The sequence below is a fragment of the Monodelphis domestica genome, chromosome 5 (assembly GCF_027887165.1).
Source record: "Monodelphis domestica isolate mMonDom1 chromosome 5, mMonDom1.pri, whole genome shotgun sequence".
Taxonomy (NCBI): domain Eukaryota; kingdom Metazoa; phylum Chordata; class Mammalia; order Didelphimorphia; family Didelphidae; genus Monodelphis; species Monodelphis domestica.
In genome coordinates this window covers 327138713-327242909 of record NC_077231.1, presented here as the reverse complement: position 1 = coordinate 327242909, position 104197 = coordinate 327138713, and the positions used below count along the sequence as shown (strand labels likewise).

Here is a 104197-nt window from a genome sequence, read left to right as displayed (position 1 = left end):
GCTTTTAAAAGAAATTATTCCTCGCTTTGTCCTACCAGCACGTATTGACTCCGATAGAAGGAGTCATTTTACTGATTCTGTTCTAAACCAGATATATTCTTGCTTGGGGATAACTCCCAAATTCCATGTTCCATATCATCCCCAGAGCTCAGGCCAAGTAGAAAGAATGAACAAAGAACTTAAAACTATGATTGGCAAATTATGCACTGAGACCCATTTAAAATGGCCTGAAATTCTCCCTCTGGCCCTCTTTTATCTTAGAAGCAGGCCTAGAGGAGACCCACACATCTCACCATTTGAGATGCTTTTTGGACATCCACCTGTACAGGCTAAGCCTTTCTCCCCGGCATATACATCAATATCAGGGGGAGATACTACTATTGCTTCCTATATACAGGAATTACAGCACAAACTGAGTGAGCTACATGAATCCGGAGCTGCAGTACAAGCAGGACCACTAGACCTCTCACTTCACAACCTGAACCCAGGAGACAACGTGTATATACAGAACTTCCAGCCTACAGGAGCAACCCAGCCTTCGTGGGAAGGACCATTCCAAATATTGTTAACTACTCCAACATCTATAAAGGTTGGAGAAAAGGACTCTTGGATTCATTGCTCACATGTAAAAAACAGCATCCTCTATTGAGACTGATTGACTGTATCCTATATATGCATTTGAGATAACTACCCATTGACAAGTGGAACTGTTTTATTTTACTTTTGACACATTGAATTCCTGAATTTATTTTTTTCTTTTTTCCTTTTTCTCTTTTCCTTATTTTATTATCATTATTCTTTTATTAAAACATTTTATTTTTTCCCATTTCTATGTTGTGACAAGGAAATCACTTTAAAAGACTGATATATATTAATTTAAGGTCGCCAAGGAATTCAGCTATGTAATTCCTCAATGAAAACTCAAGTCAGCAGTCAACCTTTAATGGAGTTTTTAATTACAAACAGGAGGAAGAAAGGTATTAGAGAGGGAGAGAGAGAGAGAGGGAGAGAGAAAGGGGAGAGAAGGGAATAGGGCTTAAATACCCCCTCTGTTTAGGCTGGGCCAAAAGGCCCAAGCCCTTAGATAGCTGAGGCAAAGAAAAGAGATCAGTCCCTATCACTCACGTGACCAAAATGGAGAAACAGTCTCAGGGGCCTCCACCTCCAGCCTCCTTCAGAGCAAGACTTCTCAGAGCACAACCTCTCAGAGCAAAACCTCTCGAACTCCCCTCAGTCCTCAGACCCCTCTATCTTTAAGGAAAACATCTCAGTTCCCTCCCCTCAGTTCTCACATCTACCAATCACTGTCCATGTCTTCCCTGTGCCAATGGTGGCTCTAGCTTAACCCAGGACCGCCCAGAGGTCTGCCCCTTTGCACATGTCTGTTGAAGGTCATATTCTCAAATAATTAAATCTTGATCCTTTGCTGCAGCCCGTCCTAAATCCTGTTACCCTGAGCAGGGTGGAGATTGGAAGTTCCAAGACCTGGTTCTGTCATTCCAAGTATCTCTGTTGTATCAATTCTAAAATCAATCATGACTCAAAGAACTTCCTGTTCTATGCTTAAGCATAGGTCAAAGCCCTTTCCATTGTTCAGCAAAAGGTTTCTGTCCTAAAGTAATCTTAAGTAGGGAGGAGAAAGACCCTCCCATGCCAATGGGGTTCACATTCCAATAGACTATCAGTAGGAAATTTTTCAAGTATGAAATTTCACAATGAGGAAATTTCCAACATTTATAAGTCTAAGAAATTTTAAGGTTTACAATGTACTTAAGGTACATATAATCAATATTAATTTTTATTCTATAATAATATTAGTTTAAATGTATATATTTGCTATTATTATTAATACATACCCAAACAGCTTTAGACTATGGGAACCTCCCATTTATTGATAATTATTGTGGGACTATGAGTTATGTTTGTGTCTGATTCTAGGAATGGGATCATAAAGGAGCACAGAGATAACCTGGATAATGCCAAAAGAGCTCACAGGTCTAAACGTCAGAAATGATTGATGCACTTCTAAGCCAATACTAAGGCCTTGAACCTAGTGTGAGACTAGAGGTTGCGACACTTGACATACATTAAGATGTAGGCCTTCCGATTATCTCCTAGAGTCAGGGAGAGAGGGAGAGAGAGAGAGAGGGAAAGAGGAGAGTGAGGAGGTGAAGTAGAAACGCTGGCAACGAGGAAAGCTCTTTAAGGGACCAAGACTTCCGGGTAATCATGGCTGCAATCTAGACGCCACACACTTCCTCTCCCTGGCACCAAACGAAATAGACTATATCAAAGGAGCATAAAAATCACCTTTGGAGGAACAGAAGGACTCCCCAGTACCCCACAGAGGCGAAGGTACGTGGGGTTTGACCATTTCCACAGTATAATAAGGAGGAAAAGCTTGCACAGAAAAGTGAACTGAGCCGCCCTTCCCCCACCCCACCTCCCCCACCAAACCAGAGTGAGCTACCTGAGCGCTCACTGGGACAGCGAGTGAGTGGGGAACATCTCTGTCTGGGGGGGGGCACTCCAGGGTCTTTGGGATCTGGGGACTGCCAGGAAAAAACGTCTCAGGGCGGTTTCACTGGAGAATCCAGAGCTTCAGCGGAGCTGTACTTGGGGTGGTTGCGCTGAACATCTCCACGGAGCTAAACACCAGGGGTGGACCATGCGTTGATTATCTGGGCGGAGCTGAACACCTGGGCAGTGTGGCTGTGATCAGGGACCCAACGCTCTAAGAAACCTCGGAGGCTGGGAAGAACTAGTCTGAAGCAACCTAAATTCACAGAAAAACCGCCCATATAACCCAGATCCCAGACCAAAAAGGAAAGGGGAATAAAACCACCAAAGGGATGGCTCACATGGCCCAAAATCAAGCCTCCAGGAAGAAAGGGGAAAAAGTGACTATTGAAAACTTTTATGGTGGAAGTACCCAAGGAAAAGAGGAGAATGAGGAGGAAATCCAAAAAAATTCAGAACACGCCTCCCAAAATGGAAACTATCAACAAGCTCTGGAAGATCTCAAACTGGAACTTATCCAAAAGATGGAAACCTGGAAAGAAAAATGGGAGAAAGAGATCAGCTGTCTGACAGATAAGAATGCTCAATTGGAAAAAGAACTCGAAGCATCAAATAGAAGGGCAGGCAAGACTGAAAAGCAAAACCAGTCCCTAACGACCAGAATTAAGCACCTCGAAGAAAGCGAGATGATAAAACAGCAAGAATCAATAAAGCAAATCCAAAAAATTAATGAATTAGAAGAAAACAAAATATCTCACTGAGAAGGTCACAGATCTGGAAAACAGAGGGAGAAGAGAAAATCTCCAAATTATCGGTCTCCCAGAAAAACCAGAGATAAACAATAAACTCGATATTATTCTACAGGAGATTATAAAAGAAAATTGCCCCCACATTCTGGAGCAAGGGGGCAAAATAGAAATAGAAAGGATTCATAGAACACCTTCTATACTAAATCCCCAAAAGACAACCCCTAGGAATGTAATTGCCAAATTCAAGAGCTTCCAAGTGAAGGAGAAAATCCTACAAGAAGCCAAGAAGAAGAGCTTCAGATATAAGGGGGCTCCCATAAGGATCACACACGACTTAGCGGCTAACACACTAAGAGACCACAAAGCATGGAACATGATATTTAGAAAGGCAAGAGAGCTGGGTCTCCAACCAAGAATCAACTACCCAGCAAAACTGACTATATACTTCCAGGGGAAAGTATGGGCATTCAACAAAATAGAAGATTTCCAAGCATTTGCTAAGAAAAGACCAGAGCTCTGTGGAAAGTTCGATATCCAAGCACAGAAAGCAAGAGAAACATGAAAAGGTAAATATGAAAGAAAGGGAAAAGGAGATAAATCTTATCTTTTTCTTTAAGTCAAACTCTCTTCTATAAGGACTACATTTACATCAAATTATATATATTAATATGTGGGGAAAATGTTTTGTGTAACTCTCATAAATTGTATCATCATAAGAGTAGTTAGAAGAAACATGCATAGGGAAAGATTGGGGCATTAAGAAGATTTGGGGAAAGTGGGGGCAAAGAAAGGAAAAGGGAGGGGGGAACCATCGATAATACTAAGATTAACTTCAAGAAATAGGGGGGGAATCAATAGAATAATCTTTCCCATATAAAGATACACATGGGAAGGGGAGGGGAAGAACTCTCATATGAGAAGGAGAGGAAGAGAGCGTGAAGTGGAATTACTTAAACCTTACTCTCAGTGAAATCAAATCTGAGAGGGAAGAACATCTAGATCCAGTGGGATCCTGAATTCTATCTTATCCATTAGGGCAAGAAAGAAAGGAAAATTAAGGAGGGGATGGGGGGAGGGAGTACAAAAAGGGAGGGAAGGAGAGGGGGGAGGGGAAGGGAGCATAAAAAGGGAGGGGCTAGAAAGGGAAGCATCTCAAGGGAGGGGACTAGGGGGACTGACCTAAAGTAAATCACTGGTTCAAAAGGAGAAAGCTAAAGAAGAAAGGTCAGAACTAGGGGAAGTTATCAAAATGCCAGCGAATCCACAAATGACAATCATAACTTTGAATGTGAATGGGATGAACTCACCCATAAAACGTAGACAAATAGCAGATTGGATTAGAACCCAAAACCCTACCATATGTTGTCTTCAAGAAACACATATGAGACGGGTTGACACTCACAAGGTTAGAATTAAAGGTTGGAGTAAGACCTTTTGGGCCTCAACTGATAGAAAGAAGGCAAGAGTTGCAATCATGATATCTGACAAAGCCAAAGCACAAATAGACCTGATCAAAAGGGATAGGGAAGGTACAAATAGACCTGATCAAAAGGGATAGGGAAGGTAAATATATTCTGCTAAAAGGGACTCTAGACAATGAGGAAATATCACTAATCAACATGTATGCACCAAATGGTATAGCATCCAAATTTTTAATAGAGAAACTAGGAGAATTGAAGGAGGAAATAGACAGTAAAACGATATTAGTGGGAGACTTGAACCAACCACTATCAAATTTAGATAAATCAAACCAAAAAATAAACAAGAAAGAGGTAAAAGAGTTGAATGAAATCTTAGAAAAATTAGAGTTAATAGACATATGGAGAAAAATAAATAGGGACAAAAAAGAATACACCTTCTTTTAAGCACCACATGGCACATTTACAAAAATAGATCATACACTAGGTCATAGAAACATGGCACTCAAATGCAGAAAAGCAGAAATATTAACTGCAGCCTTTTCAGATCACAAGGCAATTAAAATATTGATCGGCAAGGGTACATGGAGACCCAAATCAAAAATTAATTGGAAATTGAATAACATGATACTCCAAAATCGGATAGTTAGAGAAGAAATCATAGAAACAATTAACAATTTCGTTGAAGAAAATGACAATGGTGAAACATCCTTTCAAACCTTATGGGATGCAGCCAAGGCAGTACTTAGAGGAAAATTCATATCCCTGAGTGCATATATTAACAAATTAGGGAGGGCAGAGATCAAGGAATTGGAAATGCAAATCAAAAAACTTGAGAATGGACAAATTAAAAACCCCCAGAAGAAAACCATACTAGAAATCCTAAAAATTAAGGGAGAAATTAATAAAATAGAAAGTGACAGAACTATTGAGCTAATAAACAAGACTAGAAGCTGGTACATTGAAAAAACAGACAAAATAGACAAAGTACTGGTTAATCTAATCAAAAAAAGGAAAGAAGAAAGGCAAATTAACAGCATCAAGGATGAAAAGGGGGATCTCACCTCCAATGAAGAGGAAATTAAGGCAATCATTAAAAACTACTTTGCCCAACTATATGGCAATAAATATACCAACCTAGGTGATATGGATGAATATTTACAAAAATATAAATTGCATAGACTAACAGAAGAAGAAATAGTTTTCTTAAATAATCCCATATCAGAAAAAGAAATCCAACAGGCCATCAAAGAACTTCCTAAAAAGAAATCCCCAGGGCCTGACAGATTCACCAGTGAATTCTATCAAACATTCTAAGAACAGCTAACTCCAATACTATACAAACTATTTGATATAATAAGCAAAGAGGGAGTTCTACCAAACTCCTTTTATGACACAAGCATGGTACTGATTCCAAAACCAGGCAGGTCAAAAATGGAGAAAGAAAACTATAGACCAATCTCCCTAATGAATATAGATGCAAAAATCTTAAATAGGATACTAGCAAAAAGACTCCAGCAAGTGATCAGAAGGGTCATCCACCATGATCAAGTAGGATTTATACCAGGGATGCAGGGCTGGTTCAATATTAGGAAAACCATCCACATAATTGACCACATCAACAAGCAAACCAACAAGAACCACATGATTATCTCAATAGATGCAGAAAAAGCCTTTGATAAAATACAACACCCATTCCTATTAAAAACACTAGAAAGCATAGGAATAGAAGGGTCATTCCTAAAAATAATAAACAGTATATATCTAAAACCATCAGCTAATATCATCTGCAATGGGGATAAACTAAATCCATTCCCATTAAGATCAGGAGTGAAACAAGGATGCCCATTATCACCTCTATTATTTGACATTGTATTAGAAGCACTAGCAGTAGCAATTGAAGAAGAAAAAGAAATTGAAGGCATCAAAATAGGCAAGGAGGAGACCAAGTTATCACTCTTTGCGGATGACATGATGGTCTACTTAAAGAATCCTAGAGATTCAACCAAAAAGCTAATTGAAATAATCAACAACTTTAGCAAAGTTGCAGGATACAAAATAAACCCGCATAAGTCATCAGCATTTCTATATAATTCCAACACAGCTCAGCAGCAAGAACTAGAAAGAGAAATCCCATTCAAAATTACTTTAGACAAAATAAAATACTTAGGAATCTATCTCCCGAGACAAACACAGGATCTATATGAACACAACTACAAAACAATTTCCACACAACTAAAACTAGACTTGAACAATTGGAAGAACATTAACTGCTCATGGGTAGGACAAGCCAATATAATAAAAATGACCATCCTACCCAAACTCATCTATCTATTTAGTGCCATACCCATGGAACTTCCAAAAATTTTTTTTACTGATTTAGAAAAAACCATAACAAAGTTCATTTGGAAGAACAAAAGATCAAGGATATCCAGGGAAATAATGAAAAAAAATACAAAGGAAGGTGGCCTTCCAGTCCCAGATCTCAGACTATATTACAAAGCAGCGGTCATCAAAACAATTTGGTACTGGCTAAGAGACAGAAAGGAGCATCAGTGGAATAGACTGGGGGCAAGCAACCTCAGCAAGACAGTATATGACAAACCCAAAGATCCCAGCTTTTGGGACAAAAATCCACTATTTCATAAAAACTGCTGGGAAAATTGGAGGACAGTGTGGGAAAGATTAGGTTTAGATCAACACCTCACACCCTACACCAAGATAAATTCAAAATGGGTGAATGACTTGAACATAAAGAAGGAAACTATAAGAAAATTAGGCGAACACAGAATAGTATACATGTCAGACCTTTGGGAAGGGAAAGACTTCAAAACCAATCAAGAATTAGAAAGAGTTACAAAATGCAAAATAAATAATCTGGATTACATCAAATTAAAAAGGTTTTGTACAAACAAAACCAATGTAACTTAAATCAGATGGGTAGCAACGAATTGGGAAATAATCTTCATAAAAACCTCTGACAAAGGTTTAATTACTCAAATTTATAAAGAACTAAATCAATTGTACAAAAAATCAAGCCATTCTCCAATTGACAAATGGGCAAGGGACAGGAACAGGCAGTTCTCAGCCAAATAAATCAAAACTATTAATAAGCACATGAAAAAGTGCTCTACATCTCTTATAATCAGAGAGATGCAAATCAAAACAACTCTGAGCTATACTCACACATAGCACATTGGCTAACATGACAGCTATGGAATATAATGAATGCTGGAGGGGATGTGGCAAAGTTGGGACATTAATTCATTACTGGTGGAGTTGTGAACTGATCCAACCATTCTGGAGGGCAATCTGGAACTACTATACCCAAAGGGCGATAAAAGACTGTCTGCCCTTTGATCCAGCCATAGCACTGCTGGGTTTGTACCCCAAAGACATCACAAGGAAAAAGACTTGTACAAGAACATTCATAGCTGCGCTCTTTGTGGTGGCCAAAAATTGGAAAACGAGGGGATGCCCGTCAATTGGGAAATGGCTGAACAATTGTGGTACATGTTGGGGATGGAATACTATTGTGCTCAAAGGAATAATAAAGTGGAGGAATTCCATGGAGACTGGAACAACCTCCAGGAAGTGATACAGAGCGAGAGGAGCAGAACCAGGAGAACATTGTACACAGAGACTGATACACTGTGGTACAATCGAAGGTGATGGACTCCTCCATTAGTATCAATGCAATTTCCCTGAACAATCTGTAGGGATCTAAAAAAAAATACTACCCACAAGCAGAGGATAAACTGTGGGAGTAAAAACACCAAGGAAAAGCAGCTGCCTGACTACAGGGTTGGAGGGGATACGACTGAGGAGAGACGCTAAATGAACACTATAATGCAAATTCCAACAATAGGGAAATGGGTTCGAGTCAAGAACACATGTGATAACCAGTGGAATCATGTGTCGGCTATGGGAGAGGGAAAGGCGGGGGGGGGGGGGAGGAAAAGAAAATGATCTTTGTTTCCAGTGAATAATGTATGAAAACGACCAAATAAAATAATGTTTAAAAAAAAATGTAGGCCTTCCTTGTATCCACACCCTTTGTGAAAATACCTACAGACTAATACCAAAGGTTGGCTACCATCCTGGCTCCCTCCATCCCTGAGAATGAAGGAAAAATCAAATGAGGGAATGGCACTCCCATATATAAAATAAAATAAAAATCTGGTCCTTTTTTCTCTCCTATAGTATGGCAACTTCCTGTAGCCTTGGCTGCAAATGGGTAAGTGAAATTTACTGCATTCTGCCCTACAGACTTGTGGGATTAGAAATTAATTAACTGGATCCTAATACAGGGGCCTGTGGGAAAATTTATTCTTGCTTTCTCAAAATTTTGTATACATAGATTTTTGATATTTGATACTGATTTTGAATTCTTCTTTAATATAAATATATGCAATATATATAAAGGGTTTATATTTTTCCCTGAAAATTTCCCCTTTTTCTTTTGTTTTCATTTTCCTTTTGAATTAACTCACACCCCCCCACAACTAAACCTTGCATCCTCAGCTGCACTCAGTGTTTTTTTTTCAATGCTTTCTTCAGGGGGGATTGTATTTTCATAAAATCCAAGATTTAAATTTTGTTCAAGATAGATCTTCAGAGAAGAAGCTTGCTAACTAACTGAATCCAGAGAATGAACTGTTTGCAGAAAGATATCTAAACCTTTTCACCACAGGAAGATCCAGCATGAACCTTGGGGTAAGGTTGATTGAACATTTATTTGAATGTACACTCTTATGCCAAAGGGGACCGCCCCCTAATTGGCTTTTGTCAATGAGCCCAGCAAAACATTGGTTTGCTGTCTTTCTCTCTCCTCTATTTCCCCGGATCTACAACTATTGTAGTTTTCCTCTTAGAGGGTAAAATTGTATATACACTTGTAGTTAGAATATTTCGGGGTGCAGGACGCTTGTGTTTAGTGATCAGTTGGGGAGACTAGTCCCCCAATCACCATCAGGGGGGATTGTGAATTTCAAAAGTCTCCATCTTGCTTGGTCTAGCACTCAGGATTGTGCACACCCACTACACAGGCATGTGCTAGTCAATGACAAATCAGAAATAACTGACCTGGGCTGGCCTAAGCCAAGCTTGAGCCATCATTGGCACTTGTGAGGCACAGGAAGTGAGGTAGGGAACAGCCTCAGGAATTCGCTCACTTCCTGTGGACAGGGCTGGGCGCCAGTTTGTTCTAGGAGCTCGAGCAGGGAGGAGGCCCGCAGACAGCTTCCCTTCAGATTGGTCATGTGAGTCAAGGACTGATTCCTTCTCTACCTTGGCCTTCGGGCCTGAACTCCCTCTGACTCAGCCAGAAGGTTGAATTAACCTTTTCCCTTTCCTCCTCTCTCCTTCTCTCCCTCTCCTTTTCTTACTCCCCTTGTGATTAAACCACCATGAACTCCATTCTGACTTGAGTGTTTCATTTAGGAATTTCATAAGTAAATTCCTTGGTGACCTTAAATTAATATTATAACAATCTTTTACGGTGAATTTTCACCATTACACCTCCCAGCCATGACCATCAAGAAGAGTCGCCGAGACAAAGGCTTCTGTCCCATAGGAGGGGGAAACCTTTGGAGGAGAAGCCGACTTCCCGCCACGAAGCTTATTGTGGGGAGAGCCTCTCCCTGTGGCCACGTGCCATGAGGCTCAGCAGGCTTCAGTGAGGAAACGTCCTTGATCTCCCGCCCATCTGCTTCCACCACGTCTCCCAGGTCCCCAGGAGCCTGCCTAACTGGCCATCCTTTGAGAGCCTCTCTTCAGGTTTCCTCACTTCTTTAGCCATTTCCTAGGGGCGGGGCCCTCTTCCTTGCCAGTCTCCGCTCATGGAGCTGCTACAAAGATTTCTCTACTTAATGATCCATTCCCTTTCCTGGGTGGCTCGGGCACAAAGGAGGGGTGTGGTTTGGTACCTTGAGGGGCAGCAGGCCGGTGGCTCTCCTGAATGGCATCCCATCCCCACTCTCAGAGCCTCATATGCCAGCATTAGTCATGACTCTCTAGTCGCCTGGGCCTGGCAGCCCTGGTGTGAGGCAAACCTCAAAGTTGCTCTGATTAGCGATTTAGAGAACCCTTTTCTGTTGAGAGTTTGGGTTTCTTCCTTAGAGAATTGCTTCCTTAGTGATCTATTAGGGGTGGCTCTTTGTCTTGCAAATTCATCTTTTATTATGGAGGTTGCTGCAAAGACTTTCCCTGATCACTTGTTTTCCTTCTCATTTTAGCTGCATTCATTTGTTGAAAACCTTTTCAATTCAATAGAATCAAACTCGTCCATTTTGTACTCTGGGATCCTCTCCATCTTTGTTTGGGTCTAGACTTTTCCTTCATGTTAGAACCAAAAAGGTCCTTTCTTCCTTACTTCTCCAGTTTGCTTATGATAAACCTTTTATATCAAAGTCCAGCGGTTTCCGGGCAATCTGTTAAATCATGAAGTTCTTCTGGAAAGACCTCCAGGAATGGAGGCAGAGTGAGAGGAGCAGAACCAGGAGAACATTGTACACAAATGGATACATTGTAGCACCATTGAATGTAACTGACTTGGTTACTAGCAACAGCGCAGTGACCCAGGACAACCCTGAGAGACTCATGGGAAAGAATGTATCCACATCCAGAGGAAGAACTGGGGGAGCAGAAACAGAAGAAAGACACAGGACTGGACCCATGGATTGGGGACATACTCTAATTGATCACCCCAGTGCAAATATCAATAATAGCGAAATAATTGATCAATGCCACATGTAACACCCAGTGGAATTGAGTGTTGGCTATGGGAGGGGGGTGGGAGGAGGGGAGGAAAGAACATGAATCATGTAACCATGGAAAAATATTCTCAATTAAATAGACAAATAAACAAGTCACGAAGTTCTTGCCACCAGAACTCAGTTCTTTGGATTTTTCTAATGCAATGGCGCCAGCCTCCTCCTGCGTGTCAGGCACCTAATCTGTTCTGGGATTTTGAAGCAGGGCCGTGCCATGGTGATGAGGACCCTCATCATCAAGTCTGGGATCTCAAGGCCTCTTTCTGGGTGCTGGTTCTCCTCATTTCCCTGGAGATTCTGGAGCTTCTGTTCCTCCAACCAACTCTCATTACTGTCATTAAAGTACCCATCGGGTCATCTGGGTTTTCTTCTTCCCCAGTTACATGTAAAACCAAAAATGAATGTTTTCTCCCCCTTCCTGAGACAGTAAACAATGTGAGCCTGCAGATCTTTGTCCTGCTCTCACAACACGTGGGTCCCATCACCGTCATGTACCCCCACGTGTTCAGCCAGGCCCCAACGGATGGGCGACCATTGGGTAGCTTCACTGGCCAGGCACATGATCCAACGGCCCCGAGCATCTCGTCCTCTTTAAGTCACCTGCGAACAATCAATGTTTCCCCAGTTATTTTGGTTGCACCTTAGTACTCCCAAGTGTGTCGTTCCCAGGTGGGCTCCCACAGGCCCTTCCTGGACTACACGCGCCCATCTGAGAGCCAGCCTGAAGGCATCGCCTCCTCTCTCCTCTCCCAAAACCTTTCTTTGTCAGTTGAGGGCAGCGGGGAGCCGGCCCCCAGGAACGGCGGCCCTCGAAGGAGGGAGTGATGGCAAGAGTCAGGGCTCGCTCATTTCCCAGGAACCCCACACTTAGCGGGGAAAGGCAGGCCAAGAGGACAGACATGGCGCCCCCCTCCCTGGTGGACATGAAGCCGAGGATGCGCTGGAGCTTGTCTCTCGATGGAGAAGCGTTTAGTAAAGAATAAAGAGCAGGCCAGAGAAAGGAAAGGTATCAGCCATGTGGGCCAGTCTCCTCGCCCAGGCATCGCCGCAAAAGTTGTCTCGGCAGGCTGGTGTTGGAAAACGAGCCGCCACCATCTCTAGGGCTTTGCTCTGGGCCTCTGGGCTCAGCCGCCATCAGAGAAGAAACTCCCTGGGGAGACAGCAGCACCCTGACAACCTCCTTTATGTCCAAATGAACTGAAGTTCTTTTTAAGAAATGCTTTATTGCTAACTCAGTATTCAAAAGGGGCAAATCTTCCCGAGTTCAAAGCCAGCCTCAGACATTTCCTAGCTGTGTGACCCTGGGTAAGTCCCTACACCATGTTTGCCTTGGTTTCCTCAGCTGTGAAATAAGCAGGAGAAGAAAATGGCGAAGCCTTCTGCTGTCTTTGCCAAGAAAACCCCAACTGGGAGCATGAAGAGTTGGAAGGACTGAAACTGCTGAACAAGCGCAGTCCAAAAATGGCCAAAGGCAGTTCTCAGAGAAAGGAAATCAAACTCTGGCCAGCCGTCATTTGAAGATGGCTCCAAACGACCCTGGATTCGAGAAATGCAGAGTAAAACAGTTCTGGATTACCACCTGATTGGCGGATCTGACCAAAAAGGAAATGAGGAATGTTGGGGGGGGGGTAGGAGGCTCTGTGAATGGATTCCGCCATTCTGGAGAGCAATACAGGACTGAGGGAGGTAAGCAGGACCCTCTTGTGTGGGGATCTCGCGGGCACTAGTGAAGTGTGCACTGCTAAATCTGGACTAAGTGCTCTGCACTTAACCCGGACTGGCCTGGTGGTGTTACATTAAGTCAAGCCCGGAGCTGACTCCCCACCTAGAGAAGGGTGTTCCTGAGGGTTGAGAGACCTCTCCTATGCTGCCGATGATGGCAGGCAGGTGGGCCAGTGGGAGGAAACATGGGACACGCATGCCAGGGAAACCCCCAGACCTGCACATCCCCTTATTCCCCTTTTGGCGTCCTCAAGTACATCTCTGACGAGTCCTTGACCTGGATTGTACCCCTTTCCTCTGTGCCCATTTCCGGGGCTTTCTGCCGGGAACATCCAGGGCTGGACTATTCTGGAGAAAAGGAGATTTCCCTGGAATGGGAGGTGTGAAAAGGCAATCAGCCTCTCTTTGTCTATCAATCAGTGACTTTTAAGTCAATCAATCCAAACCAGAAGTACCCCTACTTAGTACCTTAGCAGTCACTAAGGAGGAGAAGTCACCTGCTACCACCCCTGGGCAGTGCTAGGCAAATTGAAAGACTGCGATTGGTTCTCGTAAACTGGGGGAGTGCCAGGAAGTGACCTCGAGAAAACTGCTTTAAAAAGGCCAGCTGGAGGAGCCTCTTTCCCTGAATCCTGCCCCTGCTCGTCGTGGTGAGTGGAGTGATTCCTTCCTTGGTTCTTCAGTGAGGAGACCCTCTCTGCATGTTGGTGCTTTGGTGGGACACTCCCTTCAGCCCGAGTTCTGGTGAGATTCTTGGCAGTCTGCCTCGGGTGCCCTGAAGGTTCTCAGGGGTGGATTCTTCTGCATCTCCTGGCTCTTTGGATTCTGGCTTCCTGATTAGGATTGGATTCTAGTGAGATTCGCATTTGTGATCTGGAGACATTAGGATTGGATTTAGGGTCTTTGTAGCTAGGCAGCACTTTCTGTCTGCTGCCGAAGGTCATCTTGACTTCAGCTGTAATGTTTAAATTGGCGACCACAATATTCCTGTAGAATTCTCCTATTTGGCATGAAACCTAAATTTAAATTCTCACAGAGGCGACAAGCCCCCAGACCTTCATAAGTAGGCCATCCCCGACCCACCCACCCTGAGGCGATTCCATCCCCCCAAACCTCTTACCTCCGGACAGAATGGGGATTGGGGCGCCCAGCCCTTTGGGTAAGATCCTGCCCCAGACTGGGGTGTTTTCCTATGACAGAACCAGGCTCAAAGGGCCACGCCTGCCCTTGGACCGGGCACTACCACTAGTGGGTCTGTATCCCAAAGAGACTGGAGGAAAGGGGGACGGCCTCTGTGGCCCAGAATCTGCTGAGCAGAACTGGACGGTTGTCAGGGAATACTTTCGTGACAGAGAAATAACAATCAGGACTTTGGAAAAACCTGCAAAGACTTGACTGGACGCGTGCCAAGCGGCACCAGGAGAGTAGCTGCGCAGCGACAGACGCAGAGGCCTCGGGTGGAGCCACGGGCCACGCGTGGCTTCTATCATGCTGCGAACCACGTGGAGACGCGTTACGTGGGGTCCGGCATAACCGCTATCAGAGCATTCGCTGCGCGGAGGCGGGGAGGGAGGAAATCGGGATTGGTCCAAACTTCTCCCTACAGGTAGACCCCGGACCCACCCGCTACAGCTGAACACTGAAGAGCTCCTGCGGCCGCTTCCTTCCACCTCATCCAAGGCACGTCCACGCCTGGGCCATCGCGCCGACGCCTCCGTGGCTTGTCTCCAAGTGGCCAAGCCCGGACCCACCCTTCCTCGTGGCTGGCCGGCGGGGGAACGATGGATTTGGAGGGGTGACTTAAAGCGTATCTAAGGGCCCCCCAGAATGAGGGGTTTTAAGCAAAAGGGAAACAAAAACCAACTGCTGCATGAAAGAGTCTGAAAAGAGACCTGCCAGAGCACCTCCCCGGCCACCAAGCCGTGCTGGTGGCCGGCCGGCTCGCCCCTTCCTTCAGGCAGAGCAGCTGACGGAGGGGAGTCTATAGGCCCCCCCCCGGGGCACGGGCCAGGGGAGGGGCTCTGGGGCTCCCCTGCCCAACCACGGCAAAGGGAAAATGCCACTCGTTAGGGCGCGATCTGCCTCATCTCACGCCACGGCCCGAGCATCCTCCCAAGCACGCCGGGACGCCGGCCCCGTGGCTCGGGATCCAGCAGGCGCCCCTCCCCCCCGGCTCCTAGAGCGGATCCCAATCGGCCTCCCTTCCCGGCCAGATCCAGGGGAGTCGGCCCCCCCCGGGAACCCTGGGGCGACCCTCCTCCAGAAGAGGGGCTCCACGACGCTCCGGGCACCAACGCAGGGGGCTGCGGGCTTTCTCCCCGGGCCCTTTCCAGAACTTTGCTGCCCCAACACACGCGCACACGGCACACGCACACACATGGCACATGAATACATGTACACGCACACACGGCACACGCACACACGGCACACATGCATGCACGTGCACACTGTGCCCTCCAGGACAGACCTTTTCCCAGGCATTCACAGGGCACGGCCCATCCCCCAGCAGCCCCCTCCTCCCAGGAGGGACCCGGGGGTCACCCTAGGGTCATGGGGGAGGGGCCGCTCGACTCCTCCCCGGCCGTGCCTCAGACTAAGCTGCGCTGGGGGGGACACAGAGAGCCGCCCCCCCAGGAAATCTGCCGGCTCCCAGCCCCCAGGGGCGCCACGCTGGGAAGAAGGGGAGGCTGGGGCTGGGGGGCATCTCCTCCCCTCCCGGGTCCCCCGGACGCCAGGGCCACGGGCAGCCGCTCTTGGGAATCCGTTTATTGCAAAGGCGGCTTCTGAGCGTCACCAAGATAGTCGCGGGCGGCACCCAAGGTCCGAAGTACAAAGAGCCCTCCTGGCGGGACGTGGGAGCGCGCCGCGCCGTCACAAGTCCAGCGCTTCCGTCAGCTTTCTCTCTTCAGGGATACCATTTACCTGTAACACAGAGCCACGTGGTGAGGAGGGGGGCAAACGGGGCAAGCAAAAGACAGCTCAGAAGAGGGGAGCCCCTCAAAAAGCTGACTCCACCCCCCCGCCAGCCCATTTTACAGAGGAGGAAACTGGAGGCTGCCAACACGTTAAGGGCCTCCGTGGAGGGGTCAGGATTGGCCGAGCTGCCTCCGAGGCCCACAGGCAGATCTCGCACTCGGCCCTCCCCTTCCTGTGCACAAGGAGAAGGGGGGATCCGGCCGAGCTCCCGAGGGGGCTGGCGCGCGGCCCAGAAGGTGGTGCTGCCGCTAGTCCCTGCCCCGCAGAGAGCCCGTCGCCTCGTCCGCCCTCTTCGGCTCTCTCTTGCCCCTGGGCGGGCCGTGTGGCCGGAAGGCCCGAGAGAGCCCACGGACCACTGGCCGGGCACCCCGGCACCAGGGACCCAAACTGCCGTCTGGTTCGGCGGACAGAACGGTGCCTTCGCGGGGGCTTCTAGAATCCTCGACACCCCTGACTCATCGAGGGGGCCCGACGCGTCTGCTCGCCAAAGGCCATCGGAGGCCGCTGTCGCGGAGGGTGTCCAAATGGACGAGGGGCTCCCTGCAAAGGGAGCTGCTTCTGTTTGGTTTGCAAATGATCCTGTGACGAGTTGGAGTCAAGGAGACGAGTTCAAATTCTGCCTCAGACGTCTGTGGGCTAACTGACCCTAGGCAATTCCCTGCAGCTCGATTTGCCTCAGTTTCCTCATCTGACCACGGGGAGGACCCCAGCAGTACCTCTCTCCCAGGTATAAAGCAAAGCGCGGATGCTCTTCATCCCTCCCCGTTCTCCTTGGCCGTTATTCCCACTGGCTGCCAGAAGGCCCCGGACAACCGAAGGTTCCCCAAGTGAGCTCCGTGATCATTCCCTGCCAGCCACGCGGGTGAAGCACTTCTGCTGCCAAAAGGATGATCCGGAGCTTGAAGGAAGGCCACATTGGGACAGATGCTGCCGGGGGGACCCCGAAGCTCTGAGGGAAGCCTCCGTGCTCTTCTCACGATGCCCCACAATCACGTGGCCATCCTGCGCGGGAAGCCACCGCCTCTGAAGAAGAGCTGGTGGGCAGGCCAGAGTGGGCAAGGGCAGGATGCCACAAATGTGGAGGGGCACAGAAGGTGTGGTCTGAGACATGGACGCGTGGCTGCTCACCGGGTTGGACCAAGGGGTGCCAGACAGGAGCCAGAGGCCCTGCCCAGGGGACCCCAAGAGGCTGTGGTGTGTACCGCCGGGGGATGAGCACCATTAGGGAGAGCACAGGGGCAGCTACCACACCCTGGTAGGCTGCCTACCTGGGACACCATGGCCTGGGTTGGATTGGGCTGGATTTCCACAGCATGGGCCAATGGGATGCGCACCACTTCTGGCTGCCCATTGTCTCCGCAGGGCATTTGGGGAAAACGAGACACAGAGCTCCGTGTGATCTGCCCAGGGGAGCTCCACCGAAAAGTCAGAAGCGGCTCAGCCTCCGAACGGGCCTTCCAGATGGGCCAGGAATCACTAGCACTACACTGACATTTGCCCAAGGAGAAATCCAGCTCCAAGTTGAGCGATCCAAGAAAGGGGACCCTTGAGCCAAGCGCCACATCTTCTGAGGGAGCTCCCGAAGGCCTTGAGAGCACCGTCCTGCCAGCCTCCCTGTCGTGGCCTAAGCCTCTCCTCTCCTCTCCCCAGAATCTTGATATTTCTTCAAGCTCTCACCCGCTGTCTCAGAGGAAGCCAGAGTTCAAATCCTGCCTCAGATGCTTACCCTCGGCAGGTCCCAGAATCTCTGCCTCAGTTTCCTCCGCTGTAAAATAGGGATAGTAACAGCACCTACCTTGCCAGTTATTAGTAAAAAGTGAGAAAAAACCTTTGCCTGGTGCATTGAAGGTGTCATATAAATGCTCGTTCCTTTCCCCCTCAGCTTCCTTCTTGATGCCCTCTTTGGCCCTCCCCTCATTAGGGTGAGCGCTCTCTCGGGCCGGGGCTGGGCCGGGGCTCATGCAATAGGAAAGATCCAGGCACACCCACAGAAGTCAAAGCCCCCCACATTCGTTGGGTGTCAATAAGACAGGAGAGCAGCGGCATCAAGCGAAGAGAAGGTTGTCATGAGAATCAAGGGGCAGCAGCTTTGAAGCTGTTCAACCCCGGGGAAGTCACATGGAGGGCTCTAAGCCTCAGTTTCCTCATCTGTAACATGGAACAAGGTACTCTACCAACAGGACAGCCAGAGAGGAATGTAGGTTCTGGTAGGGGTCCGGATAGCCTTTCAGTGAAGACGGGGCGTGGCCGAAGCTGCAAGTCCCCCCAGCTCTCCTCCCCACCAGAAAGCCCCCCCGACCTGCTGTGGCTCCATCGGCCTCAGGATGGGCCACGCCTCGCCTTGGGCTTCCCTGTGAAACCTGCGCAATGACTGCGGTATACTTGCCTCAAATCTTTGAAAAGTCGTCATACGAAACTCTCCTTAAAGCCCCGAAAGCAGTAACAGAGAAGACGAGTTTTCAATGCAAACGCCAAGAGCGGGGACCCTCGGCGGGCCCCTCCTCCCGCCCAAGACCCGCCCGTCCCCTCTGTCAGTGCCAGGCGTCCCCCCCCGACAGACGGGCGGACCAGTGCCAGGAGGTCAGTTGGGGCAGGAACCCTCGGACGCCCTCCCAGGGGCTGTGCCCAGCCCTGCTGGGCCCCATGACGCGCCCCCGCGCTACTCACCGGCTGCCCGCTGCTGGGGAATCTGCGTCTGATGGGGGAGGTTCCTAGAACAAAGGAGAGCCGGTCAGGGAAGGGGGCGTCACCGCGGCCACGCCCCCTCTGCCGTCCTAGAACCACGGAAGCCGGACCGAAGGCGTGACTCGCACACACCTTCCTGCCAGAAGAAAGGCAGCCGCCACCAAAGAAGGACAAAGCGGAGAGGGCAGACTGCGGGCCGAAACCCTCCGGGGCAGCAGCCAGGCCCGAAGGGAGCCGGCCAGTCTGAGAGGCGAAGCTCAGGGACAGTCTGGGCAAACGCCTGGAGGTGGGATAGGGAAACACCAAAAGGGCCAGGCTGGCCAAAGCACTTGTGGCGGCCACTTTGTGACCCCCTGTGAGATTTTCTCGGCAGACGCGGGAGGGGTTGGCGCCTTCCTTCTTCAGGACAGATGAGGAAACTGAGGCAAGCAGGACTCAAGTACAGCAAAGAAGGTTTTGTGAACATTTTGAGATCCTTGCAAGCAGCCCACCCGAGAGACGTGCCAGTGCGACCCCAAGAAGCTCTCGAGCTGGTCCAAGAGTAAAGCACGAGGTCCCGAGCGCGCGCCGGACCTCACCTTCCCCTCAAGCCACAGTGGGTGCGCCTGGGAAGAAGGGATTTAGTGGAGAAAGAGTGTGAAGCCATCAGGGCATCTCCACCCTCCTGGGGGGACAGAGCCGGGCAGTCCCGGGTCAAAAGGGCCCTCAGATACTCCCTAGCGCCGTGGCCCTGGCCGAGTCACTTAACTCCCACTGCCCAGCTGCTGGGAAGGCATCCCGAGCACCGGCTGAAGGACGAGACAGAAGGGAAGGGTCAGAGCTGCCTCCCCGCTCGACAAGCCGAATCCTCTCCGTCGCTCCGAAGCCAGGCTGGCCCGTGCCGGGATCTCTTTCCTCCTGCCCGAGCCATCGTTCCTCTTTCCACGGTCGCCATGTTTGAAGGCGGAAGGCCCGCCGGGGCTGCCCCAAGCTCCCGAAGTCTGAGATCCGTCTGGAAGGAGGCCGGAGACGTCCCGCCCCCCCCCCCCCCCCCAGCTTCCTCGGCGTCGAGCGGACGAGTCGCTCCATCCACGGAGGCTCCACGGTGTGCCCGGGAGCGCGGAGACAGACAGACGGGCGGCAGCTCCCGGAGCGGGCAGGATCCCGGCTGCGAGGAGGGGGCAACCCAGACATGAGCAAGCAAAGCAGGGACACAACCCGAGTCCGGAGCCATTCCAAGCTCCTGGCGAGGCCAAGGCTGAGGATGGAAGGGCAGGACGTTCGGGGAGTCCCGGAGCAGGCGCGAGATTCTGACGACCAGAGGACCCCCAAAGAAGCTTCCGCAGCAGCCCGGAGGAGGCCCCGCGTGGGGAGCCTCTGTCCTCCGGGGGAAGGGAAGGCTTGACCGACTTAGCTCTGTGTCCCCGCCTGGGATGGCCCGGCCCAGCCTCTCCCACCTATCTTCCAATGGCTTTCTCTCTCCGCCTGCCAACGTGACATCTCACCCCGGAAGGGAATGAGGCAAAGAAAGGGCCGAGCCGACCGAGGCCCTTGGAGCGATGCTGAAGATAGGCGGTGGGAAAAGGCTCCTCTTAGGCCCCAGTCGGGTGGCCAGGTGGCACGATGGGTAGAGAGCCTGGTTTGGGGTCTAGAAGAGGCGAGTCCGAATGCAGCCTCGGACACGAGTAGTTCTGTGACCCTGGGCAAGTCACTTGATCCCGCTTCCCCATCTGTCAAGTGAGCAGGTGAAGGAAATGGCAAACCCTTCTGGTATCCCAACTGGCGTCTGTGATAAAGGATGGAAAGATTTGCAATTTGCAAAACTGTGCAGAACCTGAAAAGTGCCAACCTAGGGGTGATGGACAGGGTCATGTGGCCAAGGGTCACATGGGAGCCTGAGGGGAGGATGGGGAAGACTCCATCTTGCCCCAATGGACTTTTCTTCTGTTCTCACGAGGAAGTCAAGCGGAAGGTCTGAAGAGGATTTCCCTGTGTTGACGTGAGGAAGGTTCCTGTATCTGGCTGCTAGTAGCATCGGGACTTGCTTGGACATCTAACAACAACAGATCCTGGCTCTGACTGGGTTGGGCCCCTGCTGTGATATCTGGGCATTTGGTTAAGCTCTTCTAGTTTAGTAGCCTACTTAGCATAGTTAGTTAGTTTTTAAATAAGAATTAGCGTGAGTGAGTCCCAGAGCCCTCACTCCTTTCCCTTCCAAAACAATAAAGAAGATTTTATGTTTTTTCCTCTTGTGTTTCCCTTAATAGAAAATCCTATCCTAACAGTTGGCGAGCCAGCTAGGACCTGAGCCTAGAATCTCCTAACTCATGAAGAGTGAGTTAGACACAACAGGGCCAAAGCCTCCCTCCTGCGGGTCTCTTGTGAGCGGGCGTGTACAGAGTCCCATTTTAAAATCTGGAAAGCCTGTAGTTAAACGGAGATTTAAGGAGTGCAGAAACACAAAGCTGAGTCCTCAAAGCTGTGCCCCAGACCAACGCCTCAACCCAGGGGCCCCAAATCCACGCAGCCCTCTTCACTGACCCCTCAAGCCAGCTCAAGTACTCCCGAGTGGGAGTCCCATCATCCGCGAGGGTCCAGGCCCTCGAAACGGGCCTCCTGGCCTGGGACTCTGCCAGGAATCGAGGACCTCACGCTGGGCTCTGGGCCTCCATTTCCCGCGCTGTGGCCGGGTCTTTCCCTGAAGTTTTCTCCTTTGCCACCTTTGCTCAGGGGAGCCAACGGCGGCGTCTTTCTTTCCAGCTTGTCGGTTCTCCTTCTTAATCGGATGGGCTTGGCTTCGTGCTCTGAGCGGTCCATAAACCTCACTGGACCAACGAGTCCAGGAGACACAAATGAGCGAGACCTCTGCCGGCGTCGAATCACATCATTCTGAGACGGTCCCAGCAACCCGGCATAAATGGCGAGGCGTATTCCAGCCAATGGCATCGCCCGGCCATTTCCCCTGGAAAAGCGCCTCCTCAGGCTGGCTCAGGAGACCGAGCCCGGGAGGCTCTGGGTTCGGATATGGCCTCGTCACTCACCCCCACGTGCCCAGCCCTTGCCCCTCGCTCCCAGAGCCGTTACTGAGCCAGGAAGGAGGCGGTTCACCTAAGAGAAAGAAGGCGCCGCCACAGCCCCGGCCCCGGTGTCGGCCAGTCTGCCTGGCGAGAGAAAGAAGAGAGGGATTTCCCGAAAAGACACGGAACACAGAACGTTCCATGCTCGGGGTTGGCGGCATTTTGGAGGAGGCGGACAGCGGAGTCTGTCGCTAAGCAGACGCCAAAGCTTGTGGCCATGGCAGGCGGGGAATCTGCTGCCACGTCACTGGGAGTGGCCTCGCCAGAGGATCACTTCCTTCCACGCTCCTCGGCCCTGTCCTCGTTCCTCCCTGGCACCCTTGGCCCACCGTCATCCAGCCCGGAGCGGTCCCTCCTCTGACCACTGCTCTGGGGGACGCTCCTGGGCTGAGTGTTTGGGAGGGGAAAAGGCAGCCAGAGAAGAGCCCCAGCCTCCAGGCCCCCAGCCTGAAGGCCTCACTGGGCTGCGGCTGGGGGAAGGGGAGGCTAGAGAGAGAGCCGCCCCTTCGGAGGGAGAGCCAGTCAACAGAGCCGGCAGCCTGTCCAAGAGAAGGTTTCACATCCCAGTGGGTAAGCGAGACGATCATTTTTAACTGTGGGCACGTCTTCAGCCTCCTCCGCCTAAAATCCTGGCCTTCCCCCACCTCCACTTTGTCCTCCCTCGGCATCCATCCCACGGACCAAAGCTTCTTGGAAATGAAGAGGCTCCAAGAACCCAGGAAGTCCCTCCCCGCAGGTGTGGGAGGCCTGATCCACCCCCGCTGTACACTCGGCTCCGGGCTACTTGTAGAAGCCGCACAATACTGGACTCCTGGACTCTGAGGGGGCCACAAGAGCCTCAGCCACACTTTAAGAAGGGCAGACAGTGCAGCGGGAGGCGTGGGTGGGAGCCTCTCTGTTTGCCAACAGGAGGATGAGGAAGTTGAATTCTCTCCCAAATCCCTCCCCAACCTTGCCTGAAGGAAAGCTTTGCTCTACGGCCTGCAGCGTCATCTGGAGGGAACAACCCCAAGTCCAGAAATACGCACAGAGAAGTGAGGGCAGCCCCTGGGGAGGGACAGCCCAGGGATCACCTGCCTGCTCCCCCACCCCAGCTAGGCCCGAGGGCTGAAGGTCGAGGTCAGTTTGATTTTTTAAGCCTTACAAAGCACTGGGCAGGGCCAGGAAGTAGTCTGGGACTCAGTGATCGAGGTGGGCCTGGGGCTGTGGCCTGTTTCTCCGGGAAATGGGGCAGCTGAGGGGGCAAAGGAGAAGAGCATGCGGGAAACCCAGGGGCTGGAAGCGCCTCTAGGCAGGGCCTCGGGAAGCAGGGGGGAGCAAAAAAGAAGGAGCACAGAGGGAAGAGCCATTGAGGGGGAAACCGGCCACTGGCGTGTCTAAAGTCTCTTCGGCTCTGCCCGCAGGCTGAATCATGGAGGACAAGGCTGGTGGCTTGTGGGAAGGCGCTCTCTCCTCTGTGGAGCCCGGTCCCACCCCGGGGCCCCTCAAGGAAGGCACTTACGGCTGGGTCTGCATCAGCGGCATGCTGGTGCTGTCGTAGCTGTCTGTGGGCAGCGGAGGGATGATCTCCCCGGTGACCGGATGGAACACGGGCAGCGTGGACAGCGGCCAGGCTATCTCCCTGTTCTTGGACATGTCGCGCAGCTCCTTAGTGGACTTCTGGATGGCGCTGTGATGGACCAGTTGGATGCTGGGTGGAAAAGAAGCAAAGGAGTCAGGAGACGTGCTGCGTTCCTCCCACCAGGCCCGTCTGAGGAGTACGGGAAGCACAGCTCGGACTCTCCCTCCGAAGTCCGAACGTCGCCTACAGTTGGCGCCTCCCCTGTGGAGACGGGCAAGAACGGCCATCACGGACCGGCCTGCGCTTGAGATCGGGCTGCTCTCAGTCACTAGACTGCCTGGCGGGCCGGCCGGCGGTGGGCTGGGAGGCTCCCTGTCCAGGCGGCAGCGGCGCCGCCCCTAAGGCTCTCTGCTTGGGCTTCTCCCACTCACTCCCGTTTTTGCCCGGCGCCTTCCTGGGGGCGTCGCAAGGATGCCCGGAAGGTCCTCGGGAGGAGGCTCTGCCTAGACTGGGGCCTGCCGGAAGCTCGGCGATCTACCCGTCGGCCTCGTTACAAAGCATGGAACCAGCGCCTGACACACATGGAGGAAGCGTGAAGGACTACGGAGAGATGGAAAGGGAATGGCAACGAAAACAGCAGGAAAGAAGACACTTACTCTGGGGTGTACATGTTTCTCTTTTCCCTAGAAACAAAACAAAATGTATGAATTAACTCGGAGCATTGATACGGGCAACATCAGAAGGGTGTGCGCATGGCAGGCGCGGGGGAGGCGGAGATGCGGCACACGCGGCCGGCCCGGAGCAGCGCCACACACAAAGGCACGACGGATGAGACACACACGGAGAAACGGAAAAAGCTCTGGCTGAAACCAAGAGAGGCGGTGATGGGGTGAAATGGGCGGACAAGGGAGGGATGGAGGGGGGTGCTGCGGCTCGCTGCCTTCCCGAGTCCTGGCTCACTCCGGCGTCCTGCCCTCCGACGGGGCCGACCCTGCCTGCGCTGGGGGCGAGCTCGGGTTTCACGGGTCCTGCCTGCTTCCCGGATCCAACGGCCCAGCGGCGCGCCGAGCCTAGTCCGACGCGAACGTCTGCTCGTGCCCATCCGCACGGGGGAGGCGAGAGCCGCAAGAGCAGAGGTCCGCGCCTCGGGGCCGCTCCGTTTCAGTCCGGACCGAATTAGAGCCAGAACAGGCTTGGGTCTCGCCGGCGCCGCACCGGCTGCCGCGTTCCCACAGACCCACCGATGCCATCAGACCTCCTACGTCCCTTTCCAAGAGTTTTGAAGCGGGTGGGAGCCAGGCTGAAGAGGAAACGTGGCTGCCACTGGCTTCCGGAGCACGGATGGCCTACGGAAGTTCCTTCTGAGTGGGAGCCGGTGTGTCGTGCCTGAGGAGACGCGGCCACTCATTGCACGGTAGAGCGTTAAGGTACTCACACGCCTTCGCGGCGGCAGCACATGACGTAGGCAAGGACCAGGAAGAGCACGAGCGCTACTGCCGAGGGCACGGCCAGTGTGACGAGGAAGTCGGAGTAGTAGTCTCGGCTCTTCAGCGAGGCCGGAGGGGGCCTGTACTCCCCACCGTCGGGCAGGATCCCCTCGCCACAGACCACTTCCTGGAAGGTGGACACGTGTTTCGTTCTGTCAACCTGGCACGAGAGAGAAAATGGCGACACACGTGTGAACCGGTGGCAGCCGCCTAAGCTTCCCCAGCGGGCGAGGGCTCGCTTTTCGGAGCGCCTCCCAACGACCCAGAGGCGGGGGCTCTCGTCATCCCTTCGGACGGGGCCCCACCCTGTGAAAAGATCCCCGTCTCCCTCGCAGCAGGGCCCTGAGCTCTCGGTGATCAGAAGACCAAGAGAGAAGTGCCTGCTGATGCCAAGGCCAACGCTGCCCAGCAGTCCCACGTGGCTCCTCCTCAGGGTCATGCTGGAGAAGCCACAGGGCCCAGAGAGGTCACCAAAGCCATCAGTGGTCCCTGGACAAGGCTCTCACCCTCAACAGCAGAAACTCTTCTCCCTCGTAGAGCCCCTGGAGCCTAGCGCCGACACCAGCCAGGGGCCGTGGAAAAGGCAGTGAGAAGGCAGAGAAACTTCCAGAGGGAAGACTCCTGAATTCCAGGGGACCCGGGAGGCCACACGCCCAGCAAATGCCTCCTTGGGATCTGACCACAAGAGGCCCGTACCATTTGTAGTTCTTATGCCAGAAACCAGAGATGCTTCCCAGCACAGCTGGTCCTGGCAGAACACTGAGGAGTGGATCTGCCTCACTGCACAACCGAGGACCTTCCTTGCCCAGGAGATAGCTGAGGCATGATTTGAACCCAGATGTTCTAGACCCCAGGCCTAGTCCTGGCCCCTCTAGGACCACCTCTCTGGTGTGAACTTCAGATTACTCCACCCTACTTAGTCTAACAAAATCAGGAATGTCTACACCCCTACTTAAGGATTAAGTATCTAGGAGGATGGCCTCTGATAGACATGTGCTAGCAAATGACAAATCAGAAACAGCTGACAGACCCCTAGGCTGTCCTAAGTCAAGCTTAAGCCACCATTGGTACACATGAGATGCAGGAAGTGATGTAAAAAAAAAGAATCTATATAGTTCGTGTCTCTTCCTCTCTCTGGCCTCTTGGACAATGGAGAGGTGGCTGGTGGCAGCTTGCTGAGTGTGTCAGCATCTTGGCATGGTGGCTGCTATTGTCCACATTTAGCGGTGAGTTATCCTTGATAGCATCCTGGAGGAAGCCTAGTAACCTAGTTCAGGTGAGGCTCTTTTCTGAGATCTCTTGGAGTTTAGGCTGATTTTTCTCTCCTTTTCCTTCCAAACACTATCCTCTTAGGAATCCTCTAATCTTCAAGGACCTTGTGACTTGCCTGACACAGGCCAGACAGGAGAAATCCTATACCTTTCCCTCTCCTTGATTTCTTCCCTCTATATTGATTAAACCACCATAAATTTCCAAAATGACTTGGGTATTTTATTTGGGATATCCCTTTGGCAACCAAAAGCCAGACTTAGATTAGGTCACAACCCTAAATTATCCTCACACTGGGCATCCCGGCCAGAGAATTTCAAATCAGAAGGAACTGGGGGTGTTGAGTCTCAGGCATGAGGAGACTGAAAACAGTGAGGGCTGCCAGAACGGGAAGGAGGCTGGCTGGCCTTCAGGCCGACTCGAGGCAGAGGGGAGGGAGCTCCATGGGGGGGGGGGGGGGCAACAGGTAGAATAATAGCTGGAGCACTTCCATGTGAGGACAGCCCGCTCGCAGAGAAAATGTGGCCAAGAAGGACCATTTCAGCGAAGTGATCTCTTTCTTCGACGCCGGGCCCCAAATCCTCTCCCAGAGCGAGGAAAAAATGACAATTTTTCAGGAAGAACAAAGAATCAAGACTCTCTGGGGAATCGAGGCCAAAAACAGGAGGGAGGGTGACTTGGCACCCTGATCTTGAGCTGTCCTCCCAAGAGCAACCATCGGAGCGACTCGGCACTGGCTGAGAAGCAGCCCAGCCTGGAGCAGGGGAATCCACAAGCGACACAGCAAGGTTGCTTCTGAGAAGTCCAACGGGCCTGGCCTCGGTGACGAGAGCTCACTACCTGACAAAAGCGATCGGGAAACCTGGAAAATGCTATGGCAGAGCCTGGGGAGAGACCAGCGAGGGACATCGAGGGGAAGTAGAGAGTGACACCGTGAGCCAGTCGGGGGAGTGTGGAAGGGTTTCCCCGTCAAGTCTACAGAGAAGGGAAGAATCTGGGACTCGACGGGAGCGAGAGACCATCAGAAGATGCAGCATTCTGAAGATACTGGATTAAAAAGGCTTCGTGCCAGGGACAAAGCCGACGCAGCCAAGGCAGGGTCCCTCGGAGGTGGCAGGCGGTCCACTCTGGACCCTCTTCGAGCCGGTCACCATCGTAAGGGCACGAGCTTTCCAGCCGGGACCTCATGGGGACACCAATCCAAGCCACTCCCAGCTGGCTTTAAAGGGCTGGTTGAGGGACGGTGAGTCCCAGGACAAAACTGCGGATGAAACCTGCCCTGTGGTCTCTCCTCGCAGCCAGCACACGGGCTGCTGTGGCAGGACAGGAAAAAGATCCGTCGGAGGGGTGTGGGGAGACGGCCGAGAGCCCTGTGGGTGGGGAGCCGCGGCCAAAGGGCTGTGAGGCTGTGCAGGCCCCGCGTCCGGCAACAGCGAGGCAGAAAGAGTCCCGGAAGACCGAGGGATGACACACGACCTGCCGCGGATGCCACGCTCTGCCCGAAGGGTGCCAGTCCTCGCACGGCTGGGCCTGGATCCCCGAGGGCGTGAGCATGGGGGGAGCCACTGGCGTGGAAAGCCTTCCAGCTGCACTCTCGGGGCCCGCGCCGGGGACGGATGTGAAACGGCGAGCGGGAGGATTTCCGAAAGGAGCCGGCGCTGGGATGTGTCGGGCAGGAACAGGAAAACGCAAAAAGGGAAGACTTCCGCGAACGGATGCCGACTGAAAGGAGCCAAAGGCGGAGAAGCTGCCCGCAGGAACGGTGCCCGGGTGGGCTGCGCCGCTGTGCCCGAGCAAGGAGGGCCCAGAGGCGCCCACAGGCTCCCAAGAGGCCCCCGTCCGCCCTCTGGGAAAGACCTCCAGGAAGCGTAAACTCTGGGGTGGGCAGAGCAGAGGCCCTTTGGAACTCGGTGAATGTTCAGTTTGTCTTTACGTGTGATTGGGGGAAACAAAAGAGGACTTAAAAGCAAGAACCGACCGTCCCCAGGACCCGATAGTGGGGGGCAGAACGCCGCCCGAGGGGGTGCGATAGCAAGCCAGGCCCCGAGTTCGAATCGAGCCTCAGCCACCTCCTAAGCCAGTCCCTCATCCCCACTGCCTGGCCCTTACCACTCTTCTGTCCTGGAAGCGAGACACGGTACGGATCCGAGGAAGGACGGGAAGGGCTTTTAGCGGGCAGAAATGCGGCCCGGCCCCGCTTCCTCCCGAGCGGCCCATTTGGAGAAAGGATTTGGCCTGAAGGGCCCTGGAGGCCGGGGCTGCCTCCGAGCGCCCGTGGGCGCAAGTTGTGCTCTGCCCGAGGGCCTCTCCTTCCAGCGGCGGGGAGCCCCCTCGGGGGCCCCGCACACGTCGGCTGAGCCCCGCTTTCTGGGGCCTCGTGCCGCCCAGCTGGCTCGAACTCGGGTCCGACCTCGCAGCCGGGGCCTCGGCCCACTCACCAGGGAGATCTTGCACCAGTCGATGGAGAACTGAGCCCGGAACTTCTTGTCGCACGTGATGACGGGCTCCATCTCCTGGCTGCAGCGCAGCTGGTTCTGCGGGTTCTCCACCTCCCGCAAGCACGAGGAGAAGGGCACGTCGGCCCCCACCATCACGTAGACCCTGCGGGGGGACAAGGCGGTGCGGGGGGCTCGCGAGAGGGGGAGGGGAGGGCCAGAGGCCCGGCCGAGGCCCTCTCCCGGCGGCCCCAGGCCACCCGGAGGGGCGCCGAGAACCCCGGCGTCCGCCCGCCCGGCCGGCCGCTCACCCCTCCTTCATGTCGCCGATGGGCAGCGGCACCCGGCCGCCGCGGTCCAGGGCCGACGTGATGTTGATGGCGTTCAGCCGCTCGGGCTGCCACACGTTCTTCACGGCCCCCAGAAAGTCCCCCAGAACCTCGCTGGCCAGCATCTCCTCCACGTTCATGTTCCTGATGAAGAACTCGGCCTGGTAGGGCAGCGGGAAGTCTGCCGGGAGAGAACGGGGGCCGCGTCGGCTGGGCTGGGCGCCAGCAGGAGCGTAAAAGCCCCCCGGCCCCCTCCCCCTGGCCCCCCCCCCCGGCCACCCGCCTCTCCCCCCGCCCCCCCGCCCCCCCCCCCGGCTCTGTGAACACCCCTTTTTAAGTCTTTGCCTTCGGTCTTAGAATCAGCAGGAAGGCTGGCTTCCCAGGGCCTGGGGGGGAGGGGGGCAAGTGACTTGGCCAGGGTCACACAGCCGGAAGCATCCGAGGGGAGCCTGGACGCTGCCAGCAGCCCCCGAGCCACCCGGACTCCCCTCTGCTCCTGGCGCTGCTTCCACTGAGCCCGCGAAGGCGGAGGAGCCGATTCAAAATGGAGCCCCAGCGTCCGCCTCCCAGTCGTGGCCCCCGGGCTCTGTTCTCCGCACCGGCAGAGCTCGCGCTCTGGGCCCCGCGGCAGCCGGAGCACCTTCCCAGGCCAGGCTCCTGCCCCAGAGCCCACGTTCCGAAGAGAAGCCGTGGCGCGCCGGCTCACGCGGACGTCCGCGGGCGGCCCAGGAGCCGGCACGCTCTTCGCCCGCCAGTGGGGCCCCGCAGGGCTCGGCGCTCCCCCCTTTCCTGCCAGCCTCCTTTGCACAAACCCCTCTGAATTCGACGTGGCCGCGGCGGCCCCTCTCACGGCCCGCGAGGCTCCCTCCCGCCGGCTCCTCCGTCCCTCTCGCCGCCAGCGATGGCTCCCGGGCACCAGGCCGTGCGTCTGGAGCGCGTGGCTGCCGGCTGGCCACACGGCGAGTTCTCGTCCCGGAAGCCAGGATCTTCGTGCTTGCCGGAAGGGGCCACGTTCTCCAGCCCGCGGGTCCTCCCTGCTCTGCTTCCGGGCCAGCACTGCCCTTGGGCCGCCCCCTTTCCTTCCGCCTGGGATTCGCTCACGCTCCTGCCCGATAAAAGAACGGGGGGTCACCGGGCTGGCACCGAGGGAGCAGGCTCGTCGGGGGAGAATTGGCACCTCAGCCGTCCCAGGACAGCTCTGCCCTGGGCAGTTCATGTGGTCTGGGCTGCTCTGTCTCTTCCGCTCACTTCTTCACTTCCGTCTTGGAGCTGATACTGCGTATTGCTTCCGAGGTAGGAGAGTGGTGAGGGCCAGACAATGGGGGTGAAGTGACTTGCCCAGGGTCACTCAGCCGGGAAGTGTCTGAGGCCAGATTGGAACCCAGGACCTCCCGTCTCTAGGTCTGACTCTCCATCCACTGAGCTATCCAGCTGTCCCCTCTTCCAGTCACTTCTTGTAGGGCTTTGTTGGACTCGTTTTCTGTCCCCCCACCTCACCGACCTGGTTTCAGCTAGCTTAGTCGAGTGTCCAGGACTTTCCGAGGGAAGAGAGAGCTTTGTTCCTCATTGCCCATTCGGACCCCTCCGATTTCCTTTTCTCTGGCATTGCTGCTATCGTCTGCTGGAGGACCCTGCGCAGATGGCGTCTCCTGATGGGCTGAGGCAGAGGCTCCTTAGTGGAGGCTTCCCGAGGGTTTGGGAACGGCTTTTCCTGCAGCGACTGAGACTCTCGTAGGATTCTGTTCCTGAGAAGTGACTGCTCAGAGCTTTCCTTCTGCGAAGTCGTCCCGGGACCCCCAGTCCAACTGCGGAGTCTTTGGCGCCGTCTGCCGGAACGTCCTCACCAGCGTCTGCTCTAGGGTTCTCCGGCCTCCTTCACTGCACCGGCCCAGGCGTTCCTTCTCGCTTCTTGCTCTCGCTGGTTGGCGCCTCAGCACCATGTTTGTTTCAGGGACGGAGTCTGCTTGGCCCCTTCTTTGCCCCGCATTCCAGATGATCTCTTTGACGGTGATCTTTCCACAGCAGTCTGGATCCCCGGTGAAGGCGTGGTGCCTCCCCCGGCCGCTTGGGCAGGAAGCCCACGGAGGGCCTGGCCAATCTCCTTTCCAGAAAGATTTTCCTCCGTAGCCTGTTTTGACCTCCGCTCAGCCGGGCTCTCTTCGTCCTCGTAAAGAGTCTCCCGTTTCGCCGCGACGTTCGAGTATAAGATGGAGCCGCCCTGGGCCGCTTGGTGAGGGGCAGATCCGCCCTGTCCCTTTGGGTCCTCAGCTTCACTTTTTCTCTTTTCCACTGCATTAACCAAGGGTTTGTCGACTCTTCATTCTGCCTCCTTCTGAGCCCGGCCCCTCCTTTCGCGCCGGAGCTCAGTGGCGTCTGGACCGTTTCTCAGCCTTTCTGACTTGGGTGCTCAGTCGGGGATCCTCGTTTATCCTTCTTCTGTTCTGAGCTGGATGCGCCATGCACGGCGCTGCCTCCCTTTGATGGGGAAGTCTCGGAGAGCTCGTTCTCCTCCGATCCGCAGCGCTGGGGCGGCCCATCCGCGGCGGATGGTGTCGCACACACAGCCCCGCCTGGAGGAAAATGGCTTCTCGCCTCGCCGGTCTGTTCTTCGAGCCGGAGCCCTGGGTCTCCAAGCAAGGCTAGTTCGTTTGCGTGCCTCAGCTCTGGTGGCCGCACGGCCGGGCTGGGCCTTTCCCTCTCCTCCCTCGGCGCTCCCCACTCGCTCCAAGCCGTCGGTCTCCTCGCACGACGCTTGGCTTCGACGTCTCTGGTCCCGAGAGGGGAAAGCCAGTCAGCGGCTCCTCGGTCTGGGCCTGCCTCGACCTCTTCCCTTACCAATCGGCCCCTCTTTCCGGGCCGTCCGGGCTCGAGGGACCTCCCCACGGCCTCCGTAGCCGCCCTCCGGGAGCCCACGCTGGCCAGTGCCACAGGCCTCGGGGTCCCTCCCTCTCCAGGGAAGCCAATGGAGGTGGCAGGCAGCAGGGACGAGCCAGGGACGAGCTCTGCCGGGCTCTCGGGGCGGTCTCGACCCCCCCAACCCGCTCTTCTTTCCGCCATACCTTCCGCTGACATGATGTTGATGACCAGGTTGTGCCGGGCCGTCTCGAAGGTGCGCCGATTATAGGCCGTTATCTGGCAGGAGAGAAAAGGGCGAGCTGTGAAAAGGCCCCCTGAACGGCCGCGGCAGCAGCCCGGGGAAGGGCCCGTCTTTGGCCCCTCCTGAGCTCGGGGCCCCGTCCCCGCTGCCCGCCGCAGACCTCCTCCATCTCTGCGCTGCCACAAAGGGCCCGAGGCCACCCCCAGGCAGGAGAGCCTGCAGCCCCGGGGAAGCCCCCCCGCGGCCTGGGCCCCCTGGCGCGGCCGGCCTGGATTTGAGGGTGGGAGGGGGACGCCTTCCTGGGTGAGCCTGGGGGGGGCCGACGTCTCTGGTAGCCAGGCAGTCCCCTGCCCAGGCCCCCCCCAGGGCGACCTCCACTGCCGTGGAAAGGATGAAACAAAGATGGTGGCCGCAGGGGAAGGCCGTGAAGCAGCCGCTCTGAGCCACCCTTTGGGGTCCCAAACAACCCCAGCTCTGGGAGCTCCCCCGCCTTTAGAAACCTTCCACCCCGGGGGCTCAGGGCCGTCTCGCAGGGCACCTTTGGGTGCCAGTTCTGGGGTGTCGTCCCCCGCGGCCCAAGAGGCCTCGGCTGGGGGGGAGCCACCGGCTGGTTCTACAGATCTGGGGGCCCTCTCCGGCCCCCCCTTCCAGCTCAGCACCAGGGCTGCGCAGGGCCAGAGGCAGAAGAACTAGGCCACGGGAGGTGAGTGACTGGCCCAGGGTCACACAGCTGGGACATGTCTGAGGTCAGATGGGAACCCAGAATGGCCTGGCTCTGGGTGGGGCTCGCTACCCACTGAGCCGCCTGGCTGCTCGGCCCCTCGGCTGTCTGCGGGGCCACAGGCGGGGGCCGCCGGGGGTCTTTTCCCCCTTGGCTTCTCTCAGACAAGGTTCCCCGCCCAGACCCGGGAGGAGGAAGCGCGGCCAACCCGAGATCCCTCCGCCGAGCCGCGTACCTCGATGACGGTGGGCCGGCCCACGCTGTCGGCCGTGGGGGAGCCGTAGAGCACGCCGTCGCTGTAGGGCGTCCTCTGGATGTAGCGCAGCCAGCCCGGCCTGTCCGGGTAGCCCATGAGGTTGGTGTTGAATGTGATCGGGTCGTTGCTGACCTCGCCTGCGGGAGGAAGGGGCGGGGTCACGGGCAGCAGCTTCCGGCTCTCTCCCTGGGCCCACAGCCAGGCCCTTCCCAGGCTTCCGGAGAGCAGCCTGTGGAGGCTCGGCCGGCCGGGGCATCCCCAAGAACAGGGCGCCAGCCAGAGGCCTGGGGAAGGGTCCAGCTTCCTGGGCTTTCCTAGAGGCCGGGCAGCAGCCCAGGATGCTGCCTGGGGAGCCAGCGGAAGGGGGAGGGGCGCGCTCTCTTTTTAGCCCCTCCCCTTCCCTCTAGGAGTCCGGCTCTGCCCCTCCCCTTGGGCGCCCTCCCCACAGGCCCGAGAGGCGGGGCCTACCTGGCTTTGGGAAGGGCGGGAATTCCCCTTTAAAGTACTCGCGTTCCAGCACGTGGACAAAGAGCACTCCAGCGGAGGGGTACACGTTGCGGTCGGCCCGGCCCCGGGCGAGGATGGTGTACACTGCGAAGGGAGGAGGGGAGAGGGCGGTGAGCCACGGCCACGGGAGCTGGGCTCAACATCCGGGTTAGTAACAGGGCCAAGCCCCGCCCCGCCACACCCCGGGATCCTCTGGGGCGGCCCTTTCGCAGAGGGGGAGCCTGGGGGCTCCTGCTTTGCTTGGAAGGCACCTTCTGACCACACGGGGGCCAGACCAAGGCTGGGGGGGTTCCCCAGCACCCCGGTCCTGAACAAAGCGAAAGCAGGCCTTCGAGGGGGAGGCAGGGCTGTGGGCTTGTCAGGCCTCCCTCCATTGGAGTGAACCGGCTGTGCAGATCCAGGACTGCCAGTGGGAGGCCTCCCAGCCGGCGGGGGATCTCGCTGGGGCTTCCTCCTCTTCCCTTCTTCCTGCAGCGAGCGAAGCCGCCTGCTAATCCAGTGACGAGCCCTGCAGGGCTCGGGCCTTCCGTCCTTCAGGTCTCGGTGGCAGAGCCCCACTGCGGTCCCACCTCCTCACCGCGGGCCTCCCCCCTTCTTCCTCTGCACCCTCTGGCCCAAGAGTCTCCAGGCTGGGGGCCCAGCCCGACCCTCGGTGTCGTCTTCTCTGCCGCCCCTTCCCAGTCCTCCTGGCTCGCCCCGAGGCTGCCCCGTCCGACGTCTGGTCTCGCTGCTCTCCAGGACGCCCTCCTCACCGTGGCAGCCGGCGCGGCCTCGCCCTCCGGGTGGCCGCCTGGGCTCCGCGTGCCCCCGGCCTCCTCCCGGCCATCGTGGCTGTTTGAGAGGTCCGTGTGGGGGGGGAAGAGGAGGCCGTTTGGGAGGATGGAGACAGACAAGAGAAGGTCGGAGGCCCAGGGAAGCAGCTCATCCCACAGCCCCGAGGGAAGAGCCCCAAAGGCCGGCCTGGGGCCAGCCTCGGAGGCCCCTCCCCCGCAGAGCCTCGTGGACAGGGTTAAGAGCACGAATGCAACAGGAGGGCAAGCTTGGGCGCGGCCAGGCCCGGGAAAGCGCGAGGAGCGGGGCAGCGGACAGGGCGGCTCCGGGCGCGCCTCGACTCACCCTCCTTCGTCCCAGCAGCCTTTTTTCTGCTGCTGAGGAAGCCGTCGGCTCGGCCGGTCTTCGGGGGAAGCGGCCCCCCCGGGTCATCGGCGCTGCTTAGGCCGAAAGCTTGTCGGGAGAAACGTGCACAGAAAGGAGGCGTCAGACCCGGAGCGGCCTGTCCTGAGGTCCGAGTCCGCGTCTGTCCTCGAGCTTGCAAAGGGGGAAGCGGGCGAGGAGAGCCGGAGAAACCTCGGCGCCGGAAGGCTCTGGGGGTCCCCGGCGCTCAGCCGCACCCCGAAACTCGGCCGGGGGCCACTGTGGAGCCCGAGGGCCGGCGCCAGCCAGGCTGCTGTTCAGCTCAGCCAGGCGGCCTGGCGGGGACCCAAAGGAGGCTCCATCGATGCTGAGCGAATCAAGGGCTCCCTTTGGGCCAGGGCCGGGGGGCCGGGGCCAGAGAGGCTGCCTCCCTTGGGGCCGGAGAGGCGGCCTCCCCTTAGCCCGGGCCGGAGAGGCGGCCTCCCTTGAGGCCGGGGCCAGAGAGGCGGCCTCCCTTGGGGCTGGAGAGGCGGCCTCCCCTTAGGCCGGGGCCAGAGAGGCGGCCTCCCTTGGGGCCGGGGCCAGAGAGGCTGCCTCCCTTGGGGCCGGGGCGGAGAGGGGGCCTCCCTTGGGGCCGGAGAGGCGGCCTCCCCTTAGGCCGGGGCCAGAGAGGCGGCCTCCCTTGGGGCCGGGCCGGAGAGGCGGCCTCCCTTGGGGCTGGAGAGGCGGCCTCCCCTTAGGCCGGGGCCAGAGAGGCGGCCTCCCTTGGGGCCGGGGCGGAGAGGGGGCCTCCCTTGGGGCCGGGGCCGGAGAGGCTGCCTCCCTTGGGGCCGGAGAGGCGGCCTCCCCTTAGGCTGGGGCCAGAGAGGCGGCCTCCCTTGGGGCCGGAGAGGCGGCCTCCCCTTAGGCTGGGGCCAGAGAGGCGGCCTCCCTTGGGGCCGGGAGAAAACCAGAGGGTCCTGGGCTCACCCTGGCCTCTGCGTCTGGGGCCTCCTGGGCTCTGAGCTGTGCATGACCCCAGCAGTCCCGGGGCTGCCCCGAAGCTCCAGCCTCCCTCGGCCCATTCCTGCTGAGGCAGATCCGATGGGGGGAGGCAGTTTCCTTTCACCAGGATGTCCCCCCCTTTCTGCTAGCCCAGAGCCCAGAAGACGAGCTCCTCCTCCCCTGAAGCTGCCCGCTGGGCTGCCTGACCTGGAGCTGCACATTCTGCAGCAGCCTCCAGCCTCCCTCCCGCCATGGTGGGGCTCCCTGAGGGAAGGAGGAGCCGGGAGAGAGCAAGCAGGGCCTCCGTGGACGCCCCCACCCCTGGGAGACGAGGAACTGAAGCAAACTGAGGAGTGGGGGGCCTGGCCCAGGCGGCCACTTCTACACACATCCCCACTGAATCGTATCCACACCCTCATTGCCAGCCATCTACACTTCCCCGGGGTGCCAGGATGCCTGCCCTTCCCCCACCAAAAAAAGGGAAAAAAACAGCATTTAGCTCCAGCGGCTGGCATGCTATACTTCGTTGCCATGGCACCCGACCTCTGCAGAGAAGGGGGAGGGGCCGCTCCCATCTCCTGTCTGGGGCGGCCCCGTCACTCTGCGGCATCCCTCTGGATCCATCCGCCACCCCTGGCTTGGCTGGGCCCCTCCTTTGGCCCCCTTCAGCCTAAGGCACAAAGCGAGGAGTGACTTCCCAAGTGATGGAGAGTCAGGAGGGCCCCAAGGGGGGAGCTCCAGCGCCAGGCGTGTTCTGGGGGACATCATGGGGATTCCAAAGAAGAGGAGAAAAAGCCGGAATGAAGAAGGCGGCGCTGGGATGGGGGCAGTGAGGGGGAGAAAACCAAGGCGGGCCTCAGTGGCCAGGGCAGAGGCAGACAAAGGCCTGTCTTCATAAAAATGAGGGCAATGAGTGGGATGATGCAGCCTGGAGGCCCCAAAGCTGCCCAGAGGGATGGGGTTTGTCCTTCGGCCATGGAGGCCTCTTTTCTTAGGATCAGTCCTGTGCCATGGTGACCCAGCTAGGGCTCTGCCGCTCAGTGCCCCACCCCACCTGTAGTCTCCTTGGCAGAGATTCTGGAGGGGTTCCTCATTCTTTCTCCCGCTCATTTTTCAGGTGAGGGAACTGACAGTGACTTGGCCAGGGTCACCCAGCCAGTAAATGTCTGACGGGACTCTGGTTCAGGCTTCCAATGAGAATAAGCTGAGGTGTGCTAAAGAGCACCTTGTGGAGAGGAGTGAGAGGTGGTGAAAGGCCTTGTAAATGCCTTGTCCCAGGAAAGAAGAGCAGAGGAGGGCTGGAAAGCACATTGCATGGGAGCTCGACAGCTCCAGCGGCCTCCTGCTGAAGTGTGGGCCCAACTGGCCTAACGCGCCCACCCCCTCCCTGGCCCCCAGGACAGAAGCCCAAAGTGTCCTCAAGTGAGCCTGAGCCTCTACGGGAGGTGCCGGCTAAAAGCAACTGTCCCAAGGAGGCTGCCCCTCCTCAGGCTACCTTCCTGGTTCTTGTCTGGCCCCCATTAAAGGTCGGGCTCCTCAGCAACAAACCAAGACATCACCAAGACGGCCATCTCGGTCTTGGGGAAAACACTTTGTTATCAGGTGAACCCTGAAAGCCAGCCACCCCACCAGTACCCGGCACATGTCCAGCTCTGCTGGCCTGGGAACAAACAGGCTCCCCGCTTTCCAGTGAGAAGCTCCGTTTCCTAAGGGTTTCCCCAGTTTGCCGTTGTGCCCCCACAGGTCAGCAGGGACCCCGCAGCACCTGAATCAGTACGGGAGTGACGAGAACCTCAGGGACCTTTACTTCCTTTTTGTCAGCCCGCTTTCAGGTCACGGAACAGCACTGGGCTCTGACACGAGCCGTGACCCCGCTAGAAGCTGGGGATCCCTCCCTCAGGGGCCTCGGGGACAAAGATGCCCATGCCTTGGCCCCCTCTCCTCGCCGCAGAGGGAGGCTCTGGGACGGCCTCATCTCCCGAAGCACTTTTCTCTGTGCGCAGACCCCACTGTGAGGGGATTGGAAACAGGAACGAGGAACACGAGGTGAGAGATGGCAAAAGCGGGGAGCAGCGGGCTCAACGGGATGAGGCCCCCCCGGCCCGCTGCTCCCCAGAGCCGGCTCCTGCTCAGAACCCAAGCTGGCTGAGGCCCGCACGCTGGCAGGGATGGCCTCTCGGGAAGGTTCCTGCCAGTCAGTGTTGGGGGATCCCAACTCCTCTCTCCGGGCTCCGGGCCTTTCCCAGAGAACAGCTCATTCTCCAAGACTCGGTCCAGGATTCCCACCCTTCAGAGATGCCTCCTGAGGCTCTGCCGTAGAGTTCTCGGCTTACCCACCCACGAGTCTCCAGTGGCTGCTTGGGAAGCCTCCATGGAAAGGGCTCTGCAGCTCTACCGGTTTCTCTCCCCCTTGCCTGGTGAATCCTCCACACTCACAATGCAAATAAGAAAAAGCGGCTCACGTGGAACCCAGGACCCAAGAGATGCCACTCTGCTTCGGGGGTCCTCCTGAATGGCATCTGCCTTTGCCCAGTGAAGCCCTTCCAAGAGGCCTCTCCCACACAGATGCCATTCTGGCAATCAACAAGCACCCCCTGAGGCCCTACCAAGGGCCAGCCAACGCCGTCCTCTCCACGCCATGGACACGGGGCAAAGGGAATTGGGGAGCAGCAGGCACCACGCGCCACACCTCTCGGAAGCAGCCAAAACAGCGCAGTGAGAAGGCCGGGACACGGACCTTCCCCACCTTGGATGAGCACAGCCAACAGCGCACGCAATTCAAAGGGGGAGACGTGAGCAAACAGCAACAATAACCGGACTTCTAAAAGGTACAGTGGTGAGGCAACTCGATGAAAACTCAGAACATACTGAGGTGCAAGGCCCCACAAGCCAAGCGTCCAGGGAGAACAAAGGCAGATTAGACGCAAGAGCAACAATAATTCCTGGAAGACATTAAGGAAGGGGCTAACAGGAACCAAAACAAAAGCCAAATAGGAACGACCTACTCTTCTACTTCTCAGCCTGACGATGACCACTCCATGGCAAAGGCCTCCTTCCTCTCCCACCATCCCACCGGCCAATCATTCCCTTGAAATTCTTGACCTTTCATTCTTCCAGCTGAATTTTATTTCATTTTTCCAAATGGTAAAAGAGGTACAAAACCTTACTGAATGAAACGAACCTCTTCGAGAGCAAAATCAGTCCAATGGAAAAAGAGGCACGAAAGTCTTCTGAAGAAAACACCTCTTAAAAAGTTTGAATTGGGCAAATGGAAACTAATGACTCCACAAGACATCAAGAAATGATAAAACAGAAGTCAGAAAATTGGAAAAGAATTGAACAAAATGGGAACTAGTTCATTGGAAAAACAACTAACTTGGAAAATAGAATGAGGAGAAATAGTTTTAAAATTAATGGATTACCTAAAAACCATGATCAGCAAAAGAGCCTAGACATCATATTTCGAGAAATTATTGTGGAAAATTGCCCCCAGTATACTAGAATCAAAGGGCAAAACAGAAATGGAAAGGACCCACCGATCATCTCCTCAAAGAGATCCCAAAAGGAAAAGTTCCAGGGTCCTTGGCCAAGGATAAAACAGAGCAAACAGCCAAAAAGGAAACCATTCAAACAACACAGGGCTGCAGGCAGGATCACATAAGATTTAGCATCTCCCACCATTAAGGAGAAGAGAGCTTGGAATATGACATTCTGGAAATCAGAGGAACTAGGATTTCGACCAAGAATACCCTGCCTAACAAGCCTAAGTATGATCCTGCAAGGGGGAAAATGGGCACTAACGAGAGAGAGGACTTTCAGGCATTCCCAGTGAATAGTCCAGAGCAGAACAGAAAATAGAACATTCAAACCCAATACGCAGGAGAAGCATAAACAGATGAACATGAAAGAGAAATCACAAGGAACTACTGTTTACATTTCTGTATGGGAAGACGAGGCATGTAACTACTAAGAACGTGATCATTAGAGGGAGTTTCTCTTGGCAGAAGGCAAGCGGAGGAACTGATTATGATGTGAGAAAGAAGGCGGCGCTGGGATTCGGGGGAGAATTCTCTCCCAGAAAAGGAGGGCACAGAGAAGAGGAGGGAGGGTGTTTGAACCTCACGCTCATCCGAAGTGGCTCAAAGGGGGTAGAATGCCCAGTGGGTAAGTGGGAGGGGAAAGGCTAAAAGGAGGTAGTGATCAGGACAGTAAAGAAGGTATTGATTGGTCAGAAGTGAAACAGACTTAAGGAGGGGAAGGGGAAAAAGAGAGAAAGAAGGACAGCTAGAAGCAGATGTGATGGAGGGAAGTCGTATGCAGAACCGTGGACATGAATGGGAGCTCATACGTAAAACAAGGGCAGGCAGCAGAACGGATTAGAAGGCAGAATCCAACAATATGTTTGTTTACAAGAAACACACTTAAAGCAGAAAGACACACAGTTGAACTAAGAGTCTGGAACGTAATCTATTATGCTTCCGCCGAAGTAAAAGAGGCAGGACTGGCACGTGACCTCGTACAACGTCAGGGGAAGAAAAAATGACTTCCTTGAAGAGATAAGCGGAGGACATTGTGCTCAAAGGTGCCGTGGCCAGTGCCGTGGTCCCAGCACGGAATGGACGGCACGGCATCCGGTTTTCAGAAGGAAAAGTTCAATAAGGTGGTCCAAGTCCCCTGGGGTTCCTTCACCTCCTCCAAGTCAGACATGTCTAACCATGAGAAAAACAGGAAGAGCAGAAAATGGAATGAGAATCGGACACTCGGCTGTGCACAGCACACTCGCACCGCACTGATGAAGGCAGAAACGTTCCGCGCCTTTTGGGGCCCGAGAAGATAAAAATGGATTCTCTATCATGGCTGACTGACTGATTCTGTTGGAAAATAACTGATTTTGTCTGGGAACGGCTTAAGTCTCTGAACTGAATTCAAAATTCAGTAAGTAAGTATAGATTCGACTGAAAAATCACTGCCCTCATCAGGCTGCAGGAAATTTTCCTTAGCTCTGGGAGTGTGTGAAAAGGCGGGAGTAGCCGAGCTAGTCTTCAAGAATGCGGTTTGCTATCCCAAAGTCTCCAACGGAACACTGCTCCCAGGAGGATAAGTTGGCAGGGGGGAGGGCCCTTGTTGCCAGCCCCATGCCCGAACTCTGAACCAGTCAGTTCCTGCACCTCAGCTTTGTGGACAATCGTCTCATCCCCAGTCCCTCCGTGTCGTCCCCCCGGCTCCCCCAAGCCTATAAAAGCAGAACTGTGCTTCTGCCCCATGTATTGACAGGTTGCATGCCCCTGTCATCTTACATGGAGATCTGCCTCAGTTTACCCTTTTGTTAAGATTCCACTGAAGCAGCACTACCATGCAGTGAAAAGTACGACCAAAAAAGCACCTCAGAAGCACAGATTAAAGATGACTTGGAAACAAAAGACTCTAACCCTAAAGAATGAATGATAGAAACAGTCAATGCATTTTTATTTTCAGAAAACCCTTCTTACCTTGACTTGGGAGATCAGTGAGGGTTAGGCAGGTGGGGTCAAGTGACTTGGCCAAGAGCACACAGACGGGAAGTGTCGTGAGTCCTGTTTGAACCCCGGACCATCCACGGAGCCAGCAATCCATCCTCTTGGTAAGGATCGTGACAACGAGACCACAAAGCAGAGCGTGTGGGATGCAGCCAAAGCTGTGCATCCACGGATAGAAGAGAGGAAGAACAGGCCAATGAACTGGCGAGCAAGGAAAAGCCTAGAAAAAGAGCCAGCTGAAAGCCCTGATTAAGCACCGAAAAGCAAAGGAGATGGACTAAAGCTGAGTGTCAAACGAACTGGACTGACAGGAAAGGAGGAGCTGGTTTGGGGGAGGGCCCCCCCCCCACTAGAGACACCACGGCTTCATTTGGTTAGAGAACAAGAGGAGCCAACGCAGAATCAAAACGAAGAGCACACGGGAGAGTGCGAAGGGGAACAGTGAGCCACGGTGACAAGGCCCCCCCCATGGACACGGATGGCTATTTGCAGAAAAGGCTAACAAGAGCCGCCACCAAATCCTTGAATGAACCCTTCTTGGAGAAATGCATCGAGCAAGTCCTTGGTGAGGTTGCTCAGAAAATCCGCCGGCCGCATGGCTCGCCACGCCAATGCCAGCCACCGTGGTGACGACAGAGGCCCCTGGGCCCACCCACTGCTCACTTCCCTCGGTGGGCCCCTGAGCCCGGGAGACGGAAACAGGCTGCCAAAGGGCTGATGGGTTTCCCGGACAGATGCCCAAACACTGAGGACGGGCCGCGCACGAGCACAAGCTCCCCGGAGGAGCAGCTGGGACGCCGCCAGGAGCTGAGGGCTGGCTCAGTGCTGCGCAAACTGGGCGGAACACACGTGGCAACAGTCACCCTGTAGCCCTCCCTGTTCAAAAGCCTGGAGAGAGGCCTTGAAGGGGCCGAAGGGAATGGAGCGCAGCCTCCACCTACAACCACTGGAGGCCTCCCCAGCGCTCGGGATCCCACCTCAAGAGGGCTGAGCAGGGAGAGAAGGCAATCGGGCGGCCCCGGAAGCAATGAGAACGGAAAGACACGGCACGTGACATGCACACGATGGAAGGTGTTGCTGAAACAGTCCCCCTCCCTGCCCCCCCCCCAGCAAAGCTGCAGCAGACCCCAAGGAAAGGGAGCGCCCTCGCTCCAGGATGCCGACAAAGCTCGGGGGAGCCGCAGACAGAGAAGCGCCCAGCCAAGGGGCTGCAGGTGCCTCCAAGATGGGGAGTCCCCGCTGAGACACACCCAGCAAAGGAGAAACCTTCGTGGGCCCCGGGAAGGCGAAAGCCTGAGAGCTCGACTTCTGCAGGGTCACAGCAGCCGGGCTGATCTCAGTTCATTCCGAAAGAACGACCCCGCGGTCGGCGAGCCGACGGGAAGGTCTGCAGCATCTTTATGTTCCACGTGTTGCGCCTTGAGAATCTGTCCGCTAAAGTTCTCTAGAAAACCCTTGGAAGAATCCCTCTGCGAGCGAAAACATCCAGAAGACGCAGAGGCCGAGAACAGAAGAGAGTCGATGGGGGAAGCGCCCGATCGCAGCCCGCCTCCCGGAGCAGCAGGCGGGGAATGCCGGGACTTATGGGCGTCTGCAATGAGCCCCGAGATCCAAGCGCCCACCCAAGTGGCTGCCAACGCTGGCATGTGGACTCTCGGAGCTCGGGCTCTAGGCCAAAAGAAGGTCCAAATGAGGACAGGCTCTAGACAGAAGCAACACAGGAGAGAACCGAAAGCTGAACTGGGGGGGGGGGGGAAGGAGAGACAGAGAGACACACACACAGAGACAGAGAGAGAGGGAGAGAGAGACAGAGAGAGAGGGAGAGGGAGACAGAGAGAGAGAGAGAGACAGAGAGAGGGAGAGAGACAGAGAGAGACAGAGACAGAGAGGGAGAGAGGAACAGAGACAGAGAGAGAGAGACAGAGACAGAAAGAGAGAGACAGAGAGAGAGAGAGAGAGAGAGAGAGAGAGAGAGAGACAGAAACAGACAGAGAGAGGAACAGAGACAGAGACAGAAAGAGAGAGACAGAGAGAGAGGGAGAGAGAGAGACAGAGACAGAGAGAGAGACAGAGAGAGGGACAGAGAAAGAGAGAGAGAGGGAGAGGGAGAGAGACAGAGAGAGAGAGAGAGACAGAGACAGAGAGAGAGAGACAGAGAGAGGGAGAGAGACAGAGAGAGACAGAGAGGGAGAGAGGAACAGAGACAGAGAGAGAGAGACAGAGAGAGACAGAGAGAGGGACAGAGAAAGAGAGAGAGAGGGAGAGGGAGAGAGACAGAGAGAGAGAGACAGAGACAGAGACAGAGAGAGAGACAGAGACAGAAAGAGAGAGAGAGAGAGAGAGAGAGAGAGAGAGAGAGAGGGAGACAGAGACAGAAACAGACAGAGAGAGACAGAGAGAGAGGGAGAGAGAGAGACAGAGACAGAGAGAGAGACAGGGAGAGAGAGAGAGACAGAGAGAGACAGAAAGACAGAGACAGAGAGAGGGAGAGAGACAGAGACAGAGAGAGGGAGAGAGAGAGACAGAGACAGAGAGAGAGGGAGAGAGACAGAGACAGAGAGAGACAGGGAGAGAGAGAGACAGAGACAGAGAGAGAGAGAGGGAGAGAGAGACAGAGAGAGGGAGAGAGAGACAGAGAGAGGGGGAGAGAGAGACAGAGAGAGAAAGAGAGGGAGAGAGAGGGAGGGAGAGAGAGGAACAGAGACAGAGAGAGACAGAGACAGAAAGAGAGAGACAGAGACAGAGAGGCAGAGAGGGAGGGAGAGACAGAGAGAATCATGGGAAGTGAAATGGATCCTTTCCATTACATGAAATTAAAAGGCTTTTCCACAAATTAAACTGAAGCAGCCGAAGTGAGAAAGGAAGCAGGAAATGGGGGGGGGGGGGGTCGTCTACAGCAAATTTTCCTGAAAAAAGCCTCCTTTCTGGAATGTCCAACGAAGCGGCCCAAGCGGAAGTGAGGAAGAGAAGGGCCGCTCCGCTCCCAGCGATGGTCGCCAAAGGACGGGAAGGGCAGTTTGCTGCTGGGGAATGGAAGGCTTTGCTGGAAAATGCTCCAAACTCCTACCTGTTGGGGGAATGGCCACAGCCACGGGCTGGCCCGGCCACGGCACTGTGTGGGCTGACAAAGACCTGGAAACGAGGACCGTCCACCAAGGCTTGGCCGATGGCCGAGGAAGGGGGGAGCCCTTGGAGTGAGCGGAGCCCGGAGCCCGCAGAGGGGCCACAGACGGCCTGCAGGGAAGGCTTGGCTGCCCTGGCTGGGCTGGCAGCGGTCCGGTGGTCCCCCAGCCCTTCTGCCTCGCTGCCTTTTCCTGCCTAGAGTCAGTCGGGGCGCTCGAGGCCAGAGGACGGCGGCTCGCACTGGCCTAAGAGATGGTGGCGGCACGTTGGGGAAGTGCCTGCGAGGGTCCCCAAGCGCCGGCTGGTGGGCATCTGCCCCCGGGAGGTGGCTTCCTCCTGGCTCCTTGGGAGCTGGCAGACGCCGGAGGAGGCCCGAACCTCCGCTCACCTGAGCCCAGGTGGAGGGACGAGGCAGCCTCGGGCCGCCGTTGCCAGCGGGGGTTGCCCAACCCGGAACGGGCCGCCCAGCCGTGGCGCCGCCATCTTGGACGAGCTGCGGCTCCCAGAGGCCCTGGCGCGGGGCCTGCGCTTTGGGCGGGGCAGAATTCCTTGGGAGCAGCACTGCAGGCACGTGAGTCCTCCAGCCCCGCAGCGGCCCGAGGCTCCCCTTCTTCCCCGGAAGGCAGCTGAAGGGGCTCCTGAAGCCTCATTCCGGGTAAGGAGGAGAGCCCAGAAGGGGGCCGGCCTGGGCCTCCCCACCTCGGCTTCTTCCTGACTGGGGCGGGGGGGCGCCTGGGCGGAAGAGCAGAGGCTGAGAGTTGCTGCGGAGGGTCCCGAGCAAAGCGGTTTCCTGCCCCAAAGGGTGTGGGGGAGGGGTGCGTGCATACACGCGTGTCCCCGCGTGTGGGTGTGGCGGGCAGAACCACTAGGGAGGCCTCCTGGGATGGCTGGCGCGGGGGGCACAGTCGGGGCCCATTGGATCCCCCGCAGGCCTTCACCACCCCAAAGGAAAGGCCCGCCGGACCGGGCGGAGCTTTGGCTGGGCAGCCAGCAGGGGGCGTGCCCACGTCTCTGCCCACTCGGCACGGCGGGCACGAGGCCCAAAGGCAGGATGCTGCGGTGGGTGCCAGCAGAGGGTGGGGAGGGTCCCCCCAACACCCACTGGTGGAGACGGATTTGCAGGGGGGCCTCAGGGAGGGAGGGAGCGGCCAGAGGAGGAGGAGGGGCGGGGGAAGAGAGGAGGGGGCAGCAGCGCTGGGGCTGCGCTCAGTTGCCAACACGGGTGGGTGGGAGGGGCCCAGGCCCAGGCCCGGGAGCTAGCGGTGAATACGGGGCCCCTCCCTGAGGGAGGGGGCTAGCCGCCCTCTGGCCCAAACGGGACGCGGGCGGGGTGGGACCCGGCCCGGCCGCTCACCTCCTCCACACATCCCACCCCGTCCTTCCCCGGGGATCCACGCGGACGCACCTGTGAACAGAATCAGAGCGGCGGCGGTGGCGGAGCTTCTGCCCACGCAGGGTCCCCCGCCTGCTCCTCCGGGCGCCCGCAGCATCCTCCTGGTCAGTCTCAAGCTCGGGCTCAGCCCAGGCTCCTTAATTCACTCGGCCTCACTCAGCCCCGCCCGGCCGGGCCAGCCTTACTCTCGCGCTCCCCCTGTCGGCCGCTCATTAGCATTGCAGTTCCCTGGCCCGCCCCGCCCCCGCCAGCCGCCTCTGCAGCAGCAGGCGCTAGGAGCCGGGCGGGGAGGGGCGGAGCCCGTCCCGCGCATGCGCGTTAGCTTTCTTATCGCCTCCCCGCGCTCTGCTCTGCCCAGACGGAGTCGAGTCTCGCCTCGTGCAGTCGCTTCTCCCGACGCTCCTGCCGCCTTCGCCCCCTGGGCTCCCCCACGGCCCGCCCGCCCGCTCCCAGCCGGCGCCTCCCGAGGGGCCGGACCCGTGCCAGCCTCGAGCCACCAGCGCAGGCTGTCCTAGAGCCGGGAGTCGGTAAGGTGGAGCCCGCCTTCGAGCAGGGCAGTCCCCCGGTGCCTCCGCCCCCGTCGGAGGAGCCCCCAGCCCCGGCCAGCGGCCTCCTCACAGTCCCCGCAGCTCCTTTCTCCAGGCCCTCCACGGGCGCGGGTTAGACGCCCACCGCTTCAGTCAGGGGGGAGGAGGCGCCCCGCGGAGGGCTGTGCCCAGCTGGCCCGAGTAGGGCTACCGAGTAACTTGGCTTTGAGGGGCTCCAGTGACGGAGGGAGGGTGGCAGAAGGTCCGGGCTCCCCACGAGCTGGACAAAGGTGCGGAGGGCAGGGTTAGAGGTGGTCAGCCCGGCAAGCGAGCTGCCCGAAGGCCGTCGGGCTCGATAGGAGAGGGGCGGCGAGAGCCCCCGGGGAGGGGGGGAGCGTGGAAAGCCCTCGGCGCTTGGGGGGAGCCCGGAGCCAGGGATCCGCAGAAGGAGCCCTCCGCGGTGTCCAGGTGAGTGGCGATGGGGAGCGTGTGTCTGCGGGAGCCCTGACAATGCCAGGAACAGATAGGAGAGGGGCAGGGCGGAGGGGAGAGCCTTGGCGGCGCGGAGGACCAGGTTACACACCTGCTGCGGAGGCTGGAAAGCGCCCCCCCGCCAAGTTCGGAAAAGAGGGGGGGGCGAGGCGGGGGCTAAGGCGGCGGCATTGATTGGTGGAGGGTCCGCGGCTCCTCGGCTGGACCCAGGGGAGCGGGCGAGATCCCTGAAAAACGGAGAAAATGGAGCCGAGAAGGGTCCGAAAGGGGGGATGGGGGTGCAGAGAAATTGGAACTGCGTGGAAAATCTGGGTGGAAACGCTGCAGCAGACAGGTGGGCGGGACCCCGGGAGGGGAGGGGGGTCTGTGGAGCAAATGCCGCATAGACCAGGAAGTGAGGGAGGGAGGAGAGGAGCAGGACTTGGCTGGCGGAGATTGGAGGAGGGGGAGAGGGGACGGGGTGGGCGGGCTCCAAGTGGTGCATTGGCGTCATCGGTGGCTTCGCCGATGCGGCTTTGCAGAAGCGCAGACTTCACCTCTGTGCCTCAGTTTACTGTTCTGTAAAATGGGGGAAGCTTTTGGAAGAAGCCTTAAGGCCCCAGGTAATGCGGTAAGAACACATGGTTCATTGGCCGCTGCGGCGGACCGCGGGCTCCGACCCCTCCCTTGGGTGCTCAGTGCCGCACTAGGGAGGGGCGTCCCCTCTGACGCTCTAAGCCTAGCCCTGTCGCAGCCCCCTCCCATCTTTGGGCCTCCCCCCCCCCCTGCAGACCTCTGCAGATGCGGAAGCGGCCAATGCGGACCCTCGTTCTGCCAGCCGCCAGCCCCGCCCCTGGGGAGCTGTCAGCCCGCTCCTTGCTGCAGTGCCCCCACCGCATCTCCCAGCCTAGCCCCCTGAGCCGCAGTGGCCGGCCCCGCCCCCTCCTCTGCAGTCAGCCTGCGCTGGACCACCGATACCCGGAAGTGGGCCGGCCGCCGCCACTGCGGACCCCACCCGATTTCTGCCGCAGCCCAGCGGCGCCCCCCCCCCGCCCCCCCTGCGGACGCCAGAGAAAAAGCGAGGCTTTCCTATGGGAACTGCAGCCCCCGCCCCGCCCCCCCCTTGGAACCAGCCTCTACGGGGATGCCTGCGAGGCTACCTCAGCCCCCCTCCCCCATCTAGTCTTCACTGGCGGCCGCTGGGCAACCTCGAGACCCCAGTTTTACAGCACTCTTCCGCAGGGGGGCGCCATTGCCTGCCCTAGTCCAGCTTGAACTGAACCCCAGCCCCGCCCCCTCCCGCAGCAAGGTCCAGCCCGCCTCGACCTCCAAGCCTTCCCTTGACACTTGGGGCCCCGGTTCTTCTCTCGGAGGGGTCTCGGCTCTCGTTTCTGGTCATCTAGCACCCCAACCTGCCTGAGTCTGCAGGCATCTAGAGCCCCCCTTCAGTATCTCAGAACCCCATGTGGGAAGAATCGAGCCTTCCCGCAGCCCCTCCCCATTGACTGCCCCCCCAGGATAGCCCAGTTACTGCCCCATAGTGCAGGCCTCCCATGAAATGAGCCCCTCCCCAACCCCCCAATCCACGACCTGTCCCCCAGAATCAGCCCCCCAACACTTCAGCCCTCGGGTTTCAAATCCCCTCCCCATTTTTGAATAATCTAGAACCAACCCCCCAAAAATGTAACTCCTCAAACTCCCAATTTACATCCTGCCCCCTCCAGAATATCCTTATCACTCTGGTCCTCTAGAATCCGCCCCCCCCACAATTGTTCTGATTTCAAATCCCCTCCCCATTTTTGAATAATCTTTCCCCTTCCAAAACTATCCTCTTTCCCCAAATTCCTTCTCAATTTAATATCTGCCCCCCCAGAATACCCTAATCACTTTGTGCTCTAGAATCTCCCCTCCCAATACTATAGCCTTCTGATGTCAAATCCCCTCCAATATTTTCAGTAATCTAGACCATAGGGGGGAAATTCTGAATCAAACCCCCTCCCAATTTACTGTCTGCCCCCCAAAATATTTTAATGTCTTTGTTCCTCTAGAATCAGCCCCATCATAACCAGCCCTTCATACTCTAGTCCTCTGATTTCAAATCTCCTGTCCAGTTTTGAATAATCTAGCCCCCCTGAAAAGAATCCTTTTCCCCAAACTCCAACCCATTATACTATCTGCCCCCCGAAATATCCTAAATTACTAGGGACCTCTAGGATCCTCCCCTAAAGAGTAGTCCTCTGATTTCAAATCCCCTCCCCATTTTTGAATAATTTTTCACCTTCTAAGACTATCCTCTCTCCCCAAACTCCTTTCCAATTTAACATCTGTACCCCCAAACATCCTAATCGCTTTGTGCTCTAGAATCACCCCTCCCAATACTATAGCCTTCTGATTTCAAATCCCCTCCCAAAATAGTCAACAATCTAGACCATACAAAAAGTTCTCTCCTAACCCTCCCCCCCTAATTTATGATCTGCCCCTCCCAGAATATCCTAATCACTCTGGCCCTCTAGGATCTGCCCCCCATACGTCAGTCCTCTGATTTCAAATCCCCTCCCCATTTTTCTATAATCTGGGACTTGGCAAAGAAAAATTCTCACTCCTCAACCTCCCTCCCAATGGACTCTCTGCCCCTCCAGAATATCCTAATCACTCTATTCCTGTAGAATCACCCCCTCATACTCGGGTCCTCTCATTTCAAATCCCCTCCCCCATTTTTCAATAATCTAGAACCAACTCCAAAAAATCTGACTCCTCAAACTCCCAATTTACAACCTGTCCCCTCCAGAATGTCCTAATCACATGGTCCTCTAGAATCAACCTCCCCCCAAAGTGGGACACTTCACAAATGAGTTCAAACACCTAGAATTTCAATTATTGGAACCGTAATTTATTAATAAAAGAGAGAAAGAATCTACCAGCTGGGGCAGAATTCCCTAATGGAAAACTATGCGGTTTGACATTAAGGAACAGATTATATACATTACAGAGTTCTTATCTGACAACAAACAAACCTTAACACAGGAATGTGGGGTCCGAGATGGGGGGATAATTCTTAGATTTACGAGGGGGCTGTTATCCAAGGGGTGCTTATCTTTATTAGCCAAATGTTAGTTCGCTGGCCCTTTGATATTCCTGAAATTCCTCTTTTGTCTCTTGCCACCCAAGCTAAGCAGAAACCAGTTTGTTATGTGCCTAAACAGCTTGATCTCCTGGAGGGAAGTGAAGCCAGGTCGGTCCCCTAAAAATGCAGACAGGGGTCTGCTTTATTTTTAATTTTTCCATCTTTGTTTTTTGGGGGGCTACTTCACCCTCAATACTTCAGACCTTTGATTTCAAATACCCTCCTCATTTTTTCAATATTCTAAATCCTACCAAAAAAATATCTCTTGAAACTCCCTCCCAATTTACAACCTGCCTCCCCCAATATCCAAATCACTCTGGTCCTCTAGAATCACCCCCCCCCATACGTCAGTCCTCTGATTTCAAACCCCCTCCCCGTTTTTGAATAATTTTTGATCTTCCAAAACTATCTTTTCTCCCCCAAATCCCTCCCAATTTACTATCTGCCCCCCAGAATAGCCCAATCCCTCCTCTAAAATCACCCCTCCCCCACATGATAGATCTCTGGTTGCTATTCCCATTAAATGGTCAACAATCTAGACCATACAAAAAGTTCTCTCCTAACCCCCCTAATTTAGGATCTGCCCCCCATACGTCAGTCCTCTGATTTCAAACCCCCTCCCCATTTTTCAGTAATCTAGAACCAACCCCCAAAAATCTGACTCCTCAAACTCCGAAATGACTCTCTGCCCCCCCCAAATATCGCAATCGCTCTGGTCCTCTGGAATCGGCCCCCAAGCCCACCCCCCATCACTGTTACCATCTGGCCTCCGATGCCCCGCCCCGCCTCGCTTATCCTTCCTGCCTTGCAGGCAGCCCCTTCCCCATCACTCCGCCTCCTTTTAGTCCTCACCTTCCCTGAGCCCAGGGGCAGCCCACTGGGGGGGGGCGGGGTTCGGGCCAGATTTGAACCCAGGACCTCCTGGCTGCGCCCTTCCCCCGCGTCCCCCTGACGCTTGCTCTGTCTCCCTCATGGCAGGAACCTCGGAGCAGACCACCGCGCCTGGGGGTGGCGCCCCACCAGACCCCCCACCCCGGGGTGGGGGGGAGGGCTCCCCGGAGGAGGAGGAAGAGGAGGACCCCGGCCAGAGGATGTGAATCGCGCTCAGAGCCAGGTCGGGTTCGTCGAGGCCGGGGCCGGGGCAGCCCCTGGCCGGCGGGCACTGAGCGACCCTCCCCCAGCCCCGCGCCCTCTAGCATGCCCGGCAGCGCCCACCGCTGCATGATGGAGGACCTCACGGCGGAGGTGCAGGCCCTGCGCGCCCAGCTGCTGCAGCAGAGCGAGGAGAACAGCAGCCTGCAGAGCCAGCTGCTGCAGCTGTCCGAGGAGAACGCCAGCCTGCGCGGGCAGCTGCAGGCCGGCCCCGGGCCGTCGGGCGCGCCGCGCGGCAAGTGCCCGGTGGGGCTCCCCGAGAAGTTCGACGGCACCCCCGAGATGCTGCCCAGCTTCCTGGCGCAGAGCCGCCTCTACATGGAGCTGCGGCCCGAGGACTTCCCCAGCGAGCACGTGCGCGTCTGCTTCCTGGCCAGCCTGCTGAAGGGGCGGGCCGCGCGCTGGGCCACGCCCTACCTGCTCGAGTCCAGCCCCCTCCTGCACAACTACGAGGCCTTCCTGGACGAGCTCAAGCAGGCCTTCGAGGACCCGCAGCGCAAGGAGGCGGCCAACCGCAAGATCCGGCGCCTGCGCCAGGGCCCCGGCTCCGTGCTGGACTACGCCAGCGCCTTCCGCCTGTGCGCGCAGGACCTGGACTGGAACGAGCCGGCCTTCATCGACCAGTTCCTGGAGGGCCTCAGCGACCCCATCCAGGACGAGCTGGCGCGCGTCGAGCTGGCGCGCTCGCTGCCCGCCCTCATCAGCCAGTGCCTGCGCATCGAGGGCCGCCTGAGCGCGCGCCGCGCAGGCGCCGCCCCGCCCTCCCCCGAGGCCGGCCCGCCCCCGGCCCGGCCCCAGCTCACGGCCGAGGAGAGGGAGCGCCGCCTCCGGCTCAACCTGTGCATGTACTGCGGCCTGGCCGGCCACTACGTGGACAGCTGCCCGTCCAAGAAGCCCAAGTGCCCCGGGGTGGGAAACTGCCCGGCCCCGCTGTAGAGGGACCCCCAGCGCCCGGGCCGGAAACAGAAAGGTCCCCCCCAGATGACGCGTCATCTTCGCACCTGCAGCTGCTGCTGACGCTGCACCTGCCGGACGGCTCGTACTGCGCCGTGCGCGCCATGATCGACTCCGGCGCCTCCGGCAACTTCATCGACCAGGACTACGTGGCGCAGACGGGCATCCCCGTCCAGATCAAGTACTGGCCGGTGCTGGTGGAGGCCATCGACGGGCGGCCGCTGGCCTCGGGCCCCGTCACACAGGAGACGCCCGAGCTGCTGGTGGACATCGGCGAGCACCGCGAGCGGCTCTCCTTCGACGTCACGCAGTCGCCCTTCTTCCCGGTGGTGCTGGGCGTGCGCTGGCTCGCCCAGCACAACCCCTCCATCGTGTGGAGCTCGCGCACCATCGTCTTCGACTCGGACTACTGCCAGCGGCACTGCCGCGCCGCCCCCCGCCCGCCCGAGCTGCCCCCGCCCCCGCCGGCCCCGCCCCCGGCGCCCTGCGCCGCGCCCTGCGGCTGCCCCTGCGCCGCCGCCGCCGACCCCGAGCTCCTGGCCGTGCGGGACTTCCTGGCCAAGAACACCAAGTGGCTGTGCTGCGCCGCCGCAGCGCCCGTCGTGCTCCTGAAGAGGGTGGGCGAGCTCTACCTGGGAGACGGCCCCGGGGCCGTGGCCGTGTGGAGCCAGTGCCCACCGCCCGCCGCGCCCTTCGTGCTCTACCAGCTACAGGCGGCGCCCATCTACCGCAGCCACTCGCCGGCCGGCTACACCACCTGGTCGGTGCTGGGCCGCGAGGCGGGCGGCAAGCTGTGCCTCATCCCCTTCCTGGTCACGGCCCACCCGCGCTGAGGTGGCCGGCGCGCCCGGCCCGGCCTGTTGCCAAACCCAGACTCCGCACCAGCCCCCCACCACAGCACCAGCAGCCCGGCTGGTCCCTCGATCGGCGCGTCCGGCGCCGCCGTGCTCAGCCCGTCCAGGGCTCTGAGATCAATCCGGCCTCTCGGAGGGAGGCCTGTGAAAACCCACCATCCTGTACAGAAGATTGTGGGGCGCGAGACCCCCGCTGGCCCCCCTGTACACTACTGCCAGCGCCGGGTCCCCCTCGCCCCCCCCCTCGTCTCCCTCTTCCCGGGATCCTGCCTTAGTCTTTCTGGTCGTCCGGACCGGAATCCTGTTCTGTGCCCCTCCCCCAGACCGAGCCCCGCCCCCACAGGCCTCGGGGACCCCTGGGCCCCCTCGGAGCCTCCTTCGTGAACACCCGCTTGGCAGGAGGGAGGATGGAGCTGCCCCCTCTGGAGGAACTCCCATGGAGGCTGGACAAATGCTTGGTGGGGCTTCTCTTAAGGGGACTCATTTGAGACTGGGCTGGACTTGTTGGCCCTTTTTCACCTTTACGGTTCTGTGCTGCTTGACTGCGTGAAAACGGCCCCCCGAGAACCCCCCCCCTGGCTCCCAGCCATCCCCCGGCGAGCGGGCCTTCCTGCTGCCCGGCCGAGCCCCAACACCGCAGGCCTTGGGCTGTCAGGAGGTCCGGAAGCCCATCCCAGCCCTCTGGCCCTCGTCATCCCATCGGCTAGCTCATCCAGGCCAGGAGAGCAGGGAAATGAATTCCCAGCCCCGCTTTGCCCCGAGACCCCCCCCCTTCGTCAGTGGCCTTTGCAACTTCCGCTAGGGCCCCCCCCCAGATCAAAGTTGTGTCCATTCCAGAGCCTTTAGTAAGAATTCCAGAGCCAGGAGACGCTGTGTGGGCCGGCCACCCCGCAGCGCTCCCAACCAGCGTCCCCAAATCGTCCTCGGCTACTCCCCCAGTGTCCTCGACAGTGCCCTTAGCTGTTCTCAGCCCTCTGAGAATCCTGACCAATCCCGGACCAGCCAAGCCCGGGCGGCGCGTCGTCGTCGTCGTCGTCGTCGTCGTCGTCGTCCAGAGCTCGGAAGGGTGAACGGAGGAGCATCGGGACCCAAACACCAGAATCCCAGCGCCCGACCACCCCCTTCCAGTCCACAAAGGCCATCCCTTCGCCCGCCCAGGCTCCACCCTTTGCTCCAGAGCCTAGATCCAATGATCTGCTGTCCAGTGAAGATGCTTTCTCTCTTCTTCCCTGCTTCTCTCCCCTTCTCCCACTTTCCCCTCCCTTCCCTTCCTTCTTCCCCTCCTTCCGTCCCTTCTTCCCTTCTCTTCCTCCTTACCTCCCTCCTTTCCTCCTCCTCTCTCCTCCCCTTCCTCTCTTCTTCCTTCCCTTCCTCCCTCCCCTTTTTCTTTCCCTGCTTTCCTTCCAACCTCCCTTCTTCCTCTTTCCCTCCCTCCCCTTCCCCCTTCCTCTCTTTTTTTCCTCTCCTTCCCTCCACCCTCCTGTTCTCCCTCCCTCCCTCTCCTCCTCTTCCCTCCTTTTCCTCTTTCCTTCCTCCCTCTTTCCCTTCCCTCCTTCCCTCTCTCCTTCCTCCCTCCCTTCCCTTCCTTCTTCCTTCCTTCCTCCCTTCCTTCCCTTCCTTCTTCCCTTCTCTTCCTCCTTACCTCCTCCTCTCTCCTCCCCTTCCTCTCTTCTTCCTTCCCTCCCTCCCTCCCCTTTTTCCTCCCTGCTTTCCTTCCAACCTCCCTTCTTCCTTTTTCCCTCCCTCCCCTTCCCCTTCCTCTCTTTTTTCCTCTCTCTCCCTCCCTCCCTCTCCTCTTCCCTTCCTCTTTCCTCCCTCCCTCTCTCCTTCCCTCCTCCCCCTCCCCCCTCTGTATACCTTCCCTCCAAACCGGAGCTTCTTCCCAATCCGGCTCTTGGGGCCCCAGAAGCGAGGTGAGCCCCCTCTCCCGACTGGCTTGAGTCTCTGTCTCATCTCCAGGTCACACGCATCCCAGTCTGGCCCACCCATTGCCCAGGGAGCCCCCGGACGTAGAAGGCGGAGCCGTCCTGGGCGCCACCATCCCCAGAGGAGGGGCTCCGCAGCAGCAGCAGCAGCAGCAGGAGGAGGAGGAGGAGGAGCCCCGGGCCACGAAGCACCTGTGGCCTGGGAACACGCTCATTCCGAGGTGCTCATGCGCATTCGGTCGTGCCTTTACGCCCCATCGGGGAGCGCGCAGACCCACGTCCTCTGGCTGTCCTCAGCCAGAGGTCTCCGGCCAGGGGCTGGGCTGGCCTCGGCTCGACGAGGCCACATGCGTGACTCTGTGTGACCACTGCAAGACGCGGCGGCCGGGCCCGCCCTTCGCCTGAGTGACACGCACTGGGCGTGCGTCACCAGCCCCGGCCCAGTGGCTCGCCGCTATTATATTCCTGATTGTTGGGTGCTCTACCACACTCGAGACTCGTTCGAGATTCTACGGTGCGAGGATGGGGGCCGCGCTGCCCGCGCCCCCCTCCTGCCAGCACGTCCTGCTATCAATATCCCGCTCCACCCGGTCCGTGTGAGCCACCAAAGGAGTCGTGGGAGGGGGGCATCCCAGGACCGGGACGAGGACCTTCCCCGAGGCTCACCCGCCCCCTGTGTGGCGGTCCGGCCGGCGGCCCCCCCCCGGCCCATCCGGCTGCCCCCCCAGCCAAGGGCCGCCGGCCCCTCGCCCAAGCGCGTCCCTTGCTCACGATCTCCCCCCTCGGGAGAGTTCAGAGACTGCACCCCAGCAGCCCACAGGCTCTCCGGGGGCCACGCCCACCAGCTTGTCTTAGGCTGACTAGGAAGGGAAGGTCTGGGCGAGCCCCGGGCCCTGCGCCGTGACGGGACGCCCCAGGGCCCCGCCGGGCCACTTTGGCCTGCTCTCTCGAATCAGTCGCCTCCCAAGTGCTCAATGTTGCTGGACCCTCCCTGGCTCCTGCGTGGACCCTGCCGGCTGCGCTGTGGCTGCCCCGAGCCCTCCTTCCTCCGTCCAGCAAACAGAGCAGAGACAGGCCCAGGGACGCGATTTGGCGCCCACTCAAAGTCTACGATTGCCAAAACTCTGCCCTGCAGAACATTCGTGTGTCGCCAACTGCCTACCGCGAAGAACCGACGAGCGAGCGAAATGCCGACGGAGCTGTCCACGCTCGGTCGGGCCACGACTTCACTCTTCGGAAACATTGTCCCACGCTCTCTCTGCGTGCCTCCTCAGTGCTGCATGTCCGGTGTGTAATCCGTGTTGGTCGTGTTGTTGTTCCTGTCTGTGAAACAGCTGCCCCGCCCCCCTCTCCCCACCGCCACTGATTCCATTCTCCATGTCGGAGAGTTAGCCGAGTCGCGTGTGTCACGGGTGTGTCTCGATATGGTGACCGTCGTCTGTTGTCCGAGTGTCCGCGTGGTAGCGATTGTGCTCGTGTCGGGTTGGCGGCCTCCGAGGTGTGTCCAGGGGAGTCGATGTTCGTAGTGAATCGTATCTCAGCAGTGAAACAGCCAGCAGTGGAGTCCTTGATGGGGAACAGAACCGCCAGAGGAGCGTCGATCGGGATTCAAGATGGCACGAAGAAGCGTGTCCTCCCTCGGACGCCGGCCAGAGGAGTGTGCCCGGGTGGATGCCGGGCGCCGAGGGAGCATGCAAAGGCACGCTCAGTCATCTCCCAGAAGAGAGAGGGGTTCGGCAGGGGCCTGACCCCGTGTGCACCCCATCTCTGTGGTGCGAGGAACTTCCTGTGACCCACGACCATTAATTAGACTGCTCCCACCATGCCCTGTGATGTTGAACCAGGTGCAAGTTGGAACTGGATCATCCTGGCTTTTTGTGTTGGAGCCACTGAAGAAGCTTGTGAGGGGTGGAGAGGAAGAAGAGAAGGAGCTTCCCCAGAGGTTCAGGGACGGAATTCATGATGAGATGGCTGTTCAGTCTGTTGGACCACGGGCTACTCTCCTCTCTGAATCCTATTTCTTTGGTGGAATCAAAAAGCTTGTTAGTCATTGAAATAAATGTTAAGTGATTATGTTTAAAAAAAGTAATATATATATGTTCGTGTTCCGAAATAAACTTCCAAAAGCTGTACCACCCCAGTGAGCCGTTCTTCATTGCCGAATCGTCCCGTGTGCCTAGGACCGGGGCTCTGATAGCTGGGGGTCCTCACCGACAGGGAAAGGGGGCTCCATCGCCCTTCTGCCACTCCATAAAAGGCAGCAGATTCGGAGGGGGGGAGCTGAGCACCAAGAACGATGCCTTGCTTTGAGGCAGTTGGTGGAAACTCCAGGATGGACATTCGGGGCTTTCTCTCCAGGGAGGAGCGGCTCCAGAGGGACTTCTTAGCAGGCTATGACAGAAGGGAGGGGAAAGTGTTCCAGGCCTGGGGATGATGGCCAGAGGGCCCCGAAGAGGCCCTTATGGCCAAGCTTTTGGAGCCCAGCATCTGCCCAGTCTTTGGCTGGCACGGAATACGCATTCTGGTCACCTTGGGCTAGTCATGGGGGAGGAGGCAGGGTTCTTCCCACTCTCCTCTGAATTCCTGGATTGAGGACCAGGAAGTAGAGCCTCACTTGGTGAACTCAGGATTCCCCTCCCCTGGTGGCATGGGACGTCTGCCACTCCCCCAGGCCTTCCCTGGTCTGCCTTATCCCTGCCAGAAGTCCCATCTTTGCCCTCCCAACTCTCCCTGAGAATAGTTCCGGAACTGGGGGGACCCTTCCCTTGGGGTGGCCACTGTCCCAGGCCATTGGATGAAATCTTGCTGGATGCTTGGATGGGCTCGTGGGCTCACTAAGAGTCTGGTGGAAGGAGCCTCTTCAAGCCCACCAAATCCCTAGTGCCCAGTCATAGCCAGCCCCCATGTACCAGGGCAGCGCAAGGCATGGCGGCCTTGAAGGGTGAGAGGCTCCAGGGCGCCCTCTTCCTGCTCGAGTCGGGCTTCTGCAGCTGCGCGTGGTCATCATTAGCACGCTGCTGTGCAGAGCCGTCCAGAGCTCACTCCTGCACAGAGGGTCCCCATCTGTGTGGGGGGGACAACTCCCCAGCGAAGCAGGGTCAGGGCTCGGGGCAGAGGCTTGTGTCTCCGGCCCGGCCTGCAGCCCCTTCCGCCCCGCAGGTCCCCCGGTCTGAGTCGCTGAGGGGAGGAAGATGCTCCTTTCTGGAGAGAACAGAGGAAGCCCTCACTACGGGCATATGTGGAGAGCTTGAAGTAGGAGGAATAATTCCAAGGAATCGTGCAGGCTGGGAGTGGAGGAGGGATTGAAATGGTCAGGAAAGCCTCGGAGGAGGAGGCTTGGACTCTGCTTCTGTACCCACAGGGAAGGCACCGACCTGAGCGCCCCTGTAGGGCAGCCTCTCCAGGGAGTGAGTGGCCTGCCTGGTGGGGGATCCATGAGCGGGGGAGGGGCAGAGATTGTGTCCTTGAACTGGCTGAAGCCAAAGGCCTTGTCCAGGATTGGCACTGAACCAATGTGGAGAATCTGATGGAGATGACCGCCCGCCCCCCTGCCGCAGATGGGCACGTCCACATCCTACACACGAGTCGTGCCAAGCGTTCTTCTCTGTAGACATCTGGGGTCTGTACAGACTGCCAGGCTCTAGCAAGCCCAGAGGGGGAAGGAGGGCCCCTGCTCGCGTGGATCTCTGCCAGGGACCCCAGGGGGAGACATCAAACAACCGTGTACCAAGAAGACAGAGGGGTGATAGGTTAGTGCAGGGCCCGGGGAAGACCGGGAAAGGCTTGAGGCAGAAGCCAGGTTTGAGTGGGGCCTTAAAAGCCAGGAAGCCAGGAGGTAGAGACGAGGAGGAGGGAGAGCTCTCAGTGTAGACGTGTGCCTAGGTAGGGCCACCAGAGAAAATGCTCCAAATTCAGAGGAACATACAAAGAGGCTGGTGTTACAGCGTGAAGGCGATGGGCTGGAGGCAGTACAAGAAGGAACCCGGAAAAAGTGGGGGAGGGGGTAGGTAGATAGAGGAGTGGGCAGAGCAAGAAGCAAGACAGATAGGGACCTTGATAGACCATGGATGGGTGACAGCCATATTGATGAGGCATTATAGGTCAGTGATGGCAAACCTTTTAGAGATGGAGTGCTGGGCCCTGCCCCCATCCCACCCCCAGACCATGTGCTGGGCCCCTCCCCCCACCGAGTGCCAGGCATGCCCTCACAGGGGAGGGAGGAAGTGCCTCCATTGGGCTGCTGGATGGAGGGGTGGGTGAAGTGAGGAATGTCCTCAGTGAGTGTAGAGAGGGGGAGTGCTCTGCATGCCAGCTTTGGCACCCGTGCCGTAGGCCCACCACCACTGTCATAGTTGGATGAATATCTAGGCAGGATCTCTGCACACACTGTTCCAAAGCCCTGGCATATACGAAGCCTTAAAACTGCTCCTTTCCCCCTGCATGCATGCTGGGCATGTCACCGTTCTCTCATTTGGTCCCTGGAGGTAACATATGTGCACCTACAGGCACAGGACTCTATAGAGCCATGGCAGCGATTCCCAGCCATCTCCACCTAGCATCTCTCTCCCCACCCATACGTCTACCTACTGAGCTCTCTGCCTGTCTATATCCCCCCCGGAGGGGGAGGGCGGTCTGGTTTCCTGAGGCCCAGAGAAAGGGAAGCATGTACTTGCCAGGCAAACCCTCCACCTCACCCTGCTACACACCCCGACTTCCAGGCTCATTTTCCTCCCCGGTGCCTCTCCTGTCCTGCTTCCAAAGGGAAAGGCACCAAGTGTGTGGTATAGAGCACGGAGTGCAGAGTCCACCTCACAAAGGTGACCCAGCCCAGGCAAACCATCTCACCCTCTTCTCTGTGGAGCTGAGCTTTATCCTCTCTCGCTGCTCCTCCAGCAAACCTGCAGCAAGGAAACAAAGGTGAACCATGCAACCGTGGACCCTCCAAATGCCCATTGCTGAGATGGCCCTAGGAGGAGACACGGGACTTTCCCCCCTCTGGCTGGGTCAAGTGGGCACAGATGGGCTCCTTTACCATCCTCGGCAAGCCAGACTGGCCCCAGAGCCCTCTGACCCCTGCTTTGGTTCCTCTCCATTCTCACTCCCCTGCCTAGAACCTTCGTCCCAATCTAGTCACTTCCTCCCCATCGTCTTGTGGTCCTTCCTAGAGGCAAGGCGCATCGAACAGGCGTAGGTCTGGAGCAGCCTGGATGCCGTGAAGCTGGGCTCCCAGAGTCCTCTCCCTCCCTCTCCCCAATAAACAAACAAGCTCTATTTTCCTTCTGTGCATTGGTTCCCAAGGCAGAAGAGAGGCAGAGTGAAGAGTGACTCAAACAGGGCGCCGTCCTCTCTACCTTGGAGGATTGACACTTGAAAAATTCTCTTTGTCTTCAAGCTTCTTCCATCCCTCCATTTCCCTTGTCCCCCCCCAAACCCACCTCTTATAAGAATGCAAAGAAGAAAAACAGACAAACCAAAACCCTCAGTTCATCAGAGCTCAACAGCACAACTGATGCCTGCCCAGAGTTTGTCTGGGGTGTTCTGCCCCCTTCCTTCTCCATCTCTGGAAAGGGGAGGGGCTTCTCTGCTCTCTTCTCCCAATGGTTTTGTTGTCTTTCTTTCCGGATGAGAGGTGGAAGCCCTTATAGCTCACTCGCTTTCCTTTTGTGAAGAGGGAATCAAACTTGCCCATCAATCAGCAACTTTTAAGTCAATCCAAAACACAGTAGGTACCCCTACTTAGTACCTTAGCAGTCACCAAGTAGGAGAGTTCACAAGTCACCTGCTAGAGTGGGGCCACTGCCCTCCCCCTCCTTGAAATTGAAGTTAAAAGACTGCAATTGGTCCCTGTAAAGTGGGGAAGGGACAGGAAGGGACGTGGGAAAAGGACTATAAAAGTCCTGAACTTCCTGTCCAGGGGGCTTCTCCCTGGATCCTCTTCTTTGGAGGATGGCGCCTTGGGGAGACTTCGACGTGGAGCTCTGAACCATCCGACTGGAGTTTTCAGCTTTGGAGCTTCTTGGAGTCTGGGGCTCTCTTGTGGGCTCACTGATGCCTCAGTGAGCTGAGCTGAGCTCTCCGGGGTTTTTCTGCATTGCGACCTTGCCCGCATCGTGCCCAGCTTGCTGGCGAGTGACTAGGATTCCCGGGTGGAGCCTGGAATTCTGGGAGCGAGGGTCAGCAGTTAGGATAGGCGAGGCAGCCTCCTTACCTCTTTCCCTTCCACACTCCCCTCTTTGTACTCCAATTAAACAATTCAGGGATAATGATCCGCGTTAGCCAAAGCACCAGTATAACCATTACAGGGGTTAAGTGACCTGCCCAGGGTCACCCAGCTAGGAAGGGTCTGAGGCCAGACCTTAGCCCAGGACCTCCCATCTAGGCCTGGCTCTCTATCCACGGAGCCCCCAGATGCTCCCTTATTTTTCCCTTGCCTGCCTGCCTGCCTGCTTTCCCCTGCCAGGTCACCAGCGGGCTTGATTGGCTCTGAAGCAGGCTGGCTGGGTCTCTTCCTGGGTACCCTAGAGAGTGCGCCCCGCCCAGTGCTGAGCTCTGGGGGCTGACGCAGAAAAGGCAGGCTCTCCGGGAGCTCCCCTCTAGCTGGGGAGACGCCACACTTGGAAGCTTGCAGCCACAGGTCAGATGGGAAAGTGCCGCGGCCCTTGGGGTCCACAGGCAAAGCAGCCGTTGGGGACTCCCTGCAAAGCAGAAATACGTAATTCATGCCATTTAATATCAAAGTTCTCATTCAACTGAGCAACTGAGTGGTAGCTGAGTGGCTCAGGGGATGGAGAGCCAGGCCTAGAGGCGGGAGGTCCTGGGTTCCAGTCTGGCCTCAGACACTTCCCAGCTAGGTGACCCTGGGCCAGTCACTTGACCCCCATGGCCTAGCCCTTACCCCTCTTCTGCCTTGGAGCCAATACACAGTATTGACTCTAAAACGGAAGGGGAGGGCTTAAAAAAAAACTTAGCCAAGCTTAGCTTGAACCCCAAACACACCTCTGCTGGTCATCATTCAGTCATTTGGCCCTGGCCTGGCTGCTCTTGACAGAGATGCCAGAATGGCTTGCTGTTTCCTTCTCCGGTTCATTTGACAGATAAGGAAACTGAGGCAAACAGGGTTAAGTGGCTTGTCCAGGGTCGCCTAGCATGTAAGTGTGACTGGGAGCCAGGATGACCACTCTGCTCGCGGGAAAAGCAGACTTTTCCCCTTCCCCACTCATAAGGCCCCTCCCGTTGTAAGGGTCGCATTTGAATGGTAAAATCGGAAATGGCTTCAGTAGTGGGGGGGGGGGCGGCGAAAGCAGAGACCTACAAACAATGGAGAAGATATTTAGCCTGTCCAGGGCTCGACTGTGCAGGACTTGAGGACCTTCAACGGGAATCAAACTCTCTCCAGAAGCCAGGAAGGCAAAGCCAGCTGTCCCTCCACTCACCCAAGGTCCCTCCAGGAGGCAGCTCAAGAGGATGGTCAACCCCCTCACCCCAGAAATCCGGGGCCTTTGAGAGTGGCTTCTTGTCTCCTCCCCTCTCCACAGAGGCAAGCACAGCTTCCAAAAGGTTGCGCGCCCATGGGCGGTGTCTGTGAGCTTCACCCCTCTGGCCCCCCAAAGGTGTCAGCTCTTTGATCAAAGGCCTCTGAAGGCCAATTTTTCATCAGCAGGTTCACAAGCTAAGCCTGTGAATGCTCCACATCTCTCCCTCTGGAGAGACAAATCCCCGTCAAGAGCCCCCAGACCCCTGGCTGATGCAGTGTGAACTCTCCAAGGGGTTTGCGAGCACCCCCACCCAGCCCCAGCAGGGGTACTTTGAGTGCCTGCCGGCCGGCGTGAACACCAACAAAACAAAGCGAGCACAGGATCCCTTTCTACAAGTGTAAACTCACAGTGGACGAAGAGGACCCAGAATGTCCTCCCACGTGTCCATCCCGCTGGCTGTGCTTCCAGGGTCCCGGCTTGGGGCCGTGCGCTGCTCTCTTACTGTCTCCTCCTCGCTGGGATCCGCTCCTTGGTGAGCCCTCTCAGTCCTGCCTCCCCGAAGCACAGAGAAACCAGAAAGGAGATGGGAACGGAGCAGCTCCGCGCTCAAGCTTGTGGCTCCTCCCTTCCAGCAGTCCCACTGCAGCTATAGGAAGGCAAACGAACCCTTCGGGCCCCCCATCCGCAGCCCATTGTGTCTCCTGTTCTGAAATCCGTCCTCTAGGCTTGGGGGACGTCTCAGGGCATCCACCTTGGCCTTTCCGGGCGATGTCGCCAAATGGCGATCATTAAAATGCAGTGATGAGGCTGCTCTTGGCTTCATTGCGTCAAAGTAGATAGGAAAGAGGGAAATGTAGGAAAGAGCTAATACCCTCATGGCATCCTGATGGGAGGAAGCTCACCTCCGACAAAGGCTCCTTCGGGCCCAATCTCCAGCCAGTCACCAGTGCAGTCGTGTCTCCAGCAAGCATGTCACCGACACAAGAATGTGGCTTCAGATCTCTGGAAACGCCTTTATAAGCCATTTTCCCCACCCACTGGCTCTCCCATGTCCCATCTCAAGAACCAATCATAGTTCCTTAATTTGCAGGGGCCGCGGGCAGTGCTTGTGGGATCAATTTCCTGTCTCTTTGGTTTCAACTTCCTTTCCCCATGGCATGTGCCTCCTGGCACCTCCCAAAGGACCTCCAGGTGCCTGGCTGATTAAATGGGAAGGAAGGGAGACGAATTCCTTTCTCACCTCTCCACAGGGACGCTTTCCCTTGTGTTGGGGTTCAGTGGCCACAGCAAATACATGCATGGGAAGGGAGGTTGAAGACTGAGGGAGAATGGGCGATGAGGGAGAAGGAGAGGCGGCCATCGAGGAAGAAAGACTCAGATTCCGGAATCAACAACCCGGGCTCCTCTGAGGGCGGGGAGGGGGAGCACAACAAAGGACACCAGACTAAGCAGTAGGCTCTGATGGACTGGAGCTTCCTCGCCCCTTGTTATTGGGGAGACAGAAAGGAAGGGGGGAAGGGCCTGCCAAGTTGGCAGGGATGAGTTTGTCCGATAGCTGAGTACATGGATCGTTGTTGGTCAAACAAAGGTCCTGAGAGATCTGGCCAGCCTGGCAATTGGACAAGGTTGAGCACTGCACCAAAGGCACGGAGCTTGGCTTGGTCGAAAGGAGCCCGCAGCCCGTCCGCACCCCCAAGATCTCACTGGGCTCGTACGTGTCTTCAGCATTCTGTCCTCGAGCATCTCCTCTGCCTCTGTTTGGATAGTTACCAAAAGGGTCCATACACTCTGTGGAGCGTTTGAGGCCAGGCCTGGCTCTCCTTCCTCGGGACTCTCCAAGAGTCACCGACTTTCCCCATCGCTGCGCCTAGATCTCTCGTCCTCGGCCCCGAGCTGTGGGGGAGAGCTGTTTTCTCCCAGCCCTTCTCCCCCAGCTCCTTCCCCAAAGGCCGGAAAGAAGTTAGCGCAGTGCCCTCACAGTTCCCCGGGGAGCTCTCGGTGTTGGGGGGGCACAGTGACGGATCCCAGAGAAGTAGGTTGTTCCCTTCCTTCCATTTCCTGACAAGGAGCAGGATGATGGACTAGGTGGGTACACGAGCTGGTCCTCTGATGGAAAGAACAGAAGAAAGGCAGAGAAGAGGGAGAAAAAAATGGAGGGAGAGAGATGGAGAAAGGAGAGGAAGTGGCAGAAAGACAAAGGGAGGGAAATGGGAGGAAGAGGCAGAGAGGAAACAATGACATGGACAGGAAAAACGAGAAGAGAGAGGCAGAAAGGGAAGAGAGAATGCATCACAAAGAGAGGAAATGAGAATGAGACTGAGAGGGAAGGAGGAGGGAGGGAGAGCCAGAGCAAGGAGAGTGACAGGGACAGAGGGAGGGAGAGCGAAAGAGGAGAGAGGGAAGGAACATCTTTGTTAAGCTCTTGGGATCTGCTAAATTCTGGGGATCTCAGTGCAAGAAAATGGCATCATCCCTCGCCTCTAGGAGCTGACATCTATCAAGAGAAGAGAGCCTGGCCTGGAAGGGGGAGACAGTGCCAATAGCAGGCAAGAGGGAGAGGGAAGATGGCCCAGAGCCCAGTCAGTGATGGGGAGCAGCAGCCGGAACTCCAGTCACATGGCCCGGGGAAGGCAGGAAAACGAGAAGCGGCCATCCGGCTCCCTTCTCAGTGATGGGTGGCAGCTGGCCCAAGGAGAGAGGCTCCTGCCCAGGTGGCTCACCCAAGACCCAAGGAGAAAGCCGGCGATGATGGTGGGCCCGATGGCCCGGAGAGTCGCTTGGACCTTGCCAAAGGGCGCCATGGGGCCGTCCGGAATTCCTCGGACATCCCAGTGCTGGACCATGAATGGACATGACTGACTGGAGAGAATCCAGGCCTTCCCCTGCGCCAGGCGCTAGGCTAAAAGCTGAGGGCCCAGATAAGAAGAGCAAGGCGGGACCCAGCGGGAGGGGCTGAGTGCCAAGGCCGCAGGCACTCAGGCCTTCCTGCTCCGCAACCTCAGCTGAGGAAACTTCCCCTCCTGCTCTGAAGTTGCAGGCCATTCAGTCGGGTAGGCGAGTCGTCCCACAGCCCAAAGAAACAAGCGAAGAAGCTCCGGCGGGGGATCGGGAGGACCCCGGCTCACCGCGGCCCGGCGTCTGCTTCCTTCCCTTCGGGCCGTCTCTGAAACCCTCCCCTTGGTCCTCCCTTAGCCGTAGCACAAGCTGCTGGGCCACTCTGTCACCGAGGGGCGTCCCCTCCTCTTCACTTCTTTGCTCTCCCCAAAGGCAGCAGGTCCCCCTTTTCCATCGCTGGGAGGCAGACCTGGCAGTGGTATTGCTGGACCGGAGGTCGGCCCAGTTCTAAAGCCTTCAGGCCTAGCTCCAAATTGCCCTCCAGAACCGGTCACAACTCCACCAACAATGCACAGGTGCCCCACCTTGCTCACTTTGCTTTGCCGGGCAGAGCCCATCTGCTGCGCCTCGTTTTCCGGGCCTGGATGGCCTTCCGCGAGAACTGCCTAATCCTGTCCTTGGAACATGTCGGTTTTGCTGCGGATGAGCCAGTTCTCTGGGGGAGGAGTTTGTTCCCTATTCTCTTCCTAGTCCCTTCCTTTCCTTGCAACCGGCTGCATTGGTTTTGTTTGTACAATCGCCTTGATGCCCTCAAGTGCTTCGTTTCCCACCTTGGGTGGTTCTCCGCCTCTTCAGGTCTGCCGGGCGAGCCTTCGGCGTTGCCTCGGTAACACTCTTTGGGTGGCGCCCACTAAGGTGGGGGAAGGGCTGGGGGGGGGGTCGCCGCTGCTCTGGGGACAAGGAAGCACCCTGGCGGTCAGGCTCTAGCCGGCCAAACTCCCTTCGGGGAAAGGGGCCGAGCCATTCCCGGGCGCACCCAGGTAGCGTAGGCGGAAGCGCAGGCTTTCTGCGACCCGCGGCTGGGCACGTGCCCTTGCAGCGCCAAGCTCCCGTGGGAAGGAGGGCCAGCGGAATGCCGCAGACGGGCCGTCCCGAGGGAGGCGGTGGGAGAGTGCTTTACGGAGGTGGCCTCGCTTGATGCTCACCGCTCCCCATTTTACAGCCGGGGAAACTGAGGCTGAGGAAGTCAACATGTCTCGCCCAGGGTCGCACGACTGGCTGAGGCTTCGTAGATGTGCACTCAGGACTTCCTGATTGTCACGAAACAAGTGGTCGGACAGCAGCGGGTCACGGTGAAGCCAAGAGTGTGGAGGTCGGGGCTCATCTGAGAGCAGGGCGGCTTCAGGAGCCCTGAACTAGGCAGCATGGTGGCGGCTGCAGTACTGGCAGGGTCCAGCAGAGGGCGCCAAAGTCTCTCCAGAGAGGGCTCCGGCCGGCAGTCCAGGCTGACTCTGGAACCCTCTTTCAGCTTTTCTTGCTCCTCGATGTGGTTGTCCATGCCCTCCTGGGGCCATTTGACAGATGAAGAAACTGAGCCACCCAGGGACTTGTCCTGAGAGCCACGGCTAGGAAGTGCCCGAGGCTGGAGTTGAAGTCAGGAAGACGGACGGCTCCTGCCCCAAGCCCAGCACTGGAGCCTCGGCCCCGCCGCCCCCAGCTCCCCGATAGTCCCCCAAAGAGCTGGCCAGTCGATGCACTTGGGAAGAGGCCAGAGGCAGCCCCGGCCCTGATTCGGCGGCCCCCCCATTCCAAGAGGGAAGAGGCTGGAGAAGGATTTCCGTCCAGCAGGCGGTGGAGGCGAGAGAACTCGGGATTGTTCCACCTGGAGTTTTTCTGATGAGTAGTGATCTCTACGTGGGGGAGGGGCGGGTTCCTGGTGCCCACGCGTGTGCGTGTGCGTGGGGGTCGTGGCCATTGTCTGTATGCATGTTTTGATCTTTTGCTCACACGCCCTCTTCGGAAAAGGATCTTCCGCTTCTGTCCTCATGCCGATCAAAGAGCCGCGCCGGAGGGCGGCCATGCAGAGCTTGCCTAGCGTCTCGGTCCTCTTCTGCAGGGCCTGCAGGATGTGGGGGGCTGCCCCGAGGCGAGTGTTGGGGATCCCAGCCGGGCAGTGACCGCTGAGCAGCCCTCCTGCCCCCCTGACAGCTTCACTGAGGGGAGGGAGCGGCTTCTCGGGGGAGGAGCCACGGCAGAGCCAGTAAAGGGCACCCTCGATCCAAGGGCCCCAGGAGAAATCTAACCAGGAGGTGCCCACTGGGCAGTGTCGGTGAAGGGGCTGGAGAGCGCCCCCCACACACGAGGGGCCTCGTCTATGCCCCCCCCATGAGTGGGCCCCGTCTATGTCCCCCCCATGAGTGGGCCCCGTCTATGTCCCCCCCACGCCCTTCTCCACACGAAGGCATTTTTCCAGCCTCAGTTAGCACAGCGGGGCAGAGAAGAGCTGGGCTTGGCCGGGCGTGAGCCCTGCCCACCGAGGCCGCCCCAAAGCCCGACCCGGACGGGGCTCTCCCGCAGACCCTGGGGGGGAGGGGGCGCCCGCTGGGTGCAAAGACAAATGCAGAGAAACCAGGCAGGAGCCCCCGAGGGACCCTGAGGGCAGGAATCGGGGCCTCCTGGCTGACCCAGCCGAGCTTCGGTCAGGGCGGCACGGAACAGGCTAGGTCCCCGGAAGGAGCCGGAAGGGCCCGAGGTCTGCGGCTCCTCGGCCAGCCTGGGCCCTCCCTGCTGCCTGGACCAACCCAAGCTCAGGAGCCTGAGATAGGAAGGAGCTGAGAGGACAGGCTCGGGCCAGGCACGGCCCAGAGCAGCTGGGACCAGAGTGTGTGTGGGGGGGGGGACGAGTGCTTGGGGGACAGCCAGCGACCCCCAAGCCCAAGAGGAAGAGAACACGCCAGCGGCCAAGGCTGGCCCCAGCGTGCCGCCCCCATGAGTTGGGCCTCGACATTGGAAGAAATGAAGCCAGGCTTTGAAGAGGGCAAAAACTCATGGGAAAACCAAAGGCATGTGAGAGCGGTGAGAGGGAGCAGAGATGGGGCCGTAGTGGGGGAAGAGTGGAAAAAGGGGGATGTGATCATTAAAATGTTTGGGAGCAAGGGAGATATATATATATCAATTACGACCGCTGAAATATGTTTCTACTGTGTCTTGGGTTGATATAAATATAAGGTGGTCGCCAGGGAATATATTCCCAATTTATGAGTATGCCCAAGCCAACTGGGTTTTATAGAGAAATTTAATTTATAATACACTGATTAATCAATAGAAAAAGAGAGAAAGTAAGAAAGGAATAAGAATGAATAAATCAGTCAGTTGGTTTTATCACTCACCCAAGATCCCTCTAGGTAAGGCTTCTCATGCCAACCTCAGGCTCCACCTTGAAGAGAGCCTCCTTTCAAGAAATGTTTCCAGAGAATTCTCCTCCTTCCGAGCCAGCCTTCTCTCCTGGTCCTCCTTCAGAGCAACTTCGCGCAGAGCAAAACCTCGTCCTTCTCTCCTCAGACCGCGCTATCTTTAAGGAAACCATCCAAGTCCCCTCCCCTCAGTTCTCACATCTACCAATCACTGTCCATGTCTTCCCTGTGCCAATGGTGGCTCTAGCTTAACCCAGGACCGCCCAGAGGTCTATGGCTTTGCACATGTCTGTTGAAGGTCATATTCTCAAATAATTAAATTTTTATCTATGCTGCAGCCCTTCCTAAATCCTGTTACCCTGAGTAGGGTGGAGATTGGAATTTCCAAGACCTGCTTCTGTCATTCCAAGTATCTCTATTGTATCAATTCTAAAATCAATCATGACTCAAAGAACTTCCTGTTCTATGCTTAAGCATAGGTCAAAGCCCTTTCCATTGTTCAGCAAAAGGTTTCTGTCCTAAAGTAGTCTTAAGTAGGGAGGAGAAGGATCCTCCCATGCTAAGGGGGTTCACATTCCAATAGAGTTCTTACTATCAGTAGGAAATTTTTTCCAAGTATGAAATTTCCCAATGGTGAAATTTCCAACATTCATAAGTCTAAGAAATTTTAAGGTTTACAGGGAGCAGAGGTGGGGCCGTGGGGGGGGGGAAGAGTGGAAAAAGGGGGAGCAGAGGTGGGGCCGATGGGAAAGAGCAGAAAGAGGGGGAGCAGAGGTGGAACAATGGGGAAACTTCTTGAAAATCAGAGGTGGCCAAGGAGGAGCCAGTCCGTCACTCCTTTTTAAGCACCTACTATGTGCAGGGCCTCATGCCAAATGCTGGGAATCCATGAAGAGGCAAAAGACAGTCTGTGCCCTCCTGGAGCCACTAAAGATGGGAACACGGAGGGTTGATGTCTCTTAAGGACCATCCGCTGGCCAGGCTTTGCTGTGGCTGAGCATCCCCATCACCCAGGCGCTCCCTGGACATCGACAGGCCCTCCTGCAGCCACCAAATGTTCTTGTGGCGGGGAGGCCCCGGGTTCAAGGATGGCATTCAGTGTGAGCTGCTCCTCCAGCAGTAAGAGGTGTTAGGGTCCGAGTGGAAGTACCCCGCAAAGGAACACGAACATGCAGAGACAACACAAAGACAACAGGAGAGGTTTATTGCTAGCGCGCTAGGGGCGACCACCCAAGGAAAGCTGCACCGGGGCAGGGCTGGGAGTGCATATATATGGGAGGCAGAGAGTAGCTATGGGGAAGATAAGCAGGATGTCTGTCTCAACAGCTGTGGCCCTGGGCAGAGCATCTCACCATTTTACCAGGAACTGTTCATTTGGACGCAGTGTGACCCCCCCTTCCCTTCATTCCCCACTTCTTTTTATTTTACAATGCTCGTTCAGGGGCAAGCCAAGACCTCCAGGGGCAGGGCATCGGCGCAGCCATTGGGGGCCTGGCAGGACCTGATACTGCTGCTGGAGGACCACAAGCTGGACTGTGTGGACCTGGGCCTTCACCAAGTGGACCAGTCGGGGGACTATACAAGGCCCGTAAGGGATAAGGAGGAGGAGAATGAACACCAGTCCGGCTCTAGTGGAGACGAGGGTGTTGAGCCAGGGGGAGTTCGCAAACGCGTGCTGGTACCAAGGCTGGGCGTGAGTGCATTTGCGTTCTCCAGCATCTAGACCATGACTGACTCCCCGACTACCCCCATGTGGTCCACATATACGCAGCACTCTTCCTTGAGGGCGACACCGAGGCCTCCCTCCCTTAGGAACAAGAGATCGAGGCCCCTTCAGTTCTGGAGGACAATTTCTGACAGGGAGGACAGCGATGTCTCAGGGCGTCTGTACGCTGGAGGTCGGCCAGGTGTAGGTGCCTCAGGTCTGCTGTTTGAAAGAGGGAGGCTATACCTGTGCCAAGCCCTGGGGGCAGGGTGAGGACAGGTTCCTGTGTCTGGCGGCTGGTTCTTCGATGTTCCCAATAGTCCAGCAGCTCTGTCCCCGGAGGGTATAGTACTCGGGGCACAATGGTGATGAGGATACAAGGCTTGGGGTCCTGGGACAAGGTCAAGGAGGAGATGCAAGGGGTCCATCCTGAGGAGGTGCAGGCCCAGGAAGCTCCTGATGGGGGAACGTCTTAATATGGTGGTCAGGAATCCAGGCAAAGCCAGCAGCTGGCAGTGAAGTGAGGTGCGGTTTAACGACCACTGAGGCAGTTTCCTGTTTTGTTGGATATGCTTCTTCCCAACCTGAAAAAGTGTCTACCAGGACTAAAAGGCACCCGTACCCATATTTCCCTGGCTTGATTTCTGTAAAGTCTACCTCCCTCTGTTCTCCTGGCTCCAGCCCTCTTTACCAGGTGCTCCCCAGTTCCTTTGGTCCCCCCTTTTGATTAGCCCACGCACATGTTTCACATCCTTAAGTGACGTCTTTGCAGATTCTGAGCATAGTATGAAAGACAAAGTCTCTGTCCAGCATATCACTGAGTCTTGTGCCTCTCCTATGTGTGATGTCCTGTATTCCTTTTGCTAGCTGTCTCCCCATTACTTCTGTGAGTCCTGCCATCTGGCAGGCCCAGCCATCCATAGGGGAACCCCACAGCCTTCAGGAGGGCCAGAATCTCAGACCCCACCTGGTTCAGTGCCCCCTGCTGTCCTATCCCCTCCCCTCTCCAAGTATCTAAGGGAGGAAGGGCAAAGGTCTCTGAATTCTGTAGCTTCTTCAGAGCTGAGAATGGGTGTAGAGCTGTCCCTGCCTATGGTCATGAGAGAGGGATTGGCAATGTCCAGGGCTTCAGGCTGGAGTGGTTGCCGAGGTTGCAAATGCATACCAATACATATCCCACAGGGGAGTAGCCAGAACTTGAACAGGGAGAGAAAGGCTGCAGACACCAAGTCTTTAGGGGTGTATCCTCAGTGAATGCCGGGGTTCCAGGTCAGTGGAGACCTGCTTGAAGATCTGAAGGGTATTCAGCCACCACTTTCCCCAATGGGCAGACAGGTCACAAGGGGGAGAGTCAGCCCCTAAGACAGAAGTGTACAAAGCAGGACTGGTTTCTACACTAGAACACCAGATAGAAACAGAGAATTAGTACAACAGTAATTGGCATTACACATTTGCATTTGGGTATCTTAGCCAACAGACTTCATCTTCAGAAATCATCTTCTGTCAGGATAGATCCCTTTAAGAAATCAGATGCCTGAGTTGTTTGCAGAGCTGGTATGTGATGTGTCTGTTAAAGAATATCCTGTTGCAGAGTACACATTAACTATAAGCATCTATAAACACTGGAGTAACAATATCTTACAGAGGTATTCCTTTGCCCCAGATTCTGGGGGAAATTCAAGAAAGCTTTGAGCTATATTTCCAAGCTCAAGATCCAAACTCCAACTGTGGTCAATTAAGGCTGCAAATACAAACCATCTATGAATAAACGTCACCTACTTCTCAAAGTATGTTCCTAAGAATTTGAGAATTTTCAATTATTAGGGTTGCTTGAGGAAATGGACACTTTAATTTCACAATTTGCATTATGTGCTGATCATGGGAATTAGTCACCAAGGTCCCAAAGTCACCTCAGGTCCCAAAGGACACAGTGAGTGGCTTCACATACAAGTAATTAATAGCCTAGATGGTCAGAAAAGGTCCATTCCTAGGTGAGCCCAGAATAGGCCTCTGTAACCATCCGAGGACATTCTCTGTCCTTGGTGTACTTTGTCACCATTAAATCCCAGAAGCCGAAGTTTCTTCCTCCCCACAAGAGAACAGGTCAAGAAAACCGGGAAGCAACTTGGCTAGATAGAGGGAGGGAAAGGGTTTCACAAGAGCTGAGAAGCCAGGAGGCGGAACTACAGGGGATTGGAGTCCCCGGAGGGGAAATCTATTCCCCAGGAAGGTCTCAGGGTGGACACACCTGAGGACTCACAAGTGCAAGGGCACTGGGCCCTTTTGGCAAGGTGCCAGAAGCCTTCTTTTGCTTTAAAAGACAAGTCTCACCCATTTGAGCTGAGAGAAATTCTGCTGATCAGCAGTTCAGAAACAAATCTCCATACCCCCAAACAAGCTTTTTATATCCCTACAAGACTGATCGCTCAATTATTCTTAGGTATTTTGGCAAGAATTTACACATCACACTTTAGCCACAAAACCTGGAATAAAGAACATGAGTGCTGAATTGAGTAGCTCCATAGTAATATAAATCAGAGCTGTGTCATCTGGACCTAGGCCCCCTGAAAGACTAAGACAAGGCCATACAGGAATCACTTCAGGGCAACTGTCCAGAGAAACTAAAGAACCATGTGTGATTTTCCCACAACCCATACATTAATTTTAGAGATCCCTAGGTCAGGCCCTTCCTGGCACCTTGCCCAGCTAGGAGCTCCTAAGTGGAATTGTTCTTTCTGGCGCTTACTGCTGGGCTCGAGATCTAGAGAAACGCTGGAGAGTTACAGGGCTTATTGGCCGCCGGCAGCTTTGCTAAAGGGATTCATTGTTTCAGTCAGTTTTTTCCTGGATTCTCTGTCTTTGCCACGGTACCATCCACAGAGAGGGAGAGTTTAGTGCCCTCGTTGTCTGCTTTAACTCCTTCCATTTCTTTGTCTTCTCTCATGGCTAATGCTGGCATTTCAATAGTACTTAATAGTGGTGATGATGGGCACCCTTGCTTTAGTCCTGATCTTAGTGGGAAGGCTTCTAGTTTGTCCCCATTGCAGACGATGTTTGCTGATGGTTTTAGATAGATACTGTTGGTTATCTTTAGGAAAGGCCCTTCTATTCCTATACTTTCTAGTGTTTTCACTAGGAATGGGTGTTGTATTTTGTCAAAGGCTTTTCCTGCGTCTACATGTGATTTCTGTTGGTTTCATTATTGATACAGTCAGTTATGTGGATGGTTTTCTGAATATTGAACCATCCTTGCATTCCTGGTATGAATCCCCCTGAATGTTGGATTCATATTGTGATATATTGTTCTCATCTCCTTGCCAGTATTTTATTCAACACTTTTACATCAATATTCATTGAGGAAATTGGTCTGCAATTTTCTTTCTCTGTTTTTGCTCTTCTTGGCTTAGGTATCAGCACCATATTTGTGTCACAAAAGAATTTGGTAGCTGTGTGACCCTGGGCAAGTCACTTGACCCCCATTGCCTAGCCCTTACCGTTCTTCTGCCTTGGAGCCAATACACAGTATTGACTCCAAGACGGAAGGTAAGGGTTTAAAAAAAAAAAGAATTTGGTAGGACTCTTTCTTTGCCCATTTTCCCAAATCATTGACATAGTATTGGGATTCGTTGTTCTTTAAATGTTGTATCGCATTTACTTGTGAGTCCAGGTGACCCTGGGGATTTTTTCTTAAGGTGTTCTTTGATGGCTTGTTCGAGTTCTTTTTCTGAGATGGGATTGTTTAAGTATTTTATTTTTCTCTTTTGCTAATCTGGGCAATTTATATTTTTGGACATATTCATCCATTTCACTTGGATTGTCAGATTTATTTTCATATAGTAGGGCAAAATAGCTACAAATGATCACTTTCATTTCCTCTTCATTGGTTGTGAAATAACCCTTTTCATTTCTTTTTTTTTAAACCCTTATCTTCTGTTTTAGAGTCAATACTGTGTATTGGTTCTAAAGGGCAGAAGAGCAGTAAAGGCTAGGTAATGGGGGTTAAGTGACTTGCTCAGGGTCACACATCTAGGAAGTGTCAGGTCAGATTTGAACTCAGGACCTCTTTCTCTAGGCCTGATTCTTAATCCACTGAGCCCCGCTCCCCACCCTTTTCATTTCTGATACTGATCATTTTATTTTCTTCTTTCCTCTAAAAAAATCAAATTAAACAATACTGTATTTTATTTGTTCACACACACACACAAACCAACTTCTAGTCTTATTTATTAGTTCAATGGTTTTATTACTTTCAATTTTGTTATTTTCCCTTTGATTTTCTAGGATTCCTAATATGATCTTTATTGGAGATTTACAGTTTTTCTTTTTCTAGTTTTAAGTTGCATGCCCAATTCATTGAAATACTTTTTCTCTGTTTTATTGATGTTTTTAGAGATATAAAGTTTCCTCTAAGTACTGCTTTGCCTATATCCCATTAATTTTGACATGTTATTGCATCACCTTGCTTCTTAATGAAATGATTGTTTCTATAATTCGTTCTTTGACTTACCCTTTTTTAAGAATTGGATTATTTCATTTCTACTTAAATTTTAATTTGTCTTTCCATGGACCTTATTGATTGTAATTTTTATTGCATTATGATCTGAAAAGAATGCATTTATTATTTCTGCTTTCCTGCACTTAGTTGTGATATTTTTATGCCTAATTTTATGTCCTTACACATGGTCAGTTTTTGTGTGATGTGTTTATATATATGTATATATACATATACATATATATACATACATACACACACACACACACACACACACACACACACACACACATATATATATATATATATAAAACCCTTACCTTCCATCTTGGAATAAATACTGTGTATTGGTGTATTGGTTCCAAGGCAGAAGAGTGGTAAGGGCTAGGCAATGGGGGTTACGTGACTTGCCCACGGTCACGTAGTTGGGAAGTGTATGAGGCCAGATTTGAACCTAGGACCTACTATCTCTAAGCTTGGCTCTCAATCCACTGAGCTACCCAGCTTCCCCCCATTGACTAATATATTGAATAATATTTACTTTCAATTACCATTCAATTTTCTCCAGATATCTATATAAATCTATTTTTTTCTAAGATTTCATTCATCTCCTTAACTTATTTCTTGCTTATTTTTTGGTTAGATTTATCAAGTTTTGAGCGGGGAAGTTTGAGGTTTCCCACTAGCATAGCTTTACTATTTCTTCTTCATGCTGATTTAATTTCTCCTTTAAAAATTTAGAGGCCATCATTTTGTGCATATATGTTTATACATACATACATATATATATATATATATATATATATATATAATATGGTTAGAATTGGTATCACTTCATTGTTTATGATGCCTTTTTATCAAGATGTAATTTCTTTCCTTCACTCTCTTAATTAGATCTATTTTTGCATTAACTATGTCTTGAGATCATGATACCTGGTTTTCTTTTTACTTTAACTAAAGCAAAATAAATTCTGATCCAGTCCTTTACCTTTACTCTGTGTGCATCTGCTGGGAGCCATCAGGCCACGATACCTTGACAGAGTCACCACAGAGTGTTGTGGCAATTAAAATAGTTGTTGTCATAAACTGTAATGATTAAAATAGTGGAAGACTTAAATTGTAGTAGATATAAGAGTGGATGAATAAATTGTGACCACAGAAAATATGTTTTCACTACAGTGTCTTGTTTTAAATCAAATATAAGGTGGTCGCCAGGGAAATATTCCCAATTATTAAAATATACCCAAGTCAGCTGGGTTTTATAGAGATTTTAATTAATTAATACAATGAGGAATTAAAGAAAGAGAGAAAGAGTAAGAAAGGAATAAGTATGAAGGGCCTTAAGCCAACATGGCCTAGACCTGAGTCTTAAGAGAGAGAGATCAGTCAGTCCTTAATCACTCACCACAAGATCTGTCCAAGCAAGAATATAGACACCAGTTCAGCCAGCCATGCTTCTCCAGAGAGGGATTCTTCTGACTGTCTCAAGAGACTGCCTTCAAGAGACTCTCTCCCAACAGCCTCCTTAGAGACTGGTTTTTTTAAGAGCCTGTCATCTCCTTATATAGGGAATTTCCTCCTATGTCACCTCCCCTAAGTTCTTCCATCTACTAATCACAGTAGGTGTTTTTCAAAGGACAGACCATTCTTAGTCCACACCTAAGAAGGTGTGGATTTTTGAGTAATTCACACCAGGAAAGCTCTGAGTAAGTTTCTCAGCTCTTTGTTCCTTGTAAGTTCACAAGTTGCTTGACCTTTATAGGTACTTATCTTAAGAACCTTTTGCCTTATTATAAGTATGGGTTTAAGTACTTTTCATTGTTCAGAAAAGAGTTTACAACTTTATCATCCCCTAGGGCAGACTTAAGTAGGTGAAGTAGAGTTCTCACATTCCTGATCTAAGTAGAGGCCACTGCCCAAATGGGGAATGGTCTTAATCCAATCTTATGAAGTAGGATCTGGGAATTTTTAAGGTTCACAGTGTGGTAGCTAAGGAGGCCACAGAATGGCCCTTGGCAAGATGTGATTGCCACACAGTCCCCCTTGCATAACCTCTCTCATCAATGCCCCTTACCTATGGAATTGACATGATTACTATTCCCCCTAGTCTCAGAAGGAATAATGCAAGAGGAAAATACGTATACCCTGACCCTCAAACCCAATCCCAAAAGACTATCATGGTTTAACTTTTACTTAGACACATAATTCTCAGTAAAACTGAAGCTACAAGCCAAGCCCAGAACTTTCCCACTCACAGAAACATGGCCTCTCATGGAGCCAACACACAAATCAATCATAAAGGCCCATACAAAATGTACAAGTACATTAAGCTTCAATATGCATCAATGACTTAATTACACAAATTAGTAACTCAGAAACTCCCTAGTAAAACCCTGAAAAATGATCAGTCTAAATTTGAATTGTGTTCTCAGTACCCCTCAACCTCAATGATTCAACGATTGTTGAATTGTCTTTAAGAACTTCTGATTAATTATTCCATTTTATTAAAAGCAATAAGTAATTTTCTTTGATTGTTTGTAAGCTCAAAACTTCTCACAGGGTAATGAGAAAATTAAGCCACCTGTGATGAAATCATTTATCTTGTATGCTGCCTGTAATCACAATATAAGAATATAGAATGTTAATCAAGTGATTTGTTAAAAGTTAATGTATCACTTTTCCAATTATCTCTCTTAGATCGTGTGTGTTGGGTAATGTATCTATGTGCCAAGAAAATGGGTATAAAATAAACACCAGGCCTGAGGATGGCGGAGCAACTATCAGATGCAAAGCAGTCCCATGGCTGTAATAAAGCTGTCTTTCATTTGTTTTTGGTTTTTTTTTTTTGACTGATTGTTGTGACAAGGAAATCACTTTAAAAGACTGATATATATTAATTTAAGGTCGCCAAGGAATTCAGCTATGTAATTCCTAAATGAAAACTCAAGTCAGCAGTCAACCTTTTATAAAGTTTAATTACAAACAGGATGGAGAAAGGTATTAGAGAGAGAAGGAGAGAGAAAGGGGAGAGAAGGGAATAGAACTTAAATACCCCTTCTGTTTAGGCTGGGCCAAAAGGCCCAAGCCCTTAGATAGCTGGGGCAAAGAAAGGAGATCAGTCCCTATTACTCACGTGACCAAAATGGAGAAAGTCTCAGGGGCCTCCACCTCCAGCTTCCTTCAGAGCAAGCTTCTCAGAGCACCTCTCCAACCACTCAGAGCCAAAACACTCCAACCAACAACCCCAGTCCTCAGACCCTCTGTCTTTAAGGAAACCATCCAAGTTCCCTCCCCTCAGTTCTCACATCTACCAATCACTGTCCATGTCTTCCCTGTGCCAATGGTGGCTCTAGCTTAACCCAGGACTGCCCAGAGTTCTGTGGCTTTGCACATGTCTGTTGAAGGTCATATTCTCAAATAATTAAATCTTGATCCTTTGCTGCAGCCCTTCCTAAATCCTGTTACCCTGAGTAGGGTGGAGATTGGAATAATTAAATTTTGATCTATGCTGCAGCCCTTCCTAAATCCTGTTAGGACTGAGTAGGGTGGAGATTGTAATTTCCAAGACCTGGTTCTGTCATTCCAAGTATCTCTATTGTATCAATTCTAAAATCAATCATGACTCAAAGAAATTCCTGTTCTATGCTTAAGCATAGGTCAAAGCCCTTTCCATTGTTCAGCAAAAGGTTTCTGCCCTAAAGTAATCTTAAGAAGGGAGGAGGAGGAACCTCCCATGCCAATGGGGTTCACATTCCAATAGAATTCCCCCTATCAATAGGGAATTTTTCAAGTATGAAATTTCCCAATGGTGAAATTTTCAGCATTCACAAGTCTAAGAAATTTTAAGGTTTACATTGTTCACCACCTGTCAGGAACTCCTGGAGTCACAAGTGAGGCTGGACCTTGCCTGCGGCATGCATGTCCCTGTATCAAATATGTTTCTCATAAAACATATCATAGGAATCTGGTTTTTGTTTTTGTTTTAAAAAACCCTTACTTTCTGCCTTAGAATCAATACTATGTATTGGTTCCAAGGCAGAAGAATGGCAAGGGCTAGGCAGTGGGGGTCAAGTGACTTGCCCAGGATGACAAAGCTTGTAAGTGTCTGAGGACAGATTTGAACCCAGGACCTCCCCTCTCTGGGTCTGGCTCTCAATCCACTGAGCCACGCAGCTGCCCCCAGAATCTGGTTTTTAATCCACTCTGCTGTCCACTTCCATTTTATGGATGAGTTCACCCTAATCACATTCAGTTATGACTGCTAGCTGTGTATTCCCCTCTTTCTTATTTTCCCCTTTTGATCTTGCTCTTTCTCTCTCCTTTCATTCTGTCCTTCCTCACAAGTGTTTTGCTTTTAATAATGCCCCCCCAGCTTCCCCTTCCTTCTGTTAAACCCTTTCCTACCCTCTTATCTTGTTTCCTCCTATTTCTCTAGAGGATAAGATAAGATTCTATACTGTGAATTTTAGATTTACTCCACCCTGCTTAGTCTATCAACCAAGAATGTCTACACCCCTACTTAAGGATTAAGTGTTGAGGAGATTGACCTATGACAGACGTGTGCTAGCAAGTGACAAATAAGAAACAACTGACAGACCCCCCCCCTGGGCTGCCCTAAGTCAAGCTTAAGCTACCATTGGTACATGTGAGATGCAGGAAGTGATGTAAAAATGGTCTATATATTTCATGTCACTTCCTCTCTCTGGTCTTTTTCGCAGGACGTGGCTCTGACTCTTATGGAGATGTGGCTCTCGCTCTGTCTCTATCTTGTGGAGTAGTTGGTCTCTGTCGACAATGTGGGGAGTTCTGGGTGATGTTTGGCATCTTGGGTCTTGGTGGCTTAGCGTGAACGTGCTAGGTGAGTGAGTTTAGGCTGATTCCTTTTTCCTTTACCTTCCAAAACACTATCCTCTAAGGAAGCTCCTAATCTTCTGAGAAGGCCTCGTGGCTGAGTTCTCTGAACTTCCTTTGGCTTAGGCTAGGCTGGAGAAATCTTATACCCTTTTTTCTCTCTCTTCTTCTTCTTAATTCCTTCCCTCTATATTAATTAAAACACCCTAAAATTTCCAAACTGACTTGAGTATTTTTATTAGGATTTGAATTAATCCCTGGCAACCACAAGTATAATATATTCAATCAAAAACCCCTAAATTTACCCTTAGCAATGCCCGGATACATATGGTGCTTATTCTTCATCTGAGTCCATTCCAATGAGAGTAGGGTTTAAGCATTTCCAGTCTCCACCTTCATCCTCCCCTCCATTGTAATAGTTTTCCCACACCACTTTAGGTAAAATAATTTATCCTCTTTATCTCTTTCTTCCCTTTTCTCTCAATGCAATTCTCTTTTTCACCCCTTGGTTTCTTTTTGGGGGGGGTGATATAATATTATCCTAATCAACTGGCTTCCACAGCCTCTGTTTATGAATATTCTTTCTAATAATGATTACAATTTCAAGAGTTATAAATATCATCTTTCCATGTAGGAATATAAATAGTTTATCTTGCTGAATCCCTTAAATTGTCTTTCTTGTTGATCTTTTTATACTTCCCTTGAGTCTTGTATTTGAACATCACATTTTCTGTTTGGATCTGGTCTTTTTGTCAGGAATGCTTGGAAATCTATTTTTATTAAATGAGCATCCTCCCCCCCCCCCCCCCTTTGAAGAATATACGTATTTTTGCTGGGTAGGTGATTCTTGGTTGTAAACCTAATTTCTTTGCCTTCTGGAATATTATGTTCCAAGCCTTCTTATCCCTTAATGTAGAAACTGCTAAGTTCTGTGTAATCCTGATTGTAGCTCCATATCTGCATTGTTTCTTTCTAGCTGTATGTGATATTTTCTCCGTGGTCTTGAAGCTCTGGAATTTGGCTATAATATTCCTGGAAGTTGTCTTTTGGGGATGTATTCTGGCCGGTGATCAGTGGATTCTTTCCATTTCTATTTTACATTCGTATATAAAAAGAGCTGCTTTAAATATTTTTGTACATATAGGTCCTTCTGCTTTTTGTTTCTGATCTCCATGGGATACAAACCTATTAATGGCATTGCTGGGTCAAAGGGCATGTACAGTTTTATAGTCCTTTGGCAGTAGGTCCAAATTGCTCACAAGAATGACTAAATCATTTCACAACTCCTGGGAGCTATCATTTGGGGATGTATTCTGGGAGGTGATCAGTGGATTCTTTCAATTAGTATTTTACCCTCTTGTTCAAGAATAGCAGGCCATTTGGGGGGGATCATTTTTTTAATATGATGCCTAGGCCTTTTTTTCCTAATTATGGCTTTCTAGTGGACTAATAATTCTTTTCCCCTAAATTTTATTTTATTTTTCCCCATTTACACACAAAAAATAGTTTCCAACATTTCCAAAGAATTTTGGGTCTCAAATTCTCTCTCACTTTCTTCCCCAGTCCTCCAATCTGTTCCCCAAATTGAGATAGTAAGCAAGCTCATATAGATTTTACATATGCAACATATTAATTCTTTTCTGGAAGGAAACTTAAATAATAAAATTAGGAAAGTGAAAACAGTTTTCTTTGGTCTGGATTCAAACTCTGCTGGTTCTTTTTCTCTGGAAACAGATGGCATTTTTTATTATAAGTCCTTTGGGATAGTTTTAGATCATCATATTGCTGAGAATAGTGAAGTTACTCACAGTTCTTCACAATACAGTGTTCTTGCCACTGTGTATAATGTGTTTTCATGGTTCTGCTTATTCCACTCTGCTTCAATTCATGTAAGTCTTCCCAAGGTTTTTGCTTGTTTGTTTTTTATTTAGAATATTTTTCCATGATTCCATGAGTCATGATTTTTCCCTTCCCTCTTCCCTCCCTGCTCCCAGAGCTGACAAGCAATTCCACTGGGTTGTACATGTATCATTGTTCAAAATCTATTTCCATGTTATTCATATTTGCAATAGAGAGATCTTTTAACATTAAACCCCTAATCACAGCCCCATTGAACCATGTGATTGATCCTATGTTTTTCTTCTGCATTTATGCTCCCACAGTTCTTTCTCTGGATGTGGATAGCATTCTCTCATAAGTCCCCTTGGATTGTCCTTTTCCAGGTTTTTTGATTCCCTCTGTAAGAGATGAACTTGGAAAAGAGAGAAATCAGATCTAGCGGTGCAAGGAGCAGCCCATAAGGGGGAAGGGCAGAAGGAAAAAACTCAAGATTCCAATGAGAGAACAGAAGCTGAGAAAACTCAAAACTGCCAGCTCATCTCACTCCTCCAGCTGAGAACCTGAAAAGAGAATCTCTGAGGCTAGGGGGTCCCTCTGGACAACAACTACTTCCCCTTGAAATCTTTCACTCAGCATAAATATTGTAGATTGGGATCTTATAGAAAGCCATATACAGAGTAAATGCCTTTCCAAAGCTTATTCTTCACCTCTCTTCCCAACTTATCCTGAACTCAATTACTCTAACTAGATTAGACCAGGAGTAGGGACCAAACCAGCAGCTGACCAGAAGAGGGGTCAAGGTTGAGAGCCCAGACCCCCAAGATTTGGGGGGGTCAGTCTGCCAATCTATAGGGACTCCAGCTGCCTACTTTTCTCACCCAAAACTTCATTTCTCTCTTCCCTGAGTGATCCCAAATAAAGTGTTGCTACTTAAATCTGATCTGCCTAGTTTCTGACACTGAAGAAGGGGACTGAAGATTTGAAAACTATACCTCTTCCCAAAGAGGAGGGTTAGCCCAGGATCCTAAGTACCCAACAGCTATATCTAAAGAGCAATCTTCTCCTCTAGGCTGAGGAATAACATCGTCTTTTTTTTTAAACCCTTACCTTCTATCTTGGAGTCAATGCTGTGTATTGGCTACAAGGAAGAAGAGTGGTAAGGGCTAGGCAATGGGAGTCAAGTGACTGGCCCAGGATCACACAGCTGGAAAGTGTCTGATGCCAGATTTGAACCCAGGACCTCCTGTCTCTAGGCCTGACTCTCAATCCACTGAGCCACCCAGCTGCCCCCTAATATCAAGTCTTAAGGGGGAAAAGTGACAGTTGGGGTACTGGAAGGACTCAGAGGCAGGAAAGTTTATCCTGCCTCTCAAAAAAAGGGGGGCAGTGAGCCATTTCACTAAGGCTCTTGCCTCTAAGTTAACCTCCACCTTTCAGAACCACTCTCTGAGGAGACTTACTCTGTGCCTTAAGGAGACAAAACCAGGTTACCCTCCTCAAGGGGAAGAGAGGGGAAGGTCAACCTCTTCTCCCCCCTCATTCCTTTAACCCTTTCTCTCCTTCTCTCCAGTTCCCCAATTTATATGTGAGTGACCTTCTTACTGGCCACTCATTACAATTGGCACACCTTGTCATTTCTTAGAGCACGATAATATTCTATTTCTTGAGAATGGATTCCATGTGTGGGAGGAAGGTGTGAATTCACTCTTTTCCTAGTGCCCAGGCGACATCACCTTTTGTTATTAAGGTGCTCTTGAGGGACATTGTCCCTCACTTTGGCCCTCCAGCACTCAATGATTCATTTATATGCACACACACACACACACACACACACACACACACACACACACATACACACTAGAATATCTCCCTCTAACTCTGTTTTATTTTCATAGCATGCCCAGAGGAGATCTACACCTCTCACCATTTTGAGATGCTTTCCTCCATACAGCCTAAGTCTGTAATAGGAGCTGTATTTCTAATCTTTGGCGATTTGGAGCTCCAGGTGCAAGGGGACAGACTGGACCATGGGAGCAGGTGGTGGTACTCAGAAAGCCTCAATCTGGAGGGGCAGGAAGTTTCTGGCATTGAAGATGCAGCATGCATGGAGGAGGAAGGTGCTGTCCTGAGTGATCACACCATCTGGCCCCTTCTGGATAGCAATATCCGATACCAATTGATTCTCATAGATGAGCTGGTTGTTGACCACCGGGATGGTGGTGTCACACTGGGTGACAGAAAAGCAGACCACAAAGTCTTCTGTCCTCCGGGTCGGGGAGCACCCACCTGGCACGTAGCCCAGCTTGATGTTCTCAGGACTGACCTGCTTCTTGGCAATGGTGTCCTGGGAAACCACCAGGACAAAGTGGCCATTGTGGAAAACATTTCAAGTGAGTCTCAGTGCAGAATTTTCCAATCATATTTTTAAGATCTCTATTCATTCCCTCAACTTGGCCTGAGCTCTGGGGGTGACAGAGTATATGGAATTGGGGATTGATGCCCAAACAAGAATAAACCTGAGACAAAACAGAATCAGTAAAATGGGTTCCCCTGTCTGAATCAATGTGTCTTTTTCTCCTGCATACACATCATTGGGGGGGGGAGGGTCACTTCTGTTACTTCTTATATACAGGATATACTGGTCAAATTGCAAGAAGTCCATGAATTCAGAGCTGCAGTACCAGCAGGACCTCTAGACTTCTCACTCCATGATCTACACCCAGGAGACAAGGTTTACATAAAGAACTTCCAGAGCACTGGAGGAACTCAGCCTGCCTGGGAAGGTTCATTTCAAGTACTGCTAACCACTTCTATAGCTATCAAAATTGGAGAAAAGGACTCTTGGGTTCATTGCTCACATATAAAATGGGCACCTTGTACTGACACTGAGTGACTGTATCCTGTCACATGTATTGTATTGGCTGCTTGTTTATTTTAGGATTTAATTTTGTTTTTAAGTTTACATCTAATCTAATCTAAAATATTCCATTACACTACGTCACTTACAGTTACTGTGTTTTGGCTATTTGATATATGCACCATTACATTGTCTTTCTTTGTACCCTCATCCTATGACTGCGCTGGAGATAATGCCATTATAAAAGCCCATAGACAAGCTCTTTTCCATGGCAAAGCCATAGGTCCTTATGGATGCTGGGTGTGTTACCAGATCCATCAGAGCTCTGTTTTGTCAGGGGCAACAATTGCAGTCCACAGTAATGAGATGTTACCACAGCTTGCAACACAAGGAGGTCACATGTTGCCTAAACAGCCTTTTGCTCCTTTTGCCTTTTGTTAATTGTCACATAGATGAGGATGGATGGACTCCATCAAAATGGTTACAGCCTACATCAGTGACTTTGAATAATTTAAAGAACTAAAATTTCAATTAATTTTAACGGGTCTTCAGAAGTGATTTTTAGATATCTAGGAGCACCACTAACTCTGACTAATCATTCACCTACCTTTGACTTGTGTGTGACAAGAGCTAAAGGTCCATTGAATAGTAGTAAATACATGGGTGACAAAGTGAAGTGCAACCACAACATTCCATTCCCTACCTCCACATTTATATGTGCTAAAGAACAGTTTAGAAATGCAATGGATGGGATGTATAAATACATGCTTTTTATGGCTGTTACAATCTCATCCCAGAGGGAGGATTTCCCATGGTGCTTGGTGACCCCTGGACAGTTCGATGTTTGTAACTCTTCAGCTTACTCTACGCTTCCACCAGGATGCTTTGGTACTTGTGGTTTAGCCTATATTAGTCCACCTGTATCCGTGCGTGATCACTATATTGGCCAGTAGACCAGTCCACTGCCAGGAATCTAGGTTCTTGGTGGCATTCTAGACCCAATAGGTCGATGCCAAATTCATCAGCAGTACAGAGGTTTTTCTGGGCTCTCCTGCCAAATTTTGGAATGATGGCAGTAATAAACTGTTAGAAATATCTCACCCGAAGTTGAAAGACTGGCTCAAGACACACAGCTCAAGCCATCTCCAAAACTACTAAGGTCATCTCTTACCTACAGCAAAAACAGTTCTACAAAGTCAATTGACCCTTGACAAGCTCACAACCACATCTGTAGGTGCTTGTTCCTTTATTAATTAATCCTGTTGTTCTTATCTAAATAGATCTGGAAAATTTGTGACAAATATCCATGAGCTTCAAAGGATTTTAAATAACACAGCAAGTGGCTATGGAGACTCATGTGACTCCTAATGAAAACTGGTAGAATGTCTCATGGCTGCAGGGAACAGGTTTGCTTGCAGTTGTCACAAATGGGTTCTTATAATTTGGACACTGGTTATTGTACTACTGTTTATAATAAGCTTTTACCTGGTGAAAAAAATTATGTACACTTACATCAAGTTAAGGGAAATGAGAAACCTTTGTGTTATGCCTTTGTTTGGCTGACACATTGTCACATGGAATGTGAACTGTGAATTCCTGATTTGTTATCATTATCATTGTTATTGTTGTTTTTTTAATATTTTCAATAGGATATTTGATTTTTTTCTCTTCTTATTTTTTATTTCAGTATATGGAATCAGTATTAATATTTTTTTATTTTGAATTATAAGTTTACAATAGCTGTTAGCCCTAATACCAAGGCATTCCCAAAAGCTTTAGACTATGCAAACCTGCCATTGGTCGTTAAATATTATGGGACTTTAATAATTGTGTCTGATTTCAGAAGAAGGGATCACAAAAGAGCCACTTCACAGTGCAAAGAAGCACAAGGTCAGAGAGACCAACAATCCTTGTGGAGTAGGGTTAGGGATATGCGCCAAGCCAGAGGACTTGTTTTGAGGTTCAAGAAAGCAGCTGTTTGACAGATCCAGAAACTGGACTCCCCCATGCCAGATTCCTACAAGTATCATAGTTTGGCTTTCATTTTGGCTCCCCTATCACTGAGATTAAAAGTAAAAGCAGACCAGGGAATCATACTTCCTTTTTACCTCAGAATCTAGTCCCTTCTCTTTAATAATATGGTGATTTTCTGTAGTCCCAGATGCCAATGGGTAACTTCACTTGACTTGCAGGCTTGTAGAACATAAGTCACTTTAATTGGGTCTTGCTGGTGATTCAAGGACCTGTTATTTTTTTCATCATAATTTTATATACATAAGATTTTGAGATACATATTTTTTTACCCAGAATTTAATTTTTTCTCTATTTGTTTTTTTTTTGGAGGGGGTAAATTGGTTTTCTTTTAAGAATTGATTCATATACCTCATAACCTAGCCATGTATCCCAGGGTGATTCTAATATTGGTCAACACCCTCCTAAGTTGGGATTGTATAATTATCCTAAAATTCAAGGTTTAACTTCTTTAATTTTTTCATAAAAATTAATTAATTAAGAATATTTTTCCATGATTACATTATTCATGTTCTTTCCCTCCCCTCCTCTCCCCACCTCCTGTAGCTTACACACAATCCCACTGGGTTTTACTTGTGTAATCTTGTGATCAAGACCTATTTCCATATTATTGATAATTGCACTGGGGTGATCTTTTAGAGTCTACATCCCTCATTATATCCCCATTGATCCATGTGATCAAACAGTTGTTTTTCTTCTGTTTCTATTCCCACATATCTTCCTCTGAATGTGGAGAGCATTCTTTCTCATAAGTCCCTCAGAAGTGTCCTGGATCACTGTGTTGTTGCTAGTAGAGAACTCTATTACATTCAATTGTACCACAGTGTATCAGTCTCTGTGTACAATGTTCTCCTGGTTCTGCTCCTTTCACTCTGCATCACTTCCTGGAGGTTGTTCCAGTCTCCATGGAATTCCTCCACTTTATTATTCCTTTTAGTACAATAGTATTCCATCACCAACATATACTACAATGTGTTCAGCCATTCCCCAATTGAAGAGCATCCCCTCATTTTCCAATTTTTGGCCACCACAAAGAGCGCAACTATGAATATTCTTGTACAATTCTTTTTCCTTATTATTTCTTTAGGGTACGAACCCAGCAGTGCTATGGCTGGATCAAAGGGCAGATAGTCTTTTATTGCCCTTTGGGCAGAGTTCCAAATTGCCCTCCAGAATGGTTGGATCAATTCACAACTGCACCAGCAATGAATTAATGTCCCTACTTTGCCGCTTCCCCTCCAGCATTCATTACTTTCTGTTGCTGTCATGTTGGCCAATCTGCTAGGTGTGAGGTGACACCTCAGAGTTGTTTTGATTTGCATCTCTCTGATTATAAGACATTTAGAGACTTTTTCATGTGCCTATGTAAACCTTAAAATTTCTTAGACTTATAAATGTTGGAAATTTCACCATTGGGAAATTTCGTACTTGGAAAATTTCTTACTGATAGTCTATTGGAATGTGAACCCCATTGGCATGGGAGGTTCCTCCTCCTCCCTTCTTAAGATTACTTTAGGACAGAAACCTTTTGCTGAACAATGGAAAGGGCTTTGACCTATGCTTAAGCATAGAACAGGAATTTCTTTGAGTCATGATTGATTTTAGAATTGATACAATAGAGATACTTGGAATGACAGAACCAGGTCTTGGAAATTACAATCTCCACCCTACTCAGTCCTAACAGGATTTAGGAAGGGCTGCAGCATAGATCAAAATTTAATTATTCCAATCTCCACCCTACTCAGGGTAACAGGATTTAGGAAGGGCTGCAGCAAAGGATCAAGATTTAATTATTTGAGAATATGACCTTCAACAGACATGTGCAAAGCCACAGACCTCTGGGTGGTCCTGAGTTAAGCTAGAGCCACCATTGGCACAGGGAAGACATGGACAGTGATTGGTAGATGTGAGAACTGAGGGGAGAGAACTTGGATGGTTTTCTTAAAGATAGTGGGGTCTGAGGACTCGGGGTGGTTTGTTGGAGAGGTTTTGCTCTGAGAGGTTGTGCTCTGAGAAGCTTGCTCCTAAGGAAGCTGGAGGTGGAGGCCCCTGAGACTGTTTCTCCATTTTGGTCATGTGAGTGATAGGGACTGATCTCTTTTCTTTGCCTCAGCTATCTAAGGGCTTGGGCCTTTTGGCCCAGCCTAAACAGAAGGGGTATTTAAGCCCTATTCCCTTCTCTCCCCTTTCTCTCTCCCTCTCTCTCTCTCTCCCTCTAATACCTTTCTTCCTCCTGTTTGTAATTAAACTCCATAAAAGGTTGACTGCTGACTTGAGTTTTCATTTAGGAATTACATAGATGAATTCCTTGGTGACCTTAAATTAATATATATCAGTCTTTTAAAGTGATTTCCTTGTCACACCTATTAATTGCTTTGATTTCTTTGACTGAAAATTGGCTATTGTTATAAGGAAATGAGCAGGAGGGGATGCTGCAAATGAAGAAGCAAGAATGTTCCAGAATTCTGAAGAAGTGACAGGACTGTTGCTTCTTCTAACAGACAGCTAAGCTGGAGGTTGAGTTTGTCTAGTCTCCTAGGGTGAGCCTGGTGAACTAGCTGTTGTCTCTCCTGTGGCTTACCTGGTGATCCATCTTACTACCTGTTTCTGTGTATCTTGTTGATGCTGACTGAGAGATATTCCTACAGAACTGCTTGAGGCACCTGAAGCCATCAGTCAGGGACACCTTCCCTTTGATCCCTGTTTCTGCTTACCTTCCAACCTTACTACCTCTGTCACCATCTAAGGGGGAATTTGGGATAGTGATGTGTATTTTATTATAGGAATTGGGACTCTTAGGTAGAGAGCTAATTGACAGTGCAGATACCATCTCTCTGAAGCTACCAACTAGATTTGGTGGGAGGTTTATTTAGAATCTTTAGATAGATCATCCCAATTCCCTTCCCTTCCTTCCCTTATCTTAAATAAACCCTGTTTAATAGCATTTGATATGCTGTAAGCTTTATCCTGTTGGCTTCCCACACCCTGTGTCCTTCTGATGTTGGTCCTAAACAATCATTCTTTAACCCACTAAAATCCCATTACCATCAGGTATCTTTGTAGAAACAATTATTTTAGTTATATACAATTATTTCACTATTAATGTCCCTTGCCCATTTATCTATTGAAGAATGGCTTGATTTTTTTGTACAATTGATTTAGCTCCTTATATATTTGAGAAATTAGACCTTTGTCAGAGGTTTTTGTTATGAAGATTGTTTCCCAATTTGTTGCTTCCCTTCTAATTTTGGTTGCATTGGTTTTATTTGTACAAAAACTTTTAAATTTAATGTAACCAAATTATTTATTATTTATTTTTATTATTGCTCTTATTTTGATTAGAATATTTGATTTTTTCTCATTTCTTGTACTAAAGGTACACACAATTAATATTATTTTTCTGCAGTAATATAAGTTATATATATATGTATATATATGATATATATACTTGATATAATATCAATGCATACCCCAAAGCTTTAAACTGTGGGAACCTGCCATTTATTGCTAAAATGTTATGGGATTGTGATTAATGTTTGTGTCTGATTCTAGGAAATGGGATAAAAACAAGGATCACAGACTTAACCTGAAAAGTGCCAAAAAGAGCACACAGGAAATACTAATGTGGACTCGAGGTTGTGACGCTTGACATATGTTAAGTAGTAGCACTTCCTTGTATCTACACTCTAGGTGAAGTACTCAGACAAGTACTAAAGTTTGACTATCATCTTGGCTCCCCATATCCCTGAGAATGACAAAAATCATACCAGGGAATGACACTTCCCTATCAAAATAGAATTCTAATTCTTTTCCTTCTTATATTATGGCAACTTTGTATAGTCTTGGCTGCAAATGGGTAAGTGAAATATTACTGCATTCTGTCCTACAGATTTGTGGGATATAAATTACTTTAAATTGGACTTATACAAGGGCCTATTATGAATTTATTCTTGCTTACTCAACATTTTATATACATAGATTTTGGTATTTTGATTCTGATTTTGAATTTTTTTCTTTCTACCAAAAGTTTAACTTTCTTCCATTTTTTTCTTCATATTTTTGGTTTTTTTTTTAAATTAAATTAGTCTCTAGTAATAGAAATATTATACTTTGTGAGGTTTATTAAGGATTATTAGAAAATCAAGGAATAATGAAAATACACCACATGCCCATGGCTGATTAGCCAATTTAGAATGCCTGCACTTAACTTGCTTACTACACCATTGCAATGGCTGAGTAGAGTGAGCGTAAGCATAGAAAAAGCAGAGGTAGGCATTACCACCAGTTAAATACTCATTGTGATTTTGCTCAGGTGGAGACTCAGGTGAGATTATAGGGAATTCTGGGAAATACCAAGGACTTCTGGGAATTGAAGTCTAGGGTTCAAATCTCCATTTTAGATCCCCCCGAGGCCCGAGGAATACTAGTCTCTCCACTGGGTCTTATAAATATACCAATTTTGAAATTACAATAATTTGAGGATAAGAGGAAAAGAGAACAAAACCAATAAATACTAGATGCATTGACAAAAAAGCCAGTTAGGGGGCAGTCTCCTTTGGCATGAAAGTATACATACAAATAAATGTTCAATCAACCACACCCAAAGTTCATTCTTGATCTTCTCTTGCAGCTTGTGGTCTGTGGAGGCATCTTCATGGTGTCTTCTCCAAACAGTTCAGTTTCTGGATTTGGAGAAGTAGCATGTTTCTTAACCTAAAATTTCTCTCTCAAAGAATTTAAACTTTGCAATTTAAAATAATAATAATTTTACATTCCCCCTTGAAGAAGGTGATTGAAAAACTCAGGGATCACTTAGGGATGCATGGCTGAGTTATGAGGTATATGAATAAATTGGCAAGAGAAATAAAAAATACATATATTAAAAAATCCAAATAAAGAAATAATTTCTGGATAAAATATAGACTATCAAAGTCTTATCTGTAAAAAGTCTAAGTAAAGGAAAAATAAATCTATAAAAATAAATCTATAAATAATCTATAATCTATATAATCTATAAATCCCTGAATCAGGGTCCAATTAAAATGATATAGGCAAGTAAACATTTACCCAGTCAGTAGCCAGGACTACAAAAAGTTGCCACATTATGAAAGACAGCAAAGGAACTAGATTATAGGAGCCAGGGAGGAGCCAAATTTGAGATACTTGTCTGTAAGCATTTTCACAAGAGTGTGGATACAAGGAAGGCCTACGTCTTAACTCATGCCAAGCTTCACAACCTCAAGTCTCACACTAGGTTCAAATCCTTTGTATTGGCTTAGAATTTTCTTTATTTTTTTTAAACCCTTACCTTCCATCTTGGAGTCAATACTTTGTATTGGCTCCAAGGCAGAAGAGTGGTAAGGGCTAGTGTGACAAGGAAATAACTTTAAAAGACTGATATATATTAATTTAAGGTCGCCAAGGAATTCAGCTATGTAATTCCTAAATGAAAACTCAAGTCAGCAGTCAACCTTTTATGGAGTTTAATTACAAACAGGAGGAAGAAAGGTATTAGAGGGAGAGAGAGAGAGAGGGAGAGAGAAAGGGGAGAGAAGGGAATAGGGCTTAAATACCCCTTCTGTTTAGGCTGGGCCAAAAGGCCCAAGCCCTTAGATAGCTGAGGCAAAGAAAAGAGATCAGTCCCTATCACTCACATGACCAAAATGGAGAAACAGTCTCAGGGGCCTCCACCTCCAGCTTCCTTAGGAGCAAGCTTCTCAGAGCACAACCTCTCAGAGCAAAACCTCTCCAACAAACCACCCCGAGTCCTCAGACCCCACTATCTTTAAGAAAACCATCCAAGTTCCCTCCCCTCAGTTCTCACATCTACCAATCACTGTCCATGTCTTCCCTGTGCCAATGGTGGCTCTAGCTTAACTCAGGACCACCCAGAGGTCTGTGGCTTTGCACATGTCTGTTGAAGGTCATATTCTCAAATAATTAAATCTTGATCCTTTGCTGCAGCCCTTCCTAAATCCTGTTACCCTGAGTAGGGTAGAGATTGGAATAATTAAATTTTGATCTATGCTGCAGCCCTTCCTAAATCCTGTTAGGACTGAGTAGGGTGGAGATTGTAATTTCCAAGACCTGGTTCTGTCATTCCAAGTATCTCTATTGTATCAATTCTAAAATCAATCATGACTCAAAGAAATTCCTGTTCTATGCTTAAGCATAGGTCAAAGCCCTTTCCATTGTTCAGCAAAAGGTTTCTGTCCTAAAGTAATCTTAAGAAGGGAGGAGGAGGAACCTCCCATGCCAATGGGGTTCACATTCCAATAGACTATCAGTAAGAAATTTTCCAAGTATGAAATTTCCCAATGGTGAAATTTCCAACATTTATAAGTCTAAGAAATTTTAAGGTTTACAATTCCCCCCTGATGATCATTGGGAGACTAGTCTCCCCATTGATCATTTAACATAATCATTTTGTAGTTCTAAATGCACTTCTAACTATAGATATACACAATATTCAATTTTCTAAGAGAAATTAGAATAGTGAGAGAGGAAACAGAAAAGAAAAGAAAGCAAAACCAATGTTTTTCTAGGCACATTGACAGAAAGCCAAATTAGGGGCAGTCCCTTTTGGCATAAATGTGTACAATTACAATAAATGTTCAATCAAAAGTTTAGTCCAATCAAATCACATCCAAAGTTCATTCTTGATCTTCTTGATGAAGTGTAGGTTTTCGGCATCTTTCTGCAACAGTTCATTCTCTGGATATAAAAGTTTCAAGCTTCTTTTTTGAAGATCATTTCTCGAACAGAATCAAAATCTTTGATTTTTATAACAGTAAAATCTTAAACAAAATTCAAAATTCTTGGATTTTAAATTAAAATACAATCCCCCCTGAAGTAAGTTTTAAAAAATATCAAGTTTAGCTCAAAATGCAATGTTCAGTTATGGGGGTGTATGTGTCAATTATCAAAAGAATAGAAAAATAATCAAAGACATAAGAAAAATTCAAAATAGGCCTTGTATAAAAGTCCAGTTTAAAGTAATTTCTATCCCACAAGTATGTAGGACAGAATGCAGTGATATTTCACTTAGCCATTTGTAGCCAAGACTACAGGAAGTTGCCATAATATAAGAAGAAAAGAATTAGAATTCTATTTTGATGGGGAAATATCATTCCCTCGTCTGATTTTTTTTTCCTCAGGGATATAGGGAGCCAGCATGATTATCAAGCTTTGTACTTGTTTGAGTACTTCGAAAAGAGTGTAGATACAAGGAAGTCCTACGACTTAAACATAAGTTAAGCGTCGCAACCTCGAGTCTCACTTTAATATTTCTTGTGTGCTCTATTGGCGCTATTCAGGTTTAGTCTGTGCTCCTTGTTTTTATCCCTTTTCCTGGAATCAGACACAAACATTAATCCCAGTCCTATAATATTTTATCAATAAATGGCAGGTTCCCATAGTTTAAAGCTTTTAGGCATATATTGATATTATAGCAAGAGTATATATATTAACTTGTATTACTGCAGGAAAAAAATATTAATATTAATTATGTGTACCTTCAGTATTAAAAATGAGAAAAAAATCAAATATTCTGATCAAAAAATAAAAGAAAAGAAATAATAAAATTAAGGAAAAAATCAGTAATTCAATATATTCTTGAAAAAACAGCATCCATTTGTCTTTGGATTATTATCTCTAATTCATATGATAAGATAGAGTCACAATTCATATGATAGGATACAGTCAATCAGTCTCAGCAGAAGATGCTTTCTTCACATGTGAGCAGTGAATCCAAGAGTCTCTTTCTCCAATCTTTATAGATGTTGGAGTAGTTAATAATATTTGGAATGGTCCTTCCCAGGAAGGTTCAGTTGCTCCAGTTCGCTTGAAATTCTTGATATAAACTTTATCTCCTGGGTTCAGGTCATGCAGAGAAAAGTCTAATGGTCCAGCTTGTACTGCAGCTCCGGATTCATGAAGTTCACGTAGTTTGTGCTGTAACTCCTGTATATAGGAAGCAATAGTAATATCTCCCCCTAATAGCGATGTATAAGCCGGGGAGAAAGGCTTAGCCTGTATAGGTGGATGTCCAAAAAGCATCTCAAATGGTGAAATATGTAAGTCTCCTCTAGGCCTGCTTCTAAGATAAAATAGGGCCAGAGGGAGAATTTCAGGCCATTTTAAATGGGTCTCAGTGCATAATTTGCCAATCATAGTCTTAAGTTCTTTATTCATCCTCTCCACTTGGCCTGAGCTCTGGGGGTGATGTGGAACATGGAATTTGGGAGTTATCCCCAAGCAAGAATATATTTGGTTTAAGACAGAATCGGTAAAATGACTCCCTCTATTGGAGTCAATACGTGCTGGCAGGCCAAAACGAGGAATAATTTCTTTTAAAAGTATCTTTGCAACAACATCTGCTGTGGCTTGGGTCGTAGGAAATGCTTCCGGCCATCTGGTTAGTTGATCTACAATTACTAGACAAAATTTATAACGTCCAGCCTTTGGCATCGTTATGAAATCTATCTGTAGATGTTCAAAAGGTGTGTAAGCCAGAGGACGTCCCCCAAAGGCTTTCCCACGATATGCATGTTGGTTATATGCCTGGCAGGTAGAGCAGGCTGAACATACTTTAGAGGCTACTGTAGTTATACCAGGGGCTATCCATACTCTCTTGACAGAGTCCACGATGCCCTGGGTGCCAAAATGACCATTTTTATGAATAGATTGGCAAATTTGGTTATAGAAACTTCTAGGGAGCAGGGGTTTTCCTTCAGATGACACCCATACTCCATTAATTTGTTTTGCTTTAAATTTTTGTTTCCATTTTTCCACTTCCTTTTCATTATAGGAGAGTGATAAATTTAAATTATCAGTGGTTGTTAATGTTAAAATTAATCCAGGTCCTTCTATGGCTGCTAGTTTTGCAGCGGCATCTGCTCGGTCATTTCCTCTAGAGACAGGGTCAGAGCCACCTGTACGGGCAGAGCAATGAACTACAGCTAGGGCTTTAGGCAGTTTGAGAGCAGAAAGAACTTCATGAATAATTTCTGCATTAGCTATGGATTTTCCAGCTGAGGTTAAAAATCCTCTTTGGAGCCATAGCATCCCGACTGAGTGACAAATGCCGAAAGCATATCTAGAATCCATATAAATTGTTGACTTTTTATCCTTGGCAATTATACAAGCTTGTGTTAGAGCTATGAGTTCTGCTCCTTGAGCGCTAATGTTAGAAGGAAGTGAAGCTGACCATTCAGTGGCAAATTCTGAGACTACGGCAGCTCCAGTGTAACGTATGCCATCCCTCATAAAAGAGGAACCATTGGTAAATAAAGTCAGATCTGCATTGTCTAAGGGAGTGTCCAAGAGATTATCTCGAGGCTTTTCTGCCATGGACACTAATGTTTCACAGTTATGTAATGGTTCTCCTGAAGTAGGTAAATCTGGAAGCAAGGTGGCAGGATTAAGGGTTGAACAGCGTTTCAAGGTAATATTTTCACTATTTAATAAGGTTATTTCATACCTTGTAATTTTCTGATCCGAGAATGCCTGTGTTCTATGTTTTATCAATAATGCTTCAATCTCATGTGGGCACATTATTGTTAATGGGCATCCCAATACTAAATCAACGGTTTTTGTTACTAGTAAGGCTGTAGCAGCTACTCCTCTAAGGCATGGTGGTGCTCCTGCTGCTACTGGGTTCTGCCCATCCCGCCAGGCGAAAGAAGCAGCTTCGAAAAGCCACCAAGCTATGGGCGAGGGGACCACGTGCTCCATGCTAAGTCCCCCTCCTCAGCCCATGTGCCTCCGAGTCAGCCTATTGCTGAGAAGAGCCCCGCCCATCACAGGTCCTTGGGGCCCTGCTGTGTACAACTGCTCTGGTTCTGCTACTTTCACTCGGCATCCATTCGTGGAGGTTCTTCCAGCTCATCTGCAAATCCTCCTGCTTGTCATTCCTTGGAGCACAGAGTACTCAGTCCCCAGCAGACACCACATTTGTTCAGCCTGGAGCCCCAAAAAGAGCAGCTAGAAATCTTTTTGTGCAAACAGGTCTTCTCCCCTCTTTTTATATCTCTTTGAGATATACACCTAGTAGTGGTGTTACAGCATCAAAGCATCTGCCAGCTTTATAGCCCTTTGGGTGTAATTCCAAATTTCCTTCCAGAACGCAACTCCACCAACAATGCATCAGTGTCCCAATTTTGCCATGCCCCTCCAACTGGCATATTGGCCAGTCAGATAGGTGTGAGGTGGTCCCTCAGAGCTATTTTAATGTGCCTTTCTCCAGTCAAGGAGATTAGTTGTTCTTCAAATGTTTGATGGGATTAATTTGTGAATCCATCTGGCCCTGGGATTTTTTCTTAAGGAGTTCTTTGATGACTTGTACAATTTCTTTTTCTGAGATGAAATTGTTTAAGTATTCCATTTCCTCTTTTGTCAATCTGTGTATTTTATTCTTTTGGAAACATTGGCCCATTTACTTAGATTGTCAGTTTTATTATCATATAATTGTGCAAGTAGCTCTTAATGATTGCTTTAATTTCCTTTTTGTTGGGTGTTGAATTCACCTTTTTCAGTTATGATGCTGGTAATTTGATATTCTTCTTCCCACTGTTTAAATCAAATTAGCCATAATACCAACTCCTAGTATTATTTTTAGTTCAATGGTTATTTTATGTTTGATTTTATTAATTTCTCCTTTGGTTTTTAGTATTTCTAATTTCATCTTTAATTGGGGATTTTAATTTTTTTTCTTTAGCTAGTCTTTCTAGTTGCATTCCCAATTCATTGATCTGCTATTTCTCTATTTTGGTGTAAATGTTCACAGATAAAAAATTTTCTGTGAGCACTGCTTTGGCTGTATCTCACAAATTTGAATATGTAGTCTCTTCATTGTCATTCTCCTTAATGAAATTACTGATTGTTTCTATAATTTGTTCTTTGGCCAACCTTTTTTTTAGAATTAGATTAATTAGTTTCTAATTAAATTTTAATTTATCTTTCCATAAGTCCTCATTGATTACATTTTTATTACATCATTATCCAAAAGGGACATATTTATTATTTCTGCCTTTCTGCATTTGGTTGCAAAGTTTTTATGCCATAGTACACGGTCAGTTTTGTGTAAGTACCAGATACTGCTGAAAAGAAGGTATATTTCTTTTAAATCCCAATAAAATGTTCTCCAGAGATCTATTAAATTTAACTTTTCTAAGATGTCATTCACTTCCTTAATTGCTTTCTTGTGTGTGGGGGGGGTTGGGGGGGAGTATATTTATCTAATTCTGAGAGGGCAAAATTGAGGTCCCTCACTAGTATAGTTTTACTATCTATTACTTCCTAAAGCTTGTTTAATTTCTCCTTTAAAAATTGGGGGGGGGGGCAGCTGGGTGGCCCAGTGGATTGAGAGCCAGGCCTAGAGACGGGAGGTCCTAGGTTCAAATCTGGCCTCAGCCACTTCCTAGCTGTGTGACCCTGGGCAAGTCACTTGACCCCCATTGCCTAGCCCTTACCACTCTTCTGCCTTGGAGACAATACACAGTATTGAGTCCAAGACGGAAGGTAAGGGTTTAAAAAAAATTTGGAAGCTATATCATTTGATGTATATGTTTAGTATTGATATCACTTCATTGTCTTTGTACCTTTTTATCAATATGTGATTTTCTTCCTTATGTCTTTTAATTACATTTATTTTTGCTTTAGAGGTCATGATTGTTACTCCTGCTTTTTTTTACTTTAGCTGAAGCAAAATAAATTCTGCTCCAGCTCCTTATCTTTTTTTTCTGTGTGTGTCCTCCTATCTCAAATGTTTTTCTTGTTAACAATATATGATAGGATTCAGGTTTTTAATTGACTCCATTATATGCTTCCATTTTATGGTTGACTTCATCTCATTCACATTCACAATTCTGATTACAAACTGTGTATTCCCCTCTTGATCTTGTTCTTTCTCTGTCCTTTCACTCTGTCCCTCCTTAGATATGTTTTGCTTTTAATCACACCGGACCCCCCATCTCGTTCCCATTCTACATCACTTCAGGAAGATTCCTTACCCAAATAAATATTGTTGTTATCCTCTCTAAGCCAGTTACAATGAGAGTAAGACCTAAGGGTTCATCCTTATTCTGCCCTCCACTGTAATAGGGTTGGCTTTTTTTCCTGCCTCTTTAGGTGAGATAATTTACCACATTCTACCACTCTCTTCCCTTTTCTCTCAGTGCAATACTGTTTTTCACTCCCCGGATTTCTTTTTTGGAGGGGGAAATAGCATGTTATCCTAATCAACTTGTTCTTGCTCCCTCTATCTATCGATATACTCCTTGTAGCTGCTCTAATAATGTCAAAGATTTAGAGTTACAAATATCATTTTTCCATATAAGAATACAGTTTGACCTTACTAAATCCCTTGAATTTTTTCTTTCTTGTTGACCTTTTTTATGCTTCTCTTCAGTCTTGTATCTGAACTTCAAATTTTCTGTTTGTGTCTGGTATTTTCATCAAGAATGCTTGGAAATATTCCATTTTCTAAAATGGCCATTTTTCTGTTTGAAAAAATAAACTCAGTTTTGCTGGGTAGGCGAATGGTTGTAAACCTAGTTCCTTTACATTTTGGAATATCCTATTTCAAGCCTTCTGATCCTTTAATGTAGAAACTGCTAAGTCTTGTGTAATCCTGACTTTGGCTCCATGATATTTGAATTGTTTCTTTTTTTTTAAAATTAAACCCTTACCTTCCATCTTGGAGTCAATACTGTGTATTGGCTCCAAGGCAAAAGAGTGGTAAGGGCTAGGCAATGGGGGTCAAGTTTGAATTGTTTCTTTCTGGATACTTTCAGCATTTTCTCATTGGCTTGGAACACTTAAATTTGGCTATAATATTCCTGGGAATTGTCATTCTGTGATTTATTGTAAGAGGTTATCAGTGGACTCTTTCCATTTCTATTTTACCCTCCTATTCAAGAATATCAGGACAGTTTTCTTTGATAATTTCTTGTAACATGATATCTAGGCTTTTTCTTTGGTCATGACTTTCAGGTAATACAATAATTCTTATATTGTCTTTCCTGGATCTATTCTCTAGGTCAGTTGTTTTTTCAATGAGATGTTTCATAGTTTCTTTTTTCCCATTCTTTTGATTTTGTTTTGTTGTTTCTTGATATCTCTTGAAGTCATTAGTTTCTATTTGCCCAGGTCTAATTTTTAAGAAATTATTTTCTTCTGTGAGCTTTTCAACCTTTTTTCCATTTGGCCAATTTTACTGTTTATGGAAGTTTTTTATTCTCTGGATTTTTGAGACTCTTTTTCCATTTGGTCCATTCTGCTTTTTAAGCTGTTACTTTCTTCTTGCAGTCCTTTCATTTCTCTTCCCCATTTCTTTTCTGCCTCTCTTATTTGATGTTTGAATCCCTTTTTGAGCTCTTCCAGAGCTTGAGCCTAATTCTCATTTTTCTTTGAAGTTTTACATGTGGCTACTTTGATCTCACTGCCCCATTTGGAGTCTGTGCCTTATTCTTGTGGCCTTTTTGCTCCTTCCTCATTTTTTCGGCCTTTTTTTTTTACACTTTTACTTTGATCATACAGGTGGGCTCTGTTCTCAGGGTAGAGGAGGCACTCTCTTAAACTTCACTTTGTCCCTGCTGATAGTCCCAGCTCTGGTTCTGGGTTTCTGCAAGTCTCAGTTCTTCCAAGGTGCTATGATCTCCTGTGAACTGTGAACTGTGAAAGTCACCTCCCATTGCTGCTCCAGTGTTCCCCAGGGATTGCTGATTGCTTGCAGGGCTCAGAGTACTGTGATCTACCTTGTGTTGGGGCTCAGCACCTTACCTCAAGCCTGTCCGGGGACTCTGGGCCTCCCTCTGGACTAAACAGGCCTGGGGCACTGCAGATTGCCTTGCACTGGGGCTTGGGGTCTCACTGTAGGTCTGAGCAGGGACTTGGAGCTTCATTCTGGTCTTTAAAGCAGGCACACTGTAGACTGCCTACCCCTGGTATGTGGGACCTCAGTGTAAACTTGGGCATGTCTCTGAGCCTCCCCTTGGGCTAGCACCTTCCAGGACTGCCTTGTGCTGGAGTTGGGCTGGGGTTCCAGTTGGGCACAGGCTCTTAACCTCACCAGCCAGGTACACTATGGACTGGCCTGCCATGGAGCTTGGGGCTCACCACAGGCTTGGGGTGCAGCTCAGGGCCTCTGTTTGGGTTTTCCCAGGCCAGGCCCACCATGGACTGCCTTGAACTAGGGATTGGGACCACACTGTAGGCTTGCCCTAGGGCTTGAACCTTCAAGGAGTGGGCATGGGGTGCTCTGCTGTTGGCTTAGGGAGGGTCTCCGGCTCTTGAGTTGCCCTGGGGCTGGGTTCAGAAGCTGGAGCAGTCGGTGAAGTGCTCTTGGCTTGTGCCAATATTCCTTGCTGTTTTGGGCTTTGTTGCCAACTGGGCTCCCTCTCATGCCTGTGAAACAGGCCCTGTCTGCCACCTTCCAAGTGGTTGTTTGCAGGAGGCTTGCTTCCCTCCATCCCGGATGTCTCTGGTTCTGTCACCGCAGTGTCTGTTTGGGGGTGGAACGCTGTTTCTCGTTGGTTGGAGAGGATTCTCAGAGGAGCTCGGCCTTCCACGCTTCTTCTCTGCCTTCTTAGTAGACGATTTCCCATCAGTTTTTTAGGCCTGGGGGGGGGGGTTGTTTTATCGGAGCATTCTCTGACCACATGGAAGTGCATTGTGCAGGATAATGCAGGTCTAATCCAGCTCAAGCCATCAGCATCTCCAAGAAGGGGGAGGTAAGGGAAGAAGACAGACAAGTGGCATTTGACAATTTTGGAAAGCAGAGCCTGAAAGTCGTTATTAAATGTACCTGGGAAAAGAATATATCTTTGACTACGGAAAAAAGATAAGAAAAAAAAGGTGGAGTAGGCATGGTCGGATCTGATTGTCTGAAAAAGATCTAGCAGTTCTAGGGGGCCACAAACGTAGCCTGAATCAGGATGGGTTGATGTGACAGCCAGAGAAGTTCATGTGGTCCTGGGATGGGTGAAGGGAGGAAGAGCTTCCAGGAACTGGCAGGAGTCTATCCTTCATCACATGGTCCACTGCTGGAGGAAAACATGAGAGTTAAAAATAGCATAGGAAGAATAAATATTACACATCGTGTCGCCTTGAAATCTGGAGCCCCCAATCCTACCCCAGTCCCCTGAGAACTCACCCTGAGGGACGTCTCAGACTCCCCAACTTCAGACTGAACAAAGACCTTCAAGTACTTGATAACCCCAGCTTGGGTGGGGCTAATGCCAAGTACCCACACCTGGGCTGGGACCAGCCTGTTAGTGTCTGCTGCAAGTGGAGCACTCCCTGATTCCAAAGCAGGTTTTGCATGTGTCAGCATAGCGGGACTTCTCACTTCCTTACAAGGTTAGGTAATCCATCAGCCGCTTCTTCGGAGAATCATCTGGCCGGGATCCTCCCAGAGACACTGTTGCCAGGGGGCCATAGCCTTGGCTCTGTGTGGTTTTTAGGTGCTTGACTCTGCAGTGGCCCAGCACTGAACACTAGCCCTCTCCTGATTAACGGCCTGGTTTTCCCGACTATTTGAGCAGTTCTGTGCCTTCCCAGGTTAACAATTGCTTAATATCTTACCGATAAACCAGTAAATATCGTCATCCATTTTACACCTAAAGATGTGAATAAACACCAGCTTTAGGGTGTAAATCTCTCTCCTCAAAGTCTGTGACACACGCCGATCCCACAAGGACTTCCAGAATTCACAATGAAATGGCCTCAGGCTTAGAGAGAACTTGTGGCAAAATGGGTCATTCCCGTGTCCGAACTGCTTAAGAAGTCCCCCTTCAGCACGGTGAGCTGGTGGACGTCCATCTGGCCTGGCTTCCCGTGCAGACACTGTTGCCATTTGAGCTAGGTGTGTGGTTAGAAGAGCAGTGGGAACTTGGGAAGTCTTCCATGCTGCAGGCCCTGTGAAGGCTGTGAGGTTAGGACCAGTCAAAAGGAGGAAGGAGGAATGAGAGAGCTGGAGAGGGGGCTCCCTCGCTGCATCCCTCTGTTGGTTCTGTCACTCGAGTATTCATTTCCAGGGTTCTCTGCAGGTTGGTTGGAGAGGCTGGAGCACTAAAGCTGAGGTTTCTCCTTCCTTCTCTGCCACCCCCCCCCCCCCCACCTTTCCAGTTTCAGAATATCCTCTCTTCCAACTGAGTTTTTTTCTTCAGGCCCTGGAGAGTGGTATGAACTCTCCAGTCAACTGGAGTAGACTTCCTACCTGTGCCATTTCCCTTCTCCCAAGGGTTTCCAGAGACCTTTCAGGGTATCTTATCACTTCCCTTAAGGGGGAGGGGTAGAGAACATCTATCCACCCCATCCGTCCCTTCCACTCCTAGCAATCCAATTCAGGGGGACTTGGGCCAGCTAGCCTCTCCCTCTGCAGTCTCTATTGGAAGTGAAGGGAATGTAGGGTTAGGATCCAGTTGTAACTTGGAAATAACACAGAACTACTAAAATAGTCAGAAAACCAAGTCTTTAATCAGGGAAGAGAGAGGTCCAGTACCGGCCAGCACCAGAAACTTCACGGGGCCTACATGCTCTGGGCTCAGACTGTATCCCTGGGAGAATGCACCAGGCTCCAGGATTCTCCAAAGGACAATGGAACTTGGATACCTTTTGGAGAGCTAAGGACAGGGAAGTAACATAGATTGGCATTATCATGGCTGCCAGGAAATGAGAAGTCCAAGACAAGATTATGGGGAGAGGCTGATGCTTTCCAATGGAGACTACAGAGGGGGAGAAAGTATCAAGACAAAAGGGCATCTAGCATCTGATTAGAGCTACCTTTAAGTCTATTGTTCTGTCTGAAATGGAGGAGTCTGGGACTTCCCTGGGGGTGGGTTCTCAGGGACAGGGGCAGACTTGGGGACTCCAGATTTCAAGTTGACACAGCCATAGCACTGCTGGGTTTGTACCTCAAACAGATCAGAAGGAAAAGACTTGTACAAGAGCATTCATAGCTGCACTCTTTGTGGTGGCAAAAAATTGGAAAATGAGGGGCTGTCCTTCTATTGGGGAATGGCTGAACACATTGTGGTATATGTCGGTGATAGAATACTATTGTGCTAAAAGGAACAATGAACTGGAGGGATTCCATGGAGACTGGAAGAACCTCAATGAACTGATGCAGAGTGAGAGGAGCAGAACCAGGAGACCATTGTACACAGAGACAGATACATTGTAGCACAATCCAATGTAACTGACTTCTCTACTAGCAGCAATGCAATGACCCAGGACAATCCTGAGGGACTCATGGGAAAGAATGTATCCACATCCAGAGGAAGAACCGGGGGAGCGGAAACACAGAAGATAAACAATTGCTTGATCACATGGGTCAACGGGATATGATTGGAGCTGTTGACTTTAAATGATCACTCTAGTTCAAATAGTGATAATATGGAAATAAGTCTTGATCAATGACACATGTAAAACCCATTGGAATTGTGGGTTGGCTACAGGAGGGGGGAGGGAGGAGAAGAGGGAAAGTACATGTATCCTATAACCATGGAAAATCTTCTAAATAAATGAATTCAAAGGGAGGTGAAGGGAAAAGGAGAGAATACTCATTTGTAGATTGCCTACTATATACAGATATTCCCATTATTAGCCCCGTTTTGTTTTTGTTCAGTCATTTCAGTCACGTCCAACTCTTTGGGACTCCACATTTGGGATTTTCTTGGCAAAGATACAAGAGTAGTTAGTTCATGTTCTAGCCCAGCTCATTTTATAGATGAGGAAACTGAGGCAAACAGGGTGAAGTTGCTTTGGGGTGCAGAGGTGAACCCCCCCCCCCCCAGGTTCAGGAAAGGTGCAAGACTTTGAAACAGCTTAAAAGTAAAAAGAGACATTTATTCATTTGGAAGGTAATGAATGTTGAATCTGGCCAGGAGGACAGCACGGGTGGAAGACTGTCTCCTGGGGGGAACAGCATGGGTGGAAAGCTGTTCCCATGACCTCGGGTCTGGGGTCTTTATACCCTT

General features: G+C 51.6%; 2 protein-coding genes across 14 annotated transcripts; one reads left to right on the top strand and one right to left on the bottom strand.

The window, feature by feature from the left end:
* Positions 1 to 15933: 15933 nt before the first annotated feature.
* On the bottom strand, positions 15934 to 46063 carry SGCE (sarcoglycan epsilon). 13 transcript variants are annotated; one of them, XM_056800945.1, is made up of 13 exons: positions 45724 to 45909; positions 34678 to 34785; positions 33523 to 33645; positions 33034 to 33191; positions 32040 to 32112; positions 28963 to 29161; positions 28655 to 28817; positions 24896 to 25107; positions 24117 to 24143; positions 23401 to 23589; positions 18826 to 18869; positions 18545 to 18579; positions 15934 to 16104 (listed from the first exon to the last, which is right to left on the bottom strand). In XM_056800945.1, the coding sequence occupies exons 1-13, from the start codon at positions 45806 to 45808 to the stop codon at positions 16054 to 16056; spliced, it is 1467 nt and encodes a 488-aa protein (XP_056656923.1). In that variant the 5' UTR covers positions 45809 to 45909; the 3' UTR covers positions 15934 to 16053. The 13 variants fall into 13 exon arrangements, with proteins under 13 accessions (XP_056656923.1, XP_056656929.1, XP_056656926.1 ...); XM_056800951.1 differs by lacking the exon at positions 34678 to 34785 and having other exon boundaries at positions 45724 to 46008; XM_056800948.1 differs by lacking the exon at positions 24117 to 24143 and having other exon boundaries at positions 45724 to 45912.
* On the top strand, positions 45971 to 56853 carry PEG10 (paternally expressed 10). Its single transcript, XM_056800942.1, is given in 3 exon segments — positions 45971 to 46238; positions 50812 to 51883; positions 51886 to 56853. Coding segments are annotated over 2 exon segments (1740 nt in total). The 5' UTR covers positions 45971 to 46238; positions 50812 to 51030; the 3' UTR covers positions 52773 to 56853.
* Positions 56854 to 104197: the final 47344 nt, after the last annotated feature.

Coding starts and splice junctions, on each gene's coding strand:
- SGCE (XM_056800943.1), bottom strand. CDS start 44,968: ATGAGGCTTCAGGAGCCCCTTCAGCTGCCTTCCGGGGAAGAAGGGGAG. Junction 28,818..28,962: donor ATCGGCGACATGAAGGAGGG/GTGAGCGGCCGG, acceptor GTCCCCCCGCAG/GGTCTACGTGATGGTGGGGG. Junction 25,108..28,654: donor ACTGGTGCAAGATCTCCCTG/GTGAGTGGGCCG, acceptor CTCTCGTGCCAG/GTTGACAGAACGAAACACGT.